The sequence below is a fragment of the Pelecanus crispus genome, chromosome 8 (genome assembly GCF_030463565.1).
Source record: "Pelecanus crispus isolate bPelCri1 chromosome 8, bPelCri1.pri, whole genome shotgun sequence".
NCBI classification, from domain to species: domain Eukaryota; kingdom Metazoa; phylum Chordata; class Aves; order Pelecaniformes; family Pelecanidae; genus Pelecanus; species Pelecanus crispus.
In genome coordinates, this window is record NC_134650.1 from 22,695,966 (window position 1) to 22,803,542 (window position 107,577).

Genomic DNA, 107,577 nt, shown 5'->3' on the forward strand with positions numbered 1-107,577 from the left:
CACCCTATGTTTGGGCTGAGTCATGGTGATGCCTGGCAGGAGTGTCTGAGCCCAGGGCTGCATGGTGCCAAATCCAGCACCCAGGAGCATCCCAGTGTGAGCAATGGGGACCTCAACACCCAGGTACCTTCCAGTGCAGGGCTCTCCCCATCACAGCTCCTCCTGTGTACTGAAAACCCTGCAGACAAAACCATTGGCGGAGGTGTGATTCAAAGGAGCTGCAGACACATCTTTAGCCAAACACTATGTCTATGCACACTAAAAGAAACGTCGTGTGCAGGATGAGCTGTGAGTCCCATCATGGAGAGCAGCAGGGGTGTAGGGAATCCCTGTGCCTAACTTTGGTGTCTTCTGGCCCTGCTTCTCCTCCCAGCCCTTCTGATGCCCCATGGCACTAAGTGCCCCTAATCCTTGCATTTTCTGTGGTGGACTTTCCTTAGTTCATTTTTAGCTTGCAGCTCGATCATTTCTCAGCAATAGCAAATAATTATTCAATAATTAGTAATTAGTAAAATAAATACCTGCTTAATTTGCTTTACATAGAAAATTATTATTACACTTTGTTACCCCCTTGCACACCTACTGGCAGCAACAAATAAATTAATGGGTTTTTCTGTTCTTTTAATAAAAGCGTACAGCCCTTCCATAAATACCATTCAAGGTATGGCACATGTGACATACTGGGAAACTTAAGAAGGATGATGTCTTTAGTGCAGAGAGAAGAGATGACCTGAGCAACTCTACAGTTACCTTCATAGAAGAGGTTTCTGGTAGCAGATGAGTCTTGCATAAAACATCACAGAAAGAGAGAGTAGCCTGAAGATCACAGCAGCAAGGACACGCCTAAGATATGGCTGAGCAAGTGATGTTGGACTGACAGTCACCCAAGCCCTCGAAATTGAGAGCAGAGCCCTGCAACTCCGCACTGTCACATGGAAGGTGTGGGTGGTTGTTTCTACACCCTTTCTGAAGCCAGAGATGGGATGAAGCACCCCTAGAAATGACCTTTTGGGTTTAAAAATCTGTGGCTCTACCAAGAGCTAAACATTCATGAACTTAAAGAAGCTTCTGAAGCATCATTTGGGCAATTGCAAAGTACACCTGGGAAAGGTGAGCTACAGATGGAAGCAGCACCAGGAAGTCTCTTAGTGAGTGAAGGAACCTGTTTGGAGCCAGGACATGTACTCGAGTCCTGCTGGTGTCACAGCCAGGGGACTGCCCGTGTGCCACCTTGGGCCATGGTGTCCCTATCCAAGTGCAGACAGTGCTGGGACACAAGGATGCCTGGCATGGCCTTTGCAGCCCCTGGCTGGAAGAGCAGCCTAGCCATGGCTTTTGGGGAGTGGGAGGGCTTACCAAGTCCATCCTCCTGAAACAGCTGTGGGCACATGATCATTAGATGTGGGACTGCTGGTGGGAACATCTGGCAACCACCACTGCGCATCCCAGGACATTTGTCAGTCTTAAGGACATCAGACCTTATTGCCAATATGTTGGCACAAACCTGGCACCTCTCTTGGCCACAGCAGGAGATGCTGAACAGGCAGGAAAGACACCTTCTCAGCTCCAACTCATGGCCTGCTCTCAGATCACTCAGCTGCCAGTGCTGTTGAACTGGAAGCATGCTGGGCAGGGTCTCCTGAGCTCTGCTGTCCTTCATGCAGACTCACTCCCTACAAGCAACATAGTCTTCTGCCCTCTTTTGCCTGTAATGGGTAGTGGGATGCCAGGTTTATGGCTTGAATAGCCAACACCTCTCAGCTTCTCAGGAGTGCCTACATGCTAACCAAGCCCCTTTGGGGAGGAGGAAATGAACCTCAGACTGGAGAACTGGTGGCCCATGTGTCTCCCAGTTGTCCAGCCCCTAGTGAAAGAGAGCAGTCAGTCCTCCAGGGGTGGGTCAGGAAGCCAGATAAGGGATAAATTTCTAGTTCTTTTTTTCACTTCACATCACAAATGTGCCTCGTGAGGCATCTCGTGGACTCCCTGGTGTGATGGCCCAGGTGTCCTTAGCCAGCACCCCAGCTCACCTCTAAGCCTGAGTTTGGCAGCAGCCCAGTCCTGCCAGGAACACATGCAACTCAGGTCGCTTGTCAAACGAACAAACCTGCATCAAACAGCAAATTTCAGTCTGTACCACAGCTCATTGTGAGCAGAACGGATGGCTTGGTCCTATGTGCTCACCTCTGACCCAAGCTCTCCCTTGCAGGTTGTTGGAAAAGATGCAGCCCAAGCCCTGACAATGGGCAGACAACTAGACACTGCCCATGGAGCCAGGATTACTGGACCTAAATGAGGGCACCCAAATTGCCGTTACTGGGTGAAGCTGGATGCACCGGGGCAGCTCTCAGTCTCTTAGGAGAGTGGTGCTGGAGGAAGAGGAGGATGGGGAAGGCAGTGCAGTGAGAGCCACGCTGGGCACCTTTGCGGTGCAGGGCTGGGTCAGGACCCCTGGTTTGGTCAGAGCAGAACTGGCTTTTTGGCTTTTTTGCCTTTCAGTTGTGCACCCTAAGGTAATTCTGCCCAAGACAGATCCTTGACATGAAATGGGAATCAGTGATTCATAAAAATGTAAACCATCTGTTGAGCAGCATAACAGCAGAGAACTCTTGGATCATTCACATATGTGACTCTTGAAAGACCTGCTCATTTGGGCAAAGTAGAGTTAGCTACAATTTTTTTAATGACACTGCTATTTTGAAGGTTGAACTCATTGCTTCCTGTGCATGTCCAGCACATGGGCTTTGATCTCAAGTAGAATATTAATAGTAACTATTTACAGCAGAGAAATGCAGGCATGCTGCCACCCCTCCATCAGCATCCTGCATTTGGGGTGCTCTGGGAGCTGCCGTGCCGGGAGGGGGCACCCCCTGGTGTCAGCCAAGTGCAGCAGGCTCTGCTGCTGGGTGTGCTACCCTGCTGCCTCCGCGTACCTATATTTTGCCCACCATGGCTCAGCCAAACCTTTGCTCAGCACGTTTCCTTTGCCATAGCCTAAGAGGTCTATGGGGCTGTCCCAAGTCTAATGGGACTGTCCCTCCATCAGGCTGGAGGAAGACCATCTTCCCAGGGTGCAGAGTGCAGCCCTCCTGCCATGTCCCAGCATCTAACCGAGAAGTTTAGCTACAAAATGTTTCTCCTTCTGCTCTAGGAAAGTAGTTGTTTTCCTGCTCAAAACAATGCAGTGATTTTCACCTAATGTCCACACAGGAATATTTGGCTTAAATAGCTTTGAAATTACGTAAAAAGCTGTTTTTTCCACTCGCTTTAGTAGCTAATCCTGAGCAAGCTATATGAAAACACAGCATTTCTAACCTCCACCAGTGGGTGCCCAAGGCAAATTTGGAGAGGAAAAGAAAGGCGACCTGTAAGCCTGGGTTGGGAGGTAAGAGGAAAGGGAGGCCACCTAGGGCTTTGGTGCTGCAAAACACTGGAGATGGGAAAGAGATACTCTGCAAGGCTCCGCTCCTGCTCTTCAAGCCCTGAGAACCAACCAGGCTTCCCTGCCCTCACCTCCACTCCCAGCCGCACTCCTGACTGTGAGCAGCTGGATCTGGCTCTCCTGAGGTGCTTGTGTCTGGTCTCCTTTCATCTTTTCTTTAATCGTTTTCTTTTTTCTGCCTTTTAAATCTTTTTCTCCAATTTCAGCATCTCTAAAGGACAAGTGAAGCCAACTGCTGTGTGTTCTGTTGTTAAACAGCTATTTACTAGGCACCAAATCACACTATTGTGAGTATTGAAAAAATATATATCAAAGCTTTTCAGGGCTCTAATCCAGCTGAAGCACAAAGGATTGGGAATTTCGGCAGTTCCTGGGCAGTTCTGAGCTCTTCTTCTTCCAACCAGACATACAAAGCCAACACATGTGTGCAAAGTTCCACCAAAGTTTTGTCTAAACCCAACAACATCCAAATTCTTCAAGAAGAAAGTCTTAAGGGCACAGGAGCGGGCTGTCCCCATGTGCCATAAGACCAACCGTCGGGGTAGATGACCGGCCTGGCTGAAGAGGGAGCTTTTGCTGGGACTCAGGGGAAAAAGGAGAGTCTACCACTTCTGGAAGAAGGGGCAGGCAACTCAAGAAAAGTACAGGGATCTTGTTAGGTCATGCAGGGAGAAAAACAGAAAGGCAAAAGCCCAGCTAGAACTCAATCTGGCCACTGTTGTAAGACATAATAAAAAATGTTTTTACAAATACATTAACAACAAAAAGAGAGCCAAGGAGAATCTCCATCCTTTGCTGGATGCGGGGGGTGGGGGGTGGAACATTGTCACCAAGTATGAGGAAAAGGCTAAGGTACTTAATGCCTTTTTTGCCTCTGTCTTTAATAGCCAGACCAGTTATCCCCAGGGTATTCCACCCCCTGAGCTGGAAGGCAGGGACAGGGAGCAGAATGGAGCCCCCATAGTCCAGGAGGAAGCAGTTAATGACCTGCTACGCCACCTGGATGCTCACAAGTCTATGGGGCTGGATGGGATCCATCCGAGAGTACTGAGGGAGCCGGCAGAGGAGCTTGCCAAGCCACTTTCCATCATCTATCACCAGTCCTGGTTAACAGGGGAGGTCCCTGATGACTGGAGGCTTGCCAATGTGATGCCCATCTACAAGAAGGGCCGGAAGGAGGATCCGGGGAACTACAGGCCTGTCAGTCTGACCTCGGTGCTGGGGAAAATTATGGAGCGGTTCATATTAAGCGCGCTCAACAGGCATGTGCAGGTCAACCAGGGGATCGGGCCCAGCCAGGATGGGTTCATGAAAGGCAGGTCCTGCTTGACCAACCTGATCTCCTTCTATGACCTGGTGACTCACCTAGCAGGTGAAGGAAAGGCTGTGGATGTCACCTAGCTGGACTTCAGCAAAGCCTTTGACACCATCCCCCCACAGCATTCTCCTAAGGAAGCCGGTGGCTCACAGCTTGGACGGGCATACTCTTCACTGGGTAAAAAACTGGCTGGGTGGCCGAACCCAGAGAGTTGTGGTAAATGGACTTAAATCCAGTTGGCGACCAGTCAGAAGTAGTGTTCCCCAGGGCTCTGTTTTGGGGCCAGTCTTGTTTAACATCTTTATCAACGATCTGGATGAGGGGATTGAGTGCACCCTCAGGAAGTTTGCAGATGACACCAAACTGCATGTGAGTGTTGATCTGTTCGAGGGTAGGATGGCCCTGCAGAGGGATCTGGACAAGCTGGACCGATGGGCCGAGGCCAACTGTATGAGGTTCAACAAGGCCAAGTGCCAGGTCCCGCACTTTGGTCACAAGAACACCATGCAACGCTACAGGCTTGGGGAAGAGTGGCTGGAAAGCTGCCTGGCCGAAAAGGACCTGAGGGTGTTGTTTGACAGCTGGCTGAAGATGAGCCAGCAGTGTGCCCAGGTGGCCAAGAAGGCCAACAGCATCCTGGCTTGTATCAGGAACAGTGTGGCCAGTAGCAGCAGGGAGGTGATTGTGCCCCTGTAGTTGGCGCTGGTGAGGCCGCACCTGGAATACTGTGGCCAGTTTTGGGCCCCTCAATACAAGAAAGACATGGAGGTGCTGGAGTGTGTCCAGAGAAGGGCAACGAAGTTGGTGAAGGGTCTGGAGCACAGGCCTTATGAGGAACAGCTAAGGGAACTGGGATTGTTTAGTCTGGAGAAGAGGAGGCTGAGGGGAGACCTTATTGCTCTCTTAAAACTACCTGAAAGGAGGTTGTAGTGAGGTGGGTGTTGGTCTTTTCTCCCAAGTAACTAGCAATAGGACGAGAGGAAATGGCCTCAAGCTGCGTCACGGGAGATTTAGATTGGATATTAGGAAAAATTTCTTCACAGAAAGGGTAGTCAAGCATTGGAAGAGGCTGCCGAGAGAGGTGGTGGAGTCACCATCCCTGGAAGTGTTCAAAAAACATGTAGACATGGCACTTTGGGACATGGTTTATTGGGCATGGTGGTGTTGGGTTGATGATTGGACTGATGATCTTAGAGATCTTTTCCAATCTTAATGATCCTACTTTTTTACTTTCATTAAAAAATAATCCAGCCACCAAGCCAGGAAATTGCTACTCTACCCCTAATTGGTTTAGTGGTGGACTTGGTAGTGTTAGGTTAATGGTTGGACTGGATGATCTTAAAGGTCTTTTCCAACCAAAACAATTCTGTGATTCTATGATTCTATGAAATGAAACTTCATTACCATGACATCCCTGCACCTGGCTCCCCAACATCTCCCAGCAGGAACAGGGCCTCCCTTTTGCTTCCCAACAGATTTTGCCTGGCACGGAGGTTTTTCAGTGGTGTTTGAAGACCACAAATGGTGCAATCGCTTCAACCCTCACTCCCCCACCAAAAGGGCCCTATCCCAAATGTGATGTACTTTATTTCTGCCCAGATCTTCCACCTAGCCCTAACACATTTAATGGTTTTGAGACATTAAATAAAATGCACATCTATTTAGGTAATTCCCAGAGAAAAATACAAATCCATTCACAAGATCTATGTTTGATAATGTTAGGTTAATGGTTGGACTGGATGATCTTAAAGGTCTTTTCCAACCTAAATGATTCTATGATTCTATGATGCAATCAGGTTCCAAGCCTGGGGAGAAGGAGGTGATAATCCTTTCCTAAGCAGCCTTTTAGATTAATCAGCTATAAAATACTGTGAGTTTATTAGGCAATTCTTTAATGGTTGCACTGGTATTCACAAAACTCTTGGGTTCAGCCCCTCTTTCTCCTGGCAGTCTGATACAGGAACGTTCAGGAAAATGTAGGAAAACCATAATTTACCAGGAGCTGCACTGAAGGACTCCAGAGCCAAGGCTCTGTTAGACTTTGCTGCAATGGTTTAACCACAGGTGTAGCAGTCCCCTCCAGCCCATGCCATCGCGTGGCACCACAGCCACAATCATGGCTTGCCCAGGTTAACACACAGTGCCTGCACGCTCATGTGTGGGTGGGGGCTGGGGTGGCCAACTGCTCATGGTGCCGAGGCTGCGACTTCCCATGGCAGGAGAGGCACTACCTTCCCTCTTGAAGATAATATCCTCATGGGGCTGGATCGACCTGTCCTGTCCTCCTCTGCTCAAGCGCCATCCAAATGGCAGATATCCAGAGCTGGGGTAGGCTGTAAACATAACACATCAATACAAGAGGGAGGGACTGGTGGAGGTTTCTGATGGCACGTTACTTTGTGAATCAGCTTTCCCTGTTGAGTTGCTCAAGTCACCAGGGGCATCATTTGGGGTTTTCTTATATTCCCCTTCTCCAAAAACCTCTGCAGAGCCAATGCTCAAACATTATTTGCATATTGTTCTTTCACATCCTTCCCTGTTGGCAGTTCCTCTCTGTTTCTCCTGGGCTTGCTCACAGGGAAACAGGGGGTCTCCCCTAAGACCATCCTGTACCTTTCACTGCCACCCCAGCATGCTCCCTTCCACAGGGTAAGACTGCTTCAGCAAACATGACCCTCTGGTGAGACCACTCTTGCACCAATTCCCAGCAGGATTCAATTTCCTGAGGACCTGCATGGGGCTTTCCCATGGAGCCAGGATCAGGGGCAGGCAGTGCCAGCCAACCTGCTCCCACCAGCCTGCCCTTATCGCTCCAGCCCCACAACAGGTCTCAGGATAGCTCAAGGGGGCTGGGAGTGCCTCCCATGGTCCCATTCTGCCAGGAGCAGTGGAGAAGACCCTGTAACATTGCTCTCTGTACCCTGGTCCTGGGGAAAAGCCAAAAGAACCTGGGCACTGGGACAGCACACCCAGCACCATGGCTTTGCCAAGCAAAAGGAATCAGGGAGCCTCGAGGAAAGCTGAGATGCAACAGCTCCCCCCCAAATGGAAACCCCTGTGGGTAGGCCCTCCAGGACAACAGGTTGCAGCCCCAAAATAACTTTCTGACTTTGCTGTCAAAACTGGTGGAGGTGCCTCAGGACAAAATGGGGCCCAGCACCCAGTGTGATGTGTCAAGGACAAGACACAGGGAAGTAGAGACAAGGCACTGTCAAAAAAGACACTAATTAGTGCTATTTGCAAGTAATCAGCCAAACCTAAGAGCATGAAGGAACATAGTCCTCGCAAAGCTGATAGCTCCAGCTGGAGTGAAGAGGGCATTTGCTTGGCAGGTCGTGCTAGGAGAACCCCACAGATGGGGACTCCACATGGCCTCCCCACACCACCACCCACTCTTCCCATATCCCATCCAGACAGAAGTGCCTATGTGCTGCAGCACACGTGTGGCTCCTCACAAGCTGCTGTCCCCTGTCCCTTGGAAGCAATTCCCATAGCCAGAAGGGTTCATGTTGTGCACCTTGGGAAATCCTGCTGCAAAGCCTAGGATGGGCCACAGGTCCTCCCCGGGCTTCTGGCTACTTCAAAGGCAGGTGAATCACCTGAAGATGATGGGAAATGCCACATCACAAAGCAAGCCTTTCTCCTGTCCTCCCAGCACCCTGGGCCCACCCAGGTGAGATTCTCAATGCATATGGGTGCTCCTGCGAGGCCTTGGGGCCCCTCTTCTCCCAGTAGGGTTAAACCCATTTTCTCCAGATATTTGAAGTCAAATAACAGCATTTCCAACACAGGATCTGCTTTCTGTCATTTGTAGTCATTGTCTTCTCTCTAGAGACCACACTCCCTTCAGTTCTCCACCACCTACACCTGTAGCAATTTCAGCTTTTGCTGCTTTGGCCCCAGGATCCTCATGAAGCTCTTTGTGCTCAGAGCAGATCTCCAGGCATGGCACCAAGACCTACAGCTGCACTGTGACCCTGGCCAAATCATCACATCCCACTACTGAGCCCCAGGGTGCCTCCCTGAGAAAAATGTGGGTGATGAACAGGGTGCTCTGGCTTGCTCTCAAAATGAGGATGGAAGTTTTTCTCTTTCATCCTTGTAGTGTGATTCTCCATCTGCAGTACATGGCTGTCCTCACATCTGCAGACTTTATTTGGCACCCAGATCCTCATGGGTATTGAGGACCTCTCAGAATTGGGTTTGAATTCCAACCCAATTCCTTCCTTACCCATTCCCTGCAATTTCTCCTAGGCAGATAATATTTCTATCCCTGCCCAGCTCTGGAATAAAAAGTATGGCACAGATGCACCCAGGTGAGCATCACAGCAGGTGCTGAGCCAGGATCTCTGCCAGTGCTGTGACTCTTGTCTCCTCAGTAGCAGACAGGACATACTCATAGTGAGCAGGAGGTAAAAAATCTCCTTTCCTCTGTGCCAAGCCCTGTGGGTACCACACAGGTCAAAGTCTAATGATGCACTGCTCACCTCAGCAGACTAGGCAGTGTGGAGACCCACTGGCAGACCTCTCTGAAAAAGTCTGGAAGAAAAGTTCAATCCTCTGCATCTTGCTAGTGAATTCCCATTTATGCATGGTTTCTCAAATGCTTTTTGAGTGCTTTACTTTGCTCTCTGTGCCAGCAACGAGTCAGGCTTGGATGCGCATTGCCAGGCAATCCAGAGCTGGGCTCTTGCTAGGAAACACTATTTGTTCAGCAAGAGCAATATAGAAGTGCCCTCTGGTGGTAATTTCCTGTGTCATTGCTGGGACTTCCACCTCTCCTTTCTGCTCAACATCCCCCTGGGATCTTTGCTGGGATATCTGCACCGGTGCCAGCACAGTTCCTGCTCTGCTAGCCCCATGCACTCAGAGGCGCTTCGCATCGTGCTTCATTGACAGATTCTGCAGCAAAATCATCAGCGTGTCCCTGATTTCATTCTTGCTGTGGGCCAGGACAGCCCTGGAAGCTGAGTGCTTGGCCTAGTTTGCTGTCCACGTGTTAGCTCATCCTCCATGGCACAGTCCAACAGCAGAGAGCTGCCTCAGCTGAGGATGCTCAGAGTGAGTACTCTCACAGCCCCTTCTTTCCCCATTAACATTTGCATTTCAGCCAATTTTAGTAAAAATTAGGATGTGTGCAATATCAGGGTAATTAAGCTCCCCCATGCTGCGTGAAAAGTGGTGGCCAGGCAGAAGAACGAAACCTGAACTTGCTCCTCCAGTATGGAAAGACTGCAGTGAAACCTCAACCGCGGTACAAGCCCTCAGAGACACTGCAGAAAAACAGGTTTTCTAACACTGCTTTTCCCAAATCTCCTTCTGTAACTCACTGTTCTATTTAATTTCTATAAAATATGTTACAGAGCCACTAATTTTTCTTTAGAAAAAAGCATTAGAAATGCCTGTACAATAGCTTCAGCCACTGTGGGGGAGAAGGGGGATATAACAGAAAACCTGTGCTATGCCCACAACAGGATCAAAACCCAGCCTGACCATTTACTTAAGCATGAAACAGGCATTTTTAACCATGAGGTTGTGCCGCCCAGCTTCCCCAGCAAGGGACATGCTTTCACTGGCTCTTTCTGCTCTGGTCCATGAGAGGGGCAGAAATGGGGAACTGCAAAGTAAAAGTGAGTCTAAGGGGGAATATCCCCTCAGTCTGGGATCACGCAGACCCTGGGCAGACATTGGAGGCATGCCGGTGGGATGCAGTATCCCAGGGGCTCCCTCCTGCTCTGGGGCAGAGGGGCGCAGGGAAGCTGCAGCCACTGCACAGCAACCCACCAGCCTCTCCACTTGCCACAATGCATGGGCTGCACCTGCATGTTTAAACTGTGTCCAAACCCTTCTGCGCATCTCTCCTCTCTCACATCGATCCCTACAGGCAAATGGTTTCACCACCCTCCAGCAAAGCCCCCTTGGTGGCAGGGGGCCACCTGAACCACTGCTCAGGAAGGTGCAGAGCTGTCACCTATGGGTTGCACTTTACTATGGGTTGGTTTGACAGCAAAAGGAGTGACCCTTCACATCTGGTTAAAACGCCACTTTGCCAAGAGCTTTCATTCTGCAGGAAGAACTTGGCCAGCTGAAAACCTTGTAAATTAGCATCAACGCTGAAAATGCTTCATTCTGTGTACGCTGTTCATGGCACTCAGATGAGATGCTCACATGAAATCCATGCGTGTTAAATACCGGCTCCAAGACTGTGAAATAAAGTTGCCTGAAGCTGACCCCTTTAGTCTATATTTCAGCCAGCTCAACATTCTGTATCTCACGGGAGCAGCTCAGCACACAGCAGTTTTGAAAATTCAAAGTAGCTGTGTAGCTGTTTAAATATAGACTAAAGCAGATATTTAAGTACTTGTCATTTCTCCTGGCTCATACAATAAATCAGCTTATCGTGCAAACTGTCATGCCCTTAACTTGCTCTTCCCTGTGTGAGCTCAGCCCAGGTGTTTGCTATCCAAGTGTCAGCCAGGCAATGGAGACAGGTCATACCACTTTGGTGCCCATATGGTGAATGCTTATAGTCAGACGTAAGAAATGCACATGCCTGTCCTGGCTCAGCACCAAAAATGGCAAAGTGAGCAGCTCTGCAACTGTCCCGCCTCCAGTGCAGTCAGTGCAGGTTAGCAGGGAACATCTACAGGCTGTCTGTCCACAATCTTTGGATAGACACCCAGCAGCGCCTGCTCCACCAGCCTACTTTGTCCTACCTGCACCAAAGCTCACCCTGACATTTCTGTGCCAAGTCACAGAATCACACAACTGGTTGGGGTTGGCAGGACCTTTGTAGGTCATCTCATCCAACCCCCTGCTCAACCAGGGCCGCACAGAGCCCATTGTCCATGACTTTGTCCAGACAGCTTTTGAATACGTCCAAGAATGGAGACTCCACAACCTCCCTGGGCAACCTGTGCCAGTGCTCGGTCACCCTCACAGTGAAAAAGTGTTTCCTGGTGTTCAGACGGAACCTCCTATGCTTCAGTTTGTGCCCATCATCTCTTCTCCTGTCACTGGTCACCCCTGAAAAGAGCCTGCCTCTCGTCCTTTTTCTACTCTCCATTCAGGTATTCATATACATTGATGAGATCCCCCTAAGCCTTCTCTTCTCCAGGCTGAACAGTCCCAGCTCTCTCAGTCTTTCCTCATGAGAGATTCTCCAGTCCCTTCACCATCTTTGTTGATCTTCACTGGACTCTCTGCAGTATGTCCATGTCTCTCTTTGTGCTGGGAAGCCCAGCAATGGACACAGTACTCCAGGTGTGGCCTTCGACATGGTGAAGTCATGATGACTACTCCTGATGATTTCCTAGTTCTTCATGTTCCTGGAAATGGTTTCCAGGATTAGCTGCTCCCATTCCAGGGATGGAGGTGAGGCTGACAAGCCTGTAGTTCCCTGGGTCCTCCTTCTTGCCCTTCTTAAAGATAGGAGGGACATTTGCTTTCCTGCAGGCTTTGGGTACTTCTCCCAATTGCCATGATGGATTAAAGATTATCAAGAGTGGCCTTGCAATGACATTTGCCAGCTCCCTCAGCACTCATGGGTGTATCCCATCAGGGCCCATGGACTTACGTATGTCCAGTTTATTCCCTGACCTGATTGATCCTCTTCCACCAAGGGGACATCTGCCTTGCTCCAGACTTTCCCCCTGGTCTCTGGGACCTGGGATTCCTGAAGGCCAGTTGTGCTAGTGAAGGCTGAGCCAAAGAAGACATTCAGTACCTCAGCCTTTCCCATGTCCTGTGTAACCAGGTCCCCCATCTCCTTCAGCAGCAGGCCTGTATTTTCCCTAGTCTTCCTTTCATCACCTATGTATTTACAGAAGCCCTTCTTGCCACCTTTGACATCCCTTACTAGATTCAGTTCCAGCTGGGCTTTAGCTTGCCTAATCTTGTCCTGTGCTTGTACAGTGTCTCTGTATTCCTCCCAGGTTACCCATCCTTGTTTCCACCCTCTGTATGTTTCCTTTTTGTGTTTGAGTTTGGCCAGGTGCTCTTTGTTCATTCATGCAGGCCTCCTGGCATTTTTCCCTGATTTCTTGTTTGTCTGAATGGACCACTCTTGAGCTTGCAGGAGGTGATACTTGAATATCACCCAGCTTTCCTGTGCCCATCTTCCCTCCAGGGCCTCATCCCATGGGACTCTTCCAAGCAGATCTATGAAGAGGCCAAAGTCTGCTCCCCTGAAGTCCAGGGTTGTGAGCTTGCTTTTCACCCTCCTCCCTCCCCTCAGGATCTTGAAGTCTACAGTCCCTGTCTCACCCTGTCCTGACCTTCAGAAGGAGGCATCTGAGATTCCAACACCACCCTCCATCAGTCCTCAGCAGCCAGACAGAGTATTTTTAGTCCAAACCTGTCTAGCCAGCTGTGGACCCTCCATATTTTCTCCCCCTGGAGCCAAAAGGCAGCTGTTTTCAGACATCTCACCCCATGTTGACCCGGATTGTGTCTTCCCTTGTGTCAATTAATCTGAAGAGACCGAGCATCTTCGCTCTGCTTCTCACTCTGTCATGTCCTGCAGCCATGCCTGCCACTCCCCAGCTTGGCTTTAGCTGTGTTCGGAAGGAGGTGGTGAAAAGTGGACGCCACCGAGCTTCTTACAAACTGGGATGTGTTCGTAAAAGCAGCAAGTTGGTGTTGCTCTGCAGTCAAAGCTACAAAGCACTCTTGTGGAGCACATTTCTGGGATCTCAGGACAAGGATAAGGTGTAATTAGGTGGACTGAGATTAGTCTGATTAGCCAGAATTGCACAGACATCCCATTTACCACTTGCTCTACGGTTTTGCCACTCCAAGACAGGCAGTTATAGATCAGGATGCATGCCATGCTGCAGTTGGTGTAAACTCTGCATATTGGGTGTCAGGTATGTAAATAATTGATCTTTGACTCTGCAATTCCTGGCAAGCACCAAAGCTCAGCAACCTCCTTCAAGAGGATGTTTACAAGGCTCAAACACTCATCATGCTTAGGGAGGCTCCCAAGTTCCCACACCACATTCACCCATGAGCAGATGCAGCAGGGATAGCCACGAGCCAGGCTGTCTCCTCAGATTAATTGACATGGTTGTTCCTATCACTGCCCAGAGCTACAGGTCCCCTGCACTACTGGGGCTGCAGACCACCTGCAGCTGCCCATGCAGGGCACAACTGTAGTCAGACAGGGAATAGGCTGGGGACAGTCTGACCAGGCAGCAGCTGGCATTAAGGGGCAAGACACTGTCTCCAACCCCCAGAAGCCAGGGAGCTCTGGTCCCTGGCCTCTCTGGGGATATGGCCTTCCCAAGGGATGGAACAAAGTATTTGGGAACAGCCACACTGCGTATTAACTAGTACTGAGGGACTCTCCCCACTGGGGTTAAAGCTGCTGCTGGATGCCACCGCCAGATCAGTATCTCTGGTGAAAGGGGACTAACTATCTTCTACTTCTTCCTATGGTCTTAATGATGGAGATGTAAACAATGCTCCAACAAGGACTCAGGTCTAGCACCTCTGGGAGTTCTGGGACAAAAAGTACTGATGAGATCTTGGACTGAAAATAGCCAGTAGCTAGCAGACATCCCATCACATGGCGTCACTGGCACCAAGCACAACCTATGGATGTGCTGCTTTGGCTGCCATCAGTGGCATGGGCACGGTGACTGCCAGACATGCTGCTCCAGTAGAAGGGAGTCCCCAGAAAAGGAGAGAAAACTAGAGGGAAGAAATGCCAGCACCCCAGAAGCTTCCTGCCAGGATTTTCCAGGGACAGTGAGAGCCGGAAAGTCTGTCCTCAGAGGCTGGACCAGATGGCTTGCCTGATGGCTGCCCAGGAGCAACAGGGCACAGGAAAATGGCACTTGTGCTGATGGCTCCCTCCTAGTATTTTGTCCTGTTGCTTTGGGGATGGAGACAGTGCAGGAGAGTGATCACAGCAAGCAGGCAGGGCTCTGCTTCCCAACAGCAGCAGCAGCTGTCTGGTCTCCACCTTGGAACATATCTGTGTTTAATTAAAATCATTAAAAGTATGTAAATCCAAGAAGATGAACTTGAAGACTGTTCAGAGCCCACAGACAAGAGCTGGCTGATGCCTGCTGCCTGCTTGGAGACAGGTGAGGAGCAGCTTTCCTCTGCCCTTGTCCTAGTGTGGGTGGCACACCTGTGCCCCTTTGCTGGGGCGGAGGTGGTGATTTGAATCCCCAGGGCAAAACCCCAGGGTTTTGCAGAGCTTCTTATGCAGTTGCTGATCTCTGAGTGAAGCCAAACCTGATGAAGGCACATGGACTCCCTGTGTCTGAGCCCTGCCAAGCCCCTTGGGAACTGCTGGTCTTTTCTCCCAGCACTGGGGCAGCTTGCTAAAGAGGTGACAGCAACTGCAGAGGTCAGAAGTCTCTCTGGCATCGTGTGGACTGCAGGTCTGTGTTCAGCCTCATTGTCAGGACTTGCTGAAACCTGACGCTATTGCAAGGCCATAAAGATTATATATATGCCCATTTGCAACAGAGCTTCTTTGCTCAGTGCTTCACACCCCTGTTCATTGCAAAGCAGTACGTGCCTTTCTAGACAGATAAAATAAAGCTACTGGAAGACAATCAAAAGATTGAGTTTTGCTTTCCAGGACTCCCTGCCACACTGCAATCCATGAGTGATGCATCTTCCTTGGTTGCTGGGCTCTGCAGACGTTCTCTCCAGCAAGGTGCTGAGAGTTGGACAGCTGAGGAAGGGACACTTGTGGCTCCCATCACTCCCAAGGACTCCTTCCCTGTGTGCCCTTTCTGCCCAGGTTACCTGCATCACCTTGGACTCCACATCAGGGCACAACTTCACTGCCCCACATCCCTGGGTTTTGCTGTGGTTTCCTCTGCTCACCCCCACATGTCCCTCCCAAAGCACCTATGCTGTCACTGTAAAAAACAATGCTGGTTTTTTTTCCTTCCTCCCTTAATTGTTAAACTGTTTCATATCAGCTACCGCTTCTTCCATTTCTATGTATTTTTTGACATGGGGCAATGTCTCATAAACCAGTGTAAAACACCATTGTAATTCAGGAGAAATGCAATGCTCCTGGAAAGGAGCTTGTAAACCCACTGTTATTTTCTTTTCTAATTGCAATTTCAGTGACTCATCCCTGGTGCCACACTGCAGTGCATATCCATTGTGTGGATTTTTACCCAATCTTGAGCAGTCACAATTCACTGCTCAAGTTTTCAGGCCACCCAAGCCATTAGGAAAATAAATGTAAAATAAAAACCTTCTGGTACAGTTGGTTGGCTGAGCAGCACAGTCCCTTGGGATAACAACAGAAGAGAAAGGCATTCAGTGCTTTCCAAGGCTGCTTGTGTCCAATGTGGCTGAGCTAGTGTGAGCTGCCATCTGAACGTGTGCTTCTCTGAACAAGAGCTGACTTTCCCATCCCCTTTCCCAGCCCCTTCCTCTCCCCATCTCTATCTCAGCCCCATTCCTTCCCCTCCTATCCCACCCCTTCCCACTTCATCCCCATCCTTATCCCACTCCCCATCTTTACCTCATCTCCTTCCCCATCCCATCTGAACCCCACCCCAATCCCCATCCCATCCACATCATCCACCCCCCATTCACACCCCACCCCACTCCTTTCACATCCCTATCTCTGTCCTCATCCCATACCCACACCCATACTCATATCCATTCCCTTCCTATCTCATCCCCATTCCCATGCCATCCTATCCCTATCTTCCTGTTTTGTATAGAGTCCCCAAAGGCTTCCCCAACCACAACGATCCACCCTTGCAGGGAGAGGTTTCTAGGGACATTTCCTGGGAGGACAATAGTGCTGGGCAGGTCCTGCAGGAGGTGTTGGAGTGGTGCACTGGGACATGGACGGATCTCACTCCCCTGCACTCTGCTGCCTGTGTCTCAGCCACAGGAGACAAAGGCATCCCTTGGAGCACTTGGCCCTGGCCCTGCTCGTGCTGTTGATTCCCTGTTCAAGTGTCTTGTTGGCCTGTTTGTACAAGGATGCACAATCCTGATTTTGCCAGGACCATTCCCCAGCTCCTCTCCCTCTCTCCCAGTGGAGAGAAGTAGAAAGATGCTGACTTTGGCCATGAGACTGGCAGGACAGCACTGGGACATGCCCTGCTAATCCAGATGTCCAAACTCAAATCCAGGGTACCAAAGCCTTTTGTTAACCTAACACAACATCCAGGGAAGAGCTGACCATATTTGTCCACCATGTGCCAAGACAGCTGCTGCCTGCCATTGTGGCAGGCTCTGACATCGGGTCTTGGCACCTTGCTGAGCATGTCTGAACCAATCTTGCCAAGCAAGGCCAAACTCTGCTGCAGTGAATTTAACTCCACTGGGCTTTCAGAGCCACACTGTAGGGGCTCAGCAGGGCTGGGGCAGCTGGCAGAGGATCCCAGCCTCCCCCCAGTCTGCCATGCAGGACATAGTGCCCTGTTGTGCATCTCCAAAGCCCACGCTGGCCACCTAGACCATCGGCAAAAGCACAATGTTACCAAGCAGACAAATGCTGTGCCTATTGTGCAGCTCAGTTTCTCATTAGGTTCAGCATCATTTGGGATGAAGTTGAGTGATCCCATTTCAGCCACTATCTGGCTTTGTCCCAAAGTGGGCTGGGAAGGAGAGGTTGGAGCCTGTGGGAACCAAGCTGGCAAACTCTCCTGGTGTCTCTGGGGCAGTACAAGTCAGAGAAAAGGGGCTTCCTGAGCTAGCCTGGGCAGCGTGGCCAAAAGCTGGGGTTACACAACATCGCAGCAGGCTTACAAGCTCTCCGGTTCCAGTGATGCAGGGGCAACCACAGCTGGCTTTGCTCCTGGGGCTGAGAGGGATAGGAACAGAGTCCTCACTGGCACCACATCTGGCAGAAGCAATGCACAAACACAAACCCTTCTTGCTGTCTCGCATGGTCCCTGTTTACACCCTGGGAAATTGCAGTCAGGGAGCTGAGGCTGAGGATTTGGAGCAAAGCAGGGTGGAAGAAGGGGGAACCCAGCTTTTGGCCCTGCCCCACTGAAGCCTCCAAAATACCTGTGAGCAGTGCACTAGTCAGCGCCAGCATGGTAGGAACGACTGCAGTGAGCGACCCGGGCATCCACTGAATATACATAACTGTGTCATTAGAGGGTGCCAGTGCATTGCGTTGCAGAACAATCCTGTCGTCCCCCCCCCCCACCTGTCCCTGCTGTGGCAAATGGTTTCTCTGGCAGCCAGGGGCAGGAGGGGACCCGGGGCTGCATGACACCGTGAGAACTGCAGATCTAAATTCCTTCTTCAGAAGTTCAAATGCCAGAGCCAGCCCAGCTGTGGAGTCACAGGACTTGAGCAGCAGATGCAAAGGCCTGGGTGTCTGGGAGAGGAACCTGGTATGACACAAGGATGCTACCAATGGCAGCTACAAGGCTGTGCACTGAGCGGAACTATGCCAGTGGCTCCACCACCTCTTGCAGAGGCCACTCAGCCTCATCCATGCTAGGATACCTGCACCACTGTGGCCATTAACACATCCAACAGGGCAAAGAGCTCACAACAGGCACAGAGCAACTAAAACCTGACCTATCCAGCCCTGCAGCCTTCTCCAAGCTTCCTGATGGCAGTACAGGCCTGGTGAGCCAAATAAACCCCAACCAAAAGGCTTAATGAAAGCTGTGCTTGCATTTGGGGCTACAGGACATCACAAGCAGGCCCCTGGATGGGGCCAAGGGCTTACATGTCCCACAAGAGAGGATCCATGGTTTGCTTTCTTTAGGAGGATGCTTTATTGTCAGGACCCCATTGGCAGATCCCTCCAGAGCTCCCAGCAAACACAAATCTGCATTAATCCTACTGGAAGGATATTCCATGAGCTCTAAAACCTACTCTGATGAGGTGCAGGGCTTAGCTTGCTGAGCAAGTGGCACTCTAGCCAGGTTTGAGGACCCGCAGGCCACATCAGCCTGGTTGTGCCAGTCCATGGGTGCCTGTGACAATGACCCCAACACCTGGAAAGCCTCCTGCCACCAGAGGAGGAAAATTTTGGCCCTATCTCCACTAACTGAATTACAGCAGGCACCTTGGAGGGTCTTCAGTACAAACCATCGCCCCAGTCTCCTTTGCTGCTGGGGACAGTCCTTTGGCATAAAGCAGAGGTCTGCTGCTATTGTTGGCTTCAGCTGATGGACCCTCTCTCCCTGCACAGGTTTGAGGACTCAAGAGTCATCCCATTAATCCAGGTGGGACAAGGGGCTGTACAACACAGGACAGGCCCTGTGAGGTATAAAGCATCCCAGCAGAGAGAAATGCAGGTGTAAGAACAGGGAACAGAGCTGCACAAGCCAGGCTTTCTGCAGGAAACCTTCCAGACTTGTGTCAGAAGTGGGGACTGGGTGCCCTAAAGGGCCTGGGAACCACAGGGTCCCATCTAGGGGTAGTCATGAGCAGGGAGAAGGACTCCCACAGTAGATGGAGGAAAGAAGTCCATTCCCAGCCTGTACTTCTGGAGAGGAGAGGCCAGGCACCCATGCCATGCAGCTGGGCTCTATGGAGTATTTGCTGATTCCTCTGACACCACCTCCCAGAGTCCAAGCCAGCTCCTCCACACCTGAACAGGCTTAGCTGGCTTCAGATGGAGCCTTTTCTACAACTGCGATTTTCCCCAGGCCCAGCTGCTACTCACAATACTTCCTAGAGTGATTTCAGCCTTCAACTCTCTCCCTCCATTGACTTTCCATGCCAGTGTCTTAAGCAGCAGGAGGTTTTCCCAGGCTGAGCTGTGTGGCAACACAGCAGTGATGTTGTTTTGCACCAGAAAAGTAGAGTACAAGTGCAGAAGTTGCCATGCCATGTCTCTCCAGCACAGACAAGGCTGAAATGACCTGGGTCCCACTGCTGGGAGGTGGAAAGACAACGTCAGAAACAAACCAGAACACCCACAAAGACAGACATGGGCTTTCCCTGTGCCCTCAAGCTACTAAATTGCTGCTGAGGCATCTGGAAGTAAGGTCAGTCCACAGCAATAGGGGAGCTGGCTGAAAAGGGGCTGGCATGGCCGTTTATTAATAGAGAGTGGTGCCTACATGCTGTCCCATGGAATATAAATAGTGTGCGAATGAGATACACAAGTGCAAGGGAAGGGCCCTGCCAGTGGTCAGGGTACAATTTCAGCAGTTCCTGTGGGTGGGGGTTGGCCATGGGGCAGTGCTGGCAGAAGGGCTGTAGGCAGATCTCATGGGTATCCTGTGAAGTTTGGTATTGCTTGAGTCAAAACCCCTTGGTTAGTGGCACATGGAGCTTCCAACACCAGTCACAGGGCTCAAACTGACTCACACATGCAACATTTAGAGCCCTTGGACAGAGGAGGTCTGTTCTCCAGGTACATGTTATGCCCATTTCTTCCAGGACCAGGGCCAGAAACCAAGATCATTCCAGCTACTAATAGAGAACAAAATCAAGGTCCTGAGAGGACTGCTGCTGAGCCACAGACTCCTACCCTAGTAACAGTTGAATATCCCACCAAATATCCCTGCAGAACTGGGGGTGTCCCAGGGAAATCCCAGCTCAGTATTTACTCTGAGACCTCAGCACACTGAGCTGGGGGGCTTAGGACAATTTTTACTTTCCTGCCCTGCCCATTGGGTCACACCACTGTAAGCCACCCCAGACAGATGAATCTTAGGAGGGAGGAAATTATTTCTGTCTTGCATGGTACCGCTCTGAGGCTTAATTATTTAGGATCTTGCAAAGCACTCATCATTCTTGTGATAAAATGCTTTGTAGGAAGCACAAGGCACTGTTATGAGAGTGCCAGTGTTACTGCCTTCTCTCTAATGCTCTTCTGTCTGCCTTCCAGAAGCCAAGGGCTCCTGGATACCACAGGGTACCTGCTGCTGGTCTGCTCTGAAGGGTGATTGTTTGCCTACTAACCACATAAAACTATAACCATCAAGATATAATTCCCCCTGTGAAATCTCATCTCTTCTCCCTTTCCAGCCATCATGCAGGACCCTGGTAAAACCAACGCTGAAGTCTCCTGTGCTCAGTCTCATTTTGCACCACCTCCTCTCCCCAGATTTGCCTGGGCTCAGAACATTGTGTCCATATGGATGCATGCCATCCTCCACACACATCACACTCTTTGCAGTAGCAGCAGTTGACCTTTCCAGTCTCTTGGCCATGCAGGTAGGTCTCTTTGGAGTGGGGCATGGGTCATGACCAGTTCCTACTCCTCACTCCTACAGTGCAAGGAGGCAGCAGGGGTCTGCCCGAGAGTCCAGATCCAGCTGGAGTTGCTCTGAGGCTGATTTATGGCTGCTTTGAAGCTCTTTTGCACCAGTTCAGCTAAGCAGATCCTGTTTATAGTAAGAACAGTGCTGGTGTGCCCTAACATCCTCCAAACACCAGGCCTCTGCCTGCAGCCTCTTACTTACCTGTGCAAGTACCAGCATCAGAGTAATGAAACAGGCTCCCGATGGGAGATGAAAATCCTGGACCTTTGGAGGGCTAGATCCACATAGCTCTGCCATGAGAGCCTCGACTATGGCAAGAACATGTTATCCCATCTGTGAGGCCCCTCTTAAAATAGCACCTCTCAGGGACAATTCCCCTCTACAGGCATTATGGCATTTGCTGCCTGGCCTCCCAGCAGCCTGTGTGTTCTGCAAAGCATCAACATCATGGGCACCAGGTACTCCAAATATGACTGGTCTGCAAATCCTGTGTCCACAGGTGAATTCCCCAGCTATCTGGCTGGGAGCTGCTCTGGCTCTACAAAGATCGCTTTCAGACCATTCCCATGCCTTCTCCATTCCTTGCATCCAAAGCTTGCAGCGCTGCTGCTCTCCATGTCTCCCTGCAGTCCCATGCAGCCAGCAGGGCTCTCTGGCATTGCTCAGGGCTCCTGGAGAAAACCACATAGAAGGCCTGTGGCCTAAACAAAGGTAAGATTTCTACAGCCCGCATCTGCTCTGCCAACCCTCCATCGATCTCTTCTGCTGAATCACAGTCAGGCCAGCCCAGGAATGATGTATGGTGGCTTACTGCTGCTGCTGCCACCTCGGTTTCCCATGGCTTAAATGCCTCTGGAGCGGAGTCAGCAGAACTGAAATGTGCCCTGCCTCAGCTGCCGCAGAGCACTCAATCAAGGAGGTAACGGGTATTTCCTTATCAGCTCTGATGGCTGTATGACCAATGGACTAAACCATGCTCTTGAAAGCAACCAGGGTTTGTCTGCCCAAACCCCTCAGTGACAGCCCTTGGGAATACAGCAGCTGGAGAGCAAAGTGTCATCTGTCTTTTGAACTCAATCCTGTGGCTCTGCTGCATGCTTTCTCCGGTACAAATGACATCATCCTTTCAACAGCACCCAGCCTTGAGTTTCTTCACCTCGTTTACAAATGATGGTGAGCTGAAATCCACACTTTCAGGGGTGGCCTGTGCTCAGCCTTTTCTTGCAGATAGGAAAACTGAGGCACAGCAAAATTGTCTACTTCTACCAGCCACACTGGAATGCATGGAGCATTCATGTATTTGAGATACAACCCAAGCCTATCTTACTCTGGTATAGCAGGAGAAGAGCTATGGCTCTAGCTTCACTTGCAGTAGGCACCTTCACATGGGGGTCCTTGAGCCTGGGGCCTTGCTCTCTTTCCATTAGTGATCAGCCTGGCCCTTGATGGTGTTTTATTTTCATATATCCAAATATAACAGCCTTCCTATCTTATCTTATCTTCCAGCATAAATCTTTCTTTACTGGGTGGGAGTGAGAGATGAGCACGAAGCAGGCAGAGATCAAAAGACACTGAGCATGATGGAGCACAGAGACCCAAGTCTTCAGAGAGACCCAGCACCGTACAGCAGCTTGGGAAGGACACAGAGCCCTGGGACATCTGAGCAGAAGAGCAGATCAACTTCAGGACTGTCTTGCATGGGGTCAGGGCACACCAAGTAATGTAACAGCTTTCTGCACTGCTCTGGCATGTGGTGCTTCCCAGCCCTTTGAAGAGGGGAAGGGAGAGAGGGAGATGCTGCCAGTAATAGTCCATTTCACCACCAGCCAGGGCAACTGAGACAAGGAGCAGTTGGAGGGTTTCGTAAGTCAGCGGGAGGCACACCAGAACCCATCCTAAGGAAGGAGGGATGAACAACCACAACTCTGTGGCAGAGCCAGTTTTTAGAGTGCAGGGCTTAGATTCACCCAGATGAGGTTGGCAAGATACAAAGGGACATTGTATCTGTTCAACAGCATCATGCCAAGAGAGTGTGACTTAGGTGGACCAGCCAGCACAGTAGCGACCCACTTCACATGTGGGCTTTGCAGTCTGGGTTGCTGCCGCTTCTCTGCTCACAGGACCATGGTTTGCTATCAGGAGTACCAGCCCCATCCACTCCCAGATCCAGCAGTGCTCATTTGATTTGGATCAGACACCCAGGCACAGCTCCTGGCAGAGCAAATACCTTCTTCTAAAGTCATCTGTGTCCCTAAAGAAACTATGGAACTGAACTTTTAAACTGCTAATTTTTATCAAGCAAGTCAGAAAAACTTCCTGATAAGAAAGACCGTTGTCGCAGGCAAGCCTTGGGATTTCAGCACACAGAGTGCAGATCCACTGACTTTATCCTCCCAGGCAGCATTTTCATTTTGTGGTGTTATATATCAATCCTGGATCTGCCCACAAGGTCCTAAAGCATATTTTTGTGCAGAGGCACTGGCATGTAGGTAGGTAGGAATGAACATGCAGGCTGGTGGGAGAGTGGGGATGGACAGGGATCTCTTCAGCTGGCACTGTCACAGAGAAAAGGACAAGGATGTTTCCTCCCTGATCCCTTCTGCCCCGCAGACACCTTTGCCAAAACCAACAGCCAACAAAACTGCCCTGCCCTGCCCTGCCTGCAACCTGTAGTCTCGCATAACCATCTTGCAAGAGAGTGGGGTGTTTCACAAGGCTTTTGCAACAGGTTTAACCAAATGACTGTGTGGAAAGAGGTGTGAAAGGCAGCAAGAATGGGGGCAAGCAACCACAGCAAGTCCTCTTGGCAATGGTCTTGCACTCTGCTGTTCCCCTTCTTATGGTTCATCTCTTCTCTGCAGCTTGACATGCTGTGTAGGTCCAGCTTCTGCATTCATACTCTGTGAGGTCAAGTCCTTCCCTATGGTTTATGTCTTTAAGGCAATCAGAATTTAAAGAAGTAAACACAGAAGACAAAAGCTGTGATTATAGAGCCACCGTGTTTGCCAGGCATGGCGAGGGCTAGGGGAGATAAATGTTGCTAAACCAGAATTTCCAGGCAGCACAGGTTTCCCAGTAAACAGGAGTCACACATCCCTTCCCATGTCTACTAATAACAGGAGGTCATATTAGGGAAGAGGAGAAAGCAAGGGGGAAAATCACCAGTAAAAGTAAAGTGCAAAGGGGACTGGTTTCATAGGTGCAAAAGCCAGTCTGTCTTCCAGCATCTCGGACAACGTTTTCAAACGATCACACTAGTGTATCTCAGGACTGTTCTGCTCCTGGCTGTGACTCAGTACTGGCATATTGCACTCACAGGAAAGTGCATAGTGAAGCCAGTGTGGAAGCTCATGTGATCCCATTAGTTCTACATGTGTAACACCTCCATGATGCTCCCACCACCTCTCAGCTAACTTCTGGGGATGTGCTAACATACCTGATGGAAACTGGGTGAACGTACCCTCCGTGAGTCCCTGCTCAGTGGGAGACCTGCCTCTTTGCGCCCCAGGGGACAGCTGGCTTGTCTTCTCTTTGTAGGAGCTAAATCCCAATTTGTTGTATGGCATTACATCCCAGCCTTGTTTCCAGGGTACAGTAAAGATATCTGCACCTAGAAATTAATATATAACTTCTGTTGGAGGGGTAATGAGAGTGATAAAGCCTGGACTGCATTAATATTTGAAGTATGTGCAAACTGGGTAATAAGGAGATTTAAGTATCAAGTGTCATTGTAAGCTTTTAATGAAGCCAAGCAATGTTTTTCAAGCTGCTTTCTCAGTTAATGTTTAACAAAACAATGGTGTGTGCCCACTGGCACTGGAGTAAAGGACCAAGACAAGTTTAATGTTAACCAGCGGAAGAATGAATATTGTGTCTGCTGCAAGGTACCTGGACCAGCAGTATAATTTACAAACGCATATGTAAATAACATCGCAGGGCAAAGCAAGCTGCATGTGAAGGAACTGGTCTACAGCTTCCAGGGCAGCAGAGCAGCAGCCCCTCCTTGCACCAACATGTGCAGTGCCTTCCCCTCAGCCCCTCTGTGCCAGCTCTCCCATTCCTCACGCCCTTTGCACAAGTCACTTGGACTCACTGGCATGGCACAAAATGATCCAGAGGATTTTTTATTTTGTTTTGTTCTGTTAGTTTTCTCCCATTTCGTGGACTAAAGTGCCTCCTGGGAGGCTCTGCCAGATGTGAGGAGGGCAGCATGGCTGGGGAACTGTGTGTTGGCAATTCATTCCCTGCATCCAGGGAACCTCAGCCTCCACCAGAACATCCAGCTGCCCGGAAAGGGCTCTCTGACGTCTCCCACACCTCCCATCAGCCAGAAGGTTTCATTTAGAATGCACTTAGGGTGCTGCGTTCTTTATACAGAGCAGTGGTAGCTGTGTATCTTGTTTTTCTCTTGCCCAAAAACACAGCATGTCATGTAACTAATTTAATTTCTTCCTGGCTGAGCCTCATTAGGGACCCAGTATTAAACTGGCCTGATTAGATCTACTAATCTATGAAGGGGAAAAGGAAGCTGATTTTGGCATGCACGGCAGCACAGGAGCAGGATCACACACCCCCGCTCCCCGTGGAACACCACCATCCCCCGGTCACAGAAGCCACCGCAGCCTCCAGCCCCACCTCGCGCCTGCCAGGCACAGCGTCCCTCTGGGGGTGGCAATGGCTGTCCCCTCACCACCGGTCACCACTGTGAGTCACGGTCATGTGCCCAGGGCAGGAATGGTAATTTAATACTTTGACCTGTGTCACTGACCTATTTCTTCTGGGCAAACCTGAGTAATTGCTTTCCCAGTCTCTGCGCTTCTCCTACGCACATTTCCTGTTATCAGCAGAAGGCAACAAGGCGCTGTGCGAAGACTGGAGTCACTGGCTTGTGTGTCCCACTCAGCCCCAGCGCCTCCGCGGAGAAAGGGAACGAGACCGGAGGTGTCCGGGGGGCTGCGGGTCCCAGCCCAGACCCCACCGTTCCCAAGGGGCTCCCTGACCGGCATGAGGCTCCCTGAGCCCCGCTGCTGCTGGCACTGACCCCGACGAGCCCTTTGCTGCTGCCTGCCCTGCCTGCACCTGCCAACGGCCTCAGCGGGGGGCAAGGCAGAGCCCTCGTTTAATTTCAGGGGGATGCGCCCCCCTCGTTTCCCCTTTGACCTCATCTCTGTGCAGCGGTTTTGCTTCCTCTTTCCTTCTTCTGCTCTTACTCAGCTGCACTTCACTGTTTTGCTTTAATTCACTTTTTAATTCCCCTTTTAAGACCTCGCTTGGCTTAATTGTCCTAAGTCCCCACTTCCCACAGGCAGACACCCGCTCCCTGCCCCCGCGGCTGCCGGGACAGGCAGGGGACAGGAGCCCCATGGCCCAGACGGGCCCTTTTCTACTTCACGCCCCTCAGACACGCACTCCCCCACGGCCGGTCCCCTGGCAGAGACCGAGGCTACCCCGGGACCAACCCCGTCGCTCCCTCACGCACCGCGGGTCCCCTTGAGGCGCTGCGCGCGGCTACGCCCCCTGCTGGGCCACGCCCCCAGAGGAGGGGCGCGGGGTCTGGGCTTGTGACGTACCCGCCCCCTCCTCATCCCCCCTCCCTCCACATCCGGCTCCGCTCAGCGAGGGGCGGGGCGGGGGCTCCGCCCTCTCTGCCTGACGTCAGCGCCCGCCGCGGAGTGCGCAGCAGGTGCCGGCGGTAGTGCAGGAAGGGCGGTGCGTGAGGTAGCGGGGGGGGCCCTGTGGGGCCGGCAGAGCTGGGTGTGGGGCTGGGAGCCCCCACGGGTGCGCGTGAGGGGCTGGGTGAGCTGGGTGTGGGGTCGGCAGCCCCCACGGGTGTTGCGTGGAGGGCGTGTGGGGCCGGGAGCAGCCTATACCCCAGCGCGTGTCGGGGGAAGCTGTGAGCCTGCTGTGGGGTTGAGCTGCCGCAGCTGTGCAGTGAGGCTGGTGGTCAAGGAGGGCCCCGTGCAGGTGGGAGAGAGCCTGGACGCTGGGGGGCAGAGGGGTGGGTTGTAGGGTGGGACTGGGACGTGGACGTTGGGCCCTTGTTGAGGGAACGTGCTGGTCAGGGTTGCTGCTTTGAGGGAGGATGAGGAGGCAAGTATCTCGGGGTGAAGAGAAAGACCCGTCCCACCTCTGGGAGGCTAGCTGTTTGGTGCCTGCTCTGTTGGCAGGGGTCCCCGAGGTGTCGGGTCAGGTGGATGCTGTTCTGGAGCAGGAGAGTGGATCAGCAGTGAAGCCCCCCCCCGGCAGCCCTGGGCCGCGGTGCTGCAGACCTGGGGGTGTCTCTCCCTGTCTGCCAGCTCTAACGATGTGCTTGTTTTCAAAAAGTTGCTTTAAACTGTTTCAAGCTTTCGTTGCAGGGAGCGAGGTGGTTTGTGGGGTGCTGTGGGGTTTTACGGTCCTGCCCTGTGCATCAGGGAGTAGTGCTGCTCGGCTGCAATTGTTTATGCAACGGGGAGGGGGGAGAGGAAGGCAGGCATCTGCTCAAAGCAGATCGGCGTGTTTAGTACTAATGGGCTTATTTAGTGTAGAGCAAGACTAGAGTGCTAGCACTCTCTGAGTAAAAATAATAATGCTGCATTGTGTGTTTAAAAGCCATTATGGTTGTCCTAGATTTATATTTCCAGTTCCTATAGCTGTTGGAGACCTCATTTGGATAATTAAATGTCATGGTGAAATAGGAGAATAAGGAAAGGAGACTACTTGCCTCCTTTTCTCTGCCACACAGTTCTGGCAGCCACTTCTGATAGAAGCAGGGAGACCCTCTCTGTCCAGGGCAGTGCCAAGATCTGTCCCAGTCATCCCAGATTCATGTTTAGCTCTATCTGAAAGAGAAAAAAAAAAAAGTGCTTCTTGGTTTTGGTGTTTTCACCCTTGCTACGAGACGTGTGTGAGCAGAAGGTTCAAGCTGATTGTCTAAATAGGGTAAGTCTCGGTAAGGTAGTAAGTGTGGGTGAGTTACAATGACTGCACAGAGCAGCTTTGTGCTATGATAAATATAGTGATGAGATACAAGGTGTGGGAAGTGCTGCTGTGCCAGAAAACAGGTATTTTTCTTTCAACTGCATCATCTGTTTTAATAAAAAGACAGACTCTTCCTAGAAATATTGGGTGATAAGAATACTATTATTATATCAGATAGACTGAGGGGGAGGCAGAAAATGCTGAGACTTGATACATTTTAGTGATCATATTTCAGTGCTTTTTGGGGAAGGTCAGGAATTAGCATGCATGTTGGATAATAATCTTCTGCACTGCACAGAATAGTGTTTTTACCAAGCACTGAAACTCCTTCAGTGCTAAGTCTGTTACACTCTGCCTCTTATTCATGTGCTATAAAGGCCGTATTTGTTAAAATACTGATTTGTTATTTTCCTAACAGTTTGAGAGCAGTAACTGATAATCTGCAGAGGCTGGTGGGTGTCCTCTCTGCAGGGGCCGAAGAGGGGAAGAGAACATACTGTAAATGAGTGGCTCCGACATGGGTGGGGGGCTCTGATGTGGGCTGAGCCGACCCCGTGAGGTGGTACCCAGTGTCAGTTAGAGGAGAGGGCTCCAGTGTTTTGCTGCCATGTGTACCCCCCAGGTCCACATTACATCTAAAATTGGTAGTGGCTTGCTGCTCAAAAGAGGAGGTGTTCCTGTAAGTGTAAGCAGTGATGTTCTTGCTCATAGTGTTGTGGTGGGATGATGGAAGATTACCTGGAGGGCTGTATTTATGGTAAACACAAGAGCTACCTGTTTTCAGGGTAGTTCTGTGCATGATCAGATTAACGTTACTTAATTTTTTCTAGGAGGGCAGAGCAAGCTTGTGTAACTCTGGATTTTCAACAAAAAGGTCTGCATTTCTCCTGACCTGTTTGTGATTTCCCTGTGGTATGGCTGTAGGCATAGCAGGGGGCCGTGAAAACTTCTAGTGGGAGCTGAAGACTTGAATGAGCAGGGTTCGAATGCCTGCCTTTGATATCGATGTTTTCTACTCTCTCGGTTGCATACTGTGTCTTTCTCAACTTCCTGTTTCTGAACTGAAACCGTGTGGCTCAATGAGTAGAAAATAGCACTCAGTAATTTTTGGGCATAGGGGAAGACAGCAAGAAGCCTGAGTCATTCACGCAGACAGTCAGTGTTGCCAGGTCTGGCATCCTGCTGGCTGCAGCTTGGCTTCCCACAAGACAGCCTGGGAACCTCTGAGGCTGCTTGCCCCAGGATGGGAGAGGTTGCCTTTCTCTAGACTTTGGGATGAAGTGCGTGGCCTCGCACCTGCACTGTGGGGCAGCGGTGTGCTGTGCTGCCATCTGCAGTCGCATCCCAGGGGGCATTTCCCAGCCGGGACCCAGTTATGTGGAAGCGAGTGTGTGCATTCCTGCTGCCACCACCACCACACTACTTTCTTGGAGAAGGAGCTGTGCTGTGCTTCAGTGCCTGTCCACGGCCTGTCAGGGTTACAGGGGACTTCAGGGAATGCACCTACTTGGAAATGTCTGGTCCATTGTATTCTTTATGCCAGGCACCACCACTACTAAACAAAAGCTGCCGTTTCTTTTACTTGCATATCAGAAAGATATATTTCTACATTAGCATTATAATGCATTGTTGTGGCTTTATTTGGTCTCATGAGCTATTGAGGGCGGTGCCCTAAATTGTAGTAGCTTTTCTTCAACCTCTGACAGAGTAAGGCAAAGCCTTTCTCGGTTTTGTGACAACTGATACCAGAGGTACTTGCTTGTGCCCTATGACAAGCAGCCATTAAAAGGTTCTTGCATATGCCCTACAGGCAAAGTAAAGCATCGTGTTACAACTGCATGTAGGATGTGGAAGAGCAGAAAAAGTGAGGAAGCGTGATGAAAAAATTTCATCTCATTCCATTTTCCAGCCTGTCACGAAAACATCTTTCTGAGTAATGAGATCTTCGCTGTAGAAAGTGCATGTGTTTCTGTCTGCATACACTGACTTTACTGTGTCTTAGAAGCTGTATGCTGCCCTTCAGTGTGTTTCCTGCTTGAGATGGTAGAAAATTGTCATGCAGTCTGGGTGGTATCTACACTGATGGATTTAGTGGATTGGAGCTGGGGAGGTTATTGTGGAAGACTACTGCTGTTTCATTGCTGGGATGCTGCCAGAGCACCATCTGAATAACACATATGAATGTATTAACTGTGCTTATTAATTTTCTTGCCAGACATACTGTTTATCTCACATTCTCTTCTCAGTTGGACCAACAAAGCTTCTTTCTTTAACTGTTATTTGCAGGGTCTGGTTTAACTTGATAATCAGATGTTTTCATTGATTTTTGGTTTTGGTGTTTCTTGCACCTTAAAACTGTCTTAATACATCCCTTTAAGAACAAAATATATTTACGTATTTCTGGAAGTATTTAATGTAGCACATTATACAAAGACTTGAACAAGAGCAGTGCATGCAAAAGCATTCAGAACCTAAAGCCAGGGTGTTAGTGCCCATATCTGCAGTGATTTCTGTGTAAAGGGCTTTGCTTTTTTGTACGTTTTGCCACAGGCACTTCTGTAACTGGGCAGAGTCTCAGCTAGTGTGTCAGCAGCAAATGTGGCTTGTAACACTAGAGGGGCTGTGCTGTGGTACTTCGGCATTGTAATTGTTAGTCTCTGGTGTTAAATTGTGTGTTCTTAAAACCTTTCATCAGATGTCTGAAAAACTTGAAAATTTTTCCCCATAAGGGTGCAGTTCATGCAATAACAGTAGCAGAGCATTGGATTTGATTTTTTTTTTACTAACACTTTTATTGTAGGAACTACATAGGCAGCTATTTCAGCCTCATACTTTCCTTCTGCCATGCAGAACACGTAGGTGGACAGCACATTGCAAGCAGGAAAACTAGGCAGTAAGTTATAAGTAGTATTTCTGAAGAGGTTTTATATGTTCGTAATAGTTGACGAGACATTGAAGCTTGTCTGCAGAAGGAAAATCCTGGCATTCAAACCTGCGTGGGCATGAGGCTGCATTTTAGAGAGTTCTGTGGAGACAGAGCAGCAAGGACAGATCCTGTGACTGTGAAGCTCTACAAAGGACGTCGTGTCTGAGGCAAATACTGTCAACATCACTACAGGCTCTTTAGAGCTGATCAAATCCCTAGTTTTTGAAACCCAAATCACATGGAAACATGCATATCAATCATGGTTTTGCCAAGAAGTCAGGACAGATGATGGGATTGGAGAGCGGGCCAGTTTGTAGGGACACAAGTATCAGCTTCGTGCATCAGGTATGCTCTCCATTTGCACAGATGGGCAGACTTCAGGCCTCCAGAGGGCTTGGAGGGTACTGGAAGGAGGGAATACGTGGCTTGGGAACTCAGAAGGTTAAATGCCTTTTCATCCAAACCACTGCTGTTCACTCTGTGGAGCTGCCTGATCTCGTGGCTTCAGCCACTCAGAACAGCAGCTGAGGTTTTTTTGTGCAGGAAATGCATGGCAGCCACTCGAATAAAGGTGAGGAAATGCACATCTTCCTAATGACCATGGAGTATCCCATAGCCCCGGAGACCTCTGAAGGAAATGGGTTTGAACAAAGCAGCATTTTCTAGCTTTTCCTTTGCTAGCGCAAAGCTGGGCTTTTCACTTCTGCCTAGACCTGCATTTTGAGAAGTAAAACAGTTTTGAGCAGCTTTTGTCAGAAAAGGTGAGTGCAGTTCTTGTGCAGTTCTCCTTCAGGTATTACTCTAGGCTGATGGTGCTGCCTGATAAAGTGGATGGGCAAACCTGGGAGGAGGCTCTTCCTGGAAGCTAACTGAGCAAGAAGGGAATCTCTTGTGATTTATTCTTAATGTACATTTCATGTAATCGCTAAATGGAGCTTGCATAGAAGCTGGTAGGAGGGAAACAGAACCAGTGCCATTTAAAAGCCTCTTGTGCTTTTTTTTCATTTGGATATTGTTCATATGAAATGTAATTTAAATTCCAGACTGGTTGCCAGGAGCTGGATTGTTGATGTTAAATGTGCTTTCCATTAGAGCTCTGTATTGGAAAACTACTTCCTAGCGCAGCAGGCATTGGAAGGGGTGGGTTACATCAGGGTCCCCAAGTTGCCCTTCTCAGGATCTGTGCCTCTCACTGTGCTCTCCATCTTCATCTGTGCAAAGGCCAGCTGAATCAATGTCTGACATGTGCAAAATGTGATTCTTCCTGACTAGAGCAGCATATGAGGTGCAGTGCTTGCTTTGCTGTCCTAAAAACAAACAACTTGCCTTTAAATTCCTAAAATCTGCTAATTGGGTTTTTTGGGGGTGGAGGTTGTTTAGGTGTTCCAGACTGCTGATCATCTTTTTTTTAATTTATTAATCCCCCATTTGTTTTCAGAGGGCTATTTCTTGCACTGTTCCCTATTTCAGTACCTGGATTAGGTTGTCAACTCCCCCACATACACAGCTTGTTATTTAATTGATTCATTCGCATAGGAGATTGCATTTGAAGGATCTGACTTGCAGGCAGCTGTGTGTAGGGGTTGGTATTTCTTTGCAGGTGGATTAGCAGCTGTGAACACCTACTGTGTAAAAATGCAGATGGTTCTATTATGCGTGCTCTTTTCAATTTTGCCAAGATAACAAGGTGTCGTCAGTGCCAACAGGTAGAAACACATTCATACTGGTCTCCACAGTCACTTTGAAGGCCAGAATTATGCTGACCTCAGAAGGGATGCTTGGGAGTGCCAGCCTTGTAAGTGGCCTTTTGGAGGAGGGAAAAGGGTGAAACTGGGTCTTCTTGGCCAGGGTGTGAAGGCTCTTTGGGAACCCTTCATGCTAACAGAAGAGCTTTCCTTCCATCATGCTTTCTCTTGGTTGTTTTCCTGCATCATGTTACCTTCTGACCAGAAGTCCTACCTGTTCAGGCCTTCATGCTGTGCTGCAGGGCTGCTCTTGTGAAGTGAGATGGTGGTCAGATATCTAAATCAGGCTACCAATTTCTTTTTTCCTAGTTTAGGGGGGAAAAAAAAAAAAATCCTTCCCAGGGACTCCTAAACATAGATGGGATAAAGGTAGATATCTCTTGATTCATAATCCACCATGCACTGATCTGTAAAAAGGGGTAAATAAGTGGCAGCTTGTGGATGATGAGACTTTCCCAGTGTCGTGGTTTAGCCCCAGCCAGCAACTAAGCACCACGCAGCCGTTTGCTCACTCCCCCTACCCCGATGGGATGGGGGAGAGAATCGGAGGAGTAAGAGTGAGAAACACTCCTGGGTTGAGATAAGAACAGTTTAATAATTGAAATAAAGTAAAATAGTAATGCTAATAGTAACAGTATAATAATGATAATAATAATAATGATACACAAAGCAAGTGATGCACAATGCAATTGCTCACCACCCGCCGACCGATACCCAGACAGTTCCCGAGCAGCGATCGCTGCTCCCCGGCCAACCCCCCCCAGTTTCTATACTGAGCATGACGTCATATGGTATGGAATAGCCCTTTGCTCAGTTTGGATCAACTATTCTGGCTGTGCCCCCTCCCAGTTTCTTGTGTACCTGGCAGAGCATGGGAAGCTGAAAAAGTCCTTGACTAGCATAAGCAGTACTCAGCAACAACTAAAAACATCAGCATGTTATCAACATTCTTCTCCTACTAAATCCAAAACACAGCACTATGCCTGCTGCTAGGAAGAAAATTAACTCTATCCCAGCCGAAACCAGGACACCCAGGTTGAAACTAAGGCTGTTTTCAGGTATCAAACTCTTCCACAAGTCTCTGGTCAGTGAAATGGTGGAAGAGACTGTGTGCTGGTACTTTGGTGAGCAATGTGTGTGAGGACGACAGTCCTAGCTGTACATGTGCGGTGATAGGCTCTACATGAGCTATTGCCACTCAGAAGGACCTTGCAGTTACAATTAGTACAGTGCAGCTTGAGCTCTGTGTTTGGCTTGACATATGGCAAGAGCTGTCCTGGAACTGGGCTAGGAAAGGGACAGAAAGCAGAAGACTGCTGCAGCACTGCACAGCAGAGCTTCATGCAGCCTGCTTGCTCCCTCTTAGACAAATGTTAAAACTAAAGGTGCGGCAGTGGGTGGCAAGAATGACCAATGAGTAGCACAGGCCTTGTAGAAGTAGAGAGTCCTCAGCTCAGGAGAGGTGCCTGGAGAGAAAATGATAACAAATTTATGAGTGTTCTGGAAGAAGGGAGTCAGAAGCAGTGACTAGTTCTGTAACAGCTGCGTTGGTATGCTGGCATTGTATGAGGCAGTAAGTTTAAAGCAATCAGAAAGAAGTTGGTATTTTCAAAGCTTAATGATGAAATTTGTTTCTCTAAGGTGTATTGGTTGCTAAAATGGACAGGTTAAAAAAATATAAAAAATATATAGTGTATATAAAGCATCATAGTTCTGTATATATGTGTATACAAAGCATGATAGTTCTGTACTTGCACCTTTTGCTAAGCCTTAGTCAAAGACAGGTTACAGATGTAGAGGGACTTACATTCTCACCTAGGATGGTGGTTCTTACGTATTGATACCTCTGTGTGTGTCTATATATATCCATGCACATATAGTGCCATATGTATTCACTGTATGATATATTGTGTGTGTACTCCTACTTCAGACATTTCTTTTTTGCAGACCTTGTGAGAGACGGTGCAGCCTTTTGGGGTATGGTAAGCTGCTTGTTTAAAAATAAAACCCTTCTGTTAGGGTAGGGGAAATTGTTTGCTCAGTAGTGTGGAACAAAGAAGTTTGAAGATAGCTTAAGAAAACTTAATGATATATTAACAAACTTACCTCTTAGCAGAAGCACTAATGGGGGGGGAGAGGAAGGAATGGGAACATGTTTTGTCATTCTCTTCAGGTGGACTAGTAAATTTCTCTGTCATTAACCAGCAACAGATAGGGCAAATGCTTAGTGACAATCAAGGAAATCTCTTCATTTGCTAGGTTTAGTGCTAAACAAAGTTTCGTATTGGGTGAGACTGTGCAGTGCTGTACTGGCTCTTCCTGATGGACTTCCTGCAGTGCCATGAAAAACAAAGGGTTTACTGATGCGTTGGCTTCTTTCTTTTGAGCTTTGTCTCCGAGAGGTGCTCATTAGGAAACCCACAGATATGAGTCTTGATGCAAGTTCATAGGAGTTGGTCTTGGTTGCAGCTCACAGGGAGCTAGCTACTAGTTGGGGTAAGAACCCACAGCAGAGCTTGATAGTATGTTTAACTAGGAGCTCAAGTATGTCTGAAAAGTATCTGCGTAATGATTCAAGGCTCTGCCTTGCAAACGCATACCCAGGTGAGTCAAGATGGCTAGTAACCATGTAAAATCATGTATGAGTTCATGAGAATGAGGAAAATCTAAATACTGGCATACAGTTCAAAAAGGGCAACTAGGGAACAGTGGCAGTAACTGATAAGTGGAAGTGGGGAACAAGGAGAAATTCTTCCCGAGAATGTCACTGGGGACAAAGACCATTGTGAGAAGGCTGACCTTCACAGCTGAGGTGGAGCTGGGAGGGGGTGGATAGAAGTAGTACTTAGGACCTCTGAAGAACCTGGTTTCCACAACCATCTCCTGGATTTGCTGAATGTCTTGATAAATTCTTCAGGAGTTTTCTCATTAATCCCAGATAAATCTCCAATACAGTGGCTGCTGAAACTGTTCTTGCTGGATGCTTTCTCTTACTTCTTGCCTAATCTCAGTTGTGTTACTTTACCCTCAACTTTGAGGGGAAAAGTAAATTTTGCCCTGGTGGAATATGCCCTTCTTAATCTCATTCTTCATCTTCTGCTGTTCTGTTGTTTTTCTGAGGTCTCTGGCCAGGCATCTGTGGTTTTTAGTAGACTCTCTCCAGTTTTCTCCTCGGTCCCTCTCCTACATTAACAGGCAGAAGCTCAGTTACTAGCTCCACTCCAAACCTGCCTCCTCTTCAAAAATTGTTTTGACGTGGCTAACACAGAGCTGTTAAACAGACAAAGAGCACTAGTGTTTCTTTCTTGTTCCCTATGCCACCATTTCCCTATTTGCTCAAGCCATTGTCAGACTTGGATTTTTAACTCCTTCTGTCTTTGTTTCTCAAACTTCTGCAGAGCTGCTGAAGTGCAGTTTTCTTTACTCATCCCCTGTGGCTGTTGGGTTTAGCCAGGCTCTCATCTTACCACATTCTTTCAGTGGTTTCTAAGCTTTACTAAGTACAGCCTTGTACAGCTGATACCCATCTCTGCAGAGATGCTTTTCTACCCATGTGGTTCCACCAGCATTTGTACCAGCTCTCCAAGGAGCTTTTGGGTGCTTGTACAGAAACCAGGCAGCCACAGGGTAGCGGGCAGGCTCCCTGCTTGGGTACCAAAGGGAACAGGGAAGGGAGCAAATGTCCCTGATGGTGGAGGATGGCCCCCAGGGATCCCAGCACAAGTGCCTGTGGCAAGGGAGCAGTGTGATGGCTAAGTTTAAGTTATCCATTGCCTGAATTTGAGTTCACAGCCAACTGAAGAATTGCAACATCTTTGAAACCTTGCTACAGCACTAAAATGACAATGATACCTAATGTAGATAAATGAATTGATGCATATGAAAGGACAGAAGGGAAGACTGGACTTCACTGAAGTTCATTGGAAAGGATGGGCTGAGTTGAGCAACCTCTTAAGTAGGAGGGCTTTGGAAAACCAATGTAATGAATGTGACTCTTTGGTGGAGCTTGGCAATGATCACCAAAGCAAGCAGAGCGCTGGGGGTTCTAAAGAAAAGGTTTGTGAACAAAAAATCATGATCTGCGATTTGCTGCCTTTGAATGTCTTGTGTGTGTGTGTATATATATGCACATACATATGTATCTAGGATGCCAACTTACAGCCTAGAACAGACCTAGAGGGGCTCAGAGAAGGGGGAGGTGGGTGGAGGGGCTGGCTTCTGCCTGAGGAGCCAGACAGTGGGCTGGGGCTCTTCAGCCTGGAATGTATGCCTCCTCCCTGCTTTGGTGAATCCCGAAATTCAGGAGGGTGGCCGCGGATCCCTACCTCCTGCAGTCACCCTGGTGGGGCAGGAGGCAGTTTTCCAAAGGGCACGCAGCAGGGCTTTGGATCCCCTCGCACCAGGAGCAGGCCCTGCAGCTATAACTTGGCTCAGGGAGGCTGAGCAAACTTGGGGGGCGTTCACAGGGGTCTGCTGGTTGCTTGGGCCCTGTCTGGCTTGGGCACCAAATCGTTACCCTGCCACGTGCAACGGTATATAAGCATACACATGCACTCACTCTGGCCTTGTTCTTCCCTGGGAGCTTGCTTTTGGCTGCTATTTTGGGATGATTTTCTGGGTTAGATGAACGTTAGTGACCCATTATGTCCCAATTCTCTAGTTTGTTGCATTGAAGTGAGTTGTAGGGCTTGCTGCCTGCCTTTCACTGGCTCTCTGAAGGGAGAATTTCTTTGCTGCAGACTTGGTAGAGGTGTTGGCAGTGCAGTACTGTGGTTAAAGAGCCTCAAGGTAAATGTATGTTGTGCTTGGCCGTTTTAATGAGCAGTTAAGTGGTCTGGCTGGCCTGGCAATGGAAAAAAAAAAATCGTCTAATCCCTGCCATTGGTTAAACAGTTAAAACTTTTGTCAAAGACATTAAGAGATATAATTTGAAAGGTAACAGCACTGCCTTAGCAGTTAATGGGGACTCTGTCCGGCTTGCACAGCAAGAGGAGTGTTAGAATGAATTCAGGTGAATGACAACTACAGGCTGGCAAGGCCTGGGAAGACCCAGCCTGCCGAGACTGAAGGGCTTCTTGATGTCATCATGGGAGGCACGTCAGCCCTGGAGTAATTTCGAGTCGCCAGTGCCGTCCTGGGCATCGTGTGTAATCAGACTGGCTGTTACTGCGAGAGTGGGACAGGGCTGCATGCATGGGAGAGCCCCATGGTGCCTGTACAGTGGTGAGCATCATGCTAGCGATGTTCGGTTCGGGCAGGCATAATGTGTAAATAAGCAGAGAGCCTAGGGGTCCTTCCTTGGGGAGGGACCGTTGGCACTCTCTGAGGTGATGAAATAGCAAGCCGTAAACAAACACAGCTCACTTCAACACAGGGACTGCAGCAGCTAAACATAGCCCCAGGGGCTTGACTCACTTGGCTTCTGCCCCACAGATGACTGCTCTGGGCTCGCTGTAGAGTTACAAAGGTGAAATTCTTTAATCTGCCTCAAGCCAGAGCTCAGTCTAGATGTGCTAATGGTCTCCTCTGGACTCAAAATCTGCGCATCCCCAAGAGTGAGTGCTGAGTATCCAGTCCAGTCTAGCCAGGCTGCTTGCACTTTCCAATACCATCCAACGAGGATCCTGCTTGTCAGCTTCTCCTGCTCCATGCTGGCAGAAGCGAGTCTCAGTGGAGGCAAATTATGTTCCTGGTATTTCTCCCTGAAGCCTGCGGTGTGTGGGAGGAGGTGTGCAGCAAAGGGGAAATGGTGACCCTTCTGCACCCTGTAATGGTAAAAGGAAATAGCAGAGTACAGCTACTTCAGTCAGGATGGTTCCTGAACACGTGGTATTAAGGACACTTCTGTTTCTCAAACAGGGAGAAGCTTCAGAAACCTAACATAACAAATGGTTTGCTTAGTCATGCTGCTTAGAGGCTAATTAAAGTTGCATTATTGTGACAGTCTTGTCTTCTGTTGGCTGTGCCATGAATAATATGTTAGATAGGTTTTATGAACATCAACTCTGAGGTGTTTTTGATGTTGCTTTTTGAATGAGACTCAGCCCAAGGTCCTGAGTGCTTGTGGCTGCTTAATGATTCAGTTGCATATTACTGGAAGAATACGCGATGTGTTGGGTTACAGTGTCATCAGGAAATTATTCATATACAGTCCTGCTCCAAAATGCTAGTCTAGATGCTTGTAACAATTAGCAGAAGTGTAATGGACATTTGTGTTCACTCTTTCTCCTGTCAAAGCTATCAAACGTGTCTGGAACAGCCTGCGTTTCTGCATGTTTTTCTTTTATAATATTGACAGAAACATGAAGTAATCACTTCTAAATCTCTCTTAAAAGCAATTTAATCATGAGTGGAAGCAGAGGATTTTGCTTTGCGGTTGCAAGACTGTTAAATGTCTTAGGGTGATTAGCTGATGCGTGACTGGAAAGCAGCAAGTCACTCTGCTGCTAAGCTAAACTCATGTCACTTAGAAGAAATCATGTCAACTCAGTCTCTGCCCCTATGATAGGGTTAAAAATAAACTCACTACTTGACCAGGTATTTTGAGGTCTGTTTCTCACACTTAATGTAGGGCCCTCTGGAGAGCAGTCTGAAATGAGAACTGTGTGGTCATGGATGAAGCAGACAAAAGCAAACCAGTTCTTCTGTTTGTTTTCTTTCTTCTGCAGGACAGATTCTGCATCCCACATGAACTACGAAAATCCTCCACCTTACCCTGGCCCGGGCCCGACCGCCCCTTACCCACCCTATGCACAGCAACCAGGTGGTCCTCCTGGCCCGTACCCAGGCTATCCTCCCGGACCTACTGGGCCGTACCAGCCAGGCCAGCCAGGTTATCAAGGTTATCCCCAGTATGGATGGCAAAATGCACCTCCACCTCCAGGACCAGTGTATGCAGATGGGCCTAAAAACACAGGTATGCCTAGCAGCCATGGTACAATGTAATCGTGACCCTTTCTGGCTTGCAAATGCATGAGTACATGTTGACCTTGAAGTAATATGGTTACCAGCATCTGGCCCTAATGGGGCTGGGAGAGGTGGAGACTTGTTTGAAGTAGTGATTCTGTTTATAGCCTGTTTTCCTGCTTTATTTTGCTGTTGTGTCTCTAACAGTTCTCTGGCTGTTGGAAGATACTGTTGAACATCCTTAATGCTGATCCCTCAAGGGAATCCTTATGCTGAGGTTGTTATACATGCTTTTTGCTGTCTTTAGATTTGCCACAACTCTCATTCTGCCTGTCTTTTGGTTGATAAGTTTTAACTGAAGGCTGCACAGTTAAAGCTTGTAATATTCAAATGTACAGTTGCTACCGAATTAGTGGGCAGATTTTGATGGGCTCAAGAAAACTGACGCACAAGTAATCTACTGGTGCCACTGGAATCATTCCTGGGCTTTTGTTTTTTTCTGAAGCTTTTTTTCTGTGGAAAAACACAGATTTCTGGGAAAGGGAAGGAGGACAGTGTAACTTATCTTGGCAGCTAGCTGGTCCATCTGTGTGTCGTGTCGCCTCAATATGGTATGCTGGCTTACTCTGTCACCCATTGCTCTTGTGGGGCTCGCTGCAGTGCTTGGTGCAGGCTCAAATTGTCAGAGGAGGGCTGAGAAGATGATTAAGGGTCTGGAGCACAAGTCTTATGAGGAGCAGCTGAGGGAACTGGGATTGTTCAGTCTGGAGAAGAGGAGGCTGAGGGGAGACCTTATCACTCTCTACAACTACCTGAAAGGAGGTTGTAGTGAGGTGGGTGTTGGTCTCTTCTCCCAAGTAGTTAGTGATAGGACGAGAGGAAATGGCCTCAAGTTGCATCAGGGGAGGTTTAGATTGGATATTAGGAGAAATTTCTTTACTGAAAGAGTGGACAAGCATTGGAACAGGCTGCCTAGAGAGGTGGTGGAGTCATCATCCCTGGAGGCATTCAAAAAACGTGTAGACGTGGCACTTTGGGACATGGTTTAGTAGGCATGGTGGTATTGGGTTGACAGTTGGACTAGATGATCTTAGAGGTCCTTTCCAACCTTAATGGTTCTGTTCTAGTCTAAGGGATGAGAGCATCTTTATATGAGTAGAAGCTGAGAGAGGTGGGACTGTTCAGCCTGGAGAAGAGAAGGCTCAGGGGGGCCTATCCATGTGTATAAATACCTGATGGGAGGGAATGGGGAAGAGGGAGCTGGACTCTTCTCAGTAGTGTCCAGTGACAGGACCGGAGGTAATGAGCACAAACTGAAACACAGGAGGTTCCTTCTGAACACAATAAGAGGAAGATACTTTTCTACTGTGAGAGTGATCAAACACTGGCACAGGTTGCCCAGAGAACCAGGTTGCAGAGTCTCCATCTGTGGAGGTACTCCAAACCTGACTGGACAATGGTCCTGGGCAGCCTGCTCTAGCTGACCCTGCTTCAGAGGTCCCTTCCAGCCTCAAAAACTCTGGGATTTTGGCAAGGCTGGGTGTGGTCCCTGCCTTTTCCCCATTGGAAAAAGGAGTATTTAGTTTGGGTTTTTCTGGTAACTGTGTCTTGCTGGTAAGGACACTTGCCTAGAGACCAAGTTTATTCTCGTCGGTGTTTCACAGGCTTTGGTTGTAAAAATCTCTGCTCGTACATCATGGGGGTGTACTCACCCCCTCACCATCAGCATGGGGACTCATGCTGTCATGCCAACTCTGGTGCCTTCTTTCAGGCTTCTTCAGTGATAAGATACTCATCCAGGCTGGGAAGCCAGAAACCATCATTGCCTCTCTTCCTTTGTTGCAGTGAATATCGCAAACAGACCTGAGCTGTTCAGAAGAGTCTTAAGTACCTATAGTTGTTCTGGCTACCTTGGGGTGGCAGAGGATGTGGCCAGAGCTACCAAAGCGGCTGTTTGGCGGGAGGGAGTGTGCTGTCCAGGCACTATGTGCTGTCCAGGCACTACACTTTAGGTGGGAGCTGCTCTCGGGAAGGAAAGGAGACTCAGGGTTTCTATGTGCTGGGTGTGTCTGGCATGGTCATGGACAGACTAACCTGGGGTAGAAAGAAATGAGACTAACATGTGCCTCAAATCAAAACCTAAGTCAGTGCTTTACAGCTATGCAAGGCACTAGCACTTTGGGTACTACTGCTGTAAAGACCAGCTGATAAAGTGGGTATTGAAGCTGACATCACTTGGAAAATTGTCAGGACTTAGACAATTCCCCCAAGGGCTTTGCCACTATGCAAAGCTGTCTTTGGCCATTGCACATTAAGGTTGTTCTCCACGTACGGTTGTTGCCATGGCTTGGGACAACATGCGCTTGCATTTGGGGCCTGTTCAGGACTGAGGTCTATATGCATTTGCTGCATTTTGAGATAACTGTCTGCTGTGCCCCTCTGCTTCATGTTACTCTGACTCAGCAGCGCACTGCGACAGAAGTCTTTTCAAAGCCCTCATTTTTTTGGGAAGCTGGAACTTGAGAAGTTCCCAGCAAGAGTTTTTCACTACGGTGAATCCAAAGGAGAGTTGACATAGATGGGTGGACAAGCTGAACAGTGGAGGGGACATTTTCAAGAGTTCCCCCCCCCCCCCCCCCCCCAAGTATTCTTGGCTAAAATAGTGGACTACTGGACCAGTGTATATAAAAAAACAAAAACAGTGGATTTATAGCTGGTGTAAGATGTCAGGAATATTCTGGTGTGGGTCTGGCCAGAGGACCCAAATAGAAACAGTGACCAATTGGTGTGAGTAAGAACCTGAATGAGTGCAAGTCATGAGTTCAACTTCCTCTGTAAAAGAGTGAAACCTCAAGGGTCTGCCTTTGAGAAGGAGGCGGCAGCAGCACGGTGATACTTCCCACCACTTCCCATGGACTCAAAGTGTAATCAGGGTTTTCCCTGGGAAATGCACATAGTTTTGGGGTGGCTAACAGGCATTTCTTGGTACTTGGTGGGGGCGGGGGGGAATCCCTGCTCTCCCATGTAGAACATCTTTGGTTAGTGCAAGTGTTGCTTTGCTGCTATAGCCATGAAAAGCGGTATGCGAGCAGGAGCTCCCAGTGCTGGGAGCAGTGTGTGGAAGTAATTGTGCATCATAGTTTGGTCTTGAGTGGATCACACAGATGGAAACAATTACTGTTGAGTGCTCAAAATCTGATGGTAAAGTAGCATTTCATGGTGACAGTTTTTTAATCTAATAATTTGTGGCCTGTCTGGAGTAGCAATGGACATAGCCTGTCCAGTTGGCCCTTGGAGAAGAAAAAACCTCATACGGCTTGCTCTCTGTATTAAAAAGAAAGCTGCATCTGACATGTAACAAGGAAACAGCTTAAACTTAGTACTGTTTTTGTCACTCACGCTGCAGAAGAGCTGGTGAACCACTGAGCCTTGTTCAAAGGCTGCTGTTGATGGATTCTTCAGGCTGAGCAGCACTGGCATGAGTTACGCTGCCTGTGTGTGGTGTACGTGCTGCAGCCACGCTTCTTCTCAGCTGCAGTACTCGTTCTTCCGCATCCTCTGGAGATTTCAGTCCCTGTTGTCGGGGTCATGCTTGGCAAGGGTAGGTAACATCTAGGCTTGAAAGAGAAAGTTACTAATGTTAAGCGAGCAATGACTGTGCTAGAAATAGGTGAGAGAGGGAGGATGTTGTCATCTTTTCAATATGGCATTGAATTAGGGGGACATATATAAAGGCTTGTTGGAGGAAGGTGCAGTCCAGAACAGTGCTGAACAAGGAGAGCAAGTATCTTCTACTCTAGACTGTCTGTGTAGCATTAGTTAGCCATGACAATGGTCTGAGTTGCAGAAATCAGCTTGCGGTTTACATATTAAGACTTAGTGGTGTTGGCCATATGACTCCCATATATTACACCACTGTAGAAGAGGGATACTGCAGCTGATCATGACAGGGGTGTTCCTTTGTCCCTTCTCCCAGAGTGGATGGAGTCCAGCATGTGCAAGCTTGCACCCCCTCAGAGTCACCCTAGCTACCTCAACACTGTTGGGCGTGAAAGGCCTTGAAGCGTATGTTTCTTCTCCAGGTGGAGAAGCAGTGAACCAGAGAGGCTAGGTGACTTGCTGAGGTGGCACAGAAGACCTCATGGCCATGGTTTTGGTTTTTTTGTTTGCTTTTTTGATAGCTGGTTTTTAGGCTTGCACAGGCTACTGATAGCAAAGTCGCCAAAGAAACAATACTTCCTGCATCTTGCAGGGGCTAATAACTGACTTGGCTGTTCATTAGAAGTAAACAACTTGACCTTTACCTTTAGAGCTGATAATTTTTATGCTGAGCCTGAGGGATGTTATCCTTAAGGGTATCTTGACTCAGCTTCCTAGCTCTGTGAACTGACATGTGATAATTTCTGTCTGCATCTTTCCTGCTGTAAAAACTGAGGGCTGTCTTCGTATCTGCCCACATGAAGTCTGTCCAGGCGTGAGTTCCTGGAATACTGTAGATCTGCCATTCGGTGTGTCCTGGTTTCGGCTGGGATAGAGTTAATTTTCTCTAAGAGTGAGCGAGCAGCTGTGTGGTGGTTAGCTGCTGGCTGGGGCCGAACCACAACAAGGTGTCACACAATGCTTTGGGTAGCTAGAGGGAACTCGCCTGCACCAGAACAAAGCTGGGAAACATGCAGCAGTAGGAGTGTGGTCTCTGCATGGAACACAGCGTAAGAAGCCAGGCCTTCTTGAGCAGCAGCGGCTTGCTTAGGAGGAAGAAAATACCTCATTCCAGACAATATCTCATTTCCCCACCAGTATTTTCATTACAAAATAATTTGGTATCAACTGGTGTAAGGAAACAACAGTATCTACTGACTGGTCAGCAGGTACTTTCTTGTTTATGTAAATTAGAAGTGAAATGTAATGCTGTTGGTAATGGCGTGCTTTAAAAAGAAATGGAATGAGCCAAAGTATGAAGTGACATACTAATTTTGAAAGCACTAGCTGATGTTAGCAATTCACCCAGCTTAATTTCTACCCCCTTTCCCCCCGCACTGATACATAACAACATAATAGATGAGGCTATTCCATGCTGTGCCAAAGGGAACCAGGCTCTGTCAGCAGCCTTCCTTCCAACTGAAGGCAAACAAAGTTCAGTATTGCATTTGACCTATTGTAGGCACAGGGTGGAGATCTTATTTCTGGAAGTTGATTACTTGTAGCAAAGCCAGCTGTGATAAGAGTAATAGTCACAGTGATGCTGCCTGTCTCCTAATGTTTGGCCAGGTGCAAGAATAAACAGGTCACCTAGATATAGTCACTGCCTTCTCCTAGAGGGGTGGATTTTTCCTTGTTATGGGTCTCAGTGTGGAAAGGAGGGGATCCTGATTGCTCTGGTTAGGCTCTCTGGTGCCTTTCAGTGGTTACCCCCTTGCTTCTCAAAACATGTCGAGCTGAGCCTTCCCCAGCAGAAGTTTATTTGAAGGGCAGCATGTAGTAATTCCAGCAGGCTTTCTCTCTGTATATTAACCCTTTTCAAACAGTCTGTCAGAGCATGTAGTTTAACTGTTACTGTCCCTTCAGGACCTGCAACTCCAGACAGCAGGTGTCCTGCCAAAAAAAAAAAAAAAAAAGTATCTCACTTGGTAGTTGTCCTCTTATCTGCTTCTCATACTGTAGTGTGCATTAACACCTGGTGTTCTTTCTGCCCTAAGATTGCTGTATCATACCTCCCTGTGTCCCTGGCTCACATGAGCTGACTGCACAAACAGTGGGGGCTGTTTGCTGGCAAACAGTGCTGTACTGGGGCTGATGTCTGACCTCACCTACGCTGCTTTTCACCCCCAAGGAGGGGATCATCTGAGAAAAGCCTGATGCAAAGAAAAGGATTTCCAAATTCAGGTCCTGTATCTGAAAAGATGCTTCAGACAAACTGGCTAAACGAGGCTAAGACTGGGTCTGTAGTGGACTGAATTAAAAGAGGCTGCTGTTCTGGACAGTCCTCATCAGCTGGGCACCTAGCCTGGGTGAGAAGCAAATTGTGTAAAGCCTTTTTCCAGCACTGCAAGTGCTGCACAGATTGTGGTACTCAAGCCCTGGGGTTACTGCTCAAGTACAGTCTTGCTACCCTGAGTGACTACTCACTGTGGCATGTTCCCTTTGCTTTAAAACTGGACTTTGTCCCTCCTGTCTGTCACCTAGAACACTCTTGCAAGACCCTTGTAAGACTGAGTTTGTGCTGTGTAAATCTCTCAAAGCCCAGTCTTGTTTAAATCTAGGACTGATGCTGATTTTCAATGAAAATACTGACTCAAGCAGAGGAATGTGCTGTTCTTAGCTCTGCAGTTGACTTGGTGGAAAATGCCTCCTTGCTTTAACTTCACTGATTAAAAAAATGTTACCGGAAGTTCTCAAATTCTGTAGTTTTGGGAAATGTCTCTGCATCTGTTGCAGTCTAGAAGAAAACTGAAGGGTCTGAAGCCCTGAATTACTGTACTTTTGAGCTGGGGGGAAGCTGGTTTCTTCTATGACATGTCTCCTGTGCACTTTCAAACCTATGCAATGGGGTTTATAGTGCTTTGGAGAGCTGGCTGATGCCTGCTGACATCCTGCAGAGACTTGACTACTTGCTGCATAAGGTATGCTTTTTTCTCCTATAAGGAGTGCCTGTAGCGCTGCTTTTTAGAGATGTTAAATCCTTCCTGGGCACATCTATACTCCATAAATGCTGATTAGTATTGCTTCCATTATCTCGAAGATCTCTGAATCCCATCCCTGTGTGCTCAGATGAGGAAACTTACCTCTTTCCCAGCCCTGAGCTTAGTTGCAAGAAAATCTTCTTCATGGTTTATGATTAGACACAACCCATGCTTTGAGCATATGCAGTGTGTGAGAGGGGAACAACTTCACCCTTGTGTGAAATGCAGCCAGTGAAGCGTTGGCTCTGGGAAGCACTCACTTGGCACGCCTGCATGGTAATTTCCCTGAAACGTGTTGCCTGTTCAGCTCTCTGAAAGCTGAAACAGCTCTCTAGTGTGACCGTAAGAGCTTCTCAGACTTGCAGGAACTGAAATGCAGGAATTTTCCTAACCTGCTGGATATAGTCATGCAGCCACAGAAGAGTGCAGGTCTGATACCAGTGTGGGTAGTTGTAGACCAGTCACTTCTGCTTGAGTCCAGGCAAAAAAAAAATCTGGGCTGGGTCAGCAGCAGCCGTCTGGTGGCAGAGGGGATTTGCAGGTGAAACTCTCCGTACTTACTGGCAGTTTGCTTCCTTGATACTTTATTTTTTTGGTTGGGTGGCTCTGGCAGTAGAGCTGTTGTGTTTGGAGCTGGGGATTATGAAACTTGCTCTGAGCGTTTTGCAACTTCGGAAGATTTTTTGCTTGGAAGTAGGCTATTGTATTGCCATCTGGCTCTGACTGGTATCTGTTTCAGGAGTGTGCTAAGGTGTTTCCTGAAATCTGAATATGGTGTCAGTAGAGACTGTGCATGCAGTGAAAGCCTCTGGGCAGGAAGGGGTTGGGGGGCTGGGGAGTGTGACATGACAGGGGTGAAGCTGTTAAGCATGAGCAAATATCCCTAGAGAGGAGAAAGAATAATTAAATGCCTTTCTAGCCAAGGGAGTTAGATCTCATCTGTGCCCAGGCTCTGCCCTGGAGGTCTTGTGGGCAAGGGAGGAGGCCTGGGGCAGAGAGGAGCCTTGCTGGTAGCTAGTATGAAAGTTTAAGTCCTAGAGTCCCTGTGCCTCAGTCATGCAATCTCTTCTTCTGCACTTGCTGCCTGTGTGGGATTACTCCAGGACACATGGCTGGCTGGGAGGTCGGGGCTGGGTGTTCCTTCCTCCTGCAGTGCTGGGTCTGCAGACCTAGCGTGCGCATCCCAAAGAGTGGCTCAGAAACACTTGATGTCTAGTCAGTGTCACCTCTGCATCCCTTGGCTGCCACTAACACCTTTGTTCTGACTTTTCCTCCATCCTGAACAGAAAGACTTTCAAATGACTCGGGTAAGAATGTTTTGAAGGTAGAACCAGGTGCGCAGACTGACTTGACTTACACAGTTAAGTGCTGCCTGCAGCAGATTGCTAAGAAATTATTATTAAAATGGTGTTGTGCAGTTTTAAGCAAGACTTCTTGCTTGCTGGCTGGACAAGCAAAAACAAAGCTCTTGGTGCAGAAGTGGCTTGTGATAAAAACCGCTTTATTCACAGTGGGAAAAGGCTTATTGGTCCCTTCTCTGCTGCGTGCTTCCTCCCAGATGAGAAGAAGGTGGTATTAATTAATACTTCTGCTCTGAACAGTTGTTACTATGGCAAACAGCCATCCAGAACAACAGGAAGAGTTTCTGGTCTGCAGTAGCAGTGGTTGGTGAACTGCTTGTTGCTGCTGCTTCTTGTGTGCTCTAGGCCTAGCCTATTATCTTACAGCAGCTAGCAGTGTAAGTAACTTGTTTGCATGCAGAATGGGTCTGTGTGCTAGGACGTAGCTGGAGCTAAAGAAGAAGTAAACTTCAGGACTTACTGTGTTTCTCATGCTGCTAGCCTTCTCACCTTAGGAAGAGGAAAGAGTCCCTGCAGCTGGCTGGTGCTAGGCTGGGGTGACCCTAGGGGTGCGTGCACCTCACCTCTCCCCGGGCAGCTGACTTCTTGGCTGAGCCTGCCCCTTGGCTTGCCTGAATTGGGCTTTTGCTTGCTGTCTGTCTGCCTGCCTGGATGTCATACCTGAAATACCTAGACAAGGGCCAGGGCCCCCAGTGACATGCAGCAAGACTTGTGGGAGGGCTTGCAGAGCTCAAGGGCTCTTGCGTACCTTTGCTGCCTGCTTTCTGGGGGAGCTCCTTGTGTAGGTAAGCCGGTACCTACACTACAGCCTAAGGTCACGATTTTAGTTTATAGCAAACCGGGTGAAAAGTACTGCTCATGCCTTTCCTTCATGGAGCTAATGATTAACATACCAATTAGGTATGAGAAGAAACAAAATGTGTGTGCTTAAGATAAAGCTGACTGTACATGAAATAACAAGGTATTGTAGTACTTGTTTTAAAAACAAAGTGGGAGTTATTTGCACTGGATTGTGCAGGCTGGTACTGCGTGGTTACAGGGAGTGCACCATTTTCAGGGTAAGCATGATTCATTGTGATCTACACTCTTTAAGGCTGACTAGAAGATGGGAAGTTCTGCTCAGCTTATACCCTCTCCCATCCTGTTTTAGAAAAAAGCAATGGAAGCATCAAAACTTGAGCCTAAAACTGAGTGCTGTCTACTGCCTCTGAGCGAAAGTGCCCTTGTTTCTCTTCTCTATCGGACCACCGGTCCCAATGTGCTAATGGGCTTCTGCTCATACTGGCAAGGACCCTGGCATGCCATAGGAGGTCTTTGGAGTGCCTGACCTTGGACAAGAGAGGCATAAAGCAGCTAATGAAGTCTTCAGTAAGGCTCGCCACAGCAAACTGGGTGGGTTTAGCTTGGAGGCATTCAGGCTTCTGACAAGAAGCATACAAAACCAGCAGTTCACTTAATTGACATTTTGTGTAGGGGCTTTGTTGGCAAAGCTATTCCAGTAGAAAACCTGATTTCTGTTGATGGAAGTGGGAAGATGCTGGGTGGTTTGCATCAATAACATGCTGTGCAAGGTTTCCTAATGAAATTATTTTAAGAGGTTTGAGTAAGGTGTTTAGGGTTTTGTTATGCTGTCTCTTACTGTGCTGTTTACAGGTGATCCTCTGCATTTAAAGTAGTACTAATGCATAGGCTGGGAACAGTGAATAAAGGTGCTACCATGCACTCTTGATTTCCTTGGGTACTTCTGTCGCTGTGTTTGTGTTAGTGCTTTGAAACTGATGTTCAGTTGCACAGTGTCCAAAATGAGAAGATTGGTATAGGATGTCTCCAGCTTAATGAGAGGCTTGGCTACAAATAGTTTATCTAGTCTTCCTTTGAACTGTTTTTTACCCTATGCACTTTGGTAGCTATAAATGAATAGTTGACAGTGCACCTGTTCTGCTTTTACCTTCTCCTGTATAAGCCCCGCACCCAACTGGTTGATAAGAAAAGCTTTTTAGCATTAATGCTGTATGGCTGTGTTTAAAGTTTCTCTGGCAATTTGTCTGGTGACAGTGACAGAGCTACAACTTCTGAAGCACTGATAAAGCTACAAAACAGTGATCTTTAAATTCAAACTGTAAGGGAGAGGTGGTTGTTGTTATTTAGAGTATTGTCCAGATGCTCTCAAAGTCTGAAAACTTCAGTGGCGACTGTATTTCCTCTCAAGCTGCAGCAGTGGTTGACACCAGCTCCTGTGAGCTGGCAGCAGAGAGCTACTCTTGTGAGACTCTTGCTCTCTCTGGGAGAGGAGCTCTGCAGTAGAAAGCAGCAACTTCTCAAATGTGTGTTTCAAATAGTTGTCTTCGGGGCTTTCCTTGAACTTGGAAGGTGAATGGATTTGGTAGAGTACCATAACCCCTGCATGGGGAAAAACACAGCTTTTTCTCTGAAGGGTTCTGCAGAAAGGTACTTGTGCCACAATGTGCTGCTAGTTTAAATGACTTCCAGCTTTTAGCAGAAGAGAGTGAAAGGACATGGTCTGTTTCCAGTGCTGCTTCACTGTTTCTAACAGAAAGGTACACCTCCCAAACCTATGGTGAGTCCTGGAAATGTCTTGACTTGGCTGCTTTCCATCACTGTCCCTTCTCCTGTCCCTGTCCTGCCCTGAATTGTTAGTGGGCAGTTGTGCCTGTGCATCAGCCAGTTCAGTGCAGACCTTTCTAGCACAAGCTGCCAGCAGCAGTGCTGTGCAGGCAACCAAAGGTGCTGGCTGGCAGGGGAAGAGTGATGCCCACTGCCGCTGTGACCTGCATGTACTGAGGGGCAGCATGCCATGCGAGTCAGCTCAGCGGCTGTGTAGCAAAAGTGCCAATCTCCCACTGCACAGGCCCAAATTTAGAAAAGCCATTTTGTTTAATATTTCAGTAGGTGTTTCATAACAGCACTTTATACATGCTTTGAATATGCTTTGTCAGTATGTTCTCTACTTGGCTGTAGTTTAAAACTTCTAATGGATTAATCATAAATACTTTAGGCAAACTCTTCTTGTATGCCTGCAGTCATGGACAACTTACTGTAAATTGCACAGGGCAGCATCCATTTCAACTCCAGCAAAGTACGCAGTTAGACTTGATTTCACTGACTTCTTTGCAAGTTGCTGACTGATCAGCAAAATCCTTTACTGGTTTGTGTGCTACGATGGAGCACTTGTCAATGTTAGTGTATCATTTGACAGCTCTTATGCATGCTCAAGCATTGCTCCTTAGTAGCTTAGCACTGAGCTACCAGAAAGCAACATTGCTTTAAATCTAGCAGTAAAAGACAGAAGTGTTAGAGCTCTTCCCTGGATGGTACTTGGTTGCAGCTGTAGATACAGCTGCCTTCAGCCAGGGTGAAGATGGGCTTGACTGGGGTGGCTGAAAATAGTAACTGCCCTCCAGCCCATGGTTTGCATTGCAAGTGACATGGCCTCCTCTGGTCAGCAGATGCCTGCTGGAGGCTGGCCAGAGCGGCTGGCTAGCTAGGTCTGCCTGTGCTGAGTGTGAAGTGCCATACCTTAGTGCTCAGAGGAGAGGGTACCCACCCTCAGGCCAGGTGTTGCCAGCCTGACAGCTCATTCTGTCTCAGCTGCTCCAGCAAGGAAGCTGAGGGTACATGAGGCACCTCCAAAGCAGTGTAACTTTACACTGTCTGCCCGGTTTGGGAGTGTCACATGCTGCAGAGCTTTTTCTGGGGCAAGGAAAGGTGTCAGGTTCCCCTGGGTTTCACTCAGTCTGAAGCTGTAAGGACTTTGCTCTGGAGCAAGTTCTGTGGTATGTGTTCTTGCTGGTGTTTTCTGAAGTCAGAGGCTCCCTGCTGCCTCCAAACCACCAGGAACTTGTGCTTCCCTGAACAGCCCCCTTCTGCTGTGCAGGTCTGGATGTCTCAGGGCACTGTGGCCCTCAGTTTGGGGTGTGGAAATGGGCTGGCAACAACAATCCAGCTCTCCACAGCTCTGAAGCAGGACAGCTTGAATGGCACCTGGCAGCTGGGTAGAAACCAGAGCTGCCTCAGGGCTCCAGCACAGGGAGCTGGTTCAGAAGCTTCCTGAGCAGCCACGGGAAAAGCACTCTTAGCTGTTTGCTCTGAGGGATGGCAGGAGCTGGCAAGCATGGCTGGTATCCCACTCTGGTGAGGAGCTCTTCACCATCTCTGCCTGTTGTGCGTGCACTCTGCCCTGCTGAACAACTGCATGTCATTGTCTTATATGGGACTCTTGGAGCACTTGGTATGTTTTGCCTTCACTCATTGTAACAGGACCTTCTCAGAGGAAACAAAGGCACCAAAGAGTTAGCTGCTTGTTCAGAGCTTCTGGACCACCAGGAAAAAAAGGTCCAAAGGTTTTTCCCAGCCTGAAACACATCAGTGCCTTCTTCAGTCCTTGCAAGCTGAACTTGGTCTGCACAGTTCTGCCCTGCCTCTGTCCCTTCCTGAACAGCTTGGTCATATGACTGGGTTTGCACAAAGGTGTTGTGTGGCACCAGGGCTTGCTTCTCGTCGCAGCGCTGTGTGATAAGCCAGACAGAAGGGTAGCTCTATCTGCTGTGGGGGAGAATGCTGGTCAGCTGAGGAGGGTAAATGATTTCAATGTCAGGGTGTCCACCTGCTCCCAGCAGTGCTGGTTGGGGAAGAAAAGCAAAACACTGCGGGCAGCTCTGCTAAGGACAGCAGGGCACAGCTCCCTTCTTTCATGCTGCTGAGTGGGGGTGACTGCTATAGCCCACTGCTCTAGGGACCTGACTGGCTGCTTGTTGACAGCTTGCACTGCACAGAGGTGTACAGGAATGAGCAGACTTGGGTCACTTCACCAGGGAGAACAGGCAGTGAATAGACAGCCACTGATATAATGCTGTATAAGGTCAAACACTCACCAGTCTTCATGCTTTTGAACATGAAGCCTTTCCAAGTCTTCCATGCATGGTTTTGAGTGCAAGTTTGGGGCTGTGGGCAGGTAGGAGGGAAGGGCCTGACCAAAGTCCTGTCTGCCTTGGGACAGATTCCCCCTTTGGATGGGATGGGTCTGTGGTCCACCCTTTTAAAGGGATGAAATAGGCTGTCTCGTCTCCACAAGAGGAGGCCAGGGTGCTGGGCTTAAAAGTCATTGACTTTGTTCTCTGCTCCTTGCTGGTGTGGCAGGGCTGCTGGCCCTGGGCACAGCCCTGCCCCAGCCATAGGCTGTGGGAGGAGGTCATGCAGGCTCCCCCACTGCTGCAGCACTGCCCAACAGCCCACAGGGCCCTGGTCTATGCACAGGAGCCAGGTTTCCATCATGTCCTGGTCTGCTCCTGCCTGGAGGAGGGCCAGCAGCTCCTGGGGGAGGAGAGCATGTGGCACCTCTCCTGCTCCAGCGCAGCATGTCACAGCACTGCAGCACACTACCACCTCCTTCTGGGCCTGTTTGGAGAAGAGATGTGCTTCTACCCTGACATTCCTGGAGCAAGGGCACTACGCGTTGTGACTGAATGCTCTGTGACTGAATGCTCGTAGGCAGCTACAAAGCCCTGGAGGGAAGGACAGACAGCGGCGCTTTGCCAGCGCCATGCAGCGGCTCCTCTGGAGCTGGGCTGTGCCTGCACAGCAGATGCCTCCTCTCTGTGTTACTCTCACTGGCAAGAGGGAGGCTGCCTGAGGCTGGGATACAGACTGTACCTGAGGGCAGATATTTGGAAGGGGTTACTGGGTTATTCCTCTCTCTGCCCCACTCTGATGGCGGCAGGGTTTTGCTGTCATGTAAGCCAGAGCACATTAGCCTCCACACATTGCTCTTGAGAGAACTGAAGCAGTGAAGGTGGGGGGAATGTTTTTCTGAGCACAGAGCAAGCCCATGGGAGGACCAGGCTGATGACATGAGCTGTCTCTTGCCCAGGCCTCTGCTTGTCAACACCATGTGTTCAGCCACTTGACTTAAAGCACTAGCTGCCTGCCTGGGTCAGACTCCTGTGTGAGGGTGCATTTCCCATGCACACCATAAAAAACAGACCCAAGAAAGCTTTAAGGAGGGAAGGTCACATGCCTGCCTTCAGACTGCTGCAGTTCTGGGCATGATAGCCCAAGCTTAGTGAGGAGGAACCAAAGGTAAACTGCTCAGCTGTCCCAAATGAGCTTCAAGGGCTGGCAGAAAGGCAGGCACCACACTGGCCTGAGGGAGGAGACCCTGCTGGGAGAGCTCCATCCAAACCTGGGGCTCCCTCCTGTGCTTTCAGGCAGCTGGCAATGTGAAGTAAATCCCAAAAGCCTCCTGGGAGCCTCTGGGCAGTCCTCAAGGGGCAGAGCTTAAATGGTTTCTGTCCCTGAGGTGATACCCTGAGTGTTTGGAGGTGTGATCCAGGCATCCACCCCTTGGAAGGTGAGGTGTCTGAGGATTGCTGCCTCCTAGCCTGGTAAGAGCTGGCTGTGCCTCAGGTGCTGAGCAGGCAGAGCTGGAAGTCCCCTAGCATGCAGGATAGACACAGAGCTGGAGCAAGGACTGATCCCTGCCCTGACTTCCTCAGGGAGGAGGGAGTTACGTGCATGATAGGGCTGGAGCAGTGTCAGGGAACAGCTACTTACTAAAACAAGCTTACTGAGTGGTGCCAGTCTAAACAGACAACAAGCAGACAAACTGCAAATGCAGTTGTAGCTATGGAAGCTGGCATCTCCTGGAAAACTCTGCCCTGGGGGCCTATCCAGCCTCTTCTGCTTGTGGCCTGTCCAGAACTGGCAGCAGGCAGATTCTTGTCATCTTCACTGTGCTAAAACTGTGGTTTTTTGATTGTGCATGGAAGTGACCCAATGGCAAAGAACCTACCTGCTAGTTTTCCAAGTAAGCTTGCTGCTGATCCTGGAGCCCTCTGCACACAGGTGCTGTTAGTGTTCCTTGGCATCAGCTGTGGAGGCTGCGACAGAGGGAGACTCTGAAGGTGATGCATCCTAGCTCTGCCACGGCCTCCTCTTGCTCGCTCTCCTTGTGGTGACCAGGTGACTTTATAATCGGGTATGTCAGTCAGCAAGAGCTCATCCTTGCTGTTTCTGTGGGGCCTGCTGCCTGGGAAGAGCAAGCTCTTCCTACCACTGAGAAGTGCTGGCTGGTGCAAAAGCACCCTCTGCCCAGTGCCCAAAATGCAGAGTGAGCTTTCTCCAGCATTGAGGGGCAGGAGGGACACTGCTCAGCCACTGACCTTGGCTCTTCTCGGGACTTGTCTGTACCCACCTCCCCACAACCATTCATATGCAGTAGCTGAATCTCACCTTGAGAGCACCTCCTGCCCCCTGGGACCTTACACCTTTGTCCTGCTGTAGGTGGCAAGGCTGCACAACAGACTTACTGCAGGACACGGCCGAGCACATCAGCAAAGCTGGTGGTGCCTCTGTGAGAACATATTTAAGAAAGGGCAGTAAATGCCAGAGAGAGAGGAGGGAATAAAAGAGTGAAAAACATTAGAGGGTTGGAGGAGGAGGTGCTCCAGGTATTTGCAGCCTGTGGAGGACCATGGAGCAGGTGGATGTTTCCAGAAGGACCTGCGACCCATGGAGAGGACCCATGCTGGAGCAGGTTCTCCTGGCAGGGACCCTATGTCAGTGCCCAAAGGCTGTGCTGTGTTGGAGTTCAGGCCAGCTGGGAGCTCTGTGACAGGCCCCAGCAGTGCCTGGTCTGGTCCAGGACAGCTGCTCCTGCTGGTCTGAGCATGGTTTGCTGAGAGCCAGCAGCTCAATCTGCCTTCTCCGTCACCAGGAGCCTAACAATCCCTCCAAACATTAATGTACCCAGAACACAGATTGCTTTGGGTGGGCCATGGGCTCTGCCAAAGCTGCAGGGAAACAACCCAAGACTGCAGGTGTCACCTCCCTGTTTGCATGCACGGTCACACAGCTCACCTCTCCCAGCAGGAGTGGCAGAGAGGAGAGAGAGGTGCAGGCTGCAGCCCCCATTCCCTGTCCCCCTGTGCTGCTAGGTGGAGGAGATAGGAGAGAAAGTAGTGTTTTAGTGTTTGTCTTTCTTCCTCACTACCCAAATCTGTTTTAATTGGTGATAAATTAATTTAATTTTCCCCGAGTTGTACCTGTTTTGCCCATGATGGTAATAAGTGAGCAATCTCCCTGTCTTTATATGACCTATGAGCTTTCTCATCCTCTTCCCATCTTGCCCTGCTGAGAAGGGGCAGTGAGTGACCGGCTGACTGGGAGTTTGGCCCTTAGCCATGTCTGACCTGCCACCCTCCTCACATGTGCTCCTTCCCCAGTGCCCCAAGTGCTGTAGGAGCGCAGGGTCCCCTCCAGCACTGCTGCCTGGTGTGGGGAGGCAGTGGGACAGGCAGGGACTCTTAGGCTCCAGCACTCCTGGGACGGCAGCTCACTCAGAGCAGACTCCTTCCAGGCTGAACCTGTTTTCTTGCTCAATAATTGTATGCAACATAACAAAAGTCTGGCCCTGGCTGACCTGCACTGGCTGCTTGTGTCGAGATCGTGACGTTGTGCAGTCCCCGCAGCCTGGGCCCAGCTGCGGAAAGAAGTTTGTCCCCTGGGGACACTTTCCATCCAAGGGGTGCTGCAGTGATCAGAGGGGGCACTGGGCCTGAGAGGCTGCAGCACCCAGCACAGGATCTTGGCGCTTCCCCTCCTGCGAGTGCTCACCTGTGCACCAGTTTGTCTCCAGCAAGTGTGGGCCACTTGCCAAAGTGAGCGCTGGGGTGCAGAGGGGCACTGCAACTGTGCCAGGGCTGGCAGATGTGGTTGGCCCCTGCGAATGTTGCTGTGCTGCTCTTTGACTGACCAAGCTCTCTTGTCCCTGCAGTGTACGTCGTGGAGGAGCGGCGGAGAGACGATACAGGCGAGAGCGCCTGCCTGACGGCATGCTGGACTGCACTCTGCTGCTGCTGCCTCTGGGACATGCTGACCTGACTCCACTGCAGCTGCCTCCGGTACCTCTCACTGAGTGCTATGCAGGCTCCCCACTCCTGTCCTGACTTCTTTCTGTTACTGTAATCAATGCTCTGCTTTGCACGACCAAGAGTTCCTGTCTGTCAGTCCTAGCGCCTTGTTGGGGTGGGGGGTGCACTCCTTTATTTTAGTAAAGGAAAAATCCCTTTTTAACATTTCTAAGACACTTGTAATTTTGAAGAATGTGCTAATGGTATATTTCAGCCAAAGGCATTCTGATGAAATGTATATTTATCAGTTGAAATTTTCCTAGTCCTAGAAATGAAGATGTATGCAATAATTAAAGCCAACAGTTGATTTTCTTCGCTAGGTCCCGACTGTTTCAATAAATCTGTCCCGTAGAGGGTGTGCTTGCCCCGTCGCTGTCTGTTCTCAGCCTCCCGCACGCGCTGACTTTGCAGCAGCAATGATGGACTTCGCTTCAAGCAGCTTTGCTGCAGAAGTTTGTGCCTTAACCCCTCACTGGGGCCTGGGCTGGGGGTGTCTGGTCCTGCTGTTACCATCATCTGGGGGATTTTCTGCAGCAGCCTGGTCTGGAATCCGTAAGAGCGCAGTGAAACCAGCTGGGGTAGGGAGGGTGGAGCACCTGTGTCTGACACCACCAATCCCCTTGTCCTGCACAGGGCAGCTCAGCTGGCTTTTCATCCCTCTGCTTATTTAGGGCTAGACATGCAGGTCCCTTTCTGGGACTGGGGGCCTCTCCAGCAGCTCCTGGGATGGCAGAGAGCTGGGGGAAGCACATGCTGAGCTTGTGCGTGTGTATGCCAGCCCCTCTTGGGGAGGACTGATCCCACTCAGGGGTTTTGAGCACTGATCCATCATCCCCCTGCAGCTGAGTGTAGGCTTGGGCTGGGGGGGGGTAAATTAATGGGTAAGAAGGAACGAGGCCATGGATTAATTTAGTGCTGAGGATTTACAGCTGAAGCTGTTTCATGGCATGCCTGGTCAGAAGAGGGATAAAAAGCTTTCATCCGCAGAAACATGGGGAAACCTGCTGCTGGTCACCACGGGGGACAGTTCCCCCTGCTGTCCTGGTTAGCTACTGTTCTCTCTGCCTGAGGAGCAAAACCAGTCCTGGTGGACTGACACACATCGGCTTTGCATTGTATTACCTGAAGATCATCTTGTACCCTTTCGCAGCAGGGCTTCAAAGGGTGCTGCACTCGCCATCTCTCAGTCTGTGTATGCTACAGCCAGCCTCCCTGAGACCTGGCAGCAGGTGCCAGGAGAAGGAAGGGTGGCCCAAAGCTGAACTACATGAGGGTTGTTCTTATCTGGACTATAAGGCTCTTCCTGTGCTGCAGCCAATGCAGCAGCTCTGGTCCCCTGCTCCTGCATGGGCCCTGGTCCAGCATCCAGGCCTGAGGGAACCAATGCAGGGTCAGGGCTTAGCTGTGAACTGCAGGGCAGGGCCACAGCCACCATGCCACAAGGCTTGCTCAGGCCTCACAAGGCAGCTCACTGGGTTCCTCTGTGCTTTTTTGTCTGGACTTCCCCCCGACTGGGTGCATGCTGCCTCTGACGCAGCCCAGGCAGTCCGTACACCTCTGCTTGGGTCTTAGAAATGCAGTTTTCGGGGGGTGGGGTGGGGGAGTGGGAATCAGGCTCAGGGTGCTGGAGAAGAGAGGGCTCCACCAGTCCCCCAGTGAGCCACTCCCAGGCCCATCACAGGGTCTGTCAGCCCCTCACAGGCCCATCCATGAACCTGGAGGAGTGCATGGACATAATGGCAGGCAGGAACCCAACCCAGGGATAATCAAGGTACAGACCTTGTCTGGGGCCTTTCCCAGGGCTGTCCCCAGAGAGCCTCAGCCCCATGTCCAGGCTACACCTATCTCCATGAGTGACCCAGAGCAGCTCTCCAGCTCTCCTTTCGGAATAAGGGGTTGCTGCCTGGGGTGGGAGGACACACACATATTAGCAGATGCAGGGAAAAGTTGTTTGGGATTGCACAGGACTTGGTGGAGGACCCTAAGGCAGAGGTGTAGGTGCTTTTAGGAGGAACAAGTGTGGAAAAATAGTGAGGTATGGGGATGAAAGGACCAGTTGGGTGTAAATGACCAGCTGGTTGGTGCACTTGTCCAGTGCCTGATAAGTGCAGTCTGTCCAATCTTACTAAAGGCCTCTTAAACTCTGTCCTGGGTGAAGGCTCCCTACTGAGCATGCACATGCATGTGCAGGGTGTGAATGGACCAGGGGATCAGCCCACAGGCCCCCATGTCCATGGGGCAGTAACTGCAGCCAGTGCAAGTGTGTGATCACCAGCGAAGATGAAGCTGGAGGAGCAGGTGACATGGCCTTGGAGCCCCGGGGGGGGGCAGGTAGCAAAGGGCCAGCCGAGTGTGACAGCACTCATATGTCTACAGGGCAAGAGCACAGGAGCTCGGCAATGGGACCTGGAAACTCCTGCCCAACTCCAAGATCCCAAGGAGCTGCTGGCAGGAGAGGAGACTTTTAGGTCCCTAAAAGCTCCATTTCTGAAAAGTACCAAAGCCAGGAGCAGGGGAAGGAAGAGGCCAGGCTGGTGCACTGCAAGCACAAAGCAGAGGGTGGGACTGGCTCTCCACAAGCTCACTGCCATGCTGAGACTCTGCGAGGCCTGTGTGTACAAGGAAGGAACCAGGGCCTGTCACCACAGAAACTGAATAAATGACCACCCATTGCAGACCTGGAAGTGCCTGTCACAGCTGGCCCTGCTCCCTTTTCCCCTGCTGCAGTTTTGCCAGTCCCACTCCAGCTGAACAATGCAGTGAGCCTTCTCTAGTGCCCAGCACCAAGCAGCACGCAGGGTCTTTCCAGAGGGCAAGGGCTAAGGCTGCTTTAAAGTGAAGCAGGATTCCCCAAAGGGCCCTCACCCCAAATCTCACCACCACCACCACCTCCTTTCTCCATCAAATCCCCAGAGGGAGAGCAGCTGCTGCGAGACATCAAGGCAGCAGGCAGAGGAAACGAGCTCAGGCTTTGCAGCAGAATTTTATTGAAACTACCACAGAACAGAGCTTGTGCAGCCGGGTGGCAGTGAGTAGCACGCAGGCAACGCTGCCCAAAACCACCCAGAGGGTTTCACAGGAGGCCCAGGGGGAACTGCACAGCTACTGCGCCCTTCGGGCCATCAGCATTTCACGGATGTTATCTTCTGCTTCCTTCACACTCCGCTCCAGGTACGACTTCTTCTGCTGCAAGGCAGAAAACCCAGAGGAGAGTTAAGGTCCACCTTGGCACTGACAGCACATGCCAGGATGTGTGGGCCCAGAGCAACCCAGGGCAGAGCTGCAAGTAGCCTGCCAAGGGCACACACAACCCTATGGGTTTCCCAAAGTGAGGACAAGTGGTTATTCATTTCCAGAGGTATCCTGAAAGCATTAATATTTAGGCCTGGGCAGTGTTAACACAGACTGAATTTTGTTCCCCCTGAAATGTTCTCCTCAGGGCTGCCAGGGCTGTTGCAACAGCAGAGCTGCAAAAAGCAGGATACATTAGCCACAGCAAGGAAGGAAAAGTAAATCAGATCCTGTAACACTTGATGCCTAGAGAGGAATTAACATCCTGAGGCCTCCTTATGAAGACAACAGCAACATCATTTTGCACTTGGGTAAAAAAGGCTCTTTTTCCAAACTAGGCCAGTTTTCTAAACCCAGACCCTCCTTTCTATCAGAAATTCCCTGGCATCATCACCAAATATGTGTGTTTCCTTAATCATCTTTAATTAGTCTAGGCTTGGCAGGGAAGCAGCCCAAAGCTGTGCATCCCAAGATAGGCATTCAGCATGCAGCATTTTTTCCTGCTAGTCTGCATGCTGCTAGGTGACTGGAAAAATCAGTGCTTGGCTCTTTTGACTATTTTCTCTGGGTTCCCAATCAACAGACACAACAGTCTCCAGTGGATGCCAGGCCAGCAGAAGGCATTGCTGTGTGAGTGCAGGCAGCCCTTACTGCTGGATGTGGACCTCCTTTGGCAGCAGCAGGGAGAGCACTGCTCCAAATGCATTTTATTATGGGCTGGGGGGACCCTCGGGGAGGCTCCCCAGAGCTGGGCTTGCAGAGGACCATAGGGAGAGCCCTCAGGGGCACATGCCGGTGGTGGTACCTGCTGCACTCTGGTGCGGAGCTTGCTGTCCTCACAAGGTCCTCTTCTCAGCAAAGCCTGCTGGGGATCACTGTGACACAATGCTCCCACTACCTCACAGTGGTTACAGCCACACACTAAGCACTTTCCAAATGGCCTGGGGGGCTCAATAGAGCTCAGTCTCCAGGCCAAGCTAGGTACCGATAACCATTGGTGGGATTATTATTAAATTACAGGAGTCCAGGCCTCAGCCTAGAGCATCCTGCCATAGGCTCCACTAATTGCCTCCCCAGCCACAGGCAGAGGAGCCCAGTATGGCATGAATGACCTCCAAAGCCCACCAAAACCAAGGACAGCTAAAGGGGGATAGCAGAGATCCTCAGCACTGCTCAGCCATGCAGCAGGGCTGGAGGAAAGGGTAAAAACACATGCTGCTCTGGGGTGTTCCCCCAACTGCCAGCTGGCTGGAGCAGAAGCAGCACCCATGGGCACAGGCTGCAGCAAAATCACGTGCTGGCCTCCACCAAGCAGCACCCTCCTGCTATGGGGGGCTATTGTGTGTGAGCCAGAGGACGCGACCACTGCCGGATGGCAACAGGCAAGAACTGTGAAGTTGATGCTCCCCTGACAGCCTCCGCCTGACTCCTGCAAGCCCATGGGGAGCTGGGACCCAGAATGCTGAAGAAAAATTCATTAGCACATGGGACAGTCCTGCTGCCATCAGTCCCCATCCATCCCCTCACAGCAGACCTGCAGTGACACTTCTGTAAACTCAGCTGAAATGCCCTTGCCTGTTTCTAAATACTGAACGGCTTTTATTTAAACAGTAAAGCTGGTTAGCAACAGCTAGGGTTGTGGGTACAGCAAAGGGCTCCTTGTCCCTCTCACACGGTCCCCAGGCACAGGGAATCCATCTCAGTTACAAGATGCTGCTCAGTTACAAGCTGCTTTTCAGGAAACCACTGGGAGAGGAGGTGCAGCGTGGGTTCCTGCTGCCAACAACTCGCTGATGCACGAGCAGTACTTCTGCCACCACCACGCTGTTCTCATGCTGCCCAGACAGACATTGAGCGATGTCACATCTAGGGAACTGAATCTGAAGGCTGCAAGCGGAGACAGGTCCTGGAAAACCTGCATGGGTCCAAGCTCCACCTTGCTGTGCTGACTGGAGGACAGTGGCATCAGCAGAGCTGACTTCTATGCATTCATTTATTACTAAAAAAATTTTTTATGCAGTTGAACTACTCTATGGAACAGTTCTGTCTTTCTGTCCTCTCCATTCCCCCTTGTGCCCACCAGGCAGCAAGAGACATTTCCAGAGAGCAGCACTCTGCAGGCAAGCTGGCCCCAGGAGCAGCCTTGGGAGAGGCAGGCAGCCCTGCTGGCACACAGGGAAGCCTCCACATGCAGCCAGGAGCTAGCAGGCTGCAAACAATGGCTCTGTGCTTATAACACACTGGGATTTCAAACATCCCCTGTTAGGGAGCCATGCTGGTGACCATTTGGGCCCCACTTCCCCAAGGACAAGGAACCCTGAGCACTAGTGTGGCCCGACACAGTGCAGAAGCATTCATGGCTGTCATGGCCCACACAGACCCACGCTGCCCACTCCTGTGTGGTAGCATGCTCTGCCCTCCCCAGGGGAGCAGGGGTGCTGGAGCTACACAGCTCATGGCAAACAGACACAGTTAATGCCATTTCTTTACTTAAGCACCACCTGCAATCCCAGGCAGGTGAGTATTCAAAGAATTTTTATCTCCTTCAATCACTCTCCCCAGCCATGTAGTTTCTGGGGCTTTCCTCCCAAAAGTAGCCTCCAGAGAGACTCATCCCTGGGCTCAAGCAGCATCCCTTGAGCTTCAAGGGAAACCCTGCAACTGCAGCTGGGAGGCTGCAAACTTCCTGCACGCTCCTGCAGGCTGGCAGCAGGCAGCACTGGAGCCAGCACGGCAGTTGGCTCCCACTCCAACTATCAGCCCAAATCAAGGGGGAGCGAGGAGCAGACAGTCCTCACATTTTCCAAGATGCATGGCAGAAGCAAGGTGTTCCTTCCCAAGGAGCTGTGGCCTGGTTTCTGCTTCAGTAATCACAGGAGAAAGAGCAGTAGCTTGTATGCAAACTCCTCACCATGATTACTGGGATCTAGACAAGAAACTCCATCCCTCCCTGGTGTGCCTTCCCAGGGAGCAGCACTGTGAGCAAGCCAGCTGACACACACACTGCCTAGTCACAGCAGCTCTCACAGAGAGCCCAGAGAAGGTCTGACAGTGTAACTCTTCAGTCACCCTGGACGTTGTTATGGTCCAGCCGGATCTGCCAGGCTGGTGGTATCTGCTCCCTCTGGGAGGAACACTACTGCAGCCTCCCAAACCCCACCTCCAAGTTTCCCTGAAGTCACATGCTTTCATTTGCACTCAATGTTGACTTGCAGCCCTTGTTAACCCTATGTCCTCTGACCCCATGTTTTGGGTCAGCCCGTGGCTGCTAAGGTTTTAGCTCATCACCCAGTCAGCTGCATATATTTTCCTCTGAAGGTGTGTTCCCATTCCAAGCATTAATTCTGTTGCCTGTGCCAAGGCAAGTGCAGCTAGCAGCAAATTTCCAGTGCAATGCCAGAACTGTACTGCTGATTTTGGTCCCTCATGAAATCAAAGGCTACTGCTCTCTGCAGGCTCTGATACTACTTCTACACCAGTAACTCCAGCGCTTGCCACTCAGCAGCACACTGGCCCTGCACAGCAAGCCACTGACTTCAGAGGCTGCACAACCTACGAGCTGCAGATTCAGAGCTCCTACCCCCTCCCCACACCAGCAGTGCAGTAAACTGCCCGCACTCACCCACACACCAGCTCCTGTGGGCCTCTGGCCAGACAAGGTGGTTACAGCAAGAGATACCACTGCCTGAGTCATGGAGTCTCAGGGTAGCACTGAGAAAGGACACTTGCTTTGGGAAGGCACCAGGGTGAAGGTGACACATGCCACTCAGCTCTCAGAAAAGCCCAAACTCACAGCTTACAAACAGGCCACGCTCTGCAGCAAGGACAAGCAGTGCCACAAGGTGCTGGCACCTCCCCAGCCATTACACAAAGAGTATGGCAAGGCAATGAAGGAGGAAATACAGACAGAACAGCAGGAAGAGGTTGGTTCGTCAGCCAATGGCTCTGGCTGCAGTGAGGGGCCAGTTCCCCTTCCTGGTTCGCAATTACCACATCCACTTGCTAGAGATTTATTTACCACACTGCAAAATACACTTCTTGAGTGTTACTGAAACTTTAAGAGGGGCAGCTTCTGAACACCCACTCAGCCAGGACAGTGAGCACGCCCCCCTCTGCCAGCCACTGCTGCCCTGCAGCTTTCAGAGGTTTCAGAAACGCCACTTTGTTTCCATGACCCACACACAGTAACTCCCATGCAAGGAGGAATGACCTGAGGTTGCAGGTCCTGTAAGCCCGCAAGCAGCCTCTTCACCACAGAAGCGAGGAAATGGAGCTGGAGGCCACCTTGAAGATGGCTGAAGGCTTGTGGGAAGGTAGCAGGATTTGCAGCTACAGATTTCCAGGTGGGCAGCACGCTTCGCATGCACTCCGAAATCAAGCCAGCTGCCCTGCTCCAGCACAGGACAAACTCTTGCACACTCACTTGTTCCCACCACAGGCCACCCACCAGTTCTCATCCAACCCCTTATCTGCAGTCACAGCCCCTCGATCCCCTCTCCTGCCCTGCTCTGTCCCTCTACAGGAAATGGCACTGCGACCTGCACCAAGACATGAGACCAACACATAGCTACTGCAACAGGCTAGTGAGGTCTGGACCACATGCAGAACAGCTGATATAGTGTAAAACCACAAAAGATGCCCCCAAAAAGCTAGTGCAGTCAATGCCTCCCAGCCTGTAGTTTCATAATTCCTTTAAGCTAGTCCCGCTGCCAACAATAGCCACCTGCCATAGCCAGGAAGGGCTACAGTGCTTGGGAGCAAGATAAACCACAGCCCTGATGATCTGTCTGAAATTGGCCCAAAAGAAAGTGTTCTCACCTAAATCTGCTTTCTGGAAGTAGGTTTGCCATGCTAATGGCTGCCTGGCACCAAGAAGGAGGGTGAGAAGAGATGGCCAAGAACTCTTCTTTTGGGCAGCAGAGCCAACCCCACCAGCTGGACTTCCCAGCACCTACCAGCAGTTCTGAAGCTGGTCTCTGAGGCTCTCTTGCACCTGACCACAGATGGTACCACCAAGTTTGGCCCTTACTCTCTCTTCCCAGCTCTCAGGAGCCTTCTCAACTTCCAAGCCTGCCTGCAGCCTTCCTAAACCAGGTGTGTGGGGTGAGGGGCTAACTAACCTGTATGAGGTTTCAGTAGAGTTATGCAGAGTATCTCCCATGTAATCAGAGATGCAGCCAAAAACAGGACTGGCTGCTCACGCAGCCACATCCAACAGGCAACACGCACTGATCTCCCAGGAACCCTCCCCAGGAGGAAGGGTGGCTGTGCAGCCAACAGCCCTTTAGAAGCCGCTGCACAGCCTGGCAGGGAGGGTACTACCAACAGCAGGGCAGCTGCCCTGTTACCCCAGCAAGGAGTACAGGCTGCAATGCCCACTGCCAAAATGCTCCACTCTCAGGCAGCACTGAGCAGCTGCAGGCAATGGCTCTGGATGGCTGCTGCCAGCCCCAGTTGCCTCTTTGCTTCGCCTGCATACAAAGCACAAGCTCTTGGAAGCGTCAGCTTGACTGGCCCCAGCCAGAGACTGTGCACGGTAGCACCCACAAACCATCTCTCACTGTGCACACTTCTTACCAACACACACCAGAGTGGAGAGCCTGTGTCCTGGCACAGGTGGTTATGGCAAAAAACAACGGCGTAAATACTCACCCCTGCCATTATCCCATACCACAGCTCTCCCTTGCACTGTGCCCCCTGTCATGGGCAACAGTGGCTCCCTGACCAGGTCCATGCTATTTGCTTTTGGCAGCAGCTATGGAAGTACTAGATTTAATGCAAATGCAATTACAGTTCACACCCCAAAGAATAAAAGGGGTTGTGGTTAACAGAGGTGGCCCGTGGCCTTTTGACACAGCGGGAAGTCACCTCCTGCTCAAGCCTCCCACCTTCATTCCCATTGCATCATGCTGCTAGCAAGGCTGGTGCTTCACTGGAGAAGCATGATGACACACCTGGACTTTACATTCCTGGCAGATTAAAGAGCCAGCATCCACAGATTCCACAGCAAGAAAAAACTATTAATCAGCTCCTCTCGGACAGGCTTTCGATGATCAAAGCAACATCATTCCCCCAGTACTGTGATTCAGAAGCCTCTGCCTTCAGAGAGAGATGGTCAGCCACTGGCTAGACCTGTGTGTCTGCAGAACCTTGTCTAGAGCTGGTAGTTCAGCACAGCGTTTCACAGCATGCACGCTCAACTCCAAAAGCCAAAACAGCACTTCTGCTCTCAGCAGGAAACCAATACACAGCAGCCACAGTTTATTCATGGTGCATTACGCTTTACGCTCACAGGTGAATCTCCTGTTTCAAGTAGCAGTTTCTCATTCAATGTCTACTCCTTTTGCTCTTCAAATTCCACTTCCCTCTCTTCACCTCAGCAAGAGAAAAAAAGCAGCAACCCCTGACCTGCAAACACAAATATGCTTAAACCCAAACAAAAATGTTTCCATGGAAATTTAAGGATCTGGTGTTGGAACATGCCTTCTCATTTCAGCTTTTTTTTTTTTTTTAATTGATTTCTACAAACTTGTTTTACATCCAACTTGTGAGGACAAAACAAACTGGCAGGTTTCTTCCTGAAGAACACCTCCCTCCCTACAGCTCACAACACGCTTGGTTACCAGCTGCCAGATGCCGGCATCCCACTCTCGTGCTTAGAAGGCTTTCATTGAGGAACGCTGCAGAATCTTCAGGCATGATGCAGTGCCTCAAATAAGAGCCCTGATACAACTCATCTCATGACACAGTCTCAATAAACCTGCTAGCCGAGAGTTTCTGTATCTCCCAAAGTTAACCCAGGTAATTTTTGGCATTCCTTGAGGGCTCTGTGTGTACAGTCTTTGGGAAAGTGATCAGCAGATCCTGAGATAGAGCTGGGAGCACATGCTTGTTTGGGGAAGGATCTTCCCCGACAGGAAGAGAAAGTTGTACTGCCCACATGCTGGGGGCCAGGCAGCAGCAGCAGTGTGAGCTGCTCTCGCTCTTGAGGCCACCACTGTTGTTAGGGTGGCTGGAATTGCCCAAACCCCCCTTGCTGAAGAGCAACACACCGAGCCATCGTCACATGCACCGCAGGCAAGGCAAACATTGTGGTCAGCCTGAGATCATAGAAGATGATGTGTCTAGGATGTGCACTCTGTTTAATGGGATTTCACTTGGAACCCATATACAGGAAGGAGGTGGACCTGCTGAACAGCACCCAACTGCTTCTGCTTCGGGAGAAACTGAAACAGTGGGCACCAGTGATGGGGCAGGGTGGGGCTGCAGGCAGTCCTACGCCCTGATGGGTCCACCCAGTGCTGGCCCTCACCCAGTGCAATTCTGTAGCACATGTACACATTGGGAATTACCACGCTAAGGCAACCACCAAATATTTAGATACATTTCAAGACTTTCCAAGCAGAGCTCTCAGGAAGTTGCCCAGAGTTTGCTCAAGAGTGAACTGCAACAGGAAGGGAGCCCAGCTGGTTTCTGATGACAGCTGCTGACAGAAGCACGACAATGCCATTTACCTAAGAGAAGTGATGATTCAGATTCCTTGGTTTTCCCTTAGCCATTGTTTCCAGAAGGTAACGGGGACACTCAGTCACTTCAAAACCATCTGGATTAGAGTGAAGAAGAGAAGACATCAAGCATATGAGTGCACTGGCCAAGTCAGGAGGATCTTTAGAAGCACCTGCCTAAAGAACTGCTGGTGCAAATCTACCTTCATTGTGTGTCAATCCTACCTACAGCACAACCAGCAGGGCTTCCCCCATTGTTATCGTAGTGCCTTGAAACCATGAGGAACATCCCCTTAAAAAGCTAATTTGGAAAAGCACCTTTCCACACTTGATACCAAGGGAGGCCACCTGCAAGAGAAGAAGGGGCAATATAACAGGCAGGAAAACCTGCCTGCAGAGCAGCCATAGGACAGCATTTTCAGTAGAGGCAGAGACAGTTGCTCTCTGACTAGGAAGTGACAGATTATTCCAGTGAACTCCTGCACCCTAGCCTGATGTTGACTACTACAAAAGCAAGCCAACTGAGAACCTTTCAGTAGGTGGCAGCAGAAATACATTATCAACCCAGAAGATTCCTTTAGGGACACCCCTTCTTGGCAAAATTACCCATTTAGAGCAGTTTTCAGAGGCACATTGCTTCAGGTCGGATACTGCACCCTAACCAGACTTACAACAGCAGAGTCTGGTCAAACACAGAGAATTTGCAGAGGGGAAACTCACCCAGATTCTGAAAGTACCCACGTTTTGCTTTGGTGGAAGTGTTCCTCACCAAACTGCCTCTTGCAGAATGTGGCAAGTTCCCTAATTTGGTGTTTTGATTTCTACAGTCCTACAGAGCCAGTACAGCTCATCAGAATACCTCCTAGCAATATGACTTTTGCAAAAATCATACCACACCTTTATCTCTTGCAGTCCCCAACCAAACAAGGCCATTTCAAAAGAAAAATTACTTCCATAAATTTCAAAGACTCAACAAATCAGCAACAAAAAGATGACATAAACTCACAACCAACCAGCATCCCCCCCTTATTCAGACACCCTTGAAGTCAGCTGCCCTGCAGGCAGAAAGCAGCCACATCCCCACTAGGAACACATTTATAGACAGATGAGAGGAGCGACACAGGCAGCAGGGCCAGCAGGAAGTTGTGACAGCTTCCCTGCATACCTGGCAAGCAAGGTGTGGCTTTATAAAGCTGACTCAGTGCTGGGTCAGGTCTCCTACACGCAGGAGCACGCTTTCCAAATAATCGTTTCCTGTTCTCTCCAGGTGAGACGGAGGAGATGGGGGCAGGATGGAGGTTTATCAGGCACAGATAGTCCCCCTCCCCAGAGCTGCTCAGCATGAAGGACAGCAAGGAGTGACTGCATGGGCCTGGTGACTAAAGCAAGGACAGCAGCACTGGTTTCGTGACTAACTATTACTCATGCGAGGAGGAATTTGTAGAGGGACCCACATCCATCTCGGTTCATTGCTTTGGATACTTCTGCAGCCATAAGCACAAAGGAGAGCTTTAGCAATGAATCAGACCCTGGTTTAAAATGACAAAGACAGACTTATCTACCAACTTTGTGTTAAAATGATTTCAGTGTAATCATAAAAGCAGCTTAATGCTAATCAGAGGAAATAAGCAACATTTTCAGACCCAGATGACTAATGTAGGCTCCCAGATGGACAAAACCATTTAGATGCAGCAGCAGAAGTGGGTTTTTATTAATGGATAATGTATTTCACTTTCCCCTGAATTACAAAGGAATGCAAGCATATTAGCGAAGTTTGCTTGAAAAGCTTTTTCCATTAGATTTTATTTATTATTTTTTAAATCAGAGCAAACAGCCCATCCAAAAATCCTAAAATAAGTTCTGGGATACATTTATTTTGAAAGCATCTGTATACTAGCTTCTAAAGGATTTAAAAGGAAGCAATCAACACCCATGTTAATTATTCTCCTGCTTTTAAAAATCTACAATTATACACCTAAAAATAAAGGTAGGAACAGTGAAAATAGAGTCATCAAATTCCAGTTCTCCCTTCATGAAGCCTTTGCCCTCTCAGCTAGTTTGTGTGCTTACTTTGCAGTCTGCATGCAGGGAAGACTAACAAAGAATTACTAATTAAGCAGTTGCTTGCAAAAATCTGGGAGTTTGAAAACTTGTTGTGGTGAATGATTGCTCCAAACGAAAGAAAGACCCAGCCTTGCAAATGCATACCCATACACATGTGATGTTATAAATACATGCCATTCCACGAAAATCAGCATCACCCACAACCACTCTTCACAAAAATGTGATGAGATGTTAAAGTTTTTATAAGCCACCCCAGTTCTAAACCAATGGAAGACTCTTTTGGAGAGCTGGGAATCCCCTCTTAGATGTCATGATTTCTTCTTTCTATGCCTCTAAGACTACAACGCCATGTTTTGCAACCAGTGACTTGTGCACTATTTAACAGAGCTCAAGCTTCTTAGCAATTTTCAAAGCAGAACATATTCTTATTTGATCTTTATCTAACAAATCTACCATAAGAATCAGAACCAGTATTTAAAAAAATACACCTCCTTTCTTGTTGTTACTGAAGAGTATTTATTCCCTTTTAAAGCTGCAAGGTGCTAGCTGCACACAATCAACTTTCATTTATGTGGGATGACAGATGATGCAATTCAGATAAAAGAAACAGCATAAAATACGTGTTAAGTTAGGCCCTAAGAATACAATCCTTTTGCGATCCTCACTTTCGGCAAATGACAGTAAGACAGACTGCAAAGCTTTAAATGTAAAGAATAAGTTAAGCCAGTGATTCATCACAGCCTTGAAAGCATGGAACAAGGCCTGTTATTCATGTTACCATCAGCAGAGTCAGTTTAGGGGACAGAAAGAATTAGAGCAGCATTAGCTGTGCCCTAGTTCCTCCAGTATTTACCTTAAATTTGTACGGCTCCAGTCCAATATCAGAGGGCTTCTCATAAAGAATGATTTTGTCCTGATAGTGTTAGCTCTGTGTCCATTACACTCTCAAGCTTCTCACCATTTTATTATTTTAAAGCCTATTTTTCTCATTGCTCAGAGTATTTTTCATTTTAAAAATCAGGAATGAGAATACACATTCTCCTCCCTGTAAGACAGCCAGACCTATGGGGCGGGGGAGGGGGGGGGGGGGGGTGGTGCGGGGGAAGCTTTGGCTACTCCCTTCTTCAAAACAAGCATCTGCTGACAGCTCTGCCCATGCAGGCTGTGCTCTGGTCTCCTACAGGAGTGCCTGTGGATGCTCCCCAGCTGACAGCAAGCTTAGGCAGGCAGCTGGACCACCCATGTCCTCAAAAAGCAAGCTAAGACTCTGGCGTTGCAGCCTGAAAAGCAGGAGCAAGCCCTCAGTGAAGGCACAGGCTCAGGCCTGGATGACAGAAACCAGAGTCAAGATGAAACACATTTCCCAGGAACATCACCAAGTCCAAGTGTCTGTGCCCAGTACGTGCCCAGACACCTGCAGCTGCCTCAAACACCCAAAGCCATAGAAGATGAAGGCTCTTGCCTGGCATGGTCCTCACAGGGGGCCTGATGAGACTCTGCAGCTCACTTGCATACCAGTCTCCATAATTTGTAGAGCTCCTATGGCTTCCTCCTAAAAGGTCCATGCAAGCCCAAATGTTAATCATAGAATGCTTTGGGTTGGAAGGGACCTTTTGAGGTCATCTAGCCCAACCCCCTCGCAGTGAGCGGGGACATCTGTAACTACATCAGGTTGCTCAGAGCCCCATCCAACCTGACCTTGAAGGTTTCTAGGGATGGGGCCTCCACTACCTCTCTAGGCAACCCGTTCCAGTGCTTCACCACCCTCATTATAAAAAATTTCTTCCTTATATCCAGTCTAAATCTATTCTTCTTCAGTTTAAAACCATTACATCCTACATGTTAAGTTCACTTCCACACTCCACCAGTCCCCACATCAGGTGTCCAGCCTCCCTCTCCAGCAAGCAGAAGGAGAAGATCACCTCTAGGAACGAGTGACCCCCTGGAAGCATTTATTGTCTTTCTCTTGACTGCAGAGAACATCTGGACTTCTGACTCGTAGTCAGCCAGGGAGAGTTTATGAAACTCCAAGGTGTGATTCAGGGACAAGAGGAGAAGGAGGTTATCACCACTCTGAATTCCCAAACATCAGATACTGTAAAGCTAGGGGGGAGAAGGGGAAACAACTAGCAAAAAAAAAACCACAACACACAAAAAAACCCAAACCCAACCCCCTGCCCCCCCCCCCCCAAAACAAAACCAAAAAACCCCAAAAAACAACGAACATCACAACACACCATCCTCCAGGACAAGCAAATTAAGAAAATAAAAATCAATCTACTCCCCAGCAACGGCCCAAACCCAAACAATCTGTGCCAGAGGAGCTCTGTACATGTTTGCAAATCATGATTGCAGCCAAGCCCCCAGGTTGCACGGATGGTCCTGGCTTGGCTCCTGTACGAACAACAGGAACAGAAGCGCATCAGGTTCCTTAGAGCAGACCAGGCCATGGAGCCAACAGGGCTGAAACCAAGCCAGGGACTGACCTTGTCTGTGCACACACTTAGAAACAAGGGGCAGCTTCTGTGACAACATGTGTTTAAAACCACGTCCCCGGTACATGCATGTATGCCAGCAATGGAATGAGAGAACACCACACTTATCCAAAGTAAAATCTGCTCCAGGCTAAAGCACAGAGGGCTATTCTTGAGGCTTCCCCTCTCCAAAGCAAAAGAGGAGCATTCCTTATTTTCCCCTGTTTATTTAAAAAGCCCAACACACATTCCTGGGCACCGGCCTATCCTAAGCCAACCATGGGATACGAGCTTCTACACTGTAAATCCCAGGAAGAAACTGGCCTAACTTGGGAACGGCCTAATAGTTGCTACCTTCTAATGGTTGCTTAGTGGTCTGCAAAGTGCACCACAAATCTCAAGAGACTTGTTTTCACATCGTTAAAGCCAGCCTCAGAATTGACCTCCATGCTGATAGCTTCAGCGTAAAAACTGAAGGGCTGTCCAGAGAGCTACTGCAGGAGCACATCAGAGGCATGCAGCCACGCTGAGCAGGTCCATCGGAGCCATACCTGCTCAGAGAACATGAACTCCCAGGCTCCATCACTTCTCCCCAGCCACACCTCACCTGCTTAAATCTTTGATCCCACAGGGTACGAAAACATGGTCGTAGCAACCAGAGACACGCTGGTCGACTCATCAAGAAGGGGGGGGCACCACCATTATGCCTCAGGGATGCAAAGCCATTTTAAAGCTCCTAGAGAAAGATTAGAGAAATGGAAGCTGCAACACGAGCGAGTTTGCATCCAGGCAGCATCATGGAAGAAGTCTGTTGTTACCTCTGACATCTGGTCACTATAAGGCACTGCAATGCAGTCACTTTTTAACTTCACCAGGAAGGAGCCCCGCAACACCATCTAAGCCTTTAAATGTGGAACACAGCAGTGTTTGAGAGCAGAGTATTTGTTTCTCCACCACAAACGAGAGCAAATAAGTTTTTTGTGTGGGATAGGGCAACTGGACATGGCATTTTAGGGATCACATAAAGAATTTCTCAATTAGAAATCAAGCATTTAAGTATAGCTTTCCCAGTCCTATTTTCTACTCCAGGCAGACAGAGAAGAAAACAACTAACCCTTTGTCTCTGCAGAAGTAAACTTTCAGTCTCCCATACACATGTGAAAGAATTGCCTAGGAAACAAGCACACAACAATGTTGTGGTCAGAGTTTAAAACTGAAATCTTCTTCAACCAGAAAGCTGCAGGTTGCTTTTGCCCCTTTCACAAAGGAGCTAAATCCAGCGGCACACAGTAGACAGAGCTGCACAGCAGAGCCTCCCCCTTATCTGTTATTTTTAGCAATTTAGTCTGACAACGCCTGACAACTAAACATGCTGAATATAGCAGGAGAGAAGGGCACTATCAGATATTATCAGAGAAAACACACAGCAATAATCACTTTCTCCACCCCTAACTAAGAATCAGTTTTCCATGTCTTTATAACACCACAGTTTGTTCTTTTTAAAATGCCACATTTGAAAACAGAATCCATCTAGCCCTACAGTGGAAACGGATAACATTTCCTGAAACAAAGCATTGTTCCACCCCTCACATATCATGTTTCCTTAAAAACAAGGGAAGAAAAACATTACTTGGTTTTTCTCCTAATACTGCACAAACATTGCTGAGCTAAAAAGAGTCTGTGCTCATCCCTTTAGAATGCTTTCAAAATAGATTTAACACATACCCCTCGTACTGTGAAACACAACAAGAATTTGATAGTATCAGAACTGGAAAAATCCAATTGCTACTGCTAAGCAGGACTCTTCCCATGCCAATATGTGAGTGAGGCTATGCCATCAATCTCTGCAAGATTCAAGCAGGTTTTTGTAAGCCTCGCTGGCACAGCCTTTAAGCAGGCATGTGTATTTTGCCAGCAAGCCTGGACAGTCTATTTGGATTCCAAAGGATTATACACAAGTTGTAAAGTTAAGAATGCTACATATACACATATATGTATTTTCGCATTCATACCTTAGCTTTAACAACAAGAGTAAAACTACCTTGCTTTTTCTGCAGAGTAATTGGCAGGCTATACATTTGCCACCTCATACACATCCATACCTCCTTTGGTGTTTTCAGAACACAGTTTCTCTCACTAAGTACATCCAATGCATATTCCAGCCAAGCCTTATTTTTAGAGCCTGGTAAAAAAGACAGGTCTCGTTCTCCTTGCTGCTTTGCCATGCAGTGAGCAGCAGGGAGGACCAAACTAGCAGTATCACATCAATTTTGTGATGCTGCCTTGAAAAAGGCAATGCACTGCTTCAACAGCGGGGAAACCCGAGAGAGGGGAGTGAGGGAAAGGGAATAACAGCAGTCATGCATTGCAGTGGAGACTATCAGAGGAGGCAGAGAAGAAGCTTTCAAACCAGATGCAAAACGTCTCACTGTTTTCAAAGTTCACTTTGACAGCTGTGAATGTCAGAAAACTCAGCTCACATCTCTGAAGCAGGTTAAAGTCCACATTTTCATGAATAGTCAGCACTCAGGAGCTCTCCTTGCTATGCAGCTGGATGGATTTACAGAAGAGTTCAGCAGTGAACCCAGCCCTCTGTGCTGCGCTCCTCTGCAAACAGCACCATGCTTGCAGTGAGAGCATTTCTCAAACTGAGGCTTGTATCAAAAATACACATTTCACAATACCTTGGCAATAGCATTCTAATAGCAAGGCATAACTGTCTCAAGCTCACACTACATGAGTAACCAGATCAGCCACACAGGAGGGATACTGGAGGATTACTCTGACAAGCTTGATTCAACTATGCAAAGTGAGAAATGTAAGTAATAGGGTAGTTAACAACATAAAATATAAACCTAAGCTTTAAAATCCTTCCAGTGTTAACGGATGGAAGGAAGTTTTAACCTATCTTGGTTTGATAATTATTTTACAATGATGCAGTGGAAGCACAAGGTCACAAAGTTTCACATTCTTTCCTGCTTCTGTCACAACTTGTTTTCAGGACAGCAAAATCCCCTACTCCTGTGGTAAGTGCTCTCTGACTTGGACTCAGGTATTTCCACTGAAATCTCAGTTTCCAGCAGTTGTCAGTCTAAGAGCTTGTCCTCTTCCATGTGGAATCCCAAGCCTCAAGGAAAATCCTTCTCACAAAACTGCCAGCCAGCTCTAAGTAGAACGATGGACTGAAAAGAATTGCCTAGAAAATTGTCTAAGAAAAGATGGACTTGAATGTTCACTTAAACTGTTGAAAGTTTTGGCAATCTGAGCCCTACTGTCCATAGTTAAAAAGAAAAAACAACTCATGTGGCAACCACCTTTCCACTCCCACCACCTTTTGAGACAGTCACTATTGCTGGGAACTTCAATTCAGTGGCCATAACCAGAGACTCAAGCAACAGAGAGCTACGAAGCAGAAAAACACATCTGCGAAGCAGCCAGCTCTCAGGCTTTTTGTACGATGCCAAAGGTTATAATTTGGGGGGAATTCTATCCATTCTGCTGAACTCAGCAATCGGAAAGTTCAGGAGGTAAGATCATTCCCCACCAGGAGGAACAGGAAGAAACTGAGATGCATAGCTGAAGGGCACAGTAGCCAAAAAGCTGACCACAGCCTGATGGACCTGGCAGTAAGGGACCTGATGGAAGGTTTGTAAACAGAGGCTGTCAACCACACTCCAATCACTTCCAAATCCAAACATGAAGTTCTCCAACCTCAGTTGCAGGACTGTCTTTGTGCCGAGCCACTGGCATCTGGGACAGTTCCAGAGTAGCCAGGATACAATCACTTTTATCACATTACTATAAAAATGACTGTGCCTTGTCTGCATTAACACCACCTTAAATATATAGCCTATCCACAGACCACTTGTTTTCCCTGTGCAGAAAAAGTTCTCATGGCCAGAAACACAAAACTCCTTAGTGTCTGGCACAAAAAACACTCCATGCAACACAACATATCAGCTTGCCCTACAGCTCCCCAGGCAAGCTGAGTTTTAAGAAGGAATTAAAAAAATACAAACTCTACTTCTGCTTTAGTGTACGTAGGAGACAATGGAGACAAAACTGCACAGGTTCGAGTAGGTTTGAGCGCTGACTTCTTTTATTATTCCTCCTTGTCCCTGTTAGGCTGGTCTCCACACTCACTTTCTCCAAAACACTTACAAATGAGATAAGCAGCTTGACACAACTCAGTCTTTGCTTTCTCTATCATTCCCCAAAAAACAAGGAACAGGGTTTTGTATTAATTAGGTTTTAGGGACATTAAGAAAAAGAAATACACTAACAGCCTTGGGAAAGTACATTTTTAACATCTTCTTCAAAGAACTGTAAGCTGTACACATAGCCACTAGAAGATAGTCAAGATTCACTAGATAACTTGTTTGAACACTGGAACTTGCAGAGACACTACTTTATATTTCCTAGATAGTCTTCTCTGCCTTGAATACTCCAACTAGATAAATGCAAGAACACAGAAGTGTTCTGACCACATTGTCAAAACAAAGCCCCACCTCCCCCTAGATCCGGTCTTCAACAGCAGCCACAAGCAGATGCCCAGGGCAGAGTGTAAGAACAGGGCAGGCGTATACAGTACTTCCTCCCCATGCTTTCCCAGCCTCCAGACATTTTTAGCCCAGGGACTTCCTGAGCAGGATGCCATTTCTACATATTTGGTAATTCTCAATGGATTTCTCTTCCATGAATTTGTGCAATTGTCCTGAGCCAGTGTAAACTTTTAATATCCACAGCAGTGGCAGAGTTTTACATCACCTATCTGCTGCATATAACCACACAAACATCCTTTTGCCAGTTTTAAGCCTTGCTCCTACTAATCTCATTTGAATCCCTCACCCCCAGTTTTCGTATCAGAACAAAAGCAAACAATCAATCCCTACTGGGGTTGTAGATCTAGCAAAGAAACCAAGTGACATGAATTACTTGTAAGTTAGTTGTAACAGGCACTATGTTTCACCTAGTTAAAATCTTTCAGAATGAAAAGTACCAGATAAAAAACACAGGATGCAGCAAACAGTTATCTTGTTGACCTTCTATGTTCTACTCTCATCATCATTACCTGCCAAAAACTTACCTCCAATTCCTTAATTTTCTCTTCAGCTATTCTCTGTTTTTCTAAGAGCTGATTATGAATCACTCCTTTAGACTGAAGAATAAACCTAAAGTGAAAAAGAAGAGACAGACAACCATTGGATATTTTTTACATCTGTTATACCCCTAGCTGCACAAAGAGTTAAACTACAGTGACCTCTACAAAGTATGCATCCTCAACGTGTGTGTTCTGGACAGAGGCAGAAAAAATTGCTATGATATGTTTGCTCACACAAACCACTGGGCTGGCCTCAAACGCTTGCTCGCTCATCTCACCCATGGTTTCGGAGGAAGAAAATGAATGCACACAGATCTCCCTCTATCATTCAGTGTCCTTAAATGATTTGAAAGCACTTCTTGTGCACAGATAGCATGGGGAGTCTGTCATCACATTCCCTTCAAAGGGATCTAAATCAGTTGATGGCATACAGTCAAGGAAGCTTCTTTCAATGGATAAAAGCCATTCATTAACATTTTAGTGCTCACAAGCTAAACAAACCTGCACAATAAAAACAAAGCTTTCTACAGAGAAAGGCTGAGAGAGTCAGGGGTGTTCAGCCTGGAGAAGAGAAGGCTCCAGGGAGACTGCACTGAGGCATTTCAGTATGTAAACGGGGCTTATAAGAAAGATGGAGAGAGACTTTTTACCAGGGCCTGTAGTGACAGGACAAGGGTTTTAGACTGCAAGAGGGCAGGGTTAGATTGGACATACGGAAGTGCTTTACGATGAGGGTGTTGAGACACTGGGACAGGTTGCCCAGGGAAGTTGTGGATGCCCCATCATTGGAAGTGTTCAAGGTCAGGCTGGACAGGGCTTTGAGCAACCTGATCTAGTGGAAGATGTCCCTGCCCATGGCAGGGGGTTGGACTGGATGGTCTGTGAAGGTCCCTTCCAACGCAAATCCTTCTGTGTATCATCATACAAAGCCAGGTGCTTCCACCAGAAACACAGAGCCATGGTACACCTGCATTTACTTGAGCTTTCACAGCTCCCACTGCTCAGGGCTTGGCTTTAACACACCCCCTCACTGACCTCCAAATTCCCACGCTTTCTACATTCAGAGGGTTTTTCTTTGGGGTAGGAAGTAGTCATTTTTATGACCACTGTAAAATTGCAGCCACTGGTTTCTACTTGTTCTGGTTTTTAATTGCCAAAGAGATTTGAAAGATGCATCCGTAACATCTCAGTCACAGCAATCCTGCTCGTCAGCATGCAAAAAGCTGCCCAACTTGCTCAGAAAAGCTTCTGAAGGAGCGCCAGCATCCAAAGCAGCTCTCCAGCACATAGCACTGGCATTCCACAAAGAGGTAAAGGACAACTAAGTTCAAATGAAATTTAGGAACCCTCCATGGTTGTTTTTCATCCTTCCAGACATAAAGAATGTACAAGCCACAGATTTGCCCCTTCCCTGCTTAGAAAGTCCCCCAGAGGATTTAGAAGGAGCCTTCATAGGTCATACGAACGAGGTCAAGGCCTCCCTCCAGCACCAACTAGGGTTAATGTCTTCCTACCAGGTGACACAAACTCAGGCTTGAACAGTTAAAATGAGCAGCTTTAGACAGGGCAGAGTGCATTCCCCATCTGCTATACAAAAATCCAAAATCAGTTTGTAGCAACATCTCCCATTACAAATGGCATTATTAGCATGTTTGCTCAGGGCCTGGTAAACACAAATGCAGATCTGCCACTTGGCTTGAAACCCAGCATATTTGGCATCAGCAATGCAACAGCCAAAAGGAAAACTACCTGCTACATGCATTCCTGAAATGCATGGGAGCAAAACTGCTATTAATTATAACAGGTTTGCAATTTAAACTCTCTTTGGTGCTGCTATTAACTGCACTTCACAATTGCTTCCTCCTCCTTCTCCTACTTCTCTCCCTTGTTCCACTTTACCTCCTTTTTTCTACAGTAACTTCTACTGTATCTTTTACATTGCAATTTTCTAAAATCTCTCCTTGTTTCTTCCCAGTATCAGCTCATGCTTATTACTGGTGTCATCTTTGTTCTATATCTGCTCCTGTTCTTTACAACACAGCTCACTCATACTCTCTTTGTCCCCTCAATCCCCTCCTTTCCATTAGGTGCTCCCACAATCCACTTTCACACAGTGGTAATGTTTTCAGGTCCCAGCACATACCAGCCTGCTGAAATAAAATGCAGGTTTTGCTCAGTCTTGTGAGAATCAAGTCCACGGCCTCCCTTCTAGAAAAGAGAAGTTATTTACATTGCTATTAGATGAAGAGCCTGGATCCAGCCAGAGAGGAGCTACTTTTCAGGACCACCAGCAACCACATATTTCTGATGGTCTTACCTTCAGCCTGCAATACCAGAAGAAACAAACATTAGCCTGTAGATTTTGGGGTGAAGACTAAAATTTTGCCTTGCTTCTGCAGCAGCTGCCATAGAATGATAGAATGGTTCTATGATTCTATGAATTGTTCAGGTTGGAAAACACCTTTAAGATCATCCAGTTCAACCATTAGCCTAACACTACCAAGTCCACCACTAAATCAATTAAGGGTAGAGTAATAATTAATTGCATGCTTCCTGTCTTGGTGGCTGGATTATTTTTTAATGAAAGTAAAAAACTAGGAATCATTAAGGTTAGAAAGGACCTCTAAGATCATCATTCCAACCATCAACCCAACACCACCATGCACAATAAACCATGTCCCAAAGTGCCATGTCTACCTGTTTTTTGAACACTTCCAGGGATGGTGACTCCACTACCTCTCTGGGCAGCCTGTTCCAATGCCTGACCACTCTTTCAGTAAAGAAATTTTTCCTAATATCCAATCTAAACCTCCCCTGACACAGCTTGAGGCCATTTCCTCTCATCCTACTCCTAGTTACCTGGGAGAAAAGACCAACACCCACCTCACTACAACCTCCTTTCAGGTAACCGTAGAGAGCGATAAGGTCTCCCCTCAGCCTCCTCTTCTCCAGACTAAACAATCCCAGTTCCCTCAGCCACTCCTCATAAGACTTGTGCTCTAGACCCTTCACCAGCTTCACTGCCCTTCTCTGGACATGCTCCAGCAACTCAATGTCCTTCTTGTACTGACAGACCCAAAACTTAATGCAGTATTTGAGGTGCAGCCTCACCAGTGCCGAGTACGGGGGACAATCACCTCCCTGCTCTTGCTGGCCACACTATTCCTGATACAAGCCAGGATGCTGTTGGCCTTCCTGGCCACCTGGGCACACTGCTGCCTCATCTTCAGCCAGCTGTCAACCAACACTCCCAGGTCCTTTTCCGCCGGGCAGCTTTCCAGCCACTCTTCCCCAAGCCTGTAGCATTGCATGGGGTTGTTGTGACCGAAGTGCAGGACCTGGCACTTGGCCTTGGTGAATCTCATACAGTTGACCTCAGCCCATCGATCCAGCCTGTCCAGATCCCTCTGTAGAGCCATCAGTAAAAAATCAAAGCTGCAAGAAGCCATCAGTCCTTTCTCACATCACAGCTTCCTTGAGACTGTGTGTGTATATGAATGTTTCCTTAATTATTTCCCTTTTTTGTGGGGGCAGCAAAGAAGAACAGAATACCTTCTCGTTTGCTTCCCCAAATTGTATAGCAAGATTGATCATTTTGGTTTCACTGATGCCCCTGGTCTAAGAAACAAAGTTAAACACCCACACAGCTTGATCAGTTTTCCCCTTGCTGCAGCTGGGAAGATCCCTGCTGGGCTACAGGCGCTGAGCAATCCCAACTGGCTGAGAACCACTATGGGTACTAAAACCTTTGAACAAACAAGCGGCTGACTTCACTTCTATTCTGCAAATGTCAACCGCAGTCATAGGGGAAAATATCCTCCCTCCCACCCTCCTGCAATGCTGTGGCAGACATGCGACAGCAAATTAAAATTGGATGGCCGAAGTTAGCACTGACAAGACTTATGCGGGCAGCTGGGCGCAAATACAACCACTCCAATTTTATTTGTCATAAAATAGTGGGCTAGAACCTGTGTCCATTCACATGCTGGCTCAGAAGCAGATCAAACGTCCCTGACTTGGCCAGCAGCATCCTTCAGAAGGTCTTCACCAGTACCGGCTTCAAGCCACCCATTTTAATTCCCTGCCACAAGACCATTAAGCCTTCATCCTGAAGTGCACAGGTGCTGCCATGTAAGCTGTCAAAGGCCAGGTTTTTTTGAAAGTTGAAGCTATAAATCCACATCCACAGTTAACTATTTAAATCTGTGGCTTCACTTTCCAGCATAAGAAGGACTCAAAAAACTCATCAGTGTTTTAGCTTCTAGCTTGGGATACACACATTATGGAGATCTTGGCCAACGTTTTTACTTAAGGAAATAGTGTGGTTTATGGCAGCACCTGCAAAAAGCAGAAGCTTGTTCTGCTCATTAGGTAAGAGGTGCTGCAGGGCACTTATAATAAACCTGAGTTTAAATTTAATCTGGATTTCATTTGTCCAATTACCCTAAGTAAAACACCAACTTGATGACCTTTTTTTCTTTTTTCACCAAGCTGGAGAAATAGGGCAGTATCATTCTGCTACCTGGTTTTAGTTAAATGTCATTATTTTTATTAAAAATTAAAAATTATGAATTTTTAAACTCATGAAAGAGCCATGGGAGGTTCTGAGGACTTAGTTCTTCCCTAAGTGAGTTTGTGAACAAGCCTTTCAAATACATGAACTTCATTCACTCCCTGATGGTACCCCACCAGCTGAGAGCTGGCCCCACAGAGTCACCACATCACAGAGCTGAGGAGACACTTTCTGCTCTGTGACGCTGAGCTTGGCAGATGACGTGACTAACACCAACTCCTTAGCACATATCAGCACCAAAGAGCTACCTCCACAGACCACTCTGCTGGAGTCCACCACAGGAGGCTCCAAGCTCCAAGAGTTTGTACGTTGAACTGGGATGGTTTTTAAGTATTGATAGTCCACAGAAGACAAGCAGCAAACCAAATCCTCTTCCAGGTAAGTGAGTTCACTTGTGTCCACCTTCTCTCAGTGAAACATCACAGCACACACTAATAGATCTTATCAAACATGACACCTACACTATCAAACATGAAATGATTCAGAAAAAAGTTCAGCACCACAATGGCAATTACAAAGCTTAGTAACAATCACCTCTTCACACAGGAACTTTTTCACTGTTGTTAAATAACACCAGAAATATCTGGGTCAGAACGGACAAGTTCACTACATCTCAGCTGGCCACCCATTTCAAAGGCAATGGCTAGTAAAAACAGAGCAGCATTTGCCCTATTCCGGATACTTAGCAATTTTTCCAATGTCCATAGATAAAGGTAAAAACTGAAAAGAAAGAAAGTTAGAAAAAAGAAAGCTACAGGGGAGTAAGGTTCTCAAGGACAGCAACGTTCAGCCAAACCTGGGCTGCCAACAAGAGCGGCTCTGTAAGAGTGAAGTGTTTGCACATCGGCTGTACCTGCGTGCTCCAGTCTCCTGGTGACTGTTGGTTCTCAAGTGCAATATGAGGAACAAAAATAGAGCACAAGGGAACTGAAAGAGAAACCTCACTCTAAATATTCCCACTTGTTTCTATTTTCCTCCCTCTGCTAGCTCCACATCAGGATTTTTGTTTCCCTAAGGCAGAGAAAATGGTTTATATACTATGAGACTCATTGCCTGTTTCCTTCTGAAGGGATCTCTTACCCCTAATATACCCAATTATAAATTTCTAGGTATGGTAGCCATTTGCTCAGTGTTTATATGCACTCCCGTATGCCCTGGTCAAAATGGTCTTCAGGCTCTCGTCAGGCTGGTCAGCAATGCTGTCAACTCCTTTGTGTCACACATACGCACCCACAAAGTGATGTTTGTACAGTGTAAGCAATTCCATAACTCAGTCTGTTTGCACCAAAATGTACTGTTTACTTGAGTTCAGGACATAATATCAGATACTGAAAGATTCGTCTCTTAATGAATGAGGTTATGGAGATGTTTGTTCCGCACACGCCACTCTTCATTATGACACACAAGTCATTAAAGTTATTAAAGGTGGAGTACCAGTGATACTCATAGTTAAGGTTTTCCATTAAGAACCCTTATTTTCAACTACTTGCAACTGCAACCAACTTCAACCTTTATGTCTGAAGCTTTCAGTGACAGGCATCTGTCCCAGATGCAAGCACTCTCTCCTCTTCCCATTCCAGTTAGGAAACATGGTTCAGGTGTTTCTGCTGCACAGCTTGCCAGTGCAAGAGGCTGTTCATATTAAAGTATTAAAACCAGGAGGGAAGGAGCCACACAGCAGGCCATGGGGCTCCCTCCTGCCAGTCTGCAAAGCAACTCTTCCCACTTGGGTCAACATAGATCACTGCAAGAACCTGTGCAGGGTACCAGGGGAAGCCTTAGCTTTTCCTCTGCCCAATATTGATATAGATCCCTCTGCCTAATTTCAGAGCAAGACAATTTTATGGGTAGGAATGCTCCAGTGCTATTTTGCCAGAATAATGACGAATGACAGATCTAAAAGTCCATTCAGCCTGGCTCCAAGCTCACACGGAGGGTCATTATAACCAGCTTTACAATTCCCATTACATTTGGGAAACTCTCTACAAAAACTTAGTAAAGATACTGAAAACTAACAACTTCATACAAAGCTATAACATTATTTTAACATGTTTATTTTATTTCTAAAAAAACCTAACATGCTGTGTTATAGCACAGCACAATTGTTTACATAGAATATCCTGCTCCTTGAAATCAAGCGTTTTCATTAGACTACTCCATGAGAAAAGTTGGGCTAAGCCCAGTCATGCCCTTATCTATTTAAAGACGATTTTTAATTCTGAACTTGAACTGCTGTTCAAGCTTTGAGCATACTCAGTAAGGGATTACTGCATTTTAAGCACTGTTCAAAGCCAATGGAAGAGAGGCTTCCAACAAGCTGATCCCAAGCAATCTAGCTTGACTGAACAAGGAGCCAGCTGTGCACAATTGCAAGCACCCAGTAGTCCCCTTCCACTCTCCTAGAGTCTGCTTATGCTTCGGTAAATGATTCCCCATGCAGTTCATAACAAGCACTGCTTATACCGCAGCAAATTCCAGTTTTAGTCATCCTAGATGAATTACCCAGTTCCAAACAAGACAAGGAAGCAATATTAAAAAAAGGAAAATCATGACTAATTATAGTCCGTGCTGCCACCCTTCATGTCTAAGGGTTTCACATTTTTCAGTCCGATTTTGAATTTCCCATTCAACAGATCATGCGTCTTAACTAGAGCTTGTTCAGAAACAGATGGAGCTGGAACAGATGAGTTGAAGCTTTTCCTATGTTTGCTCTTATTTTAGTGGTCAGTTGTCTCACTGGGTCACTCTCAATATAGCTAAACCTAACTATTCCCTGCCCCGCCCCCACCCCAAAGCAACACATACCTTAAAGCAAAACAAATCCTGCAGCTTACATTGCGAGGATTATATATGAATACATTCCAGGAGCAGCAGTTTATAGTTCACGTGTTATTTTACTACTGCACTTAGAGAGGTGGATATGCACCAGGAGCTGTTTGGGAAGGAGACATGGGTTGAAACATGCTGGCAGCATCTCTGGTGGGCAGCAGAACCTGTGCAAACAGCCTGACAGCACTGGAGCACACACAGAGACCAGGATTAGCAGCACTGGAAGCAGTCCAAACCGGGTCTCACATAGGCCACAACAAGGGTAACTTTTGCTTAGATGAACATATGTAAGCCATAAACCTATTTACTTTAAGGAGCTAAAGGAAGAGAACAAAAAGTGCCACACTTTGCTTCCTCAGACCTCTCCACAGACTGGCCCAACACATCCATCCCACCCTGCTGAGGGGCAATGGCATTTGTTTTGCACTTCAGGCCATGTTTACATTGAGTTTTCACTTTTTTTTTTTTGATCTGTCAATAGCTACAGCATATTACATTACCTCAAGCCAAGATAGTAACACAGCTTGCAAACAGCAGTTTCTGCATTGCCAGACACTTAACTAGATGGGAGATTTATACCATTGTTCATGATTAATTCTTTAAAAAAAGAAAGCAGGAATATACCCCTAAGTGTGTATTAAATATAGCACAAGCCAAAATAATAAAATAATACTGTGGTCTGCTTTTAAAGAACATCATCAATTCTTTTTGAAGGCTCAATCGACATAAATGGAATTTAAAAAAAAAAAAAAGCAAGGAAATGCCTCCTCTCTATCATACAGGAATTAATAACATTTGAGATTCAAACCAATGTGACTTCCATGTGGGGAAAAACAGTGCAAACATGACTGCAGTTCATGGAGGTGAAATCTCCATGAGTAGTTTTTCCTCACTATATCCCTGGTTTATCCCTGGTAATTTTGCTTTAATGTATTTTTTTAGTATGTAGCAATGATGACCTGTAGCTTGTTTAAGCAAAGGAAACTCAAATGACTACAGCATGCCTACTAGCAGATGCACTTCAAATAGATTTATTGCAGTCTAGGTTGTACCATATTTGAAAGTTGCAACCAGCAGAAAACAGAAACAATTTTTCCAATAATGGGAAGTCAAGATCCATTTCTAAAGTCTCCTGTAATTTTAAGAATTCCCCACAAATTCCTAAGGAAGAATGTTAAAGAAAAAACACAACAACAACAAAAAAACCCCACCACAACATCACACAAACATGCATCTAGGAAAACACAAACAAGCAAACATTGGTGTGAACATCCTGGTCAACCAATCCTAAAGAAATTTCTATTTTTAAAAAGTTTTTTTTCAATTGGTAAATCTTCTGTGAAAGGTGAACTTTGCAGTGGTAAATGAAGTGACATGGAGATACTGCTATACTCTGCTGACAGGCAAACTTACATTTACCCTTCTTAGCAGCAGTTCTTCACTAAGAACCTATACAGGAAAACTGGCAAAACCAGGATACATCTCTTTTGAAAAGCAAATCCATCCACAGTTGCAAGAGAAAACAACAATAACAAAAAAATGTGCTTTGTGCCTTGCCCAGGAAGAAACCTTTGAAATGCTAAGTCAGGAGGAAGACCCAGCTATTGGCTTGTGGTTGTCAAATAGCACAGCCTTGGCTTCTGTACATTGCAAATCCTGCTACAACAAAGCATCAAAGCAAGCAATACAGCAAACATCACAGAAATGGATGTAAAGATAACAGAGTCAAAAGAATTCAAGCATACCACTTAATACTGAAATGCTAGAGTTAAATTAGCTAGCACTAAAATAATCACGCTGCTGTTTCCTAATCAGTAAGAACAAACTTTTTAGAATCAGCATTTGTGGACTGAAAAGGCTGGATGCTGTTTTGGAAAATGGTTTCTTCTCGGAAAGCCTGATTTTTTTTTTATTATTATTATTTTTTAAACTGGCTGAAACATTCTGTTAATTCAGCAAATAGTTTTGGAGAAAACAAAAATAAAAATTCAAGACAGCAGTTGTAGCATTCCTGAGTTCAACACTTTGGTACTTGTGTAAAATAGTGATCTCATCCCACAGGATTGGTTTCCTCATTTTACTTCAGTGTTTTACTGTAGGGGTTGTGAATTAAACCCTCCTTCTTTCAGGCTTTGAACAGGCAGCTAGGTCAGAGGATGCTCAGACCGGGATTTCACGCTTGTATTAAGGCTCTTCCACATAAAATTGATATATTATGTTGACATACATATATCAGACCAGAGACTGACTCTGGGCATCTCCACCTGATAGCTGTGGGCCCTGAGTGTTGGGTACTTTGTCACACCCTGCCCCACTGGCTAGATATCCACTGACACCACACCTGGAAGGGTATCCCCAAGCAAGACAGGGATATGACAGGGACTCTCCCAGTACTACTTTGATCCAGTGATTTGGCCATTCTCCACTGCCGCAGGAAAGCCAAATTTAAGTGCCTGCACTACACCAGAGCAACAGCCCTATATTCTGAAAGAAGTACTCTAGCACTCAGTATTTCCCCAGGGACTCTGACCCTCGATTCCAACATTTCCTTTAGGAAATGGGGGAAAAGATTCAAAATACAGCACTTTAAATCCACGAAATATTAAAATAAGTGGAAGTTCCTTGCTGTTTCAGAATATCAGAGCGACATTTTAGGTGCTTGGAGAACTTCAGAAATAAGAGTCATGTTCCATTATTTTTTTGCAAAGTCACTTGGCACAGCAAGCCACAAACACAGGAGCAGTTCAAGCTCCCCAGAACATTTAATACTTGTCTAGCATGTATCCAAAAAGTACCACTGAAGCAACAGATGGGTTGCATTTGCAAGAGACCCCAGATTTCCTCTTTCTGGAGGTAGGGACAAAACAAAGGTGCCTTACTACAGCCCTTGCTCCCCACAACAGTCTGACCTCCAAACTGCTACCCTGCAAGTGCAAGATTTCTTGAAGGCTCTGGCATTTGTATGACAGCACATTGCCTCTGGATTGCAGCAGATCAAACTGTCTCTTCTAGCAACAAGGGCAGTCTGCATGAGTAGTTTGTCTCTGTTCTGACCCTTATCTTCTCAGTTTAGATTTCATCTCCTTTACTCAGGTAGCTCCTTCTTCTGTTTTGTCTAGATAACAGGCAGGGTAAAAGTTAGGGATAAAGAAAAGACGAATGGAACTAATTTGTTTGAATGTCATACTCCTGGTCCTAACAGAAAAATGTTCCTAAAGAGTTAAATGTCTCCAGGCAAGGGAGACAAGCACCAAGTAAAAGCTGTATTGCTAATCTTCTATCACAATGTGCATGAAGTAGGTGGGGGGACTAACAGGTTTATTTCAAGTAGGGCTAGTAAAACACCTATTTTTTAAAATTAGCTATTATTTTTATTTTAAGACCTTTTTTCGTGCTGCTTGTACATTTGACAAACACTGACTTATGAGATAAGTCCATTCTATACCAGTTCTCTGTCTAAAGCTGATTTTTTTAAAGAAACGCAGCTGTTTCCTAGAACTGGGCAGATATACACCTTGCATGCAAGCCATGGAAATCTTATCTTCTCTGAAGTTTCAGTATTGCATGGAGAAATTATGTAGAGCAGCAGGGCAGGAGAGCCATAACTGGACCACGATATCCAGGAGATTACAAATGAGCAGCCAAGGGCACCAGGAATAAGATAAAGAACTAAGTGGGAGAAGGGCAGGAGGAGTGTGTTTGAGATCTCAGAAGAAGTCAAGTTGGAAAAGGAGCCTGTGCCCAAGAGAATGAGCTCCCTTTCTGATCCGGAACAGAATTCAGAAGTCCAGACTCTCAGTATCCCACTATTGTCAGTAGTTAACCATGAAGCCCACTGACCAGGATCAGGAGTCCTCTCACACTCCTGATCAGCCAGGAAGAGGATGACAACCAACTGCTGCCTCTTACTTCACTGCTCAAGTCAAAGGCACCTGTATAAACTACTACTGCATTACCCCTGCGTCCATTGTTTTGATTTTTGCGTTCTGTGACAGCTCTCCAAACCCTGTGAAGAACATTGTTCAGGCTGCAACAAAAGTGAGTAGTTCAAAATCAAGAAAAACCTGAAACAAAAAACTGGGTGATCGAAAACCTTATAGCTTATGCACGTGTCACACCACATAGCCTTTGATTCCTCACACACCATCTCCCAACACCCCTGTCTTGTTCAACATGCAGCATAAACAGTGGTCAAGTAGCAAGCACAAATTTTGTTTTCTTTGCAGTTCAGTGCCTGACTGTACTTACTAGACACACCAGACATTGTGGAAAATAACATTTTCTCTTTTTCAATAGCTAGATAGAGGAGCTTCAAGTTCATAAACTACATATTGACCAGAGGCTCATAGCAACATGCTTGTCTCTGGGATTCATTTAAGTGTAACAGCACCTGTCAGCTTCTCAGCAGCTGGGCTTCAGTGCTGAACTCTGCACAAAGCCTTACCCAAGGAGATGGGCAACAGAGAAGCCACTTTGATTTCACAGACCAGCCTATAGTTAGTAACTGAACCATAAAGATTAAGCCTTGCCTATCGTTCAGTTCTTTGTGAGTTTTTTAAAATGTGAGTGGGAAGCACAGTATAGCTATCATATCATGCAGTGATCCATGCTAGGAGAACCAAACACCAATCTCATGCACACACAAAAAGTAAAAATGCAGCTACTGCAGCTGTATCGAGCAATGCGCGGTAGTGATTGCTGTCTTCAGGGGATCAGGAAAGAGCTTATAAAGATTTATGATGTCTCATTTTCAAACAAAACCAAGAATCACAGTAAAAGCAGGAATGCATTTAAATCCCAGGAACGATCAAGAACATTTAATCCTCTCTCAGGTTTCACTTGTATATGGTTCAGCCACCAAAAATCTGAACCACTCCTAAAAAAAAAAAAATAAAAATCATATTATTAGAGCTGTCCCCATAAAATACTATACTCAAAGTCATTTTATAGGGACAGCTGTAATAATATACTATACTTGCAGAAAACCTTGAACAGTTGAACATAAAGTTGTGCTACAGTATTTGCTTGATTTTTATTTTCTTATATTTTATTTTTGTGAGTGTTCTTCCATTTGTTGTTGACGTGAACTGATAATAAAGCAATATCAAACCAAAACTGACTATCTATTTTGGCACAGCATAAAAAACGGTAGTGCTCTCCTCACTGTGCCTAGCACAAGTGCCAGACATTTTTCTTCTGTAAATAAGGGTCTTGTCCAGGTTATGCGTTAGAAGAATGTAAAGGGAAAGGTCTGAAATATTCAGACAGAATTCTGAAGCTTAAACTTTCAGCATAGTTCTCAAAGCAATATGATGATATCAGTTCACAAATAGCTTAAGCAGAAGTCCAGCATAGTGGTAGTTGTGTCAGGCTACGTAACAGGCCTTTCAAAAGAGTATGAAGTAACAGAATTGAAATGTATTTGGCAAGATGCCACCACTCAGATGATAGCCCAGCCTCACAGATATGTACAGTACACAGCAATTCATCATCTCATACTATGTGGCACTGACATTTCTTGTGTCAAATCAAAAATAGGTATAGCAAAAGTAAATTGAGCCCCACATGTGGAGGCCAATAAGGCCTCTGCATGTTATACACACTACAATATTAAAAAAAAAAAAAAAAAGACCAAGTTGAGGAATTGCGTACAGGAATAGAAGCACAAAACTTATTTCAAAGAATTTAGCTATTCAAACAAGCTGTCAGAAGAGCTCCAATAATCAGTTAACACTGATGCAGACCTCCACCCTTTCTGGATAACTGAAACCCACTACAGCTCCAACATCTGCACACTAAACTATGCAAAAGAAATTGAGACATCATAAATTCCCCTTTTGTGGCTGAACTCCCACATCTGTGCAAGCCAATGCAGCCAAAAAACTTAAAAAATCTGCAATTCCATTTCACAGAACATGGCTTATATATCCAGAAGAACAATAATGACCACCTCCTTTGGTCTCCAGTGAAACACAGGATGCCAGACTGCCCTTGGATTTTAACTCCTGCTCAAGGACTGTTTTAGCCTGCTTTGCTAAAAGCCCAGATTTCAGCAATAAACTCTCTACTAGGGGTTGGAGTGGGCTCCAGGAAGAGCCTTGTGTCCTTGGTGTGTGTTCTCCACTCTAGGGAGTGACACAGATCATACCAGAGCATTGCTGCCAATTGGCGAGGCAGCCTTCAGCCCCACAGGCAGAACTCGCAGAAATACCGTATCAAGCTAAGGCAGGAGAAAAAAAAAAAAATTAAAAAAAATGAGTGAATGAGTCGTATTCAGACAAAGAGCACTCTCTTAATCTGTATTCGCACAGCAACTAGTACAACAAAGCCCATGGAGAGTTCAGCTTCTAAATACTGCGATAACACAAATATTTCTCTGATGGCACCTCTGCCATCCCTGAGCAGCGAGAGCTGCCTGCCATGCCTAAGCCATGCTGTCTGGTCACAGAAAGGCAAGCAAAAGATGACTCCCCAGAAGACTGTCACTCCCACAGCTGCTGCACACAGAGAAAGTATAAATGGTTTAGGACACAAAGAAGGTAAGCGTCTCTTACTCCTAAGTGGGAGACAGAAGCAGAAAGCAGGACAATGCATTTCAGCCAGCACTGACCCATCTGCTACCCCCATCTGATTCACAAGCAGGATTACTTTATCATAAAGACCAAAACACACACGTTTTTAAGGTATCTTGAGGGAATTCTCCATATAGGAGAAGTATTCTGTACTTTTGGATTTAAAAAAAGCCTTTTAAAAAAATCGTTGAATTATCCTCTAATCTTCATCTGTCTACTCTGTGACAAAACCAAACAGAAAAAACTCCAATTAGTCGTCTCATGACTACTCCAAACACAAGTGTTTGCTATGTCTACAGCCTGCCTGGGTCAAATCAGTCACCTCTTGCAAGGGACCAAAATCTATCTCCTTTTAAGGTACCATTCACTAGCACCCACACACAAACCCAACATTCAATTCACCTACATGTAAAAGTTTATCTACTGGGAGTCAAGAAGGGGACTCTGTCATGCTGAACACCTCCATTAGCCTGGGTACAACTTCATCTGAAAACTCGCAAAGGGCAAACTACACAGCATTCCTGGCTTCCCAGTCCTGCCAGCTCCCTACAACTCGATCTGGAGATTGTGTGGTCTGATGGATCAGGGCACTGTAGTCTGACCTGGCTCACTGCTCAGCCCTGTGATCATCCACTTCAACACGCAGAAGGTGGGGTAAACACAGGGTGGGGAAGAGGTCCATACAATCACCCCTTTGGCAGCAGTCAGAGCAGATTCAGCGTTTTGCAAGACCACATCCTGAGCTGAGCAGAGTCATCACTGTTACCCAACTCACAAGAGACAGAAGAGAAAAATCATAGTACTCTCAAATCAGAAACACAGAAATCTAGTGTGATATTTATCAAGTAAGCACGTGTTTCAGATTTGAAACCACTTTGTATGGTCGTCTATCAGAGCCTGCTGAAGTCAGACAGAAGTGCATTGTGGAAGTTAATCGAAACACATTACTTCTGGTTTAAGGTGTTTCTTTTGACAGTCATCCAACACACTGAAGCACATCTTTATGAGTCCACTGGGACTGCCCATGTGAGCTTTATGCGCACTTCCAAGGGTTTAATAAATCCAGGCAACACCTGTTAGGTCCATTCCCTGCATGATACTGCAAAGGACATTTCTGTAGAACATTTGCGCAAGGAAAGCCCTGAGCACGTAAACTGTGCACAGGAGTTTTTCAAGGAGTCTGATGTAAACTACATTGAAAATGACTGAAGCTGGACAGATTTGCAAGAGCCTTCTCGCAAATGCTGTTTGTCATTAGAGTGCTACTCTGCTAGTCTAGATCACAAACTTCCTACAGGTCCACTCAAGACCATCACAGCCAGGACCAGAGCCAGCAAGCAAAACCACACAAAGCCAACAACATTTATAACAGCCCTTCTTCAAGGCAGCCAGTAGCTAACCCCAAGAGATAAAACCCAGTAAGTCTCACTGCATTCCTAGGCAGATTGCTGGAATTAAAAATGAAAGATTATGAGAAAAATGAAACAAATTAATGTGCCAAGAGAAAGCTGGCATGTTCTTTGTAAAGGGGAGAGCTCCCTGCCCAGGGCAGCAGCCTAGAGGCCTCTTACACACGAAAGTTGGGGGGTCTCCCTGTGTACAGGGCTGCAATCACTACCCCACTCTGCTACACCAGCCAGGTTCTCCCAAGCAGGGAGCAAGCCAGCCACTCTCAGCACAGCAAGGAAGCCCCTGCCATCCACCACAGGCCGGGCAGGTACTCACATCCTCCCCACACCCTCGTACATGCGGGTCTCGTCCACCAGCATCATGACCTCCGTGTCGGTGAGATGGGCGTGTTTCTTTGTCTTGCTCAGCTGCTCGATCTGGATATCAGCCAGCTTCACCTTCTGCTGCGTGTCTATCACCTTGGCCTGCAGCTCGGTGAAGGCCTGGAGGGGAGGGGGGGTGCAGCATCGATGAGGAGCTGCCTGACAGGCCGCGGCCCCGCGCTGTCTGAGGCCGGGCAGCGGGGGCCGAACCGGCCCCAGGCTGCCAGAGAAGAGGGGAGGGAGCAAGCGCCGCGGGGACCGGGCGGGACACGCTGCCCACCGCAGAGGGACTTATACCTTCTTCAGCTCCAGGTCCACGGGCGCCGCCATCTTGTCTCCGCATAGGCGCCTGCGCGGTGGGGAAGCGCCGGCACCGTGTCTTGCTGCGCATGAGCAGGGGAGGGGCGCGGGGTCCTCTCAGCGGGATGACTTGTGCCGTGGGCGGTGGGCTTCCTCACGGGAATGGGGATGTGCCGTGGGGTCTCGTCACCAGGATGGGCTGTGAGGTCCCCTCACGGGGGCGGAGACACCTCGTTGGGATGTGGGGGACAAGGCCTCACCGTCGGGCCGGTCCCGCGTGCGTGTCTCTGGCCTGGCCACCTCAGCAGGAGGTGGGGGCCGCGCTGGGGTGGGGGGGGTGAGGCGTGGCCCCTGTGAGGCGGGCGCGCCGAGGGCGAAACCAGGGGAGAGCCCAGCGGACCTGTCCATGCCCTGTGTGGGCCCAGCTGCAGCTTAGTCCCCTGGGCAGCCCTGAGGTTCCCCAGAGCCCTCCGAGCCCGGTGGTACCCAGCCGTGTGGGGGATGTGCTCGCCGTGATCTGCTGCCCGTTCCTCCCGATGACTGCCACAGCCCGGCTGCCCCTGCCTGAGCTGGCGGAGCTCTGCCACGGCTTGGGAGCCCAGCAGTCACCCTTGCCACCTCCCTGCCACCTGCTAGCACTGACACGGGGTCCCTGGGACAGACTAGGGACAGACCAAAAAGCAGTAATGGCTGCTAAAAACAGAGCCGGAGCTGTGCTTTGTTAATAACACCCATTGGACAAACATGGCCTCATCCTCCAGACCTGCAGAGATGCTGGGGCTGGGGGTGCCAGGAGTCTCTGACCCAGTGAAACACAGAGGGGAGGTTGAAATTGTGGTGTGCTTGCCAGGCAGAGGTTTCAAGCTGAGTGGTGAGAGGCCTGGGGGGCTGCTGGGCTCCCTGTGGAGGGGGTGGCAGTGCTGCATCTCAGCTTTCGACTGCCTGCTCCCCTCAGCACCCTGCAGCCTTCCTCTGCCCACGAATGAATCACCTTCTGTCCCTCCAGCCACAGAGCTTTCCTTGGAACTTGCCCAGACAGGCTTGGGTGAGAAGTGAGATCATGATGAGACTATCAGATGCCTTTTGGACAAAGGTAGCAAAAACTGAAGCGACCAGTGTGCTGCTCTGCAGACAGAGGCAGGTGGGGGGAACCTGCTGCAACACCCCTTTTAAAAAGCAGAGTGCAGGATCCAACCTTCAGGGACTCTCAGCTCTTGTTGCCAACTGCTCCCAGAGCGCAGCCGCCCTTTTCAGTGCCTTCCCCAGCTCTTTCCAGCCGCTGCAGCTGTCCACCTGCCAGCCCCCTGGCATTGCTACTCACCCAGTGCAGAGATGGAGCTGGGGGACATTCCCCACTGCCTGCACCTCCTGCCTGTGAGTGCAGCTGCATGCCAGTGTGAGGCCTTCCGCTGTGCCCCCAACTCCGCAGGCACCTGGGAGGATTTGTGTCGCCTTCTCTGCAGTGGCAACAAACCCGTGAGAGATGCCTCATATCCGAGATGCCCGCATCCTGGGCTTGGGGCTTAGCAGCTGGGTGATGAGTTGGGCAAAGCCAACAACCCCAGTCAGGAAGAAAACCAGCCAAATGGAGCTGCGCACAGGGCTGCTGCCATCTGCTTCCAAAGGGAGGCAGCGGGGGTGGTTCAGCCACTTTTGGGGTGTCTCTTTGGCTGCCTCGTCCCTGCTCCAGTGCACTGCTGCCCCCGTCCATCCAAACCCTGATGCACTGTGATGGCCAAAGGCACTGAAGCACAGCTGCCAAAGTGCTGCAGCAGGCAGGGGAGAATTGGTTATTAAATTAACTAATGCAAGATATTTAAATTTTTTATTAAATCCACATCTGTGATTTTGGAGGTCTCCTAGCTTTGACCCTTGCTCTGGAGAAGAGACTGTGAAGAAGATGCAGGGCTCTCCTCCAGGCATGTGTTCTCTGCCTGCAGCAGGACCGAGTAAGCGCAGGTGGGGGGCTGGGGGACACCGGCTGATCGTGTGGTGTTTAATGGCTGGGCATGTGCCTTGTCACCCATAGACAAGCCAGGCACAGGTGTCAAAGGGATGTAAGGGGAGATACCAGAGGTCACAGCATGGAGTCAGTGTCAGAGGCAGCAAGTGGGCTTGATACCGTGGCAGTCAGGAAATGCTGCAGCTGGTGCCGTGTTTGTGTTTCTGGGTCTGTGCCTGGAGGAGGGTGAGAGGCCAGGCTGCCGGGCTGGGGCTGCTGGAGGCCATTACCTGCCTTCACCAGGACCCCCACCAGTGCCCAGCTTGGCTGGCTGCCACAGCGGCCCACTCCTGTTCAGGGGGGATGGCAGGGTGGTGGAGACTGCTTTCCTGACACCCCATTCCTGCAGGCACAGTGAGGTGAGCAGCATGGCCTCCCATCACAGTGTATGGGGATCCTGGGCAGGGCAGAGCCCTGTGTACCCCAGCCAGGCTCTGGGACACCTCCTGTTTTGTGGCCACAAGCACAGCTGGACCAGGGAGCTGCCCCAGGGGCTTCATCCCTGCCTGAGCTGGGAAGAGAGCATCTGTAGGACTGTCAGCCTTTCTGGGAAAGGCTGCCCAGTAGGACAGAGGGAGCCAGCCCATGGATCCAGCCAGCTTCCCACTCCCTATATCTCCAAAATATGTTTCCCATCTCTTGACCTGTTAAATTACCACCTGTGGGCAGCTCAGCCTGTGCTGCTGACCTGTGGAGGAACAAAGTGGACGAGAACACGTCCTTGCAGGAAAAGAGGAGGGCAGGGGGCAGCTGGGCTCTGGGCAGAAGGTCCAGCTGTCTGCAGAAAAGCCTTCCAGCAGAGCTATTCCCAGCACCTGCCAGGGTGGCTTGAAGCCCTGGGCATGCAGAGCTGCCTACCATGAAAGGGAGAAAGGTGGCAGGGCTGGAGCAGAGAGTGGCTGTATAAAGCGGAGCAGCAGCAGCACAGCAAGGCAGGGATGCAGCCAGGTGACCTGGAGCAGAAGGGCCTCCTGCACAGCAGCTGGAGGCATTATTTGCTTAATAGGCATTGAAAAAGGCAAAAGTTTGGAGTCTCTGATTAAACTGGCACTCCCACAGCGTTAAGCTTCAGGTTTGCACAAAGCAGAGCCAGTAACTTGTTTCCCTGGCACTGGGACTCAGGCCACTGCAGCTACTGGGGCTTTTACTCCCCAGGTGATAACACACGAGGGTGCCTGTTGTCACCCACCTGCTTCCCATCTGCCATAGTGTGTACTTTAGCCCTTCTGTCTCAGGAAGCACTGGAAAGCCAAAGTATTGCTGCATTCCCCCTTCTGATGCCCCAGATTTTGCTACTGCAGAACTTACTAGCTGCACAAGAGGAATGAACCTACACCCTCACTTACTAAGCAGCCCCTCCCCCAGTGAGCATAAAGCTTATTTCATACTTTACCAGAGCTAAATTAGGCCAAAAAGCTCTGCAGACTACTCACTGCCCAGCCTTAGTGCACATTGTAGGAGCAGGAGACAAAAGCAGTAGCTTAGCACCCCCCTTTGAAAAACTGAAGTTTGGCATCTGCTGAAGGGAAAGGGGCTGGAGGAAAACAGGCTTCCCGCAGGGGAGAAGCCCTCACCCTCTGCTTTGAGGCTCTCTACCAGAGCCAGCATCTCACCCTGATCTTAGCTCCCCCTGGGAAAGATCAGAGAAGAGGAAAGTGGTTTGACGGTTATTTTTACTGCAAAGCCAGGAATCAGTCCCAAACCGCCATCTGAAATGATGCTTGCTGGAATGACCCGGCCACCCCTGAAATGGCTGGAATCCCCTGCACAGGAGGTGTGAGTCCACATCTTGATTTTTTTTTTTTTTTTAGCCAAATGCTGACTTAAAACCAGGAATCAGTCCCATTTGGATCAATCAGTGGCCAGAGTGGCTTCAGTTATACCAGAAGCAGCTTTGCTTGATGGGCAGACACCCAAACACCACACCCCTCCCAGGGCATCAGCTGGCAAAGACGCAAATCTCCAAAGAAACACAGATGGGGCTGGCCTGGCTGCAGGCTCCTGCAGGACAGATCCTGCCACCAGCCCCTTGCACCACGCTGCTCTGCTGCACCCCAATGATGGCACAAGCCAATCCAGCAACCCTCACCGCACACTCAGGATCTCTGCCACTGTTTGCCATGCCCCACTAGCAAGGGCATGTTGCTATGTGCAGTCTTCAGAGGTCTGACTCCTTTCCACCTCTGTCATTAAATCAACAATCCAAGTGTTTGTTACAAAGTGTTATTTATTAGAATGTTACATTGCACTTAAAAAATAAGGGAGGTCTGACCCTGTCATCTTGACCTACATGAAGGATGCAGGGCCAGACCTATAATAAATATAAATACTATGTACAGTTTATCTAAAATAAATACATAATTTAAAATTAAAAATATCTTGTTAAATAGCTGTTACCCTCCCACCCCTCCTGCACCTAAGAAAGCCCTGAGCCTGGTCTCCTTGCCCTTCACAGTTTGTTCCTTAGCATGCACCGCAGTGGACAGAGAGCTGCTGGAGAGCCCCTCTGCCGCCAGCTGGCTGGTCCCTCCTGCCTCCATGCAGCCACCTGGCCAGTGAGCACCTCTCTCGAGCCCCCTTCATCCCAGAGATGGCCATGAAGCTCCCTGCAGTGCTGCCGCTGCCCATCCAGCCCCAAAGCAGGTGCTGTCCTGCTGCTCCAGTGAGCTCCTGCCATGCTGTGGGCTCCCAGGGACGGCGCTGGCTCTGCAGCTCTTGCCTCTTCCAGGAGGTAGAAGTGCATTAGTGCTGACCACTGCAAGACAGTGGCAGGAGAGCTCACAACATGGCCCTGGGCCACTCTGCCTGTGGAGCAGTTCCTGCATGGCAGGGCCAAGGTACCTGTCCCACCCAGCCCAGCGGGAGAGCCCTCACAGCCACCAAAGCTCCAGCAGCAGTAGCTGCTACTCACCACCTTGTGGGGCTGGACCCAGGAAGATGGGAGCCAAGATGCTGGGGAGCAGTGGCTAAGCATTCCACCCCATGTCCACCATGCTTCTCTTCTAGGGGCCACAGCACTTTTCCCACTGGACACATCCACCCCAATAATCCCCAGGGCAGAGGGGACAGTGATAAAACCTTGCGCTGCATCCCCTTCCCCAAAATTTAACTCCTATAAACAACTAAAAAAAAATCCCACCCCAACACTATTACCAACATTACAGGAATTCTTTGAAGGCATTACTTCATCCTCACAAAGAACAAAGATTTTTCTTTTAAAAAAAAAAAAAAAAAGAGAAGTAGCTGTAATACTTATGGGCACATCTAGTGTCAGGATTTGGACCAGACCAGAGGAAGTTGGCAAGCTTTCCAGCACCCAGCCACAGCCATGTGGCCACCCCTGGGGCAGAGCACACCCCACCACCCAGCCAGAGTAACATTGCAGCAAGATTCCCCCCATGCCCAGCTGCAAGGCATTACGTTGGTGCAAGTAATAAGCAGAGTGGGAGTGAAAAGGAAGGGTGGGGGTTTTTTTATATATATATATAAATAGAGGCAATATCTAAGGAGGGGAAGTGACTCAGAGGGTCAAAGAGGGAGCAGAACAAGTGGGGAAAAAAACAGAAGCAGCTTCTCCACTGTCAAACATTCCCCAAAGCATGCAGCAACGGGGCAAAGCAGAGACTTAAGGTTAGAAAGGAGGTGGTGGTGGCCAGGGGTGTCAGGGGACAGGGACTTGAGCAGAAAGGGGAGGAAAGAGAGCTGGAGCCCCACGGGGCAGTTCAGGCTCTCAGGTCAAATCCAATGAACTGCTTCTCCAGGCTCAAACTGCCTTCAGCTCCTGCCCGAATCAGGCACAGGATCCACATAGCAGTTCCAACCAGCATGAAGAAGCAGAGCTCCCAGATGCCCACCAGCCCCACTGCTGCCCCATGCCTGGCCAGGGGCTCACCTTGCCAGCACCTGGCATCCTCAGTGATTCACAGTGATGCCCAGCTTGATTTTCTCTTCGTTTTCTATATCATAGACACCCCTCTTGTGACACCTGTGAGGTCAAGCAAAGAGATGCTTAGAGCATGGAGAAGTCCCTGCCACTCTCCCCTGCATGTGGCCTTCCTGGGGATGTGGATCAGATGGCTCATCCCCATCCCACTGACCTGAGCATCAGCAGGGCTGCTATGATGATGAGACACAGGGAGGACAGGACGACAGCAACAACAGCCAGTGCTGTGGTGTGGTCGTACGTGCTGGGGGGGTGCTCCACAGGCAGCGAGAGGCCATGGCATCTCTCTCCATGATATCCTGGCTGGCATCTGGGCAAGAAGAAAAGTCTTAAAGGTTGGTGGTGACCAAGCACAGAAGGTCATTTGGTTCATGGTGACCAAGCACATAAGGTCATTGGGTTCCTCACAACCTCACAGAAAGGGAGCTGCCTCTTTGCTCAGCCTTAGCCAGCACCCTGCCCATTCCCCCTGGTCCCTCTCCCCTGAGCTGCGAGGTCTGGTGTCACCATCATCTCCCTGGTACTGGTAAAGTTTCTCCTGCCCCAAGCACCAAGTTAAGACTCCTAGAAAGGTTGAGCTCCCCGCAGGTAGAAGGCACCAGGGTCTGTGCTCTTCCCAATTGTCCCCAGGCAGAGACAGGCTGCCCAGACTACCTCTGGAAGTGGAAAGTCCCATGCAATGGAGCAGAGAGGCAGCTGAACCAGAGCTCAGTGCTTCCCTCGGAGCAGGATGTCCCTGCACACCCTGCCAGCCAGAGAGGTGCTACCTCACTGCAGACTCAGGAGGTTACTCACATAACAGAAATAACACTCCCCAGCAGAACTACAAGGCTGCCAACTCTCCCCGTGAGTCAAAGCACAGTGATGCGACCAGAGATATATATATCTGTCTATAACCAGTGCCACTGACCCTCAAGCTTATCTCCAAGACAGGGTCTCAGCCCAGCCCTCCTCCCTGGCTCGCAACACCACCATGCACCAGTGTCACCTCCCAGCCATGGCAGCAAGGATGGGCACAAGGCAGAGAGGTACAGGACCCAGCCTGGCAGCACCCTCACCCCACTCTGCACCCCAGAGTTCAGCCGAAGAAAGCAACAATCCAGGAGACCCTGTGACACAGGCAGCCAGCCACCAAGAACACCCACAACTGAGTGATACCAGACAACACTAGGCCTCATTATCAGAGGGGACTGGGGCAGTTGGCCACTGTTCCTAAAAACCATGATGACTCTGGGGAGATGTCACTCAGGGATGGGCCACCAGTCTGGAGAGCCCCAGCTGGCCCCCCCACCCCCCACCCCTCCTGCTTGCTCATGTCCCAGGTCCTCCCCCAGCTCCAGGGATCTGGGAAGGGCAGGAGGCTGGGCAGGGGACCCCTTGCTGTCCCAGTCCTAGGTGGGGGGTGCTGTACCCCACATCATGCTGGGTCACCAGCCCAAGCTGAGCCAGCAGAGATCTCCTCTTGCTGGCAGTCCTGAGCCCCCTGTGCAAAGGCCCAACTTCATGACAGCTTCCAGGCAGAGAGAAGCTAAGCGGTTCAAGGAGCTATGTGGAGCCTGATCCCTGTGGATTGCAGGGCACAAGATCTTGTGGGCACCATAAGCCAGGGAGCTATTATCTTCCCCAGGCTCCAGGCACAGGGCTCAGAGGATTGATAGCAAAGAACAAAGCCTCTTACATATCTGCCAGCTCAACCCCTGCCCACGTCAGCAGGGATCAAATGTGCACCTACCCAGCAGTAAAGGTGCTGGATCCAGGTGACCCAGCAGCAGACAAACACTTTCTCCTCCGCTTGCCTCATCCAGTCCCTGCTCTCTACCTGCATCCCATGGGTGTGGGAGAGGGGTGATACACAGCCTTGTCCTTCATCAGAGCCAAGGGACAGCTTGGGCATGGCTCTAGCAGACTGTCCCCAAAGGTGCTACCTCCAATCCACCTTGCTGGTGCCACAGCAAAGATGCTCCTCCTGCCTGCACCAGTACATCCTGAGAGCTGTGGGAGCCCCAAGCTCTCAGCCAAGGCTGGCAGCAGCAAGGGACAGAAGGATGCAGGGTTACAGAGTCAGAATGGGGTCTTGCAAACCAGACCTGCAAGGAGACCTTGGCTGCGAGACCCCAGCCCCTGCTCAGCATCCTCTGAACCCCACCACTACAGGTCTCCGCTCAGCCAGACCCCACTGTACCAGCAGGGGATGCTGGGTCTAAGTCCATAACAGATTTTGGTGGGGAGGACAGACATTGCTGAAGAAGCACAAGGAAGAGGCCAAGTCAGAGCCGTCCCCACACAGGCAGGGAACATGCACTAAAAATACCTCCTCTGCTCTTCCTCTGCCTGGCCTGGAGAATTGAAGGAACCATGACTAAGGCTCCCCTGGCACAGGCACACGCCAACAACTCACATGCAGGAGGGAGCTCCCAGCTCTTGGATGTATTTGCATTCGCCGTGAATACAGAAATCCTTGTACTTCCGCAGGCACGGGTCTCTCTTCTTCCCCAGGCCTTTGCCTTTTCTTTTTTTATTCCCGTTCCCTTTTTTCTTGGGATTAACCAGGCCTTGAGGCTTTGACAGGAAAGCAACTGGAAAACAATTTGGGAAGGAGAAAACAGCAGTCAGATCACCTCTGTGTGTCAGCCAAAGAGAAGGCAGATCAGCAAACCCCAGGCTGCTGCAGCCAGCTCAGCCCTGGCACTGCCGCAGCCTTTTGTGCAGTGATCTGCCCCCAAGCAGAGTGTTTGGGGGCAGTTTTTTGGGTTGGTTTGGTTTTTTTTTTTCCCCAGCTTCTCACAAATATCATGGCCTTTCTGATTCATAAGAACAATTCTCAAGGAAAGAAAGGAATGGGGGGGGGGGGGCGGACAGAGTATTATGCATCTCAAATGTTGCTATTATATGCACCAGTTTCCACTGAACACAGAAAATTGCTAATTGCCAGTTTATCTGGCTTTTATTTCCCTTATGAGTGCAGTCTTTTGTAAGACCCTGTTCATGGCTCTGATGGACTCTCCTTCCTGTGGATACAAGGATGCCTTGTGCACCCAGAGCAGGATTAAGAGAGCAAGCTGGGCTTAATTTTCGGTTTTGCAGAACCAAAGAGATGGCAAGGACAGCATTTGCATGAATTACAAAGGTATGTTTTAATTGCGGTACAGAGACCAGTGGCTTTTGATGCAAGGCCAGCTCCCTGCTGGGTTGATGGAACCAGAGCACTGAGCCCCTCGCCTGGACACAGACTGAAACCAGCAACATTATTGGAATAGTTTTTAAGATGTGTACATGCCCCAAAAAATCAGCCCCCAGCTTGATCTTGCAAGGTGCCGAGATGCTAGAGACCGCTCCCTGCTCCGAGAGGGACTGTTCAGCTACCCCCCAAACCACAGCACTTAATAACTCCGGTAACCCTGGGGAAGCATGAACTAAGCCCTGTGCTGCTCAGGGAGGAGAGGGTGGCTGAGTCTAACCCAGCGAGTTGTAACCTGCCTAATTCCTTCTCAGCCACTTCCTGGCATAATCCAGCCCATCTTGTCCCTGGTGCGCCTCTCATGCTGCAGCACACCGGTTGCACACCTAGCAAAGTTATTTTGCTATTTCAACATCCTTCACACTACACCTGGAGAAACCAGGAAACTCTGTGGCTTGGAGAAACCCCCAGATCCAGGTGAGGCTCAGGGCTCTGTCCCAGACTGGCAGCAGAGGCTGTCCCCTTCCCTGCAGGTTCTCTCTCAGCTGCAGCCAGCAGACACACAGTGCTGCTGACCCCCCCAAGCTACCTGCGCTGTCACCACTCCCCCCCAGGACTCCATCCCTTAGAGCAGCCAGAGAAGATTTGGAAGATCATGCTGGTAGGAAAACTGGTCCAACGCAGGTGGGCAGGGGGATGCTGCCACTCTCCCCCTACTCAGACACCCTGGAGGCTGCAGCACAGAGGAAGGTGCCTTCAACACAAAAGGCAGATTTTTCTGACTGTAGCTCAGCTCAAGGCATCAAGAAAGCGCTCTGAGAGGCTGCAGCCTCAGTAACCAAATACCCCCCCCCATCCCCTCAGCCTGTCCCACAGACAAGGGTTAGCCCACACTTGCCAGATCCCTTGTTCTAGGACAAGGTGCCCTCCTTAGGGGGATGCAGAGAAGAGCAGGCTGGAGCATCTCCTTCCCAGCAGGAAGGGTAACAGTGTTTCCTGGGAGCTGCGTCCCCTTGGATGCAAGGGGGTCAGCCTAGTTTTGTAGGTTTTTCGTTGCAGTCTGATAACATAACCAGAAAGCAAAGAAAAACACAGAAAAAAGGGAGGATGAACTGTATGGGGCATAGCACGCTCCTCCTGGTACCAGGTTACTGATCTCAGCATGTCACACCTACAAGGCACAGGTCACCCTACTCAGCCTGCAATGGCCCCCATACCAGCCCCACAAGAGTCCCTGGGACATTCTCTAGTCCCAAGCCAGGGGGAGAGGAGCCAAACATGAATGCTCAGCGAGCCTAACAGAGCAACAGTGTCCCTAACGCCCCCGTAATGGGGACTGCTGGCTGACTAACCCTGCCTGGGTATGAGGAGCAGCCATGTGTAGGCGGCGGGTGAGTCACAGTGGTCCCTTTGCCAGCAGCCACTGGTGGCCACCATCCGGAAGGCAGTACAGGCCCACTAGCCTGGGCTGCGCACCTGCGGGCAGGGGCTGACATGACCCCCAGAAGGGCTCTGCCTTCCATCTGGCCAAGGAGTTGCAGGCCTGGGAACCTTTGGGACCCCCGTGCCAGGGACTTTAGGGACACAGAGAGCCCCTGGCACAAGGCTAAGAGCTGCCAAAGCTCAGTTGCTCCGTGCTAGTGCCCAACGGGCTGGCCCCACTCAGGGCTGCTGCCATGGGCACTCGATACCCGGGGACAGGGGGCTCCCCTGCAGCTCCCTCCGAAGCAGAGCCGGAGCTGCTGCCAGGGCACCCGCAGGGCTGAGTCGAGCCCGGCCCGGCCCCTGGGTCCAACCGCCCCCAACCCGCACCGGCCCCGTACCCCCTGCCCAGCTCCGGGACCAACCGCCCCGCCCCCATCCCAAGCGCCCCGGCGGCAGCTCCGCCCACCCATACCTCTCGGCAGCTCGCTAAGGTCGTACCCCGAGGCCGCTCCGCCGCCCTCCTTCTCCGGGCTGCAGCCGAGCAGCGGGGCCGCTCCGCCGCCCTCCTTCTCCGGGCTGCCGCCGAGCAGCGGGGCCGTGGCCGGGACCGGCGCACCGCTGCCGCCCTTGTGCAGCACCTCGTTGTGCAGCTCGTCCCGGCCCAGCCCGCCCGCCGCCGCCGAGCACACTGCGAGGAGGGGACACAGTCAGGCATGGCAGGCTGATCCTGCCCGGAACGCCCCACGCGTGCCCGAGACGGGAGGCGCGTTGCCTGTGACCCCCCGAAGCGTGACCGGGAGGGGCCGATATTTTCGTCTGCCCCAACCCATACCCAGGACCAGGGTCGCGTTGCCCGTGACCAGGACTGTGTCGCCCGTGACCGGGACCCCCCACGCGTGCCCGAGACGGTAGCCGCTTTGCCCGTAGCCTCCACCCGGGACCGGGGTCGCTTTGCCCGGCACCACCCCCCACACGTGTCCGGCACGGGGAACGTGTTGCCCGTGCCCGGGACCCTCCCCACGCGCGTCCGTACCTGCCGCCAGCAGCGTGTGAATCAGCACCGCCCGCCCGTCCATGACCCGCGGACACACGCGTCCCAGCTGCTGCCGAAAACCTCCGCTCCGCTCGGCCCCGCACCAGCAGCCGCTCTCCAGCGGCGCGGCCCCGCGGCGGGTAGAAGGCGGCGGGCGGCGGGGCGGGGCCGGGCGGGGCTGCCTGGCCGTCCCGCCCCCGGGAAGGGCTTCCCCGGCCGCTGCGGGAGGGCCCCATCGGCCGGAGCCCGCTGGCACGGCGGGGAGCCGGGGGCCGTGTGCGGGACGGGGACGGGGACGGGGACGGGGACCGGGACGGGGACCGGGACCGGGACCGGGACCGGGACCGGGACCGACGGGTACCTACCGTTCTGGTGCTGCCCAGGGATGTGGGGGTCATCAGGCACCGCTGCGCCAGTACCACCTCCCTGCCCCCAGCCTGGGGCACCCAGTTCTGTGGGCCTGGGCTGTGCAGTGGGGAGCCCAGGGGAGCCGATGATACCTTTAGGGCTGCGCGAAAGCCGTGGAGGGAAAGGGACGGCTTAAGGGAAGCAGACTGGAAGCTATTGGCTGGTCTCAGGCAGGGGAAGAAGAGGGGGGATCATGGTGTTGACCGTGGCACATGGCATGCTGCTGCAGGGCATCCGCTGGCTGGTGGGACTAGTGCCAGGTGGCCTGGGAGGTTTTGGGAGGAACAAGTGCACCCCACAAGAAGAGCAACAGGCAAGTTCACAGCTAAAACCTTCTCCTGGCCTTGGTGATGAGGTGGCACGCTGATAGGGGACAGACTTCTTTCTAACCATGTGCCACCCTGTACTGGTGATGGGAGAGAGGTGGCGGTGGCAGCCTGAGATGGTAGCAAAGACCCTTTTTGTCCACCTTTGTGCCCCAATGGAGAGCCTGACTGGTTCAGTCATGGCTTCATCTCACAATCACCTCCTAGTCGGCTCCTGTCCTTGTCTCCTCCATCCCAACCCATGGCCATTCTGTTTGGGAGCGCCAGTGCTTCTCTGTCCCCATCACTGAGCTGACAACTGCTTGTTGTGTTTGGCCTCATCCTCAGCCCAGGTGATGGCCCAGAAAATGCTGCTGACGCCAGTGCCGGGTGAGTGCAGAGTCTTGTCTCAGATCACGTTTGGGTCATCTGTGGCCCCTTGCTGGTTCCTTGAGGTCCCGAGCCCCCAGCCCTGCTGCCGGTTTGGGTTCAGCAAGGCATGATTAAATATTCCTCCCATTGTTGTCAGCATCTCCAAGGAATACTGCTGGATTTGGCACACACACCCCTGCCCCTGCTCACACCCTCCTTCTTGCTCAGACTTGACTTTTGAATTTGTTTGCTGGAGGTTTTTCCTTCTGCCTCCTCCAGCCATCATCAGCCCGAAAGACTTTGGCAGCAGAATGAGGAGGGACAGTGGTGGCCCAACTGAGGGGCTGCGTCCCTGGGGAGCCCTGCATGGTGGCTCCCCGGTAAGTCCCCACATGGGGATGGGATTTTCCCCCCTGCTGGTTGCCTGCCAGGTCCCTGAGGCCGGGCGTGTGCAGGCAGTGTTTGCTGGCTGACCTGGCGCCTTGGGACAGCTCCCAGCTCACGTCAGCTGTCAGGGAGGTTGCTGGCAGAGGGCTGGCAGCGGGCAAGGGGGGCAGTTTGCAGGCTGCCTCCTGCTGCCTGCCTCCCTGCCTCTGCCTCCCTGCCTTCTGCTGCCTGTTCCCCTCTGCCTGCCACAGCCTCCCTCACCTCTGCCTCCCTCTGCCTCCCATAGCCTCAGCAGCCACCCCCTGCCCACCTCCTGCAGCCACCCACAGCCTCCCTACCTGCACCCCACTGCCAGACGTGCACCATCCTGTGCTGGGGGCCATGCTGGGGCAGCCCCACAGGAGGGGGAGGTGGGCTCCTGGCAAGGTTTGGGTGCCCCAGGGTCTCCCTGGCTCTCCTCAGCTGTGGGTCCTGCTGCCAGGGGTCTCCCCGCTGTCCCCACCCTGGCCAAGGGCACCCCCCCCGTGCTGCAGCACCCACCTTGGGCACACACCTGTATTGCAGAGCAAACAGCCTGGTGGGCACAATGAGTGCAGCAGCGGGGGGCACAGGGAGCGTGGCTGGGGGGTGAAGGCTGAAGGAGAGATGGGTGCCAGGATCCAGCCCTGTGGGCAGCATTCATCTCCTGGGAGGGTAGCCCTGGGCAGCACTGTAACAGTGTTTTGGGGACAGGAGGATGGGGCATAGGGCAGGACAGGAGTGCAGGGCAGCCCAGCAAGGCCACCCCCAAGCCCCCAGGCCTGCTGGGGGAGGGCAAGCATGGCAGAGCCAGGGGATGGCTGGCCAGATAGGTCTCCCCACAAGGTGTGACCCCTGCCACCATCTGACCCCTGCAGCACTGTCTGATGCCCCCCACGCTGTGTGACCCCCTGCTATGCCATGCAATCCCCCCACACCACGTGAGCCCCCCACCATGTGACCTCAATGCCATGTGACTCTCCACCTGACCCCCACACACACTATGACCCCTCCCCATGCCATGCGACTTCCCCCAAGTTGTTGATTTCCAATGCAATGTGACCGCCCCCAGGTGACCCCCCCCACGCCATGGACCCCCACCATGCTGTGTGAATCCCCATCATGATGTGTGAACCCACATCACTCTGCATGACCCTCATCACACTGTGTGATCCCCCAGACCCTGTTTCCCCCCCTACACTGTGCAACGTCCCTCATGCCCTGTGACCCCCCGCTATGTCATGCAACCCTCCAAGCTGTGTGGCCCCCATACACCGTGTGCTCCCAGCATGCAGTCCCACCTGCTAGGGGCAGTCTCCCTCTCTCCTGCATCGGCAGGGGAATCACACCACAGCAAAGCAGGATCCGGGCATTGACCCCAGCCCCCAGCCTCAGCCCTGACCCCTCCCCAGGCTTCCCCCCGCCTGCCACCACACTGTCTCCACCCCACACCTCTCCTGTAGGAGCTGGGGGTCTCCAAGGAACTAGGGGTGACCTAAGCCAAACCCGGTGCTGCGCAGCTGGGGTATGCCTTGGCACCCAGGGTGCCCTGGCATGGCTTCGCCCCCCCCATGCT

General features: G+C 49.5%; 3 protein-coding genes across 6 annotated transcripts; 1 reads left to right on the forward strand and 2 right to left on the reverse strand.

Moving 5' to 3' along the window:
- The first annotated feature begins 26,637 nt into the window (after positions 1 to 26,637).
- On the forward strand, positions 26,638 to 56,805 carry CYSTM1 (cysteine rich transmembrane module containing 1). Of its 3 annotated transcripts, none has more exons than XM_075715166.1 (3): positions 26,638 to 26,662; positions 39,244 to 39,491; positions 56,314 to 56,805. In XM_075715166.1, exons 2-3 carry the CDS (start codon positions 39,263 to 39,265, stop codon positions 56,418 to 56,420), a joined length of 336 nt encoding a protein of 111 aa, XP_075571281.1. In that variant the 5' UTR covers positions 26,638 to 26,662; positions 39,244 to 39,262; the 3' UTR covers positions 56,421 to 56,805. The 3 variants fall into 3 exon arrangements, with proteins under 3 accessions (XP_075571281.1, XP_075571282.1, XP_075571280.1); XM_075715167.1 differs by having other exon boundaries at positions 26,649 to 26,653; XM_075715165.1 differs by lacking the exon at positions 26,638 to 26,662 and adding an exon at positions 35,780 to 36,631.
- A 2,636-nt stretch (positions 56,806 to 59,441) lies between these two features.
- Positions 59,442 to 92,986, reverse strand: PFDN1 (prefoldin subunit 1). Of its 2 annotated transcripts, none has more exons than XM_075715551.1 (4): positions 92,928 to 92,986; positions 92,584 to 92,750; positions 76,870 to 76,954; positions 59,442 to 59,635 (listed from the first exon to the last, which is right to left on the reverse strand). In XM_075715551.1, the coding sequence occupies exons 1-4, from the start codon at positions 92,958 to 92,960 to the stop codon at positions 59,552 to 59,554; spliced, it is 369 nt and encodes a 122-aa protein (XP_075571666.1). In that variant the 5' UTR covers positions 92,961 to 92,986; the 3' UTR covers positions 59,442 to 59,551. The 2 variants fall into 2 exon arrangements, with proteins under 2 accessions (XP_075571666.1, XP_075571667.1); XM_075715552.1 differs by having other exon boundaries at positions 92,605 to 92,750; positions 92,928 to 92,964.
- A 5,858-nt stretch (positions 92,987 to 98,844) lies between these two features.
- On the reverse strand, positions 98,845 to 104,554 carry HBEGF (heparin binding EGF like growth factor). The gene is made up of 5 exons (XM_075715756.1): positions 104,512 to 104,554; positions 103,951 to 104,166; positions 101,274 to 101,451; positions 99,030 to 99,185; positions 98,845 to 98,917 (listed from the first exon to the last, which is right to left on the reverse strand). The coding sequence occupies exons 1-5, from the start codon at positions 104,552 to 104,554 to the stop codon at positions 98,845 to 98,847; spliced, it is 666 nt and encodes a 221-aa protein (XP_075571871.1).
- Between the last annotated feature and the right edge of the window lie 3,023 nt (positions 104,555 to 107,577).

What these genes read in the sequence shown, in the direction of transcription:
- CYSTM1 (XM_075715165.1), top strand. Translation starts at nt 36,558, where the DNA reads ATGAATGTGACTCTTTGGTGGAGCTTGGCAATGATCACCAAAGCAAGC. An exon ending in CTGGGGGTTCTAAAGAAAAG is followed by an intron (nt 36,632 to 39,243) that starts GTTTGTGAACAA and finishes TTTCTTCTGCAG; the next exon opens with GACAGATTCTGCATCCCACA. An exon ending in AGATGGGCCTAAAAACACAG is followed by an intron (nt 39,492 to 56,313) that starts GTATGCCTAGCA and finishes TTGTCCCTGCAG; the next exon opens with TGTACGTCGTGGAGGAGCGG.
- PFDN1 (XM_075715551.1), bottom strand. Translation starts at nt 92,960, where the DNA reads ATGGCGGCGCCCGTGGACCTGGAGCTGAAGAAG. An exon ending in TACGAGGGTGTGGGGAGGAT is followed by an intron (nt 76,955 to 92,583) that starts GTGAGTACCTGC and finishes TTTTCACTTTAG; the next exon opens with GTTTATTCTTCAGTCTAAAG. An exon ending in AGAAAATTAAGGAATTGGAG is followed by an intron (nt 59,636 to 76,869) that starts GTAAGTTTTTGG and finishes TCTGCCTTGCAG; the next exon opens with CAGAAGAAGTCGTACCTGGA.
- HBEGF (XM_075715756.1), bottom strand. Translation starts at nt 104,554, where the DNA reads ATGGACGGGCGGGCGGTGCTGATTCACACGCTGCTGGCGGCAG. An exon ending in CCTTAGCGAGCTGCCGAGAG is followed by an intron (nt 101,452 to 103,950) that starts GTATGGGTGGGC and finishes ATTGTTTTCCAG; the next exon opens with TTGCTTTCCTGTCAAAGCCT. An exon ending in CTGGGAGCTCCCTCCTGCAT is followed by an intron (nt 99,186 to 101,273) that starts GTGAGTTGTTGG and finishes CTTCTTGCCCAG; the next exon opens with ATGCCAGCCAGGATATCATG.